Consider the following 140,395-nt stretch of genomic DNA (forward strand, 5'->3'; position numbering starts at 1 on the left):
CGAATCTGAACTGGAGCTATCAGAAAAAGAAATACCAGCAAACTGAGATGAACCAAGGAAATATCCTTGTCATGAAGTCAAGCAAAGAATCAACATGACAGTGAACTGTAGAGCCGCAAGATTGATCTGCGACCAAATACCCGACACAGCCAACTCACCAAAGTGAACCAACCCAACCCAATTGAGGTAATCTCAAACTTAGGCACCTTGTTGAACAACAAATTGTACTTACTGTACGTGGTCGGTCATCAGTCTCAGTGGCTGGGGTGCGTTTAGCTCGCTATAGATCGCGCCTCTCCCATTTTCCACATTTTGGATTGGTCAGTGCTCGGCGCAAGCGGCGTCCAGTAAACTGTTGCGGGCTGGCAAGTGCTCTAAGAATATCCCTCCCTCCACTCCCCCCGTCAGAATCCCCCCGCTTGACGACATTCCGAAACCCCCAATTTCGAACCCGACTTCGCCCATTCAATCACCCACATCCACAACTGCATTTCGATCACCTGCCGCGTATTCATCCGCTTTTGCGCTTTTTGTCTGTCGAATACGCGTAAGGCTATTCGATACAAAAATCAATACAGACAGCTCGCGTCAACGCACCAAGCAAACAATCAGCCCGACTTCGAACCGCGAACTATCGATCTGTGTGTGGCACGCCCGCCATGTCATCGGGTGCCGCTGGGCTCGGGCATGAGACGGCCCGGGGTCTTGACGCTCACGGCGGCGCCTCTGTCCGCTCTACTCGCGGTCATCACCATGCCCCGTCGCTAGACGCCATCGCTACTCAGAATACCGAGATTGAGGACTCACGATCGTCGTCATCGACCAACTCGCCCGTGCCCAACGAGAATGAAGAATCCGACTTTTTCCTTGGCGCCAACGATTCCCAGTCGTCCCTCGGCGTCCCCAACCTGCAAGATATGCAAGTAACGGACGATTACGATTGTCTGGCGGCGGTTAACAAGCTTCCCAACGAGATTCTTATCAGCATCTTCTCGCGCCTCTCGTCGACGGCCGACCTGCGCAACTGCATGTTAACATGTAAGCGCTGGGCCCGCAATACGGTTGATCAGCTATGGCATCGGCCATCTTGCACCAGCTGGGACAAGCACGCTATGATCTGCCGAACCCTCACCATCGAATACCCATACTTTTCCTACAAGCACTTTGTCAAGCGACTGAATCTTGCCCAGCTCGCCGAGAAAGTCAACGATGGAAGCGTTATGCCTCTGGCCGTGTGCAATAGGGTCGAACGCCTGACGCTGCCCAACTGCAAGGGTCTGACCGATTCCGGCTTGACCGCCCTTGTCACGAATAACGATCACTTGCTCGCGCTTGATATGTCTGGGGTTGAACAGGCCACGGATGCCTCCATACTCGCCATCGCAGAGCACTGCAAGAGGCTTCAGGGCCTCAACGTCTCAGGATGTACCCGCATCTCCAGCGAGGCGATGGCAGTTCTTGCCCAGAGTTGCCGATATATCAAAAGGGTATGTTGCCTCTCATATCCAACCTGAGAACAAATATCGATATAAACATAGAGACTGACATGCGCCCCACAGTTAAAACTCAACGAGTGTAGGCAACTTGGTGACGAAGCTGTCTTGGCATTTGCCGAGAATTGCCCCAACCTACTCGAGATTGACCTTCTGCAATGCCGAATGGTGGGAAATGCTTCCATTACTGCTCTGCTTTCCAAGGGACAGTCGTTGCGGGAACTTCGACTCGTCTTTTGCGAACTCATTGACGATGGCGCTTTCCTTTCTCTGCCACGAAACCGGACTTATGAGCACTTGAGGATCCTTGATCTCACCTCGTGCATACAGTTGACAGATCGCGCCGTAGAGAGGATTATCGAGGTGGCTCCGCGCCTCCGCAACTTGGTGCTCTCGAAATGTAGAGCTATCACGGACACGGCCGTCTACGCCATCTCCCGACTGGGCAAGAACCTGCACTATGTACATTTGGGCCACTGCCAGAACATCACAGACGAGGCCGTCAAGCGGTTGGTGCATTGCTGCACTCGTATCCGCTATATTGATCTGGGCTGTTGCATTCACCTGACAGACGAGTCCGTCACAAAGCTAGCCACCCTTCCTAAGCTCAAGCGTATTGGTCTGGTCAAGTGTTCTGGGATCACGGATGAGAGTATTCTGGCGCTTGCTAAGGCCAACCAGAAACATCGTCAGCGCCGAGACCACCAAGGAAACCCCATTCACGGTTCTTTCCACAGCCAGAGCAGCCTCGAACGTGTGCATCTAAGTTACTGTACCAACTTGACATTGAGGGTGAGTCGCAGAGAGAGAACATCTTTTTCGTCCGAGTGGTTGCGCCGTTGCAGATACTAATTTTTCTTTTGCACAGGGAATTATTAAACTGCTTCAAGCATGCCCTAAATTGACACATCTCAGCTTGACAGGCGTTCAGGCATTCCTGAGAGACGACTTGGCTCAATTTTGCCGTGATGCACCTCAAGGTTCGGGCGCCTTCTTTTGATGTGTTTTGCATGTATCACCTCGGATAGTGGGCTAACTGGCTGTTTTGCAGAATTTACCGAAAACCAACGCAACGTCTTCTGCGTCTTTTCGGGCCAGGGCGTCGTCAGCCTTCGCCGATACTTGAATACCAACTTGTTTGATGACTTCCACGACAGGCCTGCACGGCGTCATTCGGTTCCAGGCGGCGGCGTACACACTCACCCCCCGGGTGCCGTCGCAGACCTTCACGCAACATTGGACGCATCTTTCGACGATCAGGAACCTGACACTGTAGAGGACGATGCGGCATACGACGCAGACATGACGATGGACGGCGCGATCCCACCGCCACCTCCTCCGCCACCCGCACCCGGCGCGCCCAATATACATTACCAAAGTGTGTTCCCCGGATACCCAGCACCTGATGCAACCGTAACTCTCGAAGGCGGACTTGCCGGTCCATCGCATGGAACTGAACAACAGGAAGACTCAAACGCTGGCACAGGTGGACTCAACGCTTCGAGGGCTGAGATGTTTCCTGGCGTTCCGAACCAATCTCTGAATCACGATAGGGCAAGAGGTGTGCCATCTCTGGCGCAGGCTACCATGAGGCAAGACCAAGGCTTTGCGAGTGGTAGCGGGTTGGAGGCCGGCTTGGCGGGTCCTACGCCGTCCGCAAGTATGGGATCAAGACATAATGTTGTTGAGGATATCAGTCCTGTGTCTTCCAACGGAAACACACCTGAGCCGCCTGCATAAACATAATGTGTCTGGGAGAGACTTGAATACAGGGCAAAGAAAAGCCTATGGAGTGATTGTATGAGGCGAAAGGAAGCTGGCAAAAGGTCAAGACAAGATGGGCAACAAGACCGGCCATCTGGGTTTATGAGTTGTCAAAGCTCTCACTGGCTTTTGTTTCCCCATCTTTCAGTCTGCGTTATTCATTTGATTGCTGTCGAAGTTTTTTTTTGTTTGTGTTTTATTCTTCCAAGTTTCTAGACTGTTCACGACCGGATCGTTCCAGGGAAACCCGAAAGACATACTTAAACCAGACCGAAATGAAAAGGGCTGTGGCATTGCGAGTCATGTGTGCGATGACGTTGGAAGGAGCGTTATTGTTTCTTATTCTTTTTCTTTGTTCTCCTATGTAATGTCAGTGGGTTGGTGGTGCAAACCAAACACGCCCTTGGTCTTTTGCCAGCAAGCGGAGATGAAAGTCGTCAGATTATATGGATTCATTTGTTTGGTATAGCCTAGGAAGCTTGACGGGCGGGGCTGCAAGGAGATGAGGGTGTATATTACTGCATGCAGACAAGGAATACGGGATATACTTCTTTCAATTTTTTTTCTTTGGGAGTTGTGTGAGCATGCATGCTGACTTTGTTGGGACGTGGAGTCAAAACAAAATTATTGTTCATTTATCTGTTGGTCGTCTTGAGTTTGTGTTTTTCATCCCTCGGGAATGATTATTGGGGATGGGCGCTTCGTTGATTATTCTCCTTTTTTGTACCTCTCTTTTACTCTTGTCAGAGTTATAAGGGCTCTTCGTCATAGCTTGGCTTTTGACGGTGTGTGACATGGCATAGAAAGGGAAGATGGGATGGAGGAATGGAGATCCAAGGATCTTGGTGTAGGCAAAGAGACAAGAGTCAAGAGCTGGCTGTGAACAGTAGTACTGTGTTCCCCGTCGAGAAAGGAAGGTCCTGTGAGAGACAGAATAAGAAAGAAATAAGGAATTATATGTCTTGCTTTCCCTTTGCATCTTATGAAAATGCATATTTTTTTTTCCCTCTCTCTTTTTCTCCGTGTCCTGAGTGGGTTTGACAGGAAGAAAAGATAGGATGTGGGAGACTTTTTAGGGGGGAAAAAATTTGTTGGAGAAACAAAAGATGAGGATATTACCGATAGTAGTTTGTATGTATCCAGTATCAATGCTGCGTTCAAGTCTTTTTGGTTTCGGAGGGGCTGGGGTGGTGCTAGGAAATCGAACCGTTGACGGAACTGGGACAGTTATGAAGACGGAGATGCGGGTTTTTCTTTCTTTATTGGGAATGCACGGCATTAGTTAGAGCCGTTCTGCCTTTGCTTTGTTGCTTGAAGCTAATGCCTCCTCTCTAGGTTGATCGGCGACAAGGACGCGGACTACCACTAAATTCGTCAACCGGCGGCGCGAGTGTGAGTGGGGGGTCGTTGATCGGAAGTTGCCAAGGTTGTACGTCTTGTGGGGAATCTCCCAGCGCGTGCTGTTTGTGTTTAGTTTTAGTTCTATCTAGTGCAAAGATGTTGTGGTGATTCTGTCGCAGCAAAGAGGGTGGAGGTGGTTTCTATTAGCGGCTGCTGCTAATGTTGTAGCAAATACTACCCAACGCTTAGGCACCATAACATAAAAAAAAATGGGGAACAAAACTACTGCAACCGCTAAATCTGGGGACGGACCGATTGGATGAATGGAGCCAAGATTCGAGGCTGTGCATTGTGCACATGCTTCTTTTTCTCTGCAGCAAGTTGTACTGTTGTAGGTAATGGGGGGGCGCCCCCTTCCGTCGCCTCGACTCGAAAAAAATGCTTGTTTCAATCTCCACCCCCGCTAAATTTACCTACCTGCTACAGGTACCCCCTTCCCTTAAACTCGGATATCGTTTGGCTTGTCAACACTACCGCCAACGTGTATGCGGGATATACTTTGGCATAGTTACTGCGCTACCACCCAATCTGGCACCCAGTACTTTGGGGGGGAGGTTTTAGCTTATGCGGCATTTTTTGCTCTTTCTTACCTTTCCCCAGGGGTGTGGGTTTTGCGCTGGAAAGAAAAGAAAAGCTAAAATATTGCTGGCCCTGTCCTTGAATGTGAAAGGCAGAATAGGTAGAATAACTTGTAAACAGAACAAAAAAAGAGAGGAAACAAAATTGGACGGTCTCATCTCGAGACGAAGGAAGCAAGTCTTTTTTTTTTTTTTTTTTTTTTTTTTTTTTGCAATTTGGCCCACTTCATTGATTGCGACGCCTGGCCCTAGTATGGAAACTATTTGTAATTTGTGCAGGTGCTTTCTTTTCTCTTTTTTTTCTAGTTTGCTTCTTCACGCTCTATGAGCTTTAACCTTTTTTTCTGTTTAAGAACTGACTCTAGCCAAAACGGGTTCCAAGCAACAGAGCGTTGGATTACGACGCAACCTCGCCTCACTTTGCTCGTCATTTCCCCTCCGGGGATGCACGACACAGCCCAAGGTTTGGTTTGAGTGTTACTGTTCCAGTGTAGTTCGTTCCTCTTTTTTTTTGGACTTTTGACTCTTGTCATTCTTGCTTTTGGCTGCTTTGCATATTATGCGTATTATGCTCCAAGTAAAAGGTGGCCTTCATTTCAACCAGATTTTTCCACTTTGGAGATGGTGATGGCAACTGACTGACTATTGCGACTTTGCATGTTGCAGCTCAACCTGTATTTAATTGCTTGCTTGTTTTTTTTTTTTTCTTTTTTCTTGGCTATGATGGTGAAGAGCAGTAACAGCAAACAGATGTCTTTTTTGTTATTCTTTTTCTTTTTTTGTTATTTTCTCGTCTTCAAATCTCAATTATTCCATTTTATTTACTATGCTGCATTTTGTTTCTTTTGTTAGAGGGTAGTAGTAGTAGTAGTAAGAATCAGAGAACATAGCTTTGTAAAAGTCATTATCCCCAAAAATACTACCTAAACTCCAAACCTAAGTAGTGATTGCGAGAGTGGATGCCAGAGTGTATGCATGTAAGAAAACAGATTGTGGGATTGGGGAGGCCGCCTGGCGTTGCTAACACTGCAACCTGCAAACCCCTGACTGGGCGAGAGATCCAGATTGCATAACCTAGGTCGAAATCCCGAGTCGATCCATTTTGACACAGTTAAGGTGCTGCTGATCAAGGTGCAGGAAATAAAACTTCCTTGTGCGGGCGGGTGGACTCTCTCTATCTATCTCTCTCTAACCTATGCTTGACTTGACTCCGTTGCCTGACCGTTGCTCCGACGCGCCCTGATTTTTCCCGCTACTGTTTTCCAAACGGCCTAGGCCTAACAAAAAAAAAATCTGACTGACACCTACTAAATCCGGGCGGGAAAACCTGGATGGTTCAGGTACCTGGCAGCACCAGCGTTGTATAAGCTTCCTTAGAGGTCACCGCCTTTGCAACGCCTCAATCACTCCAACGCGCCACCGGCGGCCGGAAGGGCAGTTTTAGTCCTCCTCCGTTTCGCTTTATCCATACTGCACCTGTTTTTTTCCCCCCTCCTTCCCTTGTGCCCGACTACACTGCCACCTGCCTCATATCTTTTGTTCTCTAATACACTCTGTTCCTGTTTTTATTCTTTGCCCACTTGTTCTTGATCCTATCTTTTCCGTCTCAACATGACACAGATGTATAAGAGGCTTTTGGGCGCACACCCTCTCACTTGCTGAGATGGCTGGCCCTCCAGTTCACCTTTTTCCTCCTCCTTCCCTCTTCCATCTCTCCTTTCCTCCCTTCTCTCCTCCTTTCTCTGTCCTCCTTTGCTCGTCTGTCAGCTTTCATCCCAACTCTTCCTCTTCCCCTTTTTTCTTGTTGCATCAACTTCTGAATGGACAAAGTAGAGCTGGCTGTTGCTGAACCTACCCGCCAAGGTATAACATGGCAAGCCGGTCCTACTACAGTCCAGGACGAGGAGTCAGGGCAGGCGAGGGACCGCCCGGGCACTGGTGTGTCGAGGCGTCGGTCGCTCTCTGCCCATAGCGTCCGTTCCAGAAGATCTATCGATGCCTCTGCCACCATCCCAATCCAGTACCGTACGCTCTCGATAGACGTACAAGAGGCACAGACTCGGAACAATGCCGAGAGGAAGAAGGATGCCGTGACACAAGGTATGTAAAAACTCCCGTTCTGCTTGATGCCTGTTTTATCGGATGCTGATTGTGCTTTTTGTCGCCTTCAACAGATCTCGCGGATATTGACTGGCACACGCTGGACATTGACATCCTTGCTCGGTCTCTTTCAACCTCATTGAAGGATGGATTGTCTGCTGAGCAGGCCGAGCGCCGCATCAAACAGCACGGCAAAAACGTGCCATCCCCTCCAGAGACCCATCATTTCAGGGATATCATGGGCTACCTCTTCAAGGGGTTTGGTCCAGTTCTGCTCGTCGGTTCCATTCTGTGAGTACTGCCAACAGGGCCGTGATGAGTCTTGCATGCACTCACTTGATGTTTATCTCTATTTGCCTACTGTGTCTTATTCAAAGGAAACAATTACAAACTAACATGATATTACAGTGTTTTCATTGCATGGAGACCACTTGGCGACCCTCCGGCGACTGCCAACCTTGCTCTAGCCATCGTTTTGCTTGCCGTCTTCTTCATCCAGGCCGGCTTCAACATGTGGCAAGACTGGTCTTCGTCTCGCGTCATGGCCTCCATCAAGACCATGTTGCCCGACGAATGCATGGTCCTCAGGGACGGCGTGCTCGTCAATATGTTCGCCGCTGACATCGTGCCTGGCGACGTCTTGGTCATCAAGGCCGGCAACAAGCTTCCCGCGGACGTGCGCTTCTGTGAAGTGTCTTCTGACGCCAAGTTTGATCGGTCTATTCTAACAGGTAAGTCGAGTTTTCATGCAGTGCAAAAGTGCAGCCTGCAACAGCCACGGCCTCACGCACACTCTCCCCTTCTGTATCTTGTATACCTCATGGATCACTACTAACATCTCACCACTAGGCGAGTCGCTTCCTCTGCCGGCAACGGTGGAGACGACAGACGCCAACTACCTTGAGACGCGATGCATTGGGCTCCAGGGCACGCACTGCGCCAGCGGGACATGTCACGGCATCGTCGTCGCCACGGGGAACAAGACCGTCTTTGGCCGGATCGCCAAGTTGACCAATGAGCCCAAGAAGGGAATGACAACGCTCGAGCGCGAGGTGCTCAACTTTGTATGGATCATCTGCTCCATCATGGTGCTCATGGTTGTCCTCGTCATCATCCTCTGGGCCGCTTGGCTACGGAGGGAACACCCGGGTTGGATCAGCGTCTCTGGTCTGATCGTCAGCTGCGTGTCTGTCGCTGTTGCATTTATTCCGGAAGGCCTGCCTGTAGCCTTGACTGCCAGCTTGACCATCAGTGCCAACATGATGCGCAAGAACAAGGTTTTGTGCAAGTCGCTCAAGACGGTTGAGACGTTGGGTGCTGTCTCGGTCATTTGTTCCGACAAGACAGGCACGCTTACAGGGGTGAGTCCATATTAAGCTAGTCATCACTTGGCCTTTGACCGCAATCATATCACTAACTTTCTTTTCACAGAACAAAATGGTTGTCACCGACTGTGCCCTTGGCGGCCAAACTCATACGGTCGAAGAAGCCCATGAGCTCCTCATGGCAAACCGAAGCAACGACTCAGCAGAGTGTCTAGTAGGTAGTGCTCTGGACCAGCTCCGGACAATTGCCGCTCTCTGTAACGCCGGAGAGTTCGATGCCGCCACGCGCAACCTGCCTCTAGAGAACCGACGAATCAACGGCGACGCCACGGATCAGGCCATCCTGCGCTTCGCTGAAACCATGGGCTCGGCCATGGCGACACGTCGTTGCTGGCAGACCCGTTTTGACCTGGCATTCAACAGCAAGAACAAGTTCATGATTCGCGTGCTGAGCAGCTCGGACCCCAACGGCCTGGCAGACGCCCTTTCACCTGATACGGTCTCCGTCTTTGAGCCTGGCGATCTCCTCTTGACAATCAAGGGTGCCCCGGACGTCCTGCTCGGCCGCTGCTCCAAGTACGTAGGTAGCAGTGGTGCCACCCTGAATCTCTCTGACGCTGCCAGGGATGAAATTGAACGGGTCAAAAACGAGTGGTCCGCACGGGGGCGCCGCGTGCTACTGCTGGCCCGCAAAGTCCTATCCAGGGGCTGGGTCAAGAACAGCCCGTCGTCGCCCGCTTTCGAGCGCGAGGCCATGGAGGTCTCGTCGTCCGGCTTGACACTGGTTGGGCTCGTCGCCATTGCCGACCCACCGCGTCCCGAGATCCCCGGCGTCGTAAAAACCCTCAGGGGTGCGGGCATCCGGATATTCATGGTTACGGGTGACTTTGCCCTCACGGCCCAGGCTATCGCGCGTGAGTGTGGTATCATCACGAATCCGGACAGTGCCGTCCATGACGTCTCGGCGCTGTCGCGTGATGTCAGCGAGATGAGCAAGGGCGTGATTAGCGACGACACGCCGCCCGCTAACAAGTCCATCGTAATCTCTGGCGCCGACATGGCGGGCATGCTGTCGAACCAGTGGGACCAGTTGGCTGCCGAGTTCAGCGAGGTTGTCTTTGCGCGCACGACGCCTGAGCAGAAGCTCCGTATCGTACGTGAGCTTCAAGCCCGTTCCAACATCGTGGGCATGACGGGAGATGGTGTCAATGACGCCCCGGCTCTGCGTGCTGCTGATGTCGGCATCGCCATTGGCGGCGGGTCTGACATTGCCGCCGAGGCCGCCGACATGGTGCTGCTCGAATCGTTTGGCAGTGTCGTCGAAGCGGTGCGATACGGGCGGACGACGTTTGACAACCTGAAAAAGACCATTGCGTACTTGTTGCCTGCGGGTAGCTTTAGCGAGTTCTGGCCTGTCATGACCAATGTTATGTTTGGACTGCCGCAGATCCTGAGCAGTTTCTTGATGATTATCATCTGGTAAGTTGCGAAGCTGACATCCTTTGATAAAAAGAACCCACTGACTAACCCATCATTAGTTGCTTCACCGATTGCCTTGCGGGCATCGCCATGGCCTACGAAGCTCCCGAAGCCGACGTGCTCATGCGGCCCCCACGCAAAGTCGGCGTCGACCACCTCGTCGACTGGAAGCTCGTTGTGCACAGCTACGGCGTGGTTGGGCTGATGGAGACCGTTGTCTCTTTTGCCATGTCTTACTGGTACTTGGAGCGCCGGGGGATTGCTTTTTCGAGCCTGTGGTTCGGTTTCGGAAAAGTCCCCGACGGAATCGACCAGGATTTTTACAACGACCAGCTGAACGTGGCGAGCTCGATATATTTTGTCACCCTCGTCGTCATGTAAGTCAGAACCCACAACCATCCTATGGTAACTGGGTTTGTCCCTTTGCTAATGCTGGCACATGAACGATAGGCAATGGTTCAACCTTCTCGCCATGCGGACGCGACGGCTATCCATCTTTCAGCACATGCCCTTCTTTAACAAGGAGACGCAGAACCTCTGGATCGTGCCCGCTGTCCTCTTCTCGCTCGTAATGGCGTTCTTCTGGCTGTACATCCCGCCCCTGCAGGACACGCTCGGTACTACCGCCGTCCCCGTCGAGTACTGGTTTCTGCCAATGGCCTTTGGCCTTGCGCTGCTGCTTTTGGACGAGGGCCGCAAATATGCCGTCAGGGCATGGCCCAAGGGCTTGGCTGCGAGGATGGCTTGGTAGGATTGATCGGAGATGGATCTGATGCTGTTGTGGAGGACATGTAGAGAAGACCACCTAGATGCGTGAGACACTAGACCGGGAGGATTTTCTTTTATTCATGAGTAGCGAGCGGTCAAGCGTTGATATTTTTAATCGAATTCTGCGAATATGGACAACAGAAAAGAAAAAAAAAAACACTCGCAGCGCGACAGGCGGGATTGAGTGATCAAGTGCACATGTGGAGCGAGCCAATTACTGCGTTCATTCCTCACTTGAGAAGTGGTGCACGGCTTGACGGGTTTGTTTGTACGAGAATTCGCTCCTTCCCCGTCCGCCAGACAATCAACACTGGCCGGTGCTTTCGCACTGTAATGGCACACTGTACCAAAAATGATACCCAGCCCAGCTTGCCCAGCGATCCCAGCCAGATTCTGCCCGAATTCTAACTCTGAAAGTCTGAATCACTTTCGCAGCGGTCTTGACAATCCCCTCGCTGTCAGCAACATCCCACAGGTAACAGGAAATGACACTCCGGGCAAGTTGTTGGACAAACACACTTTCATGGAGGAGCATTGGAAACTGGCAAATTAAAGGTCTACAAGGAACAGAAACAAATGCACATGGCGAACGAGCTCAACTCATGATCAGCACCTGGAAACAAAGAATTACCACGGCCCAAAAGCTCGCGACGCAAACCATAGTTTGAGATATTACGCCTCCGAATTTTTGGTTTCTTCTTCCTTTTTTGCTGGTGGTGGGCTTTGTGAATGGTCACAGGTGGCCTATTGTGAGCTGGATTTGGCTAAAGAGTACGTACTGAAGTGCGCTGTAGCTGACCTTTGAACTGCTGTACATACTCCGGTAATGCAAAGCTTGACATTAGCTCAGGGTTCTTAATCCTGCATTCATTTCTATGTCCCCTACATAACAATGCTCGAAGGAGACATTTGTGGACTATGTACTGATGGGAGTTGTATATGATTGTGGCTTTTTAGACAATAATGTCTCTGTTCCTGAAAGATTGTGCTGGAACATTTTGGTGTCCGCGTCAAGTTGTCTCCCCACTGGCCACGGGCACAGTGTAAGGGCGGGTCCGGCAGCATGGTGGGAGTTGCCGACAATTGCTTGAGGGATTAGCCTATTGTAAAGATGCCAACTATTATTGCAATATTTATATAAAGAAGTGGCTTTATTTCTTTGCCCCTCCATCTGTAGCTTAAAGCTAGGAACTTGAATTATATCGGATTCGTAGAGAAAATAGCAAGCAGCGAATATGTAGAAGGAGCGCAACCTTCAAAGATCTTGGTACTCCAGGCACGTGTACTATCATGATAGTCAATTGATTTGCCTCATTTTGCGCCTCATAACATCGACAATGGGTTTGTTGCTTTAACAGCAACAACAGGAATAATAACAAGATCGGTCTCTATAGCTCAGTGGCTTTCAAGATGCGGTATAGCTTGAATTAATGGATGCCGAAGGCTTCTTAATCCAGTTGGATCTAAAAAAAGAAAAAAAGAAAAAGAAAACCGAACACTAACAATTACCAACTTGCGAAAGGGAAAGTAACGTTGTGATAAGCATATTAACAAGCAGCTAAAGATAAACTTAACGCAGCTACGGGGTTAAGGACAAATTTGGTAAATTTGGTAAATATGTGTGCTGAACTTTTCATGTCCATATCCCAATACATGAGACGAGCAAACTGTAAAAGGTGTGTATGAAAAATAACAAACTAATCAAGGAACGGGTTTTCTATGCTAATTGCGGGTAATCTGCTAGGACTCTTCCAACCGTAATTGCCAAATCGGATGTTGCTTTTATACTAGACGTTATGGGTGGGTATATTGTTAAAAAGGAATAAGCCCGGAATAATATGAAAGGGAAAACCGGTGACGAAATGAAAACAAGAGGTTTATTATACATATGTATATTTTATGTACATACCTACATAGATAGATAGATAGATAGATAGACAGATAGGTACACACACATTTGACCATCGACTACCGAGCAAAAATTGAAGAGGCATCCAGAATTTTGCAAAAATATGGGGACGGTGAGGCTCGAACTCACGACCTTAGGATTGTTCAATTGTTGGATTGATCACAGTACTATATGAGACCTACGCGCTAGCCAACTGCGCCACGTCCCCTTGATGTCACTCATGTACTGCTTACATTATATACAGCAAACGTAACGCGGTTGGTTGAGCGCGTAGGTCTGAACGTTCTATCTTTGGCCACTACCGACCCAGCACACCCTCCTGCACACCCGACACAGCCAGAATACCCTGCACCTCCAAAACTTTTGTCTCGTTATTACATACTAACTCTACTGCTTCCATGTAATCCAATTCAAAACAGCTGGCTTATACTGCTGGGGAACACATACGAGAGCCACAATTGTAGCGTGCAGCCAATTTACTGGGAGCCATCGCGAATGCTCTTGGGCGAGTCTCCAGGACTAGCTGGCCGTGCATAATTACCACCAACCTCCTCCTCCTCCTTGCGGAAGTTGGCAAAATCACGCTCCCTCTCGGCCTTGGCCTTGGCCAGATTATCCATGAAATCTTTAATTTCGGCCTTTCGCACGTCCGCCATGGTGACGCCCTCGTCGGCCATATCTTCCTGCAGCTATTTCACGATCTCAGACTCGTTAGAGAGCGCTTTCTCGAGATGCGCCTCTGCCTTCTTTAACATCCTAAAAAGATTGTCAGTATATAAGGCGACTTTTAGCATTTTCAAAAGACCAGAGACTTACTTGCGGAGAATCCGCATGGAGTTCCTTCCGCTTTCCACAGTGATCATGAGCTGATATAGGCGAACGACCTCCTTCGCATGATAGACGTAATTGCCAGGCAAATGGGCAAATAGTCGGTGCATGCCAGCCGCGTGCGCGATTCTTATAAACGTTAATATAAATGGAATAGGCGGGGAGAGCAGGCAGGCAGGGAAAGCAGGTAGACAAGGAAAGCAGGTAGGTAGATAATATGAACGTTACAAAAGGTGGATGGATAACTTACCCTGAGTAGGCTCGACGAGAAGCTCTCGGGCGAGATCTTCAGCTGCAATCGACGTGGCCCAACCATTGACAACGGTGTGACCATTTACATCTACTGCATCTGGATCGGATGCCACGGCACAGTCATCATCAAGAGCAAGACACTCGAGAAACTTGTTGACGCTCCTTGAGATGTGGCTCAAGTCCAATGAGCTTCTGGACCTGCCATTGGGCATCACCGACCACACCGCATCGCGCGCAGCCATCTGCCACGACGACCATGATCGTGATATGCGCAACGGCTGGAAGTCTGCCTTCCCGAACTCATTGTCAGACCGTGATGACAGACTTTGCCATATCCCCATCGACACGTCATCTTCATGGCTAACGGCAGGCATATGAGGTAGAGGTTGAGGCAGTCAAGAACTTGGGCGAGGATGACAACTTCTTCCTGGCTGGCGATGAGGAAGATGATATGGAGTGAGAGTAGCGTCGGCTGACGTCTACCATCTTGCTGTATACTTTAGACTGACAACATTATTGTCCGCCATGATTTGCCCGATTAGGTGCTCTGTTGAGGGCGGAGTGTAAGATTTGCATTTGGGTGGATGGGATTTCTTTTTGCTTTTCGTACGATGCAACAACCCATTTTGTACATATGTGGTGATTTTGCCGATAGCTGTCTGCAGATTTGGCGGATTTCTGCACAGGATCTATTGGATCTGTAGACCGACCACTTTAGACTCATTCATGGGACGCCTGATGCCTCTGGTCTCTTCCATACGCCAACCCGAGGAATCAGCCAAGCCAAGTACGACGGGAGCCACCAATAACAGATAGACTGCACGAACTCTAGAATGGCATTCTCTTTTTTTTTTCTTTACCCAAATGTATCCTCGCTCAATCGGTCTTCGTTCCAAATCCTCGCCGCAGCCGCGCGGAAGAATGACATGGCCTGTATGGAGGGAGCCCCGTGACTTATTATAGCACTCCATTCACGCAAACAAGGTTATAAAACAAAACAGCCATTTTGGTGTGTTTGGAATCTTCTGAGTCGGAGTGTGTCGATCAACCGCGATTTGTTCTAGCGTTCAGTCACAAGGTATGCAAGTGCATCAATTAAAAACAGCTAAAACGCCGGACCAAACTATGGCTCAAGTGTGAGTGAGATTTTATACGGCGGGCCTGATTTGTGCGAGGATCCAGGGAAGTCGACGTTTCGATTTAATTCGTACCCGAAGTAATATTGGATCTGTGACCTGCTTGCATAACCGCTCACCTCAGGGCAGGCACAAATGCAGAGATGGAATTTCATTATCCTTTACCAAAGCTAGTCCAAGAAGCAACACAAACAAGCACACAGTTCCGCAAGCTAAAAGAATTAACAACCCATATAGAAGATGACATCCCCAAAGGGCATTATATATTAATATTTGACACCTCGCCCGTCAGAGCCCTTGGCGAGGTGGCCAAACTCCTTTCAGAGGTTGCCGAACTAAACGAGATCAAAAAAAGCCTTTCCCACCAATCCAAGGAGAAGAACCCCCCTTTTTGAGGGTTTTGTCAAGCAGCGTAGGGGATAAAAAGCCCAACGTACTTTTTATGCAAAGAAAGGGTTCCTGTCAAAACAAATGACTTGGGCCCCCTCGACGGCGCCGGATATGAAAAGACAAAAAGAGACCTTGGGTTTTGGTTTTATAAAGAAGAGAAATAAAAAGCAAAAGTACCGAGTGAGTGAACGTTTCCGCCCGCTTGTGTGCCGTTGAACAAGAAGCAAGGGCAGAAACAACAAAACAGGAAAGAAATGCAACCAACACAAGGCAACCAAAAAGAAATGTCAATACCTGTGGAGAAAAGGTCAATGTTAGCTTGAGCAAAAGGCAAACAAGTGCGAGAAGATGAGAGTAGAATAACTTACCAATTCGCATACCAACTCGCAAGCGAAACGGACAAAAGGACCAAAACTCAAAAAAACTCCAAATGAACTTCTCAAAAACTCTTTGCTAATTTAAAAGAAACCTCGTCGGCGGTGTCAAAAGAAACAGAAAAACCAGAAGAACACGATTGAAAGTAGGACCAATAACAGGACTTGAAAGCGGGAAAGCAGGACCAAAGCAGACGGTAAGCAGAACGGAAAACAGAAGCAAAGGCAGAACAGGGCAGAATTGAAGGAATGAAAGCATGGGTGGGGATTGAAGGCAGAACTTGAGTGCTGGACGGGTTTATGGCCAGTTTCCTCCATACTGGGCTCCATAAGCGTTTGTGATGCCGTTTCCAGCGGGATTGCTACCAACACTAGCAGGGTTCGGGTTGGCTGGGCCTGCAGGGACAGAGCGAGTCTTGCTTCGGTTGATTTGCGTCTGGATTGCGCTTCTGCGGGAGGCTGCGGCAGCGTGGTCGTCGGGCTGGTTCTGCGGTGCTCTAGGAGCCGGGGAACCGGGGGAACCAGCCTGGGGCGGGGGCGACCCACCAGTAGACGGGCCACCGGTCAGGGATGGACCGGCGGAATCGCCCTCCAGGCCTCGTTTGTACAAACCGCTGTCCATATTGCCGCTACCCATTCGACCACCTTGCATTCCACTACCTGGCATTCCACCACCTGACATTCCACCACCTGGCATTCCACCACCACTGCCGCCAAAGTTGTTGCCCATTCCCATTGTATTGCCGCCGTTCATGTTGTTCATGCCCACGCCGTTGTGAAGCATGTGGCTCCCCTGACCCCCGGTCTGTGCCAGCTGATTGTGCCTTTGCGTGCCGGCAATGCAATATAAGAAGTTTGATTTGGTCTTCGGGCTTTGCGGGTTCGTCTTAAGCTTCCCCATCCGGAAAAGACGACGCACCGCATCCCACTTGCTGATGCCCTGCGTACCCTGGACAGCACCAGCACCGAAGCCGCCACCCTGCTGGCCCATACCGAAGCCGCCACCCTGCTGGCCCATACCACTGAAGCCACCACCATTCTGCTGGCCCATACCACCGAAGCCACCACCACCCTGCTGGCCCATACCACCGAAGCCACCACCACCCTGCTGGCCCATACCACCACCACCACCACTACCACCACTGTAGCCACCGCCGTAGTTGTCCTCGTCATAAGCATCGCGCTTGTAAATCGCGCCAACTCCAACAGGACTGTTGGTCCTGGAAATACAGCCGTTTCCAATCTGATAACTAGCCCGCTTACCGAGCTGGTGCTCGTTGGCTTCAATGTGATCGTAGAGGGCGCGGGCCGCCAGGTGAAAGGCTTCTTCACGCTTCGCGAGTGTGGACTCAAAGTTCCCCTCGGGAGCCGCGTTTGTGGCCGTGGCCAAGAGGCCGATGACGTAAGCGATGCTTGAGACACGCATGTTTTTTTTTTCTTTTTATAAAGATATAAAAACCCGACGAGGCTTTGAAAGAGTGAAAAGCCTGAATACAAAGAGAGTTTAATAAGAAATGACTTTTGTTGCGAGCAGGAAAGCAGTTACAAAGGAAATGTAACAAAAAAGCAAAAAAAAAGGAAAAGGAAAAGACAAAAAAAGAAAGTTGCCTTGAAACCGATTGCAGACCGATGAGGGTGAGGAAAAAAGAAGAAGAGATTAATGCGTTCATGGAGTGCGGGGGATTGCCATTATATAGACGGCATGGCTTGCTTGATCGTGTATTTTCACCGTAATGCGAGTCGAGTCCGGTTTCATCGCCGCCATTGGTGAATCACTGACGACACGTCGACGAAATTCCTGTACTGAACAAAGGTTTGCCAACCGGTGAGACCCTGAAAATAGAAGCCAAGTCCATCACAAGGACAAGGCAGGGACTCCCGTGGTCTTGACAGACGACGGCGAAGAAAATCTTAGGATGAGCATTGATATTGGAATAGAAACGGGTGTAGATCGCCCTGCGCCTCTTTTTGTCGGATTCTTCTACTATAATATGTAGTGGTAGGGGTAAAAGTCCATATCCCTGAACAGTTAGTACAACGCTGTGGGCCATGTGGGTGTCTCGATTTTGGTAATGCACGATACCAGGCGAAAAAAAAAAAAATCTACTATGCGGCAGGTATTTGAAGCTCCCCGCGGATAGTTGGGCTGGTAAAGACCCACGCATACACATACGGTGCCAAGTGGTTTCTTTTTTTATTCTTTTTAGTTTTTATTCTTTGCCTGGTATCGTGATAGTTCACTGCCAGGTTGATCTACAAATTTGAAACGGCTGGGATTTTGGGGTTTGTAGTCACCTCACCCGGGTCGAGTCAGCCAACCGTCCATGTCGTTGTCATGATTTAAATCAGCTTGATCTGGAGCATGGTAACCCCCAGTGCATAGACTAGCAAGAATCTTGAATTAACCATCTACTTTGGTAACAAAACTCTACCTGTCCATTCGGTCCGAGGTGGGAATAAATGCATCCCATGTTGACACGCGATACCCATGCGTTCTTGACTCGCCAGGATGGAGTATATCTGTATTCCCGAGATAAATTTAGATGGGATGACTGTCATCTGACCCTAGTCTCAGCACAATGGCTTTTCTTCTCTTTGGATTGTCAACCGGATATCAGGTTCGGAGATTTCCACATGGCTGCCATTATGCAAGACCCGCCACTAAGCCACTAGACCACCACTGGACTACACTGCATCGCACCGATTTAAATACTCCATGAGATCAGCAAACGAGATTTCCAGATCTTTACCTCGTATAATGTAGTTACGTAGTAGACTCGGCAAATTAAACATTTAAACAAAGCAGCACGACCGGGATTAGTGGTATTGGACCTTATGCGATGCCGAGTTAAGGACTACTCACGTTACTCGACATCTGTCAAGTGCCAAGTCTATTTCGTATATTGATTTATACATAGCAAGTCTTGGCGAGTGTGTTACACCGCATTGAATCATAAAAATTTACTTTTATTAGTAAGTTAATCACGCAACGCAATCCAAAATGTGGACATGTATATCACTTGGGCGTCTTGAAAGTCTTGCCATCACAGTATTGAACCCACCCGTTCAATTGGAGATCTAAAAACAGCAGGAAAAAAACAGTCAGCATATACTAAATAGTCAGACTAATTCGGTAAACTTGCTTTTAATAACAGTACTCATCTTGGAGATGTCCACATCGGGCCCGCTCCAGTCCGGAGTCTTTTGACACCACTTGGTCAGATCCTTCAGTGGCGTCTCGTCGGCATCATTTTCCATGCCGGCCGGGTACTCGATGTGAAAGACGGGCTTCCCTGCCTTGATGAATTTGAGAAACAAGTTGCACTCCTTCCAAGCGGCGCACTCCTCGTTGACGGAAAAGTGAACGTCCGAGCTGACGTCGTCAATCACCTCGGCTGCGTTTTTTAACCCCGTCGACATTTTGTACTTGGCCGCCTCGGCGGACAAGAATTTGACAAAGCTGGTGGTGGAGGCCTTGTCGAGGCGGAATGTGGACGGGCCTTGGTCGTTGACTGGGGCCTCGAGCTGTGATGGATTAGATGGGGAAGTATATATGGGATATATGGGCAAGCAGAACTAACATAGCCGTCGATGTTATCCGGATCAATCGCATCGCATCCCATATCTGCAGCAATCTTGATCCTTTTGGCCATCACATCCCGTATATCGGGGCTGTTGATGTTGACCCAAGTTTCGTTCCAGTTGTGCATTCTATTTCCCTTGTCGGCGGCCTTGAAATCCCCCGCGTCAGGGCGCCAACCCTCGTACGTGCCCGCGCTAAAGTAGCAAATAACATTTTTGCCGAGGGAGTGCAGCGCCGCGATGGTTGACCCGTCGGTGCCGTTTTTGGTGTTGTCAAACAGGTCAATGTCATACACTTCGACGTGGCTGGGCTCAACCGAGGGAGACTGCGGGTTGATGGTAAGTGGGTGCCGGAGAACGATCTGCCACGTCGTCCCCACGGCTGGCTTCCATACGGAAGATCGCGACTGAGGTTGTGAGTCGCGTGTTGTTAGTGGTAGAGAAATTGCCTGCGCGGACACGGCGGCGGCAAGAATCATTCCTAACGAGAGAAGCATTTTTGGGTATGTGAATTCCTCGACAAGACTAGAATAGTGTTCATGATTCAAGCTCAAGAGACCCCAAGACACGACGAGCCGTGTCCTCAATTATATGACGAAGCCGATGCCATTTTTTTGTATCTTGCAACGGCAAGAACGGCGTGGTCTCAAAGGATTGCAATACATGCATCTTGGCAACAAGCCGTAAGCCATGATTGCTAGGGTCGTTGACTGTTGCCTAGCGAGGCAACAGTTGCTGCTGTATTTAGCAACTCATCCATGTTGAGCCTCGTTTTCCGGAAATGAATACACCTATGGGCATTTCAATTTTCTCAAGAATCAAGAGACAGTGCGATCGCGACAGGCCTCTATGTAGTTGAACTACACGCCAAACCAATTCGCATGTCGCGCATGGTGTTCTATGTCGTCTGTGGTTTGTATTGGATAGGTTTTGAATTTGGAGAAATGTGGGCACCAAAATCTTGGCGTTTGGCACAGCCCAGTTGCCAGGAACCGTCATAGTCAACACCCAATTACAGTGCTCACTCACCTTTCCCAGCTGACAATCTACCGAAATGGTTCTGTGCAGCAATACAACGCAAAACAAATACCTGCAGCCGTCCCGTGGGTATGGTACATGCATAAATTCAACGTTGGGATGATCAGTAATTTTCGCCCTTTTTGGAAACCAAGCCTTCGAACACTGAAGTGCTTTATTGTTTGTGCACACAAATGCCCAGATTTTAGGCGCATTTCGACCGCAGAGCGCACGAGCGAATCACGTCCTCTCGTTTTGGCTGTTTAGGATATGCATGTGCATGCAAGGTTGTGCAAAAGTAAAACACCAAGTAAAATACCACACAACCTTTACTTACTGGCTACTGTAGGCAGGTCAATAAGATACCTACTGCAGGCATTTCTGGGTTCAACAGGAGCGGCCCGAGAGAGTAAAGATTTGTTGATCTCCACTACAGATTCTTGTGTGACATTCTCCCCTTGCAGCTGCTTACCGAACCATGCACGTTCCTTTTTGCTTTTATAAAAATTTTGGCAACCACTTTTGTCCCCAGTGTTACCATCTACAGTGAGCCTACCCTAGCCTCAAGGAATAAAAAAAGGACTTCCACGCAGTTGATTCGCACATGTATCCCCAACCTTTGGCCACCACCATAAGCCAATCTGCAAAAATGTAAACAAGCAATGAAGCCTGCGCCATAGAACATGTCAATGACAAGAGTGGGACTTGAACCCACGCGGATTGCTCCATAGGAAGACATGATATCTCATGAGAGAACACCTTGATCCTACGCCATAACCAACTCGGCCATCTTGCCTTGAGAACTGATAAAAGAAATATGCACTCAGCTTTTCTTAAGTTGGGTGCTTGCCCAGGGAAAAGATAGTTGCAAAGTTTCCGAGCGGAGACCTTAATTTGGTCCTGCGTTGGCAGTGTTAGTTCACGGTAGCACTGGTGCCAGCACTGGTATGGAACCATTACTACTATATTTGCCGTGGAGACATATTCTTGGGTATGTGTTTGGCCAGAACATCCGAAATTGGTCTCTGAAGCGGGATTGAAGGCTATGGTCACTTGGGAGAGAGTATTTGCCCTCACAGGTGAGGGAGAAAAATAAATATATGACGAATAACTTTATATCTGACGTGGGATTCTGTTTACGAAATCATGCGCTAAAAATACTTAACTATGCAAAAGATACTCAATTTTAACAAGCAGAGCAATATTGCATAACATCAAATTAAATCCTTGTAGCATTACATAGTAAATTCATCAATTTTCACCTTACTATGCGCTGACCTAGAGGCCTCCGCAGTCGGCCGATAATGAAGTAATCAATTCGGCTTAGATGTTACGCAAATAGCGTTGTATGCGATCCAAACTATGAATTGATTGTATAAACAAAGCAATAAACTCTCAAACCTGTAGAATCCCAACGTTTTCCTAGAGGAATTGGCCCGAATGCCCCTCACCTGAGTTGGTCAAAATTGGTATTGGCTTCAACGTGCATATAATACTCGGCTAAAAAATTCTCACCAGAAATATCCTTGTCTTTCACCGACTTCACGTGATCCTACCCGCTATACTTTGAATACTACTATGGTACGTACCTAGGTGTACCTTACTGAAGATAATCACAGTGTTACGTTGATACAACGTCGTACTGTAAATTTGTATGCGGGCCTTCTCCGCAGCCCACCTTCGCGGGGTCGTCTTGGTTGGAGCGCATACAAGCTGAACAAGAGCACCGAGCCTCTGCCTGGTTACATCAGATCAATTCCAATTCATGGGCCGCCAACCGAGCAATGGCGGGGCATGGTGCCTCATCTTGTGCTAGTCACTTTCTACGCTACGACGAGCACGATTTGTTCAGTCCAGTTGTTTCTGTCGAATTTGTAAAAGTACACAAATCCTGTGACAGTTGAAAAATTCCCAAAGAGCCAGAAAATTGCCTATCACTGTAAACAAAACCAAACCATGTCCGGCCCCGTGCCCCAGGCTCGGTCCCTGGCCGACATCTACCATGAAGCGGCGCTTGATGTTCAGAAAACCCGCTGGCAGCAGCTGGTGTCGCGCTTCGAGTCGCTGTATGGCCACCCACCCGCCTTCATCGCCCGCTCGCCGGGTCGCGTCAACATCATAGGCGAGCACATCGACTACAGCTTGTACTCGGTCCTGCCAATGGCCATCACTGCCGACTGCCTCATCGCGGTGGCACCTACGGCGGCGGCTGGCAACGACACGTACAAGGTGCGCCTGGCAAACGTCTTGCCGGACAAGTTTCCCGCAAAGGACCTCGACCTCCCCGTCAAGGGCGATGTCGAAATAGACAGCACTATTCACGAGTGGACCAACTACTTCAAGTGCGGCCTCAAGGGTGCCACGGAGCTGCTGCGCAAGAAGCACGGCGAAGACTTCGTGCCAACAGGGATGGAGGTCCTCCTGGATGGCTCCGTTCCGGCTGGTGGTGGTCTCAGCTCTAGTGCTGCCTTTACCAGCACCACTGCTCTGGCTGTGATGGTTGCCAATGGCGAGAAGGAAATTGACAAGAAGGAGCTTACTGAACTGGCTATTGTCAGTGAGCGTGGTGTTGGTGTTAACTCTGGCGGGTACGTGACATCCAATGATCTTCTCATTTTATCCGATGCTGACCCTCTCCAGCATGGACCAATCTGCCTCCGTCTTCTCACAGCGCGGCTCTGCCCTCTTCGTCTCCTTCACCCCTGCCCTCACCGCCAAGCCCGTCTCGTTCCCAACAACCAACCCGGAGCTCTGCTTCGTTATCGCACAGTCCTTTGTCACGGCCGACAAGTTCGTCACCGGCCCGATCCACTACAACCTCCGCGTGGTCGAGTGCAGCCTGGCGGCAGCCTATCTCAACGCCGTCCTAAACACCCCAGGCCACACCTTGCCCACCGACTCATCCCCTCTCGGCGTCTCCCTGCACGGCTTCCATGAGACCTACTTCGCCCTCCGCGAGGCCGACGGCCAAAAGGTCCCCACCTCCGTGCCAGAGCAGCTCGCACTACTGCTGGCCCTGACCCGCGCCACCCTGACCAAGGACGAGGGCTACACGCGCGAGGAGGTCGCGGCGGCGCTGGGCATCACGATTGACGAGCTCAACGCCCGCTTCACCTCGCGCTTCCCCGTGCGCGCCGAGAGGTTCAAGCTCCGCCAGCGCGCTGAGCACGTCTTCTCCGAGGCGCTGCGCGTCCTCGAGTTCATGAGCCTGCTGCAGCAGGAACCCACGGCCAGCACTGGCGGCGATACGGCCGTGTACAATGCGCTGCTCGGCGCCAAGCTCAACGAGACGCAGGACTCGTGCCGCGACTTGTACGAATGCAGCTGCCCCGAGATCGACGCCATCTGCGCCGTGGCCCGCAGCGCCGGTTCGTATGGCAGTCGGCTTACGGGTGCGGGCTGGGGCGGGTGCAGTGTGCACCTCGTGCCGGCGGATAAGGTCGACGCCGTCAAGGAGGCGTGGGAGAAGGAGTACTATTCCAAGATGGACCTCACGCCTGAGCAACGCGAGGGTGCGGTCGTTGTTAGTCGGCCTGGGAGTGGAAGTGCGGTCTTTGTGGTCGGCGAGGGTAGTTTGAGCTGAGGTAACGGTTGCATGCCGTGTATATAGGGTCGTAATTTGAGAATGAAATGTTAACTTCCCCAGTACCGAATAGTGCGATACAATGTGAGTATGTATTATTATTGTATGTGCCAAACTTTACCCGTGATTAGGTACCATAGAAGCCAAATCCCCTCAGGGAAACATCTTGAAAAAATTACTGAGACGCTAGGTTTTATATCATTATACACAGAACAACAGACTGGATCTGGCAAAAATCACCCTCGAGGAAAAAAAAAATCCATTCCTCAAATCAAGCTGTAGATCCAGCCTTAACAGCAGCGGTAGGGTCAAAATTCCTCACGGTGCGGTTCTTGATCGCCTGCACCCGCCTGTACTTGACAAAGAGCGACACCGCATCCCGCAGCACAACAAAGAGGCAAGTGCCGACTAGACTTCGGCCCCAGGTATGCTGCAGAAGCCCCTTGGGTGCACCCCACCGCTTGCTTACCCAGCGTGCAGGTAGCGTCAGACGGAGGACCTCGCCCATGGCGAAGGATATCTGCGGCATGAGGAGGGCAGACACGGTGCCGTTGATTATCCTGGACCACGTGCTGATCCCGGCTCCTTCTACCCGGCGTTGGCGCGGCTGCTCGGCTGGCTGGTCGGGTTGGGCTTGCGGTTGTGGTGCCGGCTGGATCGCAGGTGGGGGGTCGGCCGCCTCTTCGGCAGCGGCTTGATTTGCGCCTGGTGTTTCTGGTTGCAGGTCGGCATTTTCCACCTGGACCTCAGGCTCTTGTCCAGGCTCAACCTCAGCAGGAAGTGGTATTGTTCCAACGTCGGGGACCGGCTCCAGTTCATCTGGAGCGGGAGCCTGTGCTATTGCCATTTGATCTTGCGGAGCTTCCTGCGCCTCGTCATCCGGGACTTGCAAATTAATTTCGAGTTCAAACTCGACCCGTTGGTCATCGCCATCACGACCCTCCCCATCCTGCTCGCCCTCCTCATCATCTAAACCAAAAACCAGCGCTATCGCAAGTGCCATGATTCTTCCCAGCCCCGCCTCCCAGACATTGACACCACGGTCTCGGTTATTACGCCGACGTTGCCCGGGTTGTTGTGGCCCTTGTTGATCCTGACCATTGTGCTGCTGCTCCAGTTGAGCCTCCTCCTGAGGCGCGTCTGGGTCCCTGCCACGAATCGCGGCGTTGAGCCTCTTTTCGAAGCGACCAAAGAGTGTGTAGTACACGTGAGAGTAGCAAAGGCTAACTGCCGGCATCGCGGTCAAGGCCCACTCGGGAGACGGCGGCCAATGCGGGACGTTGTCCTTGGCGGTCATTAATACACTCGACTGCAATTTTTAGTCAGTAAAAAAAGTCGTCACTGAGAAGAACGTCAGATACAAGAATAGCACCTACCGCCAAAGAAACCGGGAGCAACAAATTGCCAATTCCCGAGAAAGCCTTTGATATGATCAAAGCAGGCCCTATTGAAGCAAGCGCCCAGAGCTTGAACATATGGATCGTGGCAAACTTAAGCCCGGCAGATGTAGCAAACCACCTCGGATCCAGCGGCCTCTGGATGCCATCCAACCGCCACTTGCGCACCGCGGAGAAGCTGCCTGCAAACGTGGCGACTGAAAAGTCGCCAAACTTGACCATGGCGCCAAACGTCGAGCCGCCGACGAAGCACATGAGCAGGACGGGCGAAACGGCGCTGTAGGTCTGCAGCATGCGGTCCCTCAGCCAGAGGGCCGGGTCGAACGGCTCAAACACCTGTATGTTGCCCTTGCAGGCCGGGCACTGAAGGGTGCTGGCGCGGCGGCCTCGGTTTCGGCTCCCACCGCCCGCGGCTTCCATCTCTGCCACCCAGCGGAGCATGCAGCTCTGGTGTGCCTCGAGGGTGCAAGGGCAAGGGTTCACCCAGTCTTCATTTTCGGGAGTCTCGGTCGAGTCGAGAAGGCAAATGAAGCATTGTCGCAACGGGGAGGATTGGTCGGTTGTCGTCATGGTGCCGTTGGATTGTTGGGTTGAATCAGAGGAGATGGACGGGACGATTGGGACAGATTATGCCTCCCAGCGGGGAGGCGTTGGTGGTTGCTAGATGGTGTGGGTGGCAGGTGAAAAGTAACGGCACGCCGTTGACACGGACGGAGGAAGAGAGCAGACGTCACTTGTCCATTTTGCTGGCGAGAAAGCTGCAGATTAACAGCGAGACCCACAGGGCGGATCTAGAGCTCCAAGTGGGGCATGCGGTAAGGCAAGTTCCGGCCAATGCTATCGACTGGGTACCAAGGTACGTTGTATTTGGGAACAAGTTCCCTATACTTTGAACCTGTTTATTTGCGATCACTGTTGTTCGTTCTCGGAAATATTGTTTGATTAAGTAGATTGGTAGAAACCTTAACGTTAGGATGGGTATAATTTGGGAGACACATGGGAGAAACTAAGCTATCAGGCCTGGTAATCACAAACGGATGTCGCGGCGACACACAGAGCAACCTACAGACTACGAACTCCCTTGGGTTTATCTGTTTGCATTCCTCAAATACACGAGTGAAGGCGATTAAAGAGGAGTTTTAAGCAGCACCAAATGCTTTTTGTTTCCCCATCTTTTCACATATGAATGAAGCCATTCCAGAATTACTGGCTATTCGGCACCCCAAGACACTAACGCCCATGATCCTTGTCACTTAAAGTGTCTGTTTACTCTCCCCACCAGCCGAATCCCCCATTGTGCAGGGGTTGTAATCAGCGATTCTGGACCCCTCCATCGGCTTCTGTGGAGGGCAACTCAGCTTCCTCCTACGCGCCCCTCCGCGTCAGCTTATTACCACCCACCTTAACCCATCCTGCCCTGAAATAGTTCTTGACCACCAAAACAAACGGCCACTGTTTCTCACGGCAGAAAATCAAAAATGGTATGTGTTGATCGTCTTTATGAAACCAATCGCACCTCTCGACGCCGGTTCACCGCATCAGTTATGCTAACATGCGCCCGCCCATCGCCAGTCAACCACATCACAACAGCGCCTGGCGCTGGCCATCTGCGACTTTCTAAACACCTCGGCCAAGGATGGGACCCTCGCCGCAGACGATAGCGAGTCAATCGAAGTCGCCGTGAACTGCATCGCCGAGTGCTTCAAGGTCGACCCCACAGACAAGGCCGCCGTGACCGCTGCCGTCGGCGACCAGAACCTGTTGAAGATCTACGGCGTGTACGAGAAGCTCAAGGGCGCCGGATCGAGCAGCAGTGCTGGCAACAGCAGCACCCCCGCTCCTGCCGCTTCGGCCGCACCCACGGAGGAGCAGAAGAAGCAGGCCGACGCCCTCAAGTCCAAGGGCAACGCCGCTATGGCGCAAAAGGACTACCCTCAGGCCATCGACCTGTACACGCAGGCCTTGGCCCTGCACCCCGGCAACGCCATCTACCTGTCTAACCGTGCCGCCGCCCACTCTGCTGCCAAGGACCACGAGTCTGCCCGCGCTGATGCCGAAGCCGCTGTCGCCGTCGACCCCAACTACACCAAGGCGTGGAGCCGCCTCGGCCTTGCAAGGTTCGCGCTCGGCGACGCAAAGGGTTCCATGGAGGCCTACCAGAAGGGCATTGAGTACGAGGGCAACGGTGGCAGCGATGCCATGAAGAAGGGTTACGAGACGGCAAAGAGGCGCGTCGAGGAGATGGACCTGGACACCACGCGCGGTCCTGGAGGTCCGGGAGCCGGTGGCATGCCCGATCTGAGCAGCTTGGCCAGCATGTTGGGTGGCGGTGCTGGTCGTGGTGAGGGTGGCGGCATGCCCGACTTTGGCAGCATCATGCAGAACCCCATGTTTGCGTCCATGGCGCAGAACCTCATGAGCAACCCGGACCTGATGAACAACCTGATGAGCAACCCCAGGCTTAGGGAGATGGCCAACTCATTCGGAGGAGGTGGTGGTATGCCGGATATGTCGCAGCTCATGTCTGACCCTTCGATTGCTGAGATGGCAAGGTCGATGATGGGTGGCGGCGGTCCTGGTGCTGGTCCTAATGCCGGTCCTGGTGCCGGTCGGGGTGGTGGCCAGTAGAGGATACAGTTGGTCTAGGCGTTAAAGTGGCAAGTACGAGATATCATGAACTTAGTAATGGCAGTGTATTTTGCTATATGGCGACGTCAAGGTTATAATACTCAGACTATTCCTCTAGAGAACCATGTGCATTGTGCTTGTGAGTTTACGTGTCGCTAATATCTGAATACTCGTGATTGGTGGACATGTATCTTTTCTTCAAGATAGTCCGTAGACCATTATGCATGTCAGATTGACTATCATCTCAATCATATGCACTGTACTCGGAGCAATTTCTTTTTTCGTCTTTGACAATCTGAAGAGAGGCCTAGAAGCAACAAAGCCTGTTCGCTCGAGTTATCCGTACCTACCTACTTTGTCCAAAGTCCGGGGTTGCCCACCACCACGTGCCCACTGACGCGCGTGTCTTACAACATCAGGTACGACGTCATCATATTCAAGGCAGGCTTATAAAGCCAAAGCATACCTGCCTACCACACAACCAACAGGACTGGACTATTTCTAATTAGACACAACCTTCATCAATACCACATCATAGCCACAACTTGTACCGAACATAATTGGACTAAAACAAATCGATCACAATGCCTCTCGTCGTACCAGGAGTTCAAACCTCGTCGGCCGATAAGACCGAGGAGTTCACCATGAAGCTTGCGGGCAAGAAAATTGACGAAATTGACAAGGACAAGGTGTGTACTCTTTGACTTTGCGTCAAAAGATACAGGCAATAAAAAAATTAGTAGACGGCGACGCTGACAACAATCGCTTTTCTTCTTTCTTTACAGGATCTCCCCAAGGAACACCGCATCATTCGTCCCGGCCAAATGGTCACCAAGGACTTCAACTCGGAGCGCCTCAACGTTCATGTTGACGACAACGGTGTCATCTCGCATGTCGCACACGGTTGAACTTGGATTTAGCAAGACTGATGAGGATGGTCGGAGGGGTCGAGGCGGGGTAGCATAAGTTAATGGAGGAGGTGTTATCACTCATCCTCGTCTATACCGATACCATGTAAATGCAGAAATGGGATTCTTGGCTCTACTGCATTGCTATGGACTCATAATAACCACTCATACTACGTTTTTCTGTGCCTGTATGCCCGTGATGATGCATGGATGGGAAAGGTTGAGATGTTGCTATGTTATGCTATGCGTACACTGCCATTGCTCTCGTAGTTTTTCTTTCTGCAATTCAAATTACTAGGCTCAAAGAATTGATTCTTAAATCCTTTTGAGAAAAGATTATTCTCAGGCCTTTCCTACACGACCATACCAACTCATATACAAGCCTAGAACTAGGTCTTCTCAGTCCAGGCCATGATAGCCCCACTATGCAAACCAGTGACGACATGCCGACAGGGGATACGATAAGCCACGATAACAAACCGCCGCTCCAAAAAGTCACAACCCCGCGTCGTAGAGGGGCTTCCAATGCACCTGGCGCGTGTTGAATCGATCCCATACCAATCTGAGCAAGAACTAAGTAAGCCTTTGACAATCTGTCGATCCACGCGACATTTTGCTCAATTTCCCCAAGTCACTTCTAATTCATTCATAGCATTGTCCATTCCCACCTTGTCGTATTCATTGCACTATTTCCAACGCTAAAAGGCCTTTGGGGCCTCTAATAACTTCAAGATGTTTAAAAACTCGTGAGTATTCCCAGCTCCTCTCGCGTGGGACCACCCCCATAAACACCCCATAACCGGACTACTGAAAGCCCTTAAATTCGTCCCCCAGACTAACCAGCGACTAACCCAACACCTTGACAGTCTAACCGCTTCTCCGAAGCAAAAAGTAAAATCCTCGGCCCAGCGCGCCGTCCGTCAGCAGCTGCTGGACAGGTACCCTCTCCTGACGCCCTATGTCGACGAGATCCTGCCCAAGAAGTCATCCCTCGAGCAGATGAAGCTCCCTCATCCGGACCGCGTCATGCTCTACGTCATCGACGGCCAACCCGTCTGCTTCCAGTACGATCTGCCCTCGGGCGGCACCGCCATCCTGCCGCACCTCAAGCTCGTCCACCGCTTCCCCCAGGCCTTCCCGACCGTCCGCATAGACAGGGGAGCCATTCGATTCGTCCTCAGTGGTGCCACTCTCATGGCGCCTGGTTTGACCAGCAAGGGAGGCAGGTTGCCGCTGGTTGAAGGCGAGCCTGGGGATAAGGTGGATGATGATGGACACTGGGGCAGGGAGTTGGAGAAGGGCGAGGGTGTGGTCGTTACTGCCGAGGGTAAGGAGGAGGCTTGCGCGGTGGGGTTGCTGGTTGCTGGGACCAAGGAAGTCAAGGAGAAGGGTAAAGGGCCCGTTGTGGAGGATGCGCATTACCTTGGTGACGGGCTGTGGACGTTACAAGTTGATTAAAGGATGGAAACTGCCTTTTTCGGAGTGAGTGGGCCATGTCAGTGGTGAGCTACGGCGGACCACATGTTAAGGGGAGCTGAATAGCTATAGCTATAAGCTCAGGCAACAGCCCCGGACATTATTCTGTGTATGTGGTGGCAGGATACTGTTTTCACCCTCAGTGCGCCATGGATCCGAAGCCTCACTTGCGCCAAGGTTTTGAGGGGCAAGGGATTACTGTAAGCCATGTTCTAATGGGCTTAAACAGCCCAGACATTAGCGTGCCTAAACGATATTTGACGCCAGAAAAGGCGTTGAAAGAAAATGAGAAACGATTCAAACGACCCTATAGACATTGTCCAAAATAACGCCTTGCTGAGTGAATATTTCTATATGCAACTTTTGTTTTTTTTTTCTTTTAGCACATTTTAACCTGAATGCAATAACGGGACCCAGCCGCTACTAGGTCGACCTGTCGTCCTTCTTTGGCCCGCTGCCCGTCTCACCTTGCCCTCCAGCACCGCCAACCTGCGAGTTCAGCCTCGCCGCCTCGGCCTGCAGCTCCATCTTTTCGTCAAACGTCAAGTCGCTCTTCATGCGCCCGATGCGAGTGAACAAAGTCGCAATCACCAACGCCGTAGCCGAGCAACCGACACCCAACCAAAACGCAACCCTGAACCCCTCGGCCTCGTCCTTTTCCGAGTCGCCCACCTTGGTCGTCTGCACGATGAGGTCCGCCAGGCCGAGGTAGAAGCCTATCCCCAAGAAGACGAGGGTGTTGATGAGCGCGCCTGCTAATCCCTGGCGGTGGTTGGGCAGCGCGGTCGTCATGAAGACGCTCGAGATGTTGTACGAGATGTCGATGCCCACCGTGCCGCCGATCATGGCCGTGAAGACCCACGCCCAGTAGTTGAGAGCGGCGGGGTCGGAGGGGATCAGGGCGAAGAGTAGGACCGAGGCGAGGCTGCCGGATGCGGAAAAGACGAGCAGGAGGTGAGATGGGATCCGGTGCAGTACTATACCTCCCATCACCGCGAGGATGGTCCCGCCGACTGCCATGGGGCTGAACCATGCTGCTGCGAGGAGGGGTGGGTGACCAATTACCTCTTGGATGCTGAGTTGGGAGAATACCGGGTTAGTGGACATGGCTATGGGAAAGGTAGTCGGGAGGCGTGGCTTACTAAAAGCTGGCGTAGAATTGGAAGATTCCGAAAGAGCCGTAGATGTTGAACAGGCCCAGAACCATGGGAGTCATGTATTTGGGAGCGAAGAGATCAAAGGGTCTGTCAAAAAAACAAGTCAGCATGATTTGAAAAGATAGGCTCTCCCCCTGAAGGTGCACATGGCCAAAAAATATGTCGGGGCTTTGTGTAGATCGTCGCAACAGGTCGTTCATCACTTACACAAGAGGCTGCTCTGCAACCCAACCCTCCACGTACACCGCACAACCCAGGATCAAAACGCCCAGGATGAGCGTCACATACACATACGGCGTAGCGAACCCCTGAGGAGCATGAGCACCCTGCGTAATAGCAAAGACGAAAAGAAGCAGGCCGGGAAGGATGGTAGCCACGCCAAGCCAATCCATCTTCAACTCTGCCTTGCCCTCCTTGGCCCGCGGCTGATCCTTGGGCTGGCTTGGGATCGCAAAGAAGGAGGCAACCGAGATCAAAAAGAGGATAATAGCACCGACCCAGAAATACCACCGCCAGTCCAGGAACTCGGCCAGTGCACCGCCGGCCAACGTTCCGATGAAGAAGCCGATCGGGGCAAAGGAGCCGTAGATGCTAAAGACCATGTTCTTGCGCGGGCCAGGACGGTACGTTGAGCCGAGCAGCATGACACCCGAGGGGAGGAAGGCGGCTGGGCCGATCCCTTGCATGGCGCGGGCGACGATGAGTGTGATGTGGTTGGGGCAGAAGCCGGCGATGAGGATCCAGAGGGTGTACCAGAGCATGCCGAACAAGAAGACGGTGCGTCCGCCGTACATGTCGGCGATGCGGCCAAAGGCGAAGAGCAGGGCGCCGGTGACGAGGGTGAAGACGCTGGCCGGCCAGGTCTGGGTCCCCGGGGGCATGTTCAAGCTCTGGGAGACATTGGGGAGCACGATGATGAAGCCGCTGATGAAGAACTCGGCCATCAGCATGGAGCCCAGGATGGAGCCGCAAAAACACCACTCGTGCCACGACGAGGAGAAGGCGGCGGGACGTTGGCGGCCGAGACGCTCGATCTCCTCCTCGGTGATGCCGGTCGGAGCCGGGGCTGGTATGTTGTCATCGGTGGTGACAGGACTGGTGGGGATATCTGTGGAAGATGCTGCCCCGGGCTGGGGATTAGAGTTTGACATGGTGGGAAAAAAAGGGAGTAATGATGTGAGCGGCAGAGGAATTAGTTCTAGTCTATATCTAGTTTTAGAGAAGGCTTTTGGGACTGCGAGTTAGATGTGATAAATCATGAAAAAGACATGTTTCTTGAGGGAAAAGATGATATGTAGCTTATTAAATAGTATAGGTTTTGTAGATTTGGAAGAGTCATAATTTGTATTTAAAAAGGTGCTTTTGGCTTTTGCAGCGCTTGAATCTATTCAGAAGCGTATTTGTAAAACCTGACCGCAAGGATTCCCTTTGGCACAAACACATTCTCTCCACATGAGTCTTGGCAGCTATATGTAGTAAGTTAGGCGTGGAGCGAAAGGAGCTCGATGCAACCCTCGCCCCAAATCTCCGGCTCGGTTCATTCATATGATGGGTTGCCCGCTGGAGGCGTGGAGATCCCTGGAATATGCTTGCAAACCATGAGGAACCAGCACGTGGGGAATTCCATTTTACAAAGCATTATTAGTTTGACCGAATAAAGTCAGTCGGCTCAAAGTACCTACGGTAAAAGAAAAGCAATGGGGGGAAAATAAGATTGTGTGGCTGTACCGTATGTAAACTTACCAAACTGTCCGAGCTCTCTGTCCACCGGCTCGCAAGACAAAAAAGAAAAGTCCATGACATATGACATGGATGATGGAAGGACATGTCGTTGCGCATTCAGATGTCATGAGAACCTGGAAGGAAAGGTTGGACCCACCAAACATGAGTCTTGGCTGCCGCATTCGGACTAGCGGGGGATCTGAGTAATGAGATTTCCGTCGCCCACCCACTACCAAATGAATACCTGACGTCGCCACGGTCAAAGTATGCAAGTATGGTTTGCTCTCAACGAGTGCTCAAGTTAGCCTGCAGCGTTTCGACATCCATCATGCACCGCGAGCATACCTCGACTGATTGGTTTGATTTGATCCGTTGGTTTTTCAATTACCTAAAACCCATGGATTGCATTGGCATACCGCTACTCAAATTGGCAGCCAAGAGGCACCGGGAAGAATTCATCTCGTCCTCATAATTTCAAGCTTTCCTCCACACAACCCCTCTCGCACCATCACATAGTCTACCTGATTATCCGGGTCATCATTATCGCCGTCGCTGTTGCCGTCCATCATAAAAAGGTTGGTCAGCTTGATGAATCGTCAGCCTCAGCAAGCCCCGCAGAAATGCCATAACTGCCGCCGGCGACGCCTCCGGTGTGACAGAGCGATCCCGGCGTGCCGCAAATGTGCAGACCTGGGCCAAGAATGTCTTGGCTACGGCAGCCTGTTCCGCTGGGTCGGAGCCGTGGCCTCGCGTGGTAAGAGGGCCGGTCACAAAACTTGGGAAGACATTCCCGCAGTGGTCAACCAGTCGTTGTCTCCTTCACCTCAAGATTTCTCATCATCGGTCTGGTTGTCGCAGCACGGAGCGCCGCAGTGCGGACCGCTACAGCATGGAGCAAACCTACCCGCCCTGGAATCCGACTGTTGGCCGGCACATTTGTATGCTTGGCCTGCTCAACCGCATGACACATACTCACCCTCAATACCATGGGAACCACCAGCTTTGACACCGCTTATGGCCTCGACCATCCCTACTATTCTCGGTAGTCTAGACAACTCCATGACATCGACCTCATCGACAAATCTAGCTGTAACCCCCAGCAGTGATGACCATTTTGATTTCACATTCTTCAACAGCCTCACGTTGCATCGCCTTCTCGACCCAACCGTGCAGGACTATAGTTCTTCGACAAGGTACTATTTAAACTACTGTGAGTGCAACCTTCAGCATACACACTAGGTCACACTTGATCCAAACAACAGACAGCATAGCTGACTAAGCAACTGATCAAGTCTCTGAACGGGTTGCTCGAGACCTTGTAGTATATGATATTCCTACACAGAACCCTTTCCGCAATGCAGTACAGATATGCCGCCCACATGGATCCCTCCTGCATGTCATTGTCGCCTTGGCTGCAGTTCACCGCGCTTCCTTCTTTCGCTTCCGTGGGCTTCCTACCCAACAGTGCTTGTATGATGCGCTCTTAGCCAAACAGGCGGCCCTTACACAGGTCAAGAAGGGTGTCGCCAACCTGGAATACAACAAGGACTCCAGTGACGTTCTTACGGCTGTAGTCTTTCTTATCAACTTTGGCCTCATCGACTCTGGCCGCGACTCGTGGAAGGTGCACATCGTGGCCGCCGGTAGGCTCATGAAAATGCTGGAGCAAAGATCGATGGTAGATGAGGACTCATCTATACTGGCACTTAGGGACTATGTTATGTCGGACTGCTTGACATACTTCATACTTGGTTCGACGGTCAACTCCTGGGATGGAACGGGTGCCGAAGAGGTCTACGGCTCCCTCGACATCCAATCGATACTGGAGCGCGCAGAGACCAACGCTTACCACTCAATCCCCAGCAAGATCATGGCTATTATCCTGCGTTCAACACAACTGGCTGCCCAAATACAGCAGAATGGGGGAACCGCCTCAGAGCAGCAACTTGACGAAGCAAAAAGCCTGATGGGGCTTCTCCATACTTTCGATACCCGCGGCTGGGCCAACCGTATATCTACAGCCAGTGGTGGCGCTCCCGACAACCCCGAATCTCGCGAACACATGGCGTCTGCGCACCGAGCGGCGGCATGTGCCTACCTGTCAATGGCAATCCCTGGTTCTTTTAGTGGAGAGGAAGATTTTGCGGCCGACATCTACTCGCATCTGCAGCTCGTGAGTGAGGCCGACATGCTCTTCAAAGGTAGTGTATGGCCGACCTTTATCCTGGGCGCGCAGACGGCGGACCAGGAGATCAGGGCTTGGGTTGAACGCCGACTACAGTCCTTCTGGTTGTCGACGTGCCCCTGGGGATACGTTAAAACCGCACTCGAGATACTCCAGGCGCTGTGGCTATTCCAAGAAGGTCTGTACTCAGTAACCTCAACGGACTGGCCCTCGCCCCCCGAAAAGGGCAGATCCAGTAGGTGGAATTGGCTCTCTCAGTTGAAAATGCTGGACATGGAATATTTGGTTGTCTAAGCACCAGAAAGGGACCTACGACAAACACCCAGGATTGGATCTTGGATCTTTTACGTAAATCTACGTAAATCGCGGGGTAACTTTCTCCTATACAGCAAAGATCTCAGAAAGCCAAGATTCTTTGTGCAATCCCATGGGGAGACTGAACAAAGTGCGTATATGTGTGGGTTCTGAGCAGTCGGTCCTGTGAGAGCACGCGAGCAAATCGTCTCACCTTACACGCGACAGGATTTCTGGGCAGCACTGCGACGCGTTGGCACCTGGTAAGCGAAGACCAACACAAGAGCTTGGCCTTGGCGGAGGCTATCGTAAGCCCAATGGTGGTGTGGGAAACATCTCGCTCCACGGCCAAGCGAGTCAGCAAATCATGTTATCTTAATCGCAAGGTGGAAACAATATATCAGCTCCCAAGCCTGACTTATCCTGACGATTTGAGGATGATACTTAGCAGCCAAGGCAGCCTTGTAGCTTTCGCTCAATACAAGACCGCCCAGCCTACGCCATGGCTTCGCCAAGCAAGACTGCGGAGTTTGACTGGTCCACAACGGAAAATCGGCTCCTCCATAATCCCGAGTACATTCGATGCCACCTTGGCATTGTCTTGGACTGCAAACAGCCCAATACGGATGGGGTTCTGAGGAAAGAAGCCCAGCTTTTGCCTCTATCTCTTTGCATGCTCAATGTGGCAGGTGGGTAAGACAATCTTCTTAGGGGCTCAGGTGGGCCGGTTGTTGGTGGAACGGGGTTGCGAGTTTGATGGGCGGAAAAGTTAATAAGTGTAGTACATTTTCCTCGTTTGTCTTGTGGTTCCAGTATCCATTCCCGTCATCCCAACTTGCCCTTGTGACCATCTTTTATCACATTCAAGATGGCGACACACGTGCAGCAAGACAAGACGACCCAGACGAGCTTCGGGCGCAAGCTCTGGCTGTTGGTGGCACCGGATGCCAAGAAGGACGAGGATGGTCGCGATAACTTCAACTCGCGGTCCCAGTTTGTGCTTTGCGCCATGGGCGGCGCCGTCGGTCTCGGAAACCTCCTCCGCTTCCCCTCCGTCGTGTACAACAACTACGGCCTGCAGTTTTTCATCCCTTACTTTTTTGCCCTCTTCTTCATCGGTATTCCCATCCTCTGCCTTGAGATCTGTCTGGGGCAGGCCTACCGTGGAGGCTGCGTAACGGCTTGGAATAACAACAACCACCGTGCCAAGGGTGTCGGTTTTTCCATGGTATTTAACGGATATGCCGTCAGCGGTTACTACGTTGCCATTCTCGGCTACGCACTGAGTTACTTTCGTCGTTCATTCGAGAACCCTCTCCCCTGGCAGGGCAAGGATACGATAGAGTACTTTTTCGACGAGATCGTCCAACGTGTGGAGCCCATTGGAGAGCCTGGGTCGATGATGTACTACCCCAGCATGCGTGTCATTGGCGAGACTGCCGGATGGGTAAGCCTTTTTGTCTCCTATTGCCTGAAATTTTGATATCAAAATTAAGTCTCCCAAACCCCGAGCAGGTTACTAACAAGTTGGGAGATTTATAGAGTTTCCTTATCTGGTTCGCTACTTGGATCTGCACCTTCAAGGGTGTTGGTATGACAGGGCGAGTTATCTACGTCACCATGGCCCTTCCGTTGATCATGATTGCCATCCTGGCGATCCGGTCCATGTCTCTACCCAACGCATCAGACGGCTTCCGCCTGTATCTCGGCCTCTGGCGCAACGAATCACTCGCCGGTCCGACTGTCTGGCAGGACGCCTTTGGTCAAATGTTCTTTTCTATAGGTGTCGGCTTTGGTTACTTCACATCTTACGCGTCGTACAACTCCAAGTACGCCAATGCAGTCCAGGATGCCTTCATTGTCGCCATTAGCAACTCGGCCATCGAGATTGTTTCTGCCCTGGCAGTCATGGGTATTGTCGGCTTCCTCGGCCTGTCCCTCGAAGAAACTGGCCGACTTGGCACTTTCAGTTCGGGATTCTTCTACTACCCTCGGGCCCTTGTCGAGATGCCAGGCGCCAATTTCTTCTCGGCCCTCTTCTTCCTCACCCTCGCACTCCTCGGCTTGACTTGCGTCTTTGCTCTTTACGAGGTCTTGGTGACCATGATCTGCGACACGGACTGGGGCAAGCGCATCCCGCGCTGGGTCATCTCCACCGTAGTCGTCATTTGCTCATACCTCATCACCCTCCTCTACTGCACCGAGGTTGGCTTCGCACTGCTCGACGCGATTGACGGCTTCGTCAACGACTTGGCCCTCTTCTTCACCGTCTGGTGCGAATGCCTCTTCGCCACCACCCTCTACCGGTGGCGCGACGCCGTCGATCAGGTTGGCCTTGTCAGCTACTCGCTTTACAATGGCGGCTTCATCCTTGCGCACTTTATCGGCTTGCTCATTGCCCATCTGGTAAGCGCAGAGGCTGGTGCCGGCGCCGGCTTTGGAATCTTCATCGCCGGTGCTTTGGCGTCTGCCTTTGTGGGCAAGACGCCCACCGTCGTTGCGCCGACCTTCTGGGGTAACAACACCATGCTCAGCCGGTTCTGGTACAATGCCTTTTACTCTGTAAGTTTTTTTTTTTTTTTTCTTTTTTTCATTCATTCATTTGGTGGTCTAGTATTACCGCTATAGACTGTTGCTAATATACCATCTTTCCCAAAAAAATTAGGGCAACCAGCTCAGGCGCGATCTCAATCGCGTCGTCGCCACAGGCAGCAACTGGCGCCTACATTGGTTCTGGCCAATCTGCCTCAAGTACGTCACGGCCCCGGCCGTGGGGCTCGTGTTTACGTTTGCGTACCCCAAGTTCCTCAACCTCGCCCCTGGAAGTGACAGGATGTCCCAGAACCCGCCATACATCTACTCCTTTGCTCTCATGCACCTCGTCATGGTCTTCATTGTCGGCCTGTTCATCTTCCCGCGTTTCTTCAACTTCCTCATCCCCGAGACGCGCAGGGAGGACGGCAAGTGGCGCGAGGTCATGCCGCAGGTTACGGTAGGAGGCGGTCCCGAGCTGGTGGACGAGCGAGTCGAGAACGCCACGGGCGGATTGGGAGGAGTAGAAGGACAGGGCGTCGGCGGTGGCGTTGTCGGCAGCGGCAGCAGTAGGGACGGCGAGATCCAGGAGTCCAAGGGCCTGAACAGCCAGAGGGTCCAGGAGCCGAGCGACGAGTTCGTCTCGGAGCCCAAGGGCGCCTACGTCGATAGGTCCTGAGAAGAGGGTGGGGGATGAATAATGTGATACCCAACTCCTCGTCAATATGGTTCGTGCTTTCTTCCCTGAGGGGCGGGACGCGTCAGATTGGTTATGGGGAGTACATTGCTGTCTTGATTGTGGGGAGGGGGGTTTTGTCCAAGTGTAGTATCATGTTGAAGAAGACTGTTGACTGCAAGGTTCTACTATTACCTTCGTTTAATATACACCTATATACCTAGTGTGCAATATCGTATAATTGCTGCTTAATATCCTGGCCCTTGGGCCATGTACCAATGGCTTTAATCATTCCTGGGAGTTCCAACTTACGGTGTGTCTACCATTAGACTGTGCACTGGTGAGCAGTTGTCAGTTGTGTTGAATTTCTGTGCCTGGGTGCGGCCTAAATTACCTGCATTATTGTGTTGGAGAAACATCACATGCGTGAATTCCCGACGGCCCCCTCCCTCCTCTCCCGGTAGTTTAATTTCTGTACATAGATTCTCACTTTCGGCGTATGTATGAATAGCCATAGCAAAGAATTTGTGTCTTTTTCTTACCTTGTAGCCCAGCTATCACTCCTTGGAGCCTTTTCGGCGACTTCCAAACGGCTCGAATCCGATGCGATGGGGCCCCAGCAAGCGGCGTTACGTTGTCCCAATCGCTCGATTATGGAGCTCCCATAACCAGCGGGGAATTGTCCCGTTGCTGGCAGAGGTAGACTCGCGAGGAGTCTTGATTGCAGGTGCCAACCAGCCCCCCCCCCCGAGCTGGAGTAAAACGCAAGGATTGATCACCTGGAGCCTATGGCTTGGCAATCCACTCAAGTGGCATCTCCCAGGTATTCGTAATGTTTCCAATCCCAGGCCTCACCTTTGAGCCAGTGTAGAAAGCGCCCAGCGGCAATGTATACTGATTCCGGATTGGAGTGAAGCAATCCGCAAAATACATTTAGGGTGTACACCTGCCCATGAACCGTGGGTAAAGGCAAGCCTCACGCACAGTCCACAGCTTCATCAACCAGGCTAGGTACCTCTCCAATCCTAGACCGTATCCACCATGAGGAGAAGATCCATACTTTCGCTGGTCTAGGTACCAGAAGTAGCCAGTTGGGTCAATACCTTCGCGCTTGTATGCTGCCAAAAGCTCCTCATAGTCCCAAGTTCTCATGCTACCTCCAACCACCTCGCCTACACCGGGCATGAGCACGTCGACAGACTCTGTTACACGAGGGTCATCCTTCTCTCGAGCCATATAAAATGACTTGATCTCGACGGGGAAGTGTGTCAGGAAAATGGGGCGATTAATCTCGTCAGTCATTTGCCGTTCTGCAGCCTCGGCACTGGAGAAATGAAGATGAATCAATTAGCGAATCTGTTTGTCCCTTTTATCGCATAGACCTGATGCTGTGATCGGACAAGGTAAGCTAATTTTGGTGGTGAAGTCAAGATGTAGATGCGAGGGGAGCTATGGGTAGGTAGCCCGAGGATTGAATCATACATATCATCGCCAAACACATGATCGTTTCCTTCTGTATTTTTGATGCCTCTCTCACGAAGCCATTCAATGGCATCTGAATATCGCATTCTGAGAAACGGCTGTGTTGGTTTCTTGAAGTCGGGATTGAACTCTTTGATCTTGGAAGCTGCAACCGGATTCTCCAGTACAAGATCGATTACTCGACAAAGTAGATGCTCGAGATGCGTTAGGAGGTCTTCGAATGAGATGAAGTCCAGCTCAGCTTCGACATGGGTGTACTCAGAGAGCTGTCATCAAGGTAAGTAACTGATCAAGGTTTCTTTTTCATATTCAAGATTACAAAAAAATTGAAAAGAAAAGAAAAAAAAAAGAAAGAAAAGAAATCGCGGCGGAAGGACCGACCATGACTTGATTTGAACTTGACTTACATGACGACGTGTCAGTGACTTTTCGGCACGGAATGACTTTTCTATGCAATAAACATCGCCGAGAGATGGAAGAACTGTCTCGAGATACAGCTGGCTAGATTGCGTCAAGAAGGAAGTCTCTCCATAGTAGCCAAGGGAGAAAAGGGTGGCACCACCCTCAACCTGTGTCTGCACCAAAGCCGGAGGGCTGACTTTTGTGATACTTAGCTCCTTGTAGACCGTGTTGAAAGCAGATTCGAGTACATCTCGGACAAACATGACGGCACTAGGCTTGTCTTGTCTGAGCGCAAGATGCCGCACGTTGAGCAGCGTGGAAAAGTCACCGTCATCGGGGACCCGGGTGGCGAACGCTTCATCACCTCCGGGAGCCTTTGCGATGATACGAAAGTAATCGGCGTGCAATTCGCGATCCAGTGGTGCACGAAGCCCAGTTGGAACCTCGCAGAGCTCACCAAAGACTTCCATAGAAGTCTCTCGTGCGAGAGTCAAGGCATCGTAGGTCTTGGCGAGATTGCCGGCAAAGAGACACTGCATTAGATCCAATCCGCGGCGCAGTGTGACAAACATCAAGCCACCCTGCTTAGCGACACGGTAAACACGTCCCTGCACACGCACGCGTTGGACTCCATCCTGTGATTGTCCGTCAGTCTTGCGTAGCTGTCCAATGATTGCCGGATCTGTCTCCCCAACACCGATGAGTTTGGCTTGGGGCAGCTCGGGGTTCTCCTTGATCTTGATGTTTTTGGCCTGCAACAGGACTGCTTCGAGGGCCGCGGTGTCCTGAGATTCCTTTTCGGCGCGCTTTGCAGCAGCCTCTTGTTTCTTGCGCTGCGAGTCGGCGTAGTTCACGGCCTTTTTCATGGCCGCTTTGGCGGCAGGCTTGAACTCTTCATCGCCCTTCTTCTTGACTTTGTATTCGGCGTTTGCACCGTGCCGAACATAGGCTTGAAGGAGGGATTGGAAGGGCGATGCCTCGGATCCCAGGTTCTCGGTAGTTGCATCGGTACCCTTCTCCTCATCGACGAATATAACCGTCATTTCGAAGTCTAGAGCGGATCGAAACTAGTTGAGAGAAAGTCGCTACAGGGAAGTATCGCTTCTTGAGCTCCGTGTGAAATCGTGGTTCGCCAAAGTTCAAGTTGTTTGTTTGTTACTGTTAGGCCGGGGCTGTATGGAGAGTGAAGTGAGTCAAGTGCCACAATCACGGAGACCCCTGTTTCGCATGCCCACCTTGCAAAATGACCAAGGTCTAACTACTGTAGGACAAGTCTACATAGTGCACACCACTGGAAACCAATAAATTCATTTGCTGCATCGCCCTTAATAAATCACTGACGCCCATAAAGATATTTTGAAACGGTAAAATGTGCAGCTTCTCATCTCGCCTTCTTGCTACGTGAAATTTTGTGCTAAACCGCTGATTGCATCTACAGCTTTGTGCCACGGCGCACCGCCTTCCCAGATACGTGGTGTAGAAAACAATTTCCAATTCCTGTCTGGATGACATTATCAGCAATTAGACATCATAATATAACAATATAAACAACAGAGTTGGCGGTATTTATTGACCCCGTGACATCTATATGCTCGCTCTCCATCGTTACAACGAATGAAAACCAGAAACAAACGCCGACAATGATTGATGAGGAGACGCCAGAAAAGAAAAAAAAAAAAAATAGAAAAAAAAGTGACCTAACTCCACCACGCCATGCTGCATTTTGATCGCACCAGGGACACATCCCATTTCATCTCGAAAATCCCGAGCGGAAATAAGGTTCCAGACGACTAGAGGAAACAAGTCATCCTCACAAAAAAAAGAAAAAAGAAGAAGAGCTAAGTGCAGTTCAAAACAAAGAACATGCAAAGTAACCAGCTTTGGCATTGCAACGTTTCAAGCCAGCCAGCCCAGCATCTCCAGCGTGTTCCTCGACTCGAGGCTGCTCATGCCCGAGACGCCCAGGCCCCTGGCCTGTGAGCCCTTTCGCAGCTTCTGCAGGCCGACGGCGACCTTCCACCCCTCCTCCTCCCCGACCACAAACAGGTACCGCTTGCCCTCCTGATCCCTGATGGTAGCGCGGAGCAGATGCAGACCCTTGGTCGCCTGGGACATGCTGCCGCCGCCCAGGTTGGGCGCCAAGCCTCGGCCGCACTTGTCCCTGCACTCGCGCAGCATGTCGGCCAGGTGGGAGTCGGCCTCCTCGCCCAGCAGCATCTTTGGCGCGCCGCGGGTCTCGCCCCGACGTGCTCCGGCGCCGCCCATGACTCCGCGCAGGAACGAGCTGCCCGCTGCCTGCTGGTTCTTCTTGACGTTGGGACCACTGTCGTCGTCGCGGGCGGCCAGGGCGGCGACGTGGGCTGGGCACCAGACCTCGACCTGCTTCAGGGTCCAGGCCTTGACGTCCCACTCGCGCTGGGGCACGCCGCGGACGTCGTCGTCGATGAAGAGGCCCTCGGTCGTGACGCGGAGGATCAGCCCGTCCGTCACGGGCGCCTGGCCCGAGATGAGCTGGCTGCTGGGCGTCTTGGCGAACTGGTTCAGGAAGCCGTACACGGCCCGGATCACAATCTTGTCCGGGTCCTTGGTGCTGTACGGCATGCGCATCGAGGGCGGCGGCGTCGTACGTGCCGTGCTCTGCGACGGCGCCCACGAAGACTCCGAGTACTCCGAGTTGGACTTGCGGTGGTGAGACCGCTTGGGCTTGTCGTACGGTCGGTACGAGTAAGTCGTCTCCTCGTCGTCCTGGTAGGTTCTGGCGCTGGGTGGCGGGGGTTTCGAGTTCGGCGTGGTGGGGGGTGGTGTCGAGACTGAAGCGGTCGATCGTGGTGGGGCAGGTTTCGGTGATGGAACTGAGGCTGTTGATCGCGGCGCAGCGGGCGGTTTCGGGGATGCGGGCTGGGCGGCAGTCGGTTTGCCGTTGGGCCAGGGGTTGATCTTCTCGCCGCTGCCCGAGAATGCGTACGAGCCCCCCTTGCGAGGCTCTTGTGCCTCCTTTTCCTTCTCTAACCTCTCCTTCTCCAACCGTTCCTTTTCTAACCTCTCCTTCTCGAGCCTCTCCTTCTCTAACCTCTCTTTTTCTAGCCTGTCCCTCTCGGCTTTTTCCTTTTCGAGCTTTTCCTTCTCAAGCCTCTCCTTGGCCAGCCTCTCGGCCAACTCTTTGGCCCTCAGCTCTCGGAGCTCCCGTTCCCTCTGCTCCTTTTCCCGCAGTTCGCGCAGCTCCTGTTCCTTCTTTTCCAGAGCTTCCCTGAGCTCACGTTCCTTCTTTTCCCGTTCCGCCTTTTCCCTGGCCTCCTTCTCGGCCTTTTCCCTCTCCCGCTCGGCTCGCTCGCGGGCCTCCTTTTCACGGAGCTGCTTCAACCTCGCCGCGATGGCTTCTCGCTTCTTTTGTTCCTCCTCTTTCTTCTTGCGTTCCTCTTCCCTCTTGCGCGTCTCCTCCCTTGCACGCTCCCAGGCGCTCTTGTAGTCCGGCTTGGGCTCCGGTTTGGGCTCCGGCTTGGGTTCTTGCTTGGGCTCCGGCTTCGGTTCTGGTTTAGGTTCTGGTTTGGCCTCTGGCTTGGGCTCTGGTTTAGGTTCAGGTTTAGGTTCAGGTTTAGGTTCAGGTTTAGGTTCAGGTTTAGGCTCCTCTTTTGGAGGTGGTGGGGGCGGCGGCGGAGGCGGTGGCGGCTCCTGCTGCTGCTGGTGTTGTTGGTAATGGTGCTGCTCTGGCTCTGGCGAACGTTGCTGCCACGACTGCTTCGGCTTCTCCGACCCAGGCGGCGGAGGGTGTGGCCCACCGTTCTGATTCGGCGGGGTCTCATGTCTAGGCGGAGGCGGAGGGGGTCCAGAGTCCCCAAATCCACCGTTGGCGCTTCCATTCCCAAACCCGCCAGCTCCGGACCCGCTGTTATGGGAGTTGTGCCTCGAGTGGCCCTGACCGCCACCGCCTCGGAAACCTCCGTCACCCTGCTGCGTCCTACCCAAGGACCAGGCGCCGAGACCGACGGCGACGGTCAGCATCGTCATCCCCATCGTCCCCATGCCCTGGAAGTTTGACCACCACAGCTTGAAGGCCGGGGCCATGCTCTGCACCACCACGACGAGTACGATGGCCGTGGCAAAGCCTGCCACGAAGCTGTTGGTGTTGGGCCTCAGCGATGGGAGGTATAGGAAACCCGCCCCGGCCGAGTGCTCAGGTATTATGAAGACATCGTACTTGCCCGGCGGCAGACCGGCGCTTCGGGTCGTCTTGGGGTTCTCACCGTGCGGCGGCGGTGGCGGGGGCGGAGGGCCGCCGCTCATGGTTTAAATTTTTTTTGATTTTTTTTTTTTGTGCTAAGGCAAGCGAAGCGAACTTTTGGCTTGAAAAAAAAAACTTGAATTGAGTTTTGGGATTCAAGCTTGAGACAAAAAATTGTAATTCCTGGTTGAATGTTTCGAGTCAAAAAGAGTACCAAGATAATGTAGGTGTAGGCAGAAAGCCACCTGCAGTGACTCGTGGGTAAAGCTGTGCTTCGAGGTAACGGGAAAGTGAACGAGATGGGTGTGGAGAAAAAAAACAAAGGGAGAAAAAAAAAAGGGCTGGCAGGGGTAAGTTTTCTTCGCTCGGGTTGGTGCTGCTTGCCATACGTAGCCCCCCCTTGTAGTTCCAGCCCCTACCCAGCAGTGGGGGCCCGCAACGGTTGGTCAACAAGCACGGCCCGTAGCAACGGCACGAACGAACTGCATGTGCCAATCAACCTCTTTTTTTCCCGCTGCAGAGGTTCCTCTTCATTGGCAATTGTAAACCAACCCCCGCTGATGCCCGATTTAAGGCAGACTCTGGGTGGGACGATTGGGTTTTGGCTTCTTGGAAAGAGGGGATTTGTTTGTTTTGATTTGTTTATGGAGCGAATGCAAATCCTTATTTTGTTTGTCCTACCTGGAGCGCAAATAAAAAGCAAAGAAAACAAATCATCACATTGGCAAATGAGGTTACGTAGGTACTCGGTACCTACAATCCGGTAATAATGTATGGTTGCAAGAGCTTGCAAGGTTATAGAATAGCTGAGTTGGCAGCAATCAAAATGGATGTCATCTCAACTTTGGTTTGATCTTTAGTGGGAAAGAATTACCGCCCCCACCAGTCCGTCCCCCAGAGTGTCACCCGATTTACCGCCTTTCAGTTTTTGGTTGCCGAAAATAAAATAAAAAAGATTGTTAAGTAGTTAAGACCCTGGAAAGCCAAGGAAAACAATGGCATTCTTCATCCCGCTTGGACAACTTGGAACTACTGAGACCGTTTTGACAACACTACCGATCAGAGACATAAACGCACATGGCTTGGGCAGACTAGCAATTGAGGTGAGCTGGCTTCCGAACCGGTCCAATTTGGGCAGTGGGGTTTATTTCCACTGGAATGGTTCCTGTTATTTTTGCCCCGGGCGCTAGATAGGAGAAAAGCAAAAGAACAAAGTCAATGAAATGTCCCACACTCGTATCAGGATGGAAATCGGAATCGACAATCCCCCGGGCAAATTGTATTCTATATCGCAAAACGAAATCGTAACCTTATATGCTTGTTTTACACCTGAAAATTAAGGCTGGGCTGACCCTGCCTGTTGGTTGAAAAATATATAAGCATTCTTTTTATGAGAGTCAGGCTTAGTAGCATATTTCGGCGATGGATGAAATCAAGTTTAGGTTCTACGATGAGGGAAGCCAACCAAGGTGCATGTTGCGCAGTGCAGACAGACTTAGAACTAGTCCAGGTATAATACCAGGCAGCTGCATGGGCGCCGTCATCTTGGGACGAACAACTGATATATTCCCCAGGTTCTCCCGGTAAAATACAAGTCACATAGCAGACTTGACTTATTCACGCTGCAGCCACATTGAAAAGTTGGATATTCCAGGCTGTAACAAGTTGGTGCGTTACTCGTTTTTGTTTTGTTTTTTTAAAGTGTGAGATGCGCATTTGAAGGTTAATTTGGAACAACTGACTCTTATTACAGCACTGCCGACAAAATAGGAATATTAATAGTATCTATCTATTTGATATAAAATCGGCTCGTCCTCCAACTTTTTTTCTTGTAAACTAAATTTTCTTCGGCTACCCATCTTGCTTTCAAACAAACAACTAGTTACTCAATATTTACTCTTCTTTACACCATACCTTCAAGGTCTTTTGCAATTCAAAATGAAGTTCTTTCAACTCCTCTTCGTTACCCTACTGACTAACGTTTTCACGGCTGCCGCCCAGGCTAACAACGGGGACGATGATTGCGCCACTCAACAGGAACATTGCGTCGCAAAATGCAAAGCCGAGGGTAAAGGGTTACCTGTAAGTCACCCCCTTCTCCATTGATGCACGGAATAATTTATTCACTCAAATTTAAACTTGATCAGACAGAAAATAGCTGTCATAATACGTACGGGCCAGGACCGCAAACCTTTACCTGCTCCTGTTAAACGCAAACAGGATCGGGATGTCTAGGGCCGGCGTGGCCCGCTTGTGGGGCGGGGTAGTGTAAATGGACAGGACGGGTGGTTTACTGATGGAGGGATAGATTTTATTGTAGCATACTCTCCATTGGTCTTGTTTCCAAGGAGTATCTTGTAAGCGAGCATGTAAAGTTTTAAACTCATCTCTGCGCCCTGTAATACATAAGCCCTTACCCATTTTCTTTCTTTCTTTTTTTTTTTTTCTTTTTTCTTTAACCCCAATTCCGGCAGGTTTGAGAAAATTTATGCCCCCGGATTAAGCCGCCCCGTACAATGCTGTGAATTGGTTCGACACCACTGTGATATGCAAACCAATCACAAGCCATCCTTTGTATGTGACCAGTGTAACACACGAAAAAGCAAGTCGGGCGGTCTGGGTACGCTGTCGAATGATGGCCAGCTCATCGCGCTTTTGGCTGTCCGGAACGATGCTCCGCGTTTGTTGCCACGGCAACCGAGCTTGGTAGCGTCGTGGCGTGACGTAAAGGTGCAGCGGGGGTCCAGACCTGGCCACGGCGGTTGGTCAAACAAAGGCATTTTGATCATTAATCAACACTAGCTGTGATCTGATTACATTTGTGATTTCAACGTCACAGTCCAATTTTGATCCGCATGCTCTCAGTCTCCGGTATCAGACGATTTTGTGACGTCGAAGCAGTCAACGAAAGAAATGTATTTCGGAATGTTGGTTGAAGCGAGTAGCAATACAGAATCCACCCCAATTTCAATCTCCTGCAAACACAGAATCATCGGTCGTATCTCATTGGATGTTGGAATATTTTTGTCGAATTGCTTTTCGTGTTATTTCTCATCATGTGGGATCTATTACGGGCCCCTCCCTCTCTACCTACACCGGAGTAGAAGAAACTCAGGGATGGTATATTGGTCTGTGCTAAGAGGGATAGGTCGATGCATCGACAAGGGCTATGCGAGCAGTCAATACTCAATGTTATCTGTTCTAAACACTCTTCTCTAAACTTGACACAAAGACTTATGTTCTCATCAAAAAGAAATACTTGGTGCTTGATCCAACCATGTAAATAATGTCGCAGCCGTGAAATGACCGGCAACCCCACTACGCTCTCATCCTACCCGTCAGCATCAGCAGCAAAGCCTCTGCGAACCACACCATCCCCAGCAGGGTCATCCTGACCAACCTCACCACCACGACAACCATCTCCAACACCCCCAACCAGCCCCTAAACGCAAGCCCCAGCACCAGCCCCAGTCATGACCCCAGCTTCCTCGTCCGGTCCTTGGCGACCTTTATCTTGCCGCCGACCCGGTCGACGTCCTCGTTCATCCGGTCAAGCATCTCGGTCTGCTGCTTGACCTCCTCCTCGATCGCGAGGCCCATCTCCTTCTGCCGGCGAATCACCCGCGTCAGCACCTCGAGGTCCTCGTCCTGCTCCTCCCTCGTCTGCCGTTGCAGCTGCAGCAACCCAGCGTTGTCCAGCTCGCGAGTCCGCTCCGTCTCCTGCAGCGGCGCCCCGAGCACCCTCCCGCCCTGCCTGGGCTTGCCCTTGCCCACCAGCGCCGCGCGGTCCGCCGCGCTCGCCACTCCCCCCGTGCCTCCCGACGTCGGCGCCCCGCCCGACAGCGTCGCCGACAGCTGCGTCAGCCACCTGTGATCCTCCCGCGCCTCCTTGACCATATCCTCCCGCCTCCGCACCTCACCCTTCCCCAGCCCGCCTTCCTTCTTCAGCCTGGCCAGGTCGTCCTCCAGAGCGCTCAGCATCCTCCCGGCCTGCGTGAGCGCCATCTTAGCCGCCGCCCCCGCCTCGACCGCCCGACTGCTGCTCAGGCCCGCGACGCCGCCGGACCCAGCCTCCGCGGCGGCCGCGTCGCGCCGCGCCAGGCAGGAGCGCGCATCCCTCAGCGTGTCGTTCATGCGCCTGTGGCGCTCGATCCACTCGGCCGCATCGACGACGCCGCCGCCCGCCGCCGCCGCCGTCGTGGTGATGGCGCCGTGTACGCTGTTTGCCGAGGGAGCGGTGCTGCCGGCGGGGAGGTTGAGAAAGGCGCGCCAGGCGGGCGTGTCGCGCCACCGCCTGTCCGGGCTGCCGGCGATGGTCTGCAGGTACTCCTCCAGCTGGACCCTCCTCTTCTCGGTCAGCTCGGCGCTGTTGACGGTGGACCGGAACCAGCTCTTGGTGGGCAGCGGCGCGGGCGGCGGCGCGCCGACCTGCGACACAAGGGCGGTGTGGAGCTGCTCAAACTCCGAGTAGCGCTTCTGCACGACAAACGACCGCAGCGGGAGCCGGAGTGTGATGTTGTATGACGTGTAGGGTTTGCCGCCGCCGCTGGGGTGGGAGATTGTGGTGCTGGGGATTGAGATCTCGACTGGTGGTGGCATTGTGGTTTCGTGCTTTATGTGGTTTTCGGGGCTGTTGATCTTTTGTTTGTTTTGATGAAAATCAATGGTCGTCGTGATGGTTGAGGGTTTTACAGTGTACGAATCTGCCTTTTTTCCTCCTCCTGGGAGTGTGAATTATGCTTGGAATACGGCGGCTGGTTCGGTCTTTTTCGTCTGGTGACGTCTCAAAGAAGCGAGTCGGACTTGGGCGTCACGCGAGCTTGTTGGGCGCACTGGGTTGTGAGGTTCGGTTGTAGGGGTATTGAGTTTACAAATAAATGCAAACAAGAAGAAATAAGAGACATAAAAAAAAGATACGCTTGCCGGTACACAATGTAAACTACTTAGTTGATCGAAAAAAGTTTATGATGCGTAGAATGAAGTGGACGAATGTAGAGTGGAATGATTCTGGAAGCCTAACTAAGGTACGGCGAGGTTTAACTAAGCGAGCCTGAGCGGAGTTATGCAGGGCGAATGCAAAGCTGCGTCATGCACCGACACACTCAGCCGCGGGTAGCGGAATGGCGGGTCGGCGATTAAGCGCTACCGTAACGCGTGTTGCCGCCAACAACTGGGCTGGGTTGGGTTTAGGCTGTCAGTCATCAGTCACATAACAACCGCTCGGCCAGGTTGCCTGGCACACAAGTGTCAAAGCACGACGAACTGATTAAACAGCCGTGCCTTCAACATCGCCAAGAAATATATATTTCGTAAACAATCCAGATACTTTTGTCATTGGGGGAAAAAGACTCTATCATAATTTCATGTGTAATAGTTCATCAAAAAATGGAACATTCTCTGAATACACCCGCCCAGTCAAAATGGTTATTAGAAGCGCGAATTCGACGCCAAAATCCCGTTGCTATCCATGCCTGTGTATCCGATTGCACTTCAAGCTCGGGTGTCACGGTAAATCGTTGATGATGTAGACCGTCATCATGGTCCATGTCGCCATCAAATTAGCAAGCCGTCGTGATGGACAGAAGCAGATAAGCCTCATTCGTGAGCAGCCAGCAATGTCGATCCAATGCATTTTACAGCCTCAGAAGGTCTCCTGGTCGTCAACCTCTCCCTCGGCCGGGATCTCAAAACCCTCCTCCGTGCTGTACAGGATGGCCTGGATCTGCTTGACAAGGCCGTCCTCCTGCTTCTCGATTTCAGGGTCCTCCTCGACCGCGTTCTGGACCAGTAGCTCAATATCCCTCAGCTTGCTAAAGTAAAAGTCGCGCTCGCGCTCCAGCCCGACGACCGTCTCCTTGAGCGTCGCGTTCTCCTGGGCCAGCGCGGGGTTGGCCTTGGAGACGCCCAGCCCCGCGCGGGCACCGCCCGTCGTCGGCGTCGTGCCGCCCGTTCTCCTGGCTGCGCCGCCTGCTGCCGCAGCACGGGGAGCAGCACCGCCACCACCACCCGCCGCGCCCAGGGGAGCGCCCTTTCGCCTCGCGACGGCGTCGTACTCGCCGCCCGGGTAGTATTGGTCCCAGAAGCGCTTGACCCACTGCAGGAACTCGAGGTTATCCTGCATCTTGCACTTGACCAGGCCTGCGACGGGGATGGGTTTGTCGACTTGGTGCTTGGCAAAAGTGTCTGAGTTGAGAGTGATCAAGTCAGTGTACGTCCGCATGTAGCAAGAACGGAGGTCCCGGTAACGGGAGACCAAGTCTTATTAATCCTCAACGGGTATAGCGGTCGAATGATTGGTCGAATGCCTTACTTTGCAAGACTTTAAAATTCTGTATGTATGCATATTCGCTATTGACGTTGAACTTGACGCGCGACATTGGAACATCGAGGAAAATGCTGTCAAAGACCTGGCAAAGAGCGGCACTATAGGGACAAATGCAATGGTTAGCCGAAGTCTGCCAAAAATCCTCCATCCATCACGCCTAATTGCCGGAATTACTCGTTTTGTCGATGGCATCGTCGAAAGTATCGACGATAGCGGGGGAGGGGCATCGACAGTTCCGATGGCGTTAACGTTGACTTACCCAGTTCCGCACTGCTCAACCTTGGTAATGTTGAGCTGCAATAGGCTGTTCAGCCATTGCACAAGTTCCTGTCTGTGTCGTGAGGCGGGTACATTGTCAGTCTATGTTCGTTGCGTCGGCGTGCATCGTGGTGTTTTTTGTGTGTATGTTTTTTTTTCTTGGGGGTGGCGTTGGTGTTGCCTACCGCGATTCGCCCATTTTAATGGCAGCTCGTAAGCCGAATGTAAAGCGAGTGAGTCGTCGTTGCACGATGCGGATGGGATCCTAGGATGGAAGGGCTGGTATGCGAAGTCAACGTTGGAAGACACGAATGCAAGCAAACAAATCAGTTCTGCAGAAGTAGGGTGGAAGAATCGTGGGGTGGAAGAAATTAGAGTCGAACCGTTGGTTAGTTCGTCATGTCCCAAGGCCATCAAATTGAATCGGGGGAGACCCATGCAAATCGCAAGCGACCATCCAAATATTTCCACTGGCAGCTTTGACGGCCCCGCCGTCACCCAATCAACACGTGTGGGGCATCAACTTGTGGTTTGATTACGTGATTAATGAGGCCGCTGAACCCCACTGTCATTGCCCTGATGGGCCTAGCCGCCTCCAGCTAAACATGCTCAAGACCAGCTGTAACAGACCAGACAAGACGAACTGACAGATAATCTCGTCCTTAATCAAACGTCAGTCCTGTCAAATTGCTTGATGGCTCTTTGACGTTGAGCTAACCAAGCCAGCAGCGGCCGGCTTTATTGTTCGAGGTCCTCTAGCTTACGGACGACATCCGGCGATGTTTAACAGAAAAAAAAAAAAAGAAAAACAACATGAAAAAAAGGAGGTAAAGTTTACATGTTCAAGGTAGAAAATTGATTCAAGTAGGACCCAGGCGACAAACCGTGAGGTGACCAGATAAAACCAAATCCAAGTCTGATGCCTAAACATGTCAGCAAATGATAACTCCCATGCAACAACCATAAAATATATCTTCCCGTCAATCTACATGCCCATCGAATAGTGGTGTCCAGCGTTCGGAGAAAACGAATTTTTCCGAAAACAGCTGCCAGGAACGTGTGATCTACCCTAGACTCGGCTTTTGGTGCCCGGCAAATACAGCCTATACTATGCGGCAGAACCCAATATCATTCTCAGCGACTCCATTTCTTTAATGGCAATCCCTCACTAATAGCCACTCTGTGCTTGCAATATCCTCTATAACATACAACAAGACTAGCATATCCAGGAAGACACGGGCCAGCACCGAGCTGATCTTCTTCCTCCGGGGACCGGGCAAGCGATTCTTGTATGGGGACGACGAAAGCACCGAATAGTTTGCCCTTTGACTATGCGTATAATGATGCGTTCAAAACGAGAAAGCATGTCAGTAGTTCGGCCTTGCCAGATAGCTCCAAATTGGCAAATTAGGCTTTTGCGTCACTTGCGGGAAACATTGGGGCCCACGAACCGCTCTATAAAGATGACTTCCTTCTTCTACTCTCCTATCTGGTCTGATTTATACATCAATGACGAGCTGTCTTCTGCCTGAAACTCAGAGTCCCTGAAGCAAGACCAATGTCTCGCCTTTTGCCAATCCACACTCCTCACATCAACGTCAAGCTACAAACCTGTTCACCCCAGCAGCATCCACGATGAGAAACTTCTACTTCACCTAGCTCGCCGCCCTTGACATCCTATTCCTGGCTGCCATGGTCGATTTTTACATCTAAAAGGTTCACACAAGGGGCTTGTACTCGATAACGATGAGTTCTGGCAGATCTTTGACGAATCGCCCTGGGCCGACCACCATCACGCCATAGCTGCGTGGAACAACCTAAAAGAAGTCCGGCAGCGACAAACGTGGCTACGTTACGAGAGCGACGGCCGCAGCACTAGCTTCGACCCGTCGGACAATGATGTGCTTGAGATGAATTTTGATGGCGATGTGATCTACCCCTGGAGTGAGTCCTTTTTCTTCTCTTCTTTTAATCTTTAATACCTAGGTGGATAAAGATGGAAAGAGATAGAAACAGTGACTCGGGTTGATGACACAGAGGAGGACCACTGCATATAACCACTTACATGGAAGGTGGCTACGTCATGACCGGTCTTGACGACAGTATTTTCCGGGGCTCTTGTACGCCATAGATGACAGTGACAATAACCACGCCAATGTAATCGCCGGCACTGATATATGCAACCGCAATTTTCACTACCAGACGACCTCCCGCTCACTGACTTCAACGGCTAGACTGTCCGGGAGTTTCCATAACATGCAGCACGATATATGGATATTATCCAAGAGGAGCGCCTGACTGGCAGGTCATCTCGGCTGAATAATTGAACAGCTCTCATCCACATGCTCATGTCGCTTTGACGGCCTGCGATGAATAGGTTCTATCTTTTAGTGCGCTAGACGATAATAGGCTGTCATGCTAATAATCCCGTCTATTAATAACTGCAATTTATAAAAAGCAGATTAATATTACTTTAAAAAGGTTAAAGTGTTCATTTATATATTTTTTATTCCAAAATAATATCAATTGCAAACGCAAATTTAGATTCAAATTGACAAAAGTTGAAAAGAATTACGCTTCAGTAAATTATAGCGGATTTATGGTGGACATGGTTTTTTTTTAAATTTTGAACTTTTTATTTTAAACCTTTTTAACAAACGGCGGCAAGTTTTGTATATGCAGAAATTGGAATATATATCATATTGTATAAATTTTTACACATTGCCAAATTGCAAAGGTTGTGGGTTTTGTATTAATAAAGTTACAATTTTGTAAAAAATAGTGATTTTTCGTAGGAATATAAATTCGTGACGTTATTTTTAAACATGTGCTTTATTATATTGGTTGGGAGGATTCGCTCTATCCTTTTATATACCCTCCAACATCGAAGTCGGGGTTAGCACGCTAGAAGGCGTTCCGGCGCCGTAGGTGACTTATATTTCCAGCCAGTAAAAATTGTTGAAATTTTAAAATATTATATCAGCGTAATAAGTTTTTATTTATTCGGTTTATTCTAATTTATAGGAAAAGCACCGTTTTCTTAACCCGTAAATCACTAGTATAATAATTAAAATGTACATTAAATTACAAAAGATATTATTATTTCTGCAATTCTTTCGATATTTTTACCAAGTTGTAAATGTAATCTTTAAATAAATATTTATATATTTTTCGTTTTCTCAGTTTAATCGACGTGCACCTCCGCTGTTTTAGTCTTATAAGTGATATAATTGGTGATTTGCTTTACCGGAGGTTTATCTCCAGATTTAGAATTTAAACTTGTGATATTTTAATACAAATTCTCCTTTTTAATACCTATACCGCCTTTAAAGATTAGAAAAATATAGCCTGTATATTAAAGCTTTAATATAACTATTTATTACATAATTAAAAGCCCGTATAACGATGTAATATATTACTTAGCAATACTTACTTTTTGCGGTAAATGGTTTATTAACATAAAAGCCCTCTATATTACTAATTAGCATACACTTGTTACGGCCAGAGGGTTGGCCGGTACCAGGGAGGCCAGGTGGGGTCGCACCCCTCCTGACGACACTCGCCAGAAGAGATTACCGACCGGCAGGATCAGGATTATATAAGGAAGGAAATCACGTAGCACCACGTAATCGCCAAGGAAGTGATTTCAGTGATCCCTTTAAAATCACAACAAATAAAAAAAAGTAATCTCACTAATCTGCTGAGATCAAAAGGGATCACATTGGGGACACAGTATATATATATATATATATAAGACATGCTCATTACCATGTAAATAAGTCCAATTTTGGGATTGCTTAGCAGCAATTAAGCTCTAGTTAACCTCAATATATATTTAAAACCGATCATAACTTCACCCCAATCATTGAAAACCCCAGTTACGCAGTCAAGAAGCTCAGTTGCTTCAACCTTGTACTTTACCATAAGAACATGTTACCTCGACACCTTAATCGTAATAAAACTAAAAATATAACGTTAGTTTAAACCAATAATATTCTTATTAATTATTTTTCAACTTTTTATTTCGACTTTGTTTATAGTTTATTTCCTGTTTGTCCTATTATATATTATTCCTATACTTAGTATTTTTATAAGGTAGGTTTTTATTCCTTTTTCCCTTGTTTCACCGGTTAGAATATAGAAATATAAATAAATTTGGTCATTTTATAAATATCCATTTTAAAAACTATGGAAGCAACGGAAAATGATTAGCTTTAATGAAAACACTAGCCTTTTACTATTTTTTTGCTTTAATTAACTCCTTCTGTTTCGTCACCACCATCGGTGCGGGCGGCACCGGGCACCAGTCGGCTCCGCGACGCAATGATGCGGGACGTTTGGGCCAACGTGTTGGAACTCAGCAGCTCGAAAACGGAAATGTCGCTTTCTAGCTCACGCACAACGCGGTTGCGTACCTCGACAGCCTTGAAAGAGTCCACTGTTTTTTTTTTGTTTTGAAAAAAAAGGGCTAGTTAGCATTTCTTTTCCGTTTTCATACAGGCTGGCCTTTGTGGGAAAAGGACGAAAACAAAGGACAATTATAGAAGGAAAAGCCGTACAACAACAAGGCAGCGACATACCTCCAATATTATACAAGGGACTTTCGTCGCTGACATCGCTGGGCTGCATATTCAGGCCGGGCGCGAGCAGCATTTTTAGGGAATCCGAGACCACAACAGTGGCCTCGTCGAGGGAACTCGCAGCGGCCAGCGTCTCCGCTACCCCGGGACCGGCTACGCTGTCGGTCCCGGCCGCGTTACCTGAGATGGCGAGACGGTGGACGAACTTGCGGTCGATGGCCCATGTGTCGTTCACTGTCGGGTCGAGAGAGTCGCTCATAGTGAAGACGAACTGGGGCGGCGTAAGGCTCCCGTCTGCCGTGGTGCCACGCATCGCGGCGATAACAGCCAGGCTGAGCTCGTCGAGGTCGGTGCTCACGCTAATAATGTGGCGGAACCGGTCGAGGTACTCGGTCATGTTGGAACCGTCGACGCTGTGGCCCGAATCGCGCACGAGTCCGGCATTGATCGACACGGCAGGGAGGCCTTGGGCGCGCCTGAAGCGGGCCAGAGCGTCCATATAGGCGTTGCCGGCCGCGTAGTTGGCCTGCGCCATGTTGCCGATGATCGAAACAACCGACGACAGCATTACGAAAAAGTCCATATCGGCAGGCAGCTCCTTGTGCAGGTTCCATGTGCCCGCAACCTTGGGCGCAAAGGCAGCGGTCCATTGCGCGTGCGTCATTTTGGCGAAGATGCTGTCCTGGAGCACCATCGCACACTGGACAAGACCCTTGACGGGGCGTCCCAGCTTGCCAAGTTCGGCTATTGTGTCCTTGACGGCGTGGACCGAGACGACATCGCACGCAAAGATGGCGACGCCACAGCCGCGGGCCTCGAGAGCTGCGAGCTGCTGGGCACATCGCGTACGGTCGCCGGAGCGCGAGAGGAACGATACATGTTTGGCGCCATGGTCGGCCAGCAGGTCGGCAATGCGCATGCCGAGCGAGCCCAGGCCGCCAACCAGGACGTAGGTTGCCTCGCTGTTGAGTTGAAGGCGTGGCGGCGGCGCGGGCACGACGGGCACTTGGGCGTCGTTGTCAAAATGCACCGACGCGATGCCGGCGCTGTCAGGCTTTTGCAGCCAGGCCAGCGCCTGAGGCAGATTGGCCACGCTGAATCGCGTCTGCGGCAAGATGGCAGGCACCTCCCCCTCGGCGAACACGCCAGAAACCTCGGCCAACAGTCGGGCGACAAGCGTGGGCCGCTTGTGCAGGAGCTGGGTCGGGTCCACAGCCGTGATCTGGATGTTGGCCCGGATTGCCAGCCGGGTGCCCGAGGTGTCTTGTGGGCCAATGATTGCGACCCGCGCAAAATCCGATAGAGTTGAGCTAAGCAGACGCACGAGTGGCGTACCGGCGGCCGACGCCACCACCACGTGCAAACCCTTGCGGCCGACCTTGCTCTGGAGATATGCATCCAGTGAGGTGATGTGAGCTCCCATCACGACAACCGAGCTGCTGGGGAGGCCAAAACGCTGCATCAGGTCCGCCTGCTGAGCAAAAGTGTCGACCGTGACGAAAATCTCGGCCCCCGCACGCTGGGCCGTGTGGATTAGAGCTTGTCCGAGGCCAGTGGCTCCGTCCTGGATCAGCAGCGCTTCATGGCGAGCCACGCGGGAAATATGGTTTATGATATACCGTGCCGTAATGTGCAGCCAGACTTGGATGGCAGCAAACTCGACATCAAGTTTGTGGGGCAGCGGTAGAACCGTGGCCCAAGGTCGGCGAATCAGGGTGCGGCGGTCACGGCCGCCTACGGCAATGACCATGTCCCCGCACGACAGACCGGATACGGAGGGACCAGTCCGAGTGACACAGCCTGTGATAAAGCTACCAAGAAGTTTTGTCCCGTGGCCCAAGCGGCCGCAGTCCACCGACAAGTGCGATACCCTGATCTCGACGTCTTCGGAACCCAGCGGGCCGCCGACCTCAGTATCACGCGTCCAGACCAGCCTTTTGCCTCCAGCGCCCTCATGCGGCTCCAAGGACGCGTGATGGGCCAAGGCCGTTGGGATGGCGGGGGCTGTGCCAATGCTCAGCGCAACTTCTTGGTCCACCCCAGGCGCGGCCACGACACGCGGGAGCAAAAGATGGCCGTCCCGCTCGGCCAACTCCAGCTCTGCATCACTATTGACGGAGCGCAGCCACGTATCGATGACGAGTTTGGTCGGCGCCGAGGCTGCAAAGTCGAAGGCGGGCGAGAGGTCGAGATGGGCGAGCTTCACGTTGGGATATTCGTTCCGCATTACTCGCAGGAAGCCAGCGATGCCGGCACTTTTAAGGCCGTCCTCGGATGGTTCGCAACCAAGACCACTCTGCGTGACCCAGAAGATGTGCGAGGCCATGGCCATAAGCTGGCGAATGTACTCGAACTGTTCCGCTGTCCAGCTGTTGATGACGTCCTTGCCCATGTCCAACAGGGAGATGATAGGCTGGCTGGCGAAGTTGATGGCATCCTTCAGATGAACCATTCGAGTCTCTATGCCGCGGCCCTGCAACTTGGCTCGCAACAAAGCCTCGGTGCCTTGGGTGGTGTCCGCGTTGACGTTATCGGATACGAGGAGCGAGACAGCAACGGGCGTCGTCGTGTCCACCGCACGGCGCAGAGTTGCAATAGTAATATGCTGCTCGTCAAGTAACAGCTCGGTGCCTTCAAAGCCCTCAGGGATCGTGATCGACTTTTCTGGGACCTGTTGGTCCCAAGCCACCAGACGACCACCCTCGTTCAACATGGGCTTGAGGGTTTCCAGATCAACCTTGTCGTTTCCGGTAATGATCAAATCGAACTTGACGGGGATCGCCTCCGGTCCCTCCGTGGGGAAAGCGGTGCGGAAGTCAAACAAGGTCTGCGCCTTCGACGTGAGTTCCTTCCACGGCTTGAGCTCCTCATCGGATTCCCCCACCACGGTGCACCGCTTAATGCCTCGATATATCTCGTGGCCGTTGGTGAAGGGCGCCAACTGATCCAGCACGCTTATTGTTAGCGAAGAGGCCACCAAAAGGACGTGAAGCTTGGCCGAGTAATGGCATTCCAGGTCGATCCAATCACTCAACCGCAAAATGCCAAAGGATTGCGGCTTTAGAGGAACAGAGCCGGAGTGGCCAGGCGTGGTCTCAGGTGCCAGCTTCCATAGAAGTTGGGTCGCTCTCTTCTCGATGGAATTCTCGGAAGTGCTGCCGTCAGCTTCGCCCGAAGTCACCTGGCGCATGGACCAGACCCTTTAGAACAATCTTTGGCCCGGCCCAGGTCATATCGGTAGCGATCATGTCGGCCGCCATCGAACCGTCATCCAGAACAGTCTTCTGGGCATAGCCAGAGAAAAGAGCACCTGCACCGTTGGGAAGATCAAAATTGATGTACAGCTTCTCCATCCGGTAGGGCACTGCAGCCTCGGTCATGGTTGGACCTCCACCTACGGCGACGATCATCAAGTGGAAGATGGCGTCAAGTGTGGCTGGATGAATGAGGTGAGGATACTCATACTCAAACGGCATAACGCTCTTTGTATCCGGCACTTTCTGCATTTTGTTAATTCGTAATTTAGCGATCAAGCGCGAGCTGATAACAGCCAGTAAGTTGGTGAATGGGTAAGTGGGTGAGTAGCTTACAATTGTGCCGTAACAAGAATCACACGAGCCGTTTTGTGTGCATGCGGCCAGACTTGATAGGTTCTGGAATGTGGGACCGTAGCCCATGCCGAGTTTATCGAGGTTCTTATAAAGCTTTGCGACGTCGACTTCTTGAGAAGGAAGCGACTGCAGCTTTTGGTACGTTTCGACGTATGTGTTCCACTCCAACCCTGCGAGGCCCTCGCCAAAAGTCATCGAAGGGTTTTTGTATATGATGTAGAAGGAGCCGGAGCAGTGTCGGACCCAGGGGCCATCGCCAACCCTCGAAAAGACGACAAAGGAATGGGGGAGGTCCGCCGCGGTCGATTTCGATATGCTCAGTCTCGTTTCCACAGCACCCTCGCTCGGGATGACAAGGCCGCGGTCGAAGCTTACGTCGTGGAACTCGACGCCCTCGACGGCTGCGACATCCTTGGATACTATCTGGCGCACGGCTTCAACGACCATGATGAGCAAGCCGGCGCCGGGATAAAGAGTGGTGCCCGTGATCTTGTGGTCCTCGACCCACGGATTCTCGCGCACACTCAGGAAGTTCCTCCACTGCGGCTCGAACGGGTTGTCGTTCTCAATGGGCACGCCCAGCAAGTCGGTGCGGGGCTGCTCCAAAAGCCGCTGCTCCTTTGCTGCGGCGGCCTCAAACCAATAGCTGTTGTCGTGGTTCCAAGGGTATGACGGAAGGTCGGCGACAGGCTGCGGCTTCTTGGCCGTCGTGGCCACCTCGCGGTTGACGGCATCAAGGGCCACGGCGTATCCCAAGCCCCACAGATGGCCGGCAGCTTTGAGGGCCGTGGTGGTGGCGCTCTCTTTCCGAACCAAAACTGATGTGTAGGGAAGCTGCGACGGCAGTTTGATGTCGATCTCCTCCATAATTTGGACCAGAGGCGCCTTAAGCGCAGCGTGAGGGCCGACCTCAAGGAGAGATGTCCACTGGATGGCCGTAGTGCGGAGGCGGCGTTTGTTGGGCGAATAGGTTAAGAGGGCCTTGACGGCCGCCGAGAACCGGACAGGGCTGCACATGTTCCGGACCCAATATTCGGGGTCGATTTCGCTGTGATCGATTAGTTGCCCAGTGACCGACGAAAACATGAGCGTTGATGTCATTTTGGGCGCGCCGACATGGGCTTCGATCATGGCCGCCAAACAGGCTGCCTCTACCAGCTTCATATGGGGAGAGTGGTACGCGGTTCGCACGCGAAGCTTGCGTGCGAACTTTTGGTCCCTGGAAATGCTGGCTTCGAGTGCTGTAACGACGTCGGCGTCGCCAGACAGCGTTACACTTTTGGGGCTGTTAATGCAAGCCACAACGGCCGAATTGGCCTGATATGTCTTTAGATATCCGTTTGCGTCCTCTTCCGAAATACCGGCAGCCAGCATGGCTCCATTCTTGGGGCCTTTAGCGACCTCTTCAGAGTAGACACCTCGAAGATAGGCAACCGTTATGGCGTCTTCGTGCGTAATTATACCCGCAGCATATGCGGAAGCTGGAGAGAACGGTGTTAGCAATCCACCTTATGCCCAACCGCATTACCAGGAACCATGAAGTACAGCCTACCGATCTCGCCACTTGAGTGTCCAACCACGGCTTTGGGTTTTATGCCCCAAGAAGCGAGCAGGTCGGTTAATGCGATTTGCAAAGCGCTGCAAATAGGCTGACTATACATGGCCTTTTCGATCCTTGTGCTAGTCACGTCGATCAACTCCTCCTCAAGGTTAAATGGAGAGCCCAGTTTATCGATGCAGGCCTTACTGCGGGCGATGCTGTCGGAAAAGACAGGAAATTCCATCAGCTCGCGCCCCATGCCGGCCCACTGAGCACCCTGGCCGGTGAAGACAAAAGCGACGCCATCTTGCTTGGCCACCCGCTTCAGCTTTGGGGGCAGCTTGTCCAGCTCCTCCGTCAGCTGTTTCATTGATGATCCTACGATAAAGGATCGGTAATCAAATTGTGAGCGGCGTGCCGCCAGGGTGTAGGCCACATCTGACAAGTATTCGCTTTCATCTTGGTGACTAAGGCCCATTCCACCCGATTTCCAGTAGCCGGCCAGCGACTTGAAAACTCTTTGGAGGCCTTTCTCATCTCGAGTGCTTACCACCAGCAGTTTCTGAGTCGACTTGGTCTCCCCATGGCCATTGATCTCCGCGTGGCCATTGGTCTCCGCGTGGCCATTGGTCTCCCCGTGCCCATTGGTCTCCCCGTAATCATGAGATTCACCATGCCCGTCAGTTACGCCGTTGCCGCTTGTCGTCGAGGCAAATTTCGAAACCCACTCGAGTCGCGGCTGGACAGATGTCGCATGGTTTCCCTTCAGGCCGTTCGTCTTCAAGTAATGATAAGCATCATCCAGGATTACGTGAGCGTTGGCGCCACCGAAACCGAACGAGTTGACGCTGATGCGGCGGGGGCCCGGCGTCGGCCACGGCATGGTGGCTTCCGGGAGCTTGAGGTTCCACTCAGCAAAGCGCAGCCTGGGGTTGATGGTCTCAACGAACGGGGTGGGCACTATGATGCCGTGCTCGAGCGACATGATGGCCTTGAAGACGCCGGCCAGTCCGGCGCAGCCCTCAGTGTGGCCGACGTTGGGCTTGATACTGCCCACCAGGACGGGCTTTTCTGGAGACGCGGCAGCGCCAAAGGTCGCCGCGATGGCTGCCAGCTCGACGGGGTCCTGGTTTTTTTTTTCTCATTAATTTGTCATGGGACTCTCCTCGGGGACTGAAAGCGATTGGCGGAAGAAAAGCCGGTTTCAGGCCAAATCACAAAAGGGCTACTTACCCCCACCGGCGTGCCAGTGCCGTGCATCTCGACGTATTGTGTTTCGTTGATGGGCAAATTGGCGGCCTTGTACGCGCGTCGAATGAGGTCGGTCTGAGCGTCGGAGCTTGGCATACTAATACTCGGCGTTTTGCCATCGAAGTTAATGCTCGACCCACGGATAACGGCTCGTATAGTGTCCCCGTCTCGAATGGCGTCGCTAAGCCGTTTTACAACGAGGGCGCCGACACCCTCGCCACGACCGTAACCGTTTGCGCGGTCGTCGTAGGTGTGTGAAATGCCATCGGGGCTAAGCATGTGCATGGCCGTCAACCTCCGCATGAAATTTGGGTGGAGTATCATGTTTACACCGGCAACCAATGCCTGGGATGCGGTTAGTTGTGGACGATGGGTCGCAGCAGTTGGATTCAGTAGAGCGCATGCATGCATGCCTTGCTTACCATGTTCGTCTCACCCAGCAACAGTGACTGGCATGCAAGGTGAAGGCAATATAAACTCGAAGAACAGGCCGTGTCGAGCGTCAGACTTGGTCCCAAAAGGTCAAAGAACCAGGACACGCGGTTGGCAGTCATGGCCTCGCTGGTGCCGGCAGCAGCCATGTACGCCTGATCGTACATGTATCGTGTGGCCAGGAACTGATAGTCGTTCGTCATATTGCCGACATAGACGCCCGTCATGGACCCCGCCACGCTTAAGGCCTGCCAAAGCCCGAAAAGCTTGGGGGCCCGGCCCGACCCATTGACCCATGGGACTGGGATGGGGGCCCGTGAAAGCCCATGGGTTTTCTTGGCGGGTTAATAGGGGCCCGCGGGCTCGCGGGCTTGGCCCGAATTAGGTAACCCGCGGGCTTTATACAAATTCAAATTTACGAAAAAATTATTGGAAAAAATAAAATATTTGTATATTTAATTAAATAAAATAACGCAAATTTTAAAAGGTTATAACCATTTTTTATAACTATTTTATATTATATTAAATTATTAAATTAAAATAAAACGTATTATTATTTTTTTTAAATATAATAATAAATTAATTTTTTTTTTTATTTTGGTCGGATTTGGCGTTATTACCAAAAAATTTTTCGTTATCGTTAAAAAAATTTTTAACGATATAAAAAATAGGGTTAAATAATTTAAACGGTAAAATATTTAATTCGTTTTTTTTTAAATTGGAAATAAATTTTTAACCGAAAATTTAAAATTAAATTTGGGAATTTTTTCCGGGGTAATACGTTATTTAATAATAAAAATTTTACCATTTATTTTTCCGTTTATTTGCGGACGTCGCGTAATAAAAAACCATAATAATTTTTAACCAAAAAATTTATTTATATTAAAACGGGCGGTTTATTTTTTTTTTTTTGGGTTTAGGGCTATTTATAACGAATATAACGTTATAAAATATAAATTTAAATTATATATTAACGTACGGGTACGTTTAACCATTTATAATATTAAAAATAAATTTAACGAAATTTATATTTTTAATTTGGATAATAATACGGCGAACGTATATAACGTAAAAATTAAAAATTATTTTATATTAAAATAATTATAATAAATGGTTATAATGTAAAAAAATAAAAAAATTTACCAATAAAAAAATTGGTAAAAAACGTTTTAATAATTTTTTGCAAAACCGCGATAATAAACGTAAAAAACCTGCAATTAGGTAAATATTTGTAGGCAATTTTTCGGACCAAATGTTAAAAAGGTATTTTAGGGATAATTAAATTAAAAATTCGCTACATTTTTCGAATTTCCCGCAAAATAATAATTAAAATAAAATTAAATAAATAAATTAAATATATAATAGGAAAATAAAAATATATTACCGGGTTTAAAACGTATATTTTTACGTTTTTTAGCGATATTTTTTTTATCCGCGGTTTTAAAAGGTATTTTGGGCGTTTTACCCGTATAAAATTTACGTATTATTTTTATTTTAACAATTTTACAAAACGTTTTAACGGAAATAAAATATAAAGGGGAAAATATTATAATTAATTAAAATTAAATAATAAAATAATTATAAAAAATAATTACCAAATAAACGATTTAAATCGGTAATAATTAAAATTGGATAAATAATCGGGTAAAAAACCGAAAATTATTACGCAATTACCAAAAAAAAAAAAAATTGTAAAAAAACGAAATTAAACCCGATTAAAATTAACGTAAAAATTTTTTTAAACAATAACGTTTTCCTAATTGGATAAAATACGGGATAAATATAGGGCCAACCCAATTAAAAAAATACCGCTTGTAAAAAAATTTCCGAATTTTAAAATTTAATTACAATAATAAAAATTTCAAATTTTTACAAATTTTATAACTTTATAATTCGATCGCGGTTTTATTTTATATTGGAAAAACTACCATTTATAAAAATAAATATCGCTAATAAATATAAATAAAAACCTGCATTTTTTATAATAGTTTTAATTATAATTAAAAATTAACCAAAAATAATACCCAAACGTAAAATAAATAATAATATCGGTCGCAAAGCCCAAAATTTACAAAACCGTAATAAAAAATTTAAAAAATAAACAAATAATGGCGATAAAGTTAAATTATTCGTAAACCGCGCGCGTAAGCGATTTAATATAATATTATCGCGGTAAAAATCGAAATTACGCGTTGGTTATAAATATATAACGTCGACTAAATTTAAACAAAAATAAATGGAAAATAAACTTAAAATAAAATTTATTATTAAAAAATAAATAACCATCCTATATAACCATTTAAAATAATAAAATTATAATAATTATTTTTTATAACCATTTAAAAAACGTTAAAATTAATATTAAAAAGATTTACAATCCAAATTTAGTTTAAAAATACGTACCCCCGCCCCAATTAATAACGAATATTGGAAAAACGTGGACAATTTTAACGATTTAAAAAACGTTTTCGAAACCTTTTTTTAAATCCCCATTAAAAAAGCTAAAAAAACAATGTTTAAATAGGAAAAAATAATCGTTGTTTTATTATTATAATAGGCCAATTACCAAAATAAAATAAATAAATTCGTCCGCCAAATTTTTTACAGTTTTTTTAAAGGCGTTTCGTTTACTAATATTATAAAAATTGGTAAAATAATACGCCAAATTCGCTACAAAATTACCTATTTTGGTAATATATTAACGTTTTTCTAAAAGAAAATAATTAAATTGGTAAATAATTAATAATTATATAAAATAATTATTATTTTTTTTAATTAATAACATTAAATAATACGTAATTCCGTTTATTATATTATATATCGGTATTAATATTTCCTAATTACGTATTTGGTTACCAAAATATATTATTGGGCAAAAAATATTACGGTTTATAACTATAATATAAACCAAATATACCAAATATTCGAAAATAAAACAAAATAAATATTCCCCAAATTAAAAATTATAATATTAAATTTAACAATTATAATATAGGACGGTTTATTTTACGTTTATTTAATTTTTTACCCTTATTAAAAAAACCCTATTACGCGTTTTTATTTGCCATAACGTACCCAAACCTTTAATTATAAACTATATTTATACTATAAATACCGTTAAATTCCGCGCGTAAAAATTATATAAGGTATTTAATCGCAAAGCCCCTATACGCCGCATTTGGGCCAAATAAACGTTTTATAAAATATATATAAATATATTTAATAAATTGATTGGAATAATTTACCGAATAATTGTTTAAAAAAATGCCTAAAAATGGGTTATATTTCCATTTATTACCGCCGATTGGGTTAAAATACCCAATTTTGGCGAGGCAACAAATAAAAAAATAAAAAAATTATAAATATTGGTTATAAAACTTATTTACAATAAAATACCTAAGGAATTTAAAAAAAAAATTTTGTTTACAATATAAAATTATACCCAAATACGGTTACAATGGATAATTACGGGACTTTTTTATACTTTAAAATTAAAATATGGAAAATTAAATTATAATAACTATTAAAATTAATATAATATAATTTTAACGGTAAAAAAGGTTTTTATTTTCCAACCTTTTTTAAAATTAATAAAAAAAATTAAAATTAAAATTTTTTTTTATTTATAATTTTACGTTAAATAAATTAATATATTTTAACCAATTTAAACAAATAAAATAAATAAAACGAATATAATTTAAATAAATAAGGAAATAAACAGGTAAATAAATATAAAAATAGGTAAATATTATTTATTAAAATTCTATTTTATACCCTATTATTTGTAAAATAAATCGGACAAAGGATATATTTTTAATAAATACCGTAACCCGCTTGGCGTAAATAATAACCAAATTCGAAACCGTAAATAATTATATTAAAAACATTTCCCCGGCTTTTTATAAAATTATTAAAACTTTAATTTGGATATATAAACGAACGTAAAACGCAACCGTATTTATTAAGTCCCTTATTATACGTTAAAAAACGATTTTGGGTATTAATAAATCCGTATTGGATTATAAACGGCGAATATTTTTTAATATAATAATTAAAATAATATATTAATATATAATTATCCAATATAACCATTATAATTTATATTTACTTCCAAATTTAAATCGTTTTGTATAAGTTTTCGTCCGTTATCCCTTTTTTACTATTCGGTTATTAATACGGTCATTTTTTCGAATTGGTAATTTGCTTTCCGTCGTTTTTTTCGTAATTTTTTTCGTTCGATTTCGTTTTACAGTTGGATTTTGGGATAAAATTATATTTGGGGGTAATATTTCTGGTATTTTTCGTAATCGAACGGGTAATCGAAAATTGAATTATTCGATCGGGTTTAACGGTGTAAATTGGATATAATTAATAAAAATAAAAAATTTAATTTCGATTAACCAATATAAAATAAAAATTAAATACGTAAAAATTTATTTAATATTTGGAAATTTTTATTTAAAAACCGGTAATTACCCGCGATATTTTTATTTTATTCGTAGTATAATTTATTATATAAATAATGGCGATAATTTGGAAAAAAAAAAAATTCGTTAATTTTCCAAATTTTTTTTTTTTTTTATTTTAAAAAAAAAAGGGTTAGCCGAAATAAATCCAATATCGATTATTTAAAATTCCATATTAAATTTTAAACGAACGAATTAAATCGATAAAATTTTTTTTAACGTTTTATATTATAAACCGATCGTTATTTTTTTTTTTTTTTTCTTTTTAATTTTTAACCATATAATTATAATAGATAAATTAACAAATTTTTTGGGGGAATTAATCGAAAAATTATTTTCCCCAAATATTAAATTTATTAACGAATTTTATAATAAAGTTTCGAATGTAAAAACGCCCGTATAATATTGATTTAACGTAAATTCGAACGAAAATAATTTCCCTTTAAATTTTAACCAAAATACCGAAACGAAATTTATCGTTACGTTATTTACAAATTATAAATTTACGGATTGTAATAAACCTATGGTAAACGGCGGAAAAAATAACGTTTATTATTTATATATTTTTAAATTATAAAATAATTTTTTTAATTTATTCGTTATTAATTTTTAATTTCGCCGTTAAATTTTAAAAAAAAATAAAATTGATTTAATTTTAAAAACGTTCCAAAAACCCAAATTGGCAAAAATTTGGAAATTTTACCAATAAAAATTTTCCCGAAATAACGGTAAATTATACGTTATTTGCAAATAATATATATAAATATTAAAATACCCTTAATTTAGTAAAAAGGGCTAATAATAATATAGCGGAACAAATATTTTTATACGGTATTGCAATATTATCGCCTATACCCGAAAAGGATCGAAAATTTAAATAACGTCCGGTAATATTATATTAATTAACGTCGACTTTCGGTTGGTAAATTACTTTTTTTTTAAAAAAATATAACCATTTATATAACCATTTATATAATTATTTATATAACCATCCATTATAATTTAAATTTATTTATTTTATATATTATTTTTTTATTTACGTAACGTTAATAAAATATTATATATTCGTATAGGCCAAAAACGTATAATAATATTCGAAAAATAAAATCGAAAAATCCTACGTCCGATTTTATATTTCGTTACGGAAAAAATTTAATATTATATACGATTTGGAATTTAAATTATTCGTATAAACCCGAAACGACCGATAAAAAGTCCTTTCGTTATAAACATTTACCAAAAAATATAAAATAATAATTAAAAATATTATTATCCAAACGTTGGCTAATATTCCCCGAAAAAGGAAAATATTTTTAATTATTAACGGGTAAATTAATCCAAATTTAAAATACGTTTTTTGGGATATTATAACCGCTTACGTAAATAATAATTAAATACGCCGTTATATTATTTTAAATTTTATTATAATTAACGTTAATAAAACGAAAAAACGATTAGTAAAATTTACGGCCCAAACCATTGTAAAATACAAATTGGAAGGTAAAATATTGGTTATTACGGCCGATAATATATCCAATTTTCGCGCCAATAACGTAACGGCGAAATTTCGGGTTTATAATCCCCAATTACAAATATAATTAAAGATTTCCCAATTATTTTATATAATTTACGTTTTATAATTTGTAAAAGGGGCTATATATTAAAATTTCCATATTACCAAAGCAAATTTCCGCGTTTTTTTGGTTAATTTTTATAACGACGAAAATTTAATTATTAATAATACGGACGAAAATAAAACGTGGAATATTTTTCCAAAACATATTATCGTTTAAATAAATAATATTAATATATTAAATAATTCGAATATTATTTAACCTAATATTTTATATTAATTAAAATATTTGGCGGTTTTATTTTATTAAAGCCCCAAACGGATAAAAATTTTATGTAATTTGTAATAATTTACCGGTAAATATAAATTTAAAGGTTTTCGATTATTAATTAAAAATATCCAAATTAAATAAAATTCGACCATTTTAATTATTGCGCGTATTTTTTAATTTCGTTAAATTATAAAAATATTTATTTAACAATATTTTATTTCGCCAAATAATTAAAACGATCCGGTTAATATTATTTTAATTAAATTTCGAATTTTTAACGAAAGTTAAATTATTTTGGAATATTTATTAGCGACAATTAAAATTATAACGGTTTTTACCAACGTTTTTAAAACAAATAAAATGGAAATAATTATATACGTATTATTTGGATTAAAAATTATCGGTATAATTTTTACTAATTTCGAACGTAAATTTTAATTAAAAATTCGAAAATATTTACAAACGGGATAATATACCAATTTAAAAACCGCAATTTTAACGGCGCGAATAAAATTGGATAAATATATCGATTTAATTTAACGTTATTACGTTAAAAAATTATATTTTTTGGCCGTTATTTTAATTTCCCCGATACGTACGGATTTCCGAAAAAACCGTTTGCGGTATTATATAAAATATACCAATTAACGCGTAAAAAATTTAATCGCCAAAAAAATTAAACGTTTAACCGAATTATATTCGAAAAAACAAAATCCAAATTTCAACCCGAAAAAAAAGTTAATTTAACCGGGTATTAACCCGGTTTTATTTATTTTATAACGTAGACCGAATCCGAAAAAATTTAAATATATAAACAATTAAAATTTAAATCCGACAAAATCTTTATACCCTATTAATCGATCCGTCGAAAAAAATATCCGGTTAAAAATTAAAATGTTTTTAACACAAAATGCGTAATATATTAATTTTATTATAATCCAAAATATAAATAATTATACGGATAATTATACGGATAATTATATATATTAATTTTTATTTATATTTAATTATAAAAAACGATAATAATATTTTTAATTGGTAAATTATATATAAAATAAAATTCCCAAAATTCGCCCAAATTACCCGCGATATTTTAGCTATATTTACTATTTTAATTTTTATCGAACGTTTATAATTATAATTAGGTAATTTTATCGGTTTTAATTAATATTTTTTAAATTTATTTACCATTTGCGATCGTATTATTATTTATATTTCGATTAAAAAAAAATTTATTTTTTTGGTCGGTATTAAAATTGCCATTGTGGAAAACAAATATTTAAACCCGGAAAACGAAAAAATTAAATATAATAAATTTACGGAATTCGTCGGTTTTATCCACAATTTGGGTAAATTAAATAATAATTTTAATTCCGATAAAAATAATATTATCGAAATGGCCGTTAATAATACCCCAATCCGGGCTAATATTAACCGTATATTTATATTACCTATTTTTATTTAAATTAAATTAAAATATAATAAAATTTTTATGGAAATTTTAACCAGGGCGTTAAAACGGGTACGGAATAATATATCGTATAGGCGTAATTTAAAAAATTTTCAAATATAAAATATTATTAAATAAATTATTTTTTTTCGTATTTTATATTCGGTTAATAAAAAAAAACATTACAATTAATATTTATTATTTTTATTTTTACTATAATTTAATTTATTATATACGAAAAAAAACAAAAATTAATAATAATAATAATAATAATTATAATAATAATAATAATAATAATAATAATAATAATAATAATAATAATAATAATAATAATAATAATAATAATAATTATATTGGAAAATATATTATTTTATATTACGTTTATTTTGGTATAATTTCCTTCGGAATTTTACAAATGTTAATTTTGAAATATTTACGTATTTACGGGTTTTACCCACGGGGGCCCGCGGGCTGCCAAAAAAACCCGCGTTCAAATTTGGGCCGGGTTGGGCCCCCCCATAAATATTACAGTCTACCCGCGGGCCCCCCGACCCACCTACTTGGGCCGGCGCGGGCCCCCATGGGCGGGTTTTGGCAGGCCTTAGCCACGCTATCGATAGTCATACCGGCTGTTTGGAGTGTGTATGGAACCGTTAGCATCTGCCCTTGTCCGACGGTCCAGTAGTCATATCCAGATACTAGGGTAAAAAATTACCATTTTCAAACGCCTCATATGCCACCTCCAGCAGGATCCTCTTGGCAGGGTCCATTCCGTCGGCCTCCTTGGCCGTGACTGAGAAGAAGGGCGCATCAAATGTGGTGATGTCCTGCTCTAGGAAGAAGCCGTGCGTAGTGGTGACCTGGACAAGGCCGAAGAGGAAAGCACGGGTCAGCGGGGCCGACTATACTGTGGAAGCGGACCAACTACACTTACTGTTCCCTTACGATCCGGATCCGGGTGGAGGCGTGCGTCGGCGTTCCACCTTGACGGTGGTACGCGGCCGTGGGCCGATCGGACCTTACACATCATCTCCCAGAGTCCGGCCAGAGACGAGGCCTCGCCAGCAAGGCGGCCAGATGCACCAACAATGGCGATCGGTTCGTAAGACTGAGCCATTGTGGGCGACTCTGATCTGGGAAAGAGGCTCTGTGTATAAGAAAAGTTTGTCTGATAGTTGCCAGATTGACGTTTATACAAGAGAGCTGATGCGTTGGGTGTTGGGGAATCGTACGGATTGGAGGTGCGAAGCGATGCATGTCTCTTGTTTCAGGGCTTTTTTGGTGCCTTGCGCCTTCGTTGATGTCTTTTATAAAGCCATGGAGACTTGGGTTGGGCCCTTGGGGGTACGGAACGCCGCGCCACCCATGCCACCCAGCTAAATTCTCATTGTGTTGTCGTGATTTGGATACCACGTCGGTATTCTTTGGGATTTCCCTCGAGATTCCGTACTTGTTGTGTTGCACCCGTTTGCATCCAAGCCGCTTGCTCTAGCCGGTCGTGCTGCCCCGAAATGGCGACAGCGCCCTGCATGCATTGTCATTCTTCCCTTTTAGGTATGCTCCCAGGTAGGAAGGAAGGCGCACTCGATGCTCCACCCAGTACTACAGGGATTAGATAACGAGCAATGATACCAACCCAACTACCTAGGTAGTTAGGTACCTACCTAAGGTACCTTACCTTGAGGTACTACTCAAACCGGCAGTCCCAGCTATCCTACGTGCTGAGGCACCTCTCTCAAAGGTTAAACCTGCAAATGGCAATTAACACATTTGGTTAGCCGCGATAGGCGTACTCGTCGGCAAACCGCTCAAAAAAGACTACCGAGTGAACATTGCCGCCCATTGACTTATACATGAAAGTGGGGACATGTAACAAAAGTGTGTAATAGAAAAAAAAATGTTTTGGTCGGCAAAAGGGTCCAAAAGATGGGCACTGAGCCAGAACTTCAAGAGATAAGGAGTGGGGATTTGGGTAGGGAAGAAACCTCCCCCCTGGGAAACTTGGACGTAATATTGTTCAAGTGTCAATTTTGTATGGGCGGGGGAAAAGGGGTCCATGCCCGGCCTCGGTGATGTTAATACTAGGCTACACCCTTGATATCGTTCGTAAACACATCTTCTCAAATTAGCTGAAATATCTCAGATAGACAGAGTCTCTGCAGACTAGGCCCTTCTTTTTTACAGTCCCAAGTTTCTCGGCCTGGTTCCTTTTCACTTGTCTCCTTTCTGGTATCTCTGACTGGGCCCGGTCTTTGTGCTCCCGTGTCCCTAGTCAACTCTCTCACTGCTCTTAAGGCTTTTTCTATTTTAACAATGAATAGAATACTGGTCCTTCATGGTGTGGGAACCTCCGCATCCATGATGCAGGACCAACTCGGCCCTATTGCGAGGGAATTAGGACCGTGCTTCGAGTTCGTCTATCTCAACGGTGCCATCGAGCGCACCCGGGGACCTGGCGTCAGCCCTTTCCAACCTGGTCCTTTCTACTCATACACAAACGCATACTCGCCGGCGGACATCCGAGACGCCCTGGACGACCTGCAACACTTTATCGAAACGAGCGGGCCCTTTGACGGCGTCCTCGGCTTCAGCCAGGGGGCCTCCATCGCCGTGGCCTACCTGATGGACCACCAACTGAGGCACCCGGAAGCGGCGCCCCCTTTCGATTTCGCCGTGCTTTTTTCGTCGGTGGCGAGTTTTTCCCCCGACCCGGCCTCCCACGAGTCCATCGTTGCGTCGCTGGTGGGCACCGAGGAGGGCCGGGCGGCGGTCGAGAACTTTCCGCGCGGCGACTTCTCGACCCTGCCGCCCAAGGCACGTATCTACACCGAGCATCTGGCGCTGGCGTACGCGGTGGGCCGCGAGATCGGCGCGCTCACCCATGACGACGACCTCGCCATCTTCCGCAGCGGCGACCCCAACCAGGTCCCGCGTCTGCTGCACCCGCTCCTGACGCCACACCGCATCCGCGTCCCCACCGTCCACGTTACCGGCAGGGCCGATCTACCGGCCATGCTCGAGCAGTCCCGCCTCGTGTGTGAGTTGTGCGACCAGTCCTCCGCCCGCGTCTATAGACACGACGGCGGCCACAGCCTCCCCGTGAAGCCCAAGGACGTCAAGGCCGTCGTCGCGGCCATCGACTGGGCCATCTCCGAGGGCATGCATCGTCGGACGGTCTATCGGGCTTTGAACAGGCTCTGAGTTCTTGCTTTAGGTCTCTTTTTTTACTGCGAGAATTTGGATTTTTTAGGTGCTTTTGTTTTGTTCTTTTTCTTCTTTTTCTTTCCTTCACATCAAAGTAGAATGAACCAAACTATTCCAGCAGGCAGTAAAGACATAACAAATATATCAAATTTCCAAAAACTCATCTCACGACTGCAGCCCGCACGTGCAAATCTTGGGGAAATTAATACGCTTACTTTCTGAAAAAAACAAATGAAACCCCACCGTTTGGTTCCCCAAGCCGTAGTCTGTTGTTTGTACAGAAAAAAAAGGATATAAAATTCTCCAAACTGCAGACATTTATACCTAAAGAACTAAGAATTCGTATTCTTCATTACTTATATCAATAAAGCTATCTACATCAACTACGTAAGAGACGCTCGGATGCCTTTCCAAACGGCGTAATGCAGCTATGAATTCCCAGCCTCAACAACCCCCATTTTTCAAACAGTCACCGCGGTGGACCAAGCCAACACTGCGCCGGGCGAGAGTAAAAGCGTCAGAAAAGTCAACGGCACCCACTTGCCACCGAGGCTCGCCACCACGTTCTCAGCCCACTCGTACCAGGAGCCCATGCCTCTGCTGTCCCCAGGGTCGGTGCACGGCGCCCCGGAAGAAGCAATCACCGCCGATGCATAGGGCGCGGTTGCTGCTGCTATGACCCACCAGTCGTTTTGTAGGAAGAGGTGGCAGCCCCGGGTGAGGACATGGGCGGCCCCGGCCTGCAGGTTTGTCGTCGCGCCGGGCCAAAAGACGGCGGCGAGCGTGACCCGCGACGATAGCAGGCCCGTGGCAACGCCGTACAGGTGGCCGATGGCCGCCGCGGCGCCCGAGAGCACCAGGGACAGCTTGACGAGGCGCCTGGTCCTCGCAGCGCAGGAGGTGGAGCAAGACGCGGCGCCGTGGCGCCACCCCCGCACCGCCCGGAGAAAGCGAGAGAGCAGCGGCGCCGCGGCGGACAGGATAGCCGGCGTAAGGCGGTAAGAGGCGATCAGCACCTGCCGGGTCTCAGCGGAGCAGGGAATGTAGGCAGTGACGATCAACCAGGCCGGCAGCACGGCAGCGAGGACGCTGGTGTATACGAGGGCCTCGGCGTCGACCTCGTCAAGTTGGTCCAGCTGGTCATGTTTTCCCTGTGGTGTCTCTGCCGTCGTCACCTGTCCCAGATGCGTGAAGAAGTACAAGGGATAGACGAACGCGGCCCCGTGGCTTTGGTTAAACATGGCCCAAAAGAGATTCTCGCTTTTTTTTTATTCAAGATACTCGGTCAGCTTGCGCCTTTGCACTGTCGGAATTTTGGTTTTTATGCTCCTCAATCTGAAAAAAAAGGACACGTACAGGAAAGGCCATACTGGATGCCGACTACTGCGGAGCCCCAAGACGAGCTGACTGAAAGAAATTGTCTGCATGGAGCTGAACAGGGCGACGAGCAGGGCACGGTAGGCCGGGTCGCGGCCGTGCGTCAATGAGTCGTAAAATATGACGGGGGCGTGCAAGAGCCTGTCGACTGCGGGAAGACCCGTGTAGACGGAGCGGAGGACGGCGCCGCTGGCCAGCACGCCTGTCGATTTGGCCTGTCCGATAGCCTGCGCAGTGCCGTTCCGCACCATTTGGCCCCAGAGCGAATCAAATCCGATGGCCGTTAGGCCGAGGAAGTAAAGGTGTAGCGGTCCGCCCATGGTTCCTGTTGCTGCTAGCGCTGACAGCGTGTGTGTTGATGTGCGAATTGCTTGAGGTTTATTGCCTCGGATTGAAGTCCTTGAATTATACAGTGCTTGAGACGTCACAGTTTGCCCGCCAACTGTGGTAGTTTGAGAGAGAAAAAGGGGAAAAAAGAAGAAAAGGAAAAAAAAAAGAGAAGAAAGCCTGGTTGTCTTTCTGCGGCGCATACCACCTGGAGACAAACAAGTCATTTCATTGCCTGGCTCCCGCACTCGTTGTGGGCCGTTTTTAATACGGGAACAGCCCCGGTGGATTACTCCGCAACCCGACTGAAGCAGGTGGGGGATATTTGTGTTCCCAAACAAAGGCGAGGAAAAGAAAAAATTGGGACTTATAATGATACCAGGGGTTGATAGTGTGTGCATTGTCTGCTTAAAAGTAAGACGGGTAACGAAATACATCTTCGCCGGGAATCAATGCCTTTCTAACCGACACAGCACAGTACCATCCCACCGACAGAACCACCGCTAGTGTCGACAAAACCCCAGCCGGGAATCCAGACAATATGTGGGTCGACGTGCCAAGGAGCCAGGAGGCCAGCGTCAGGGCGGCAGCGGCGAATGACACACCGATATAGGCCTTCATCTTCCCAGGATCAGCCGACGGTGCGGCTCGACCTGCCTGTCTGTTCTTCATAGGTGAGGGGAGCGTGAGGGCCGATTTGTTCTTCTGTAACCCGATTTTAAGCCCATCTGGTCAGCATGCTCTGGCTGCCGACATGACAGAAAAAGAAAACCAAAAATGGAACATCAACTGACCTCCGTGTATCCCACCAGCGAACCGACCAGGAAGCCGTCGAGAGCCTTAATCGCATCCTCTGAGTGGCCAGCAAAGTCGAAGTCTGACGTAGCGTCTGTGCCTGCAGACTCTTCTAATAGTTCTTTACCACCGGGGTGGTCGTCTAGGTATGAAGACACATTGTAAACTAGATGGACAACCAAAGTCAATCAGTGGTGGTTCTTTCCATGTATTGGCGGTGGCATTATCTAAAACGAGAGACCTTTGCCGTGTAGAATGAGCCAGTAGTTGCCAGGCTCATCGTGTTTGGCGACCTCTTGTCGAGTATACTCGACCATGTTGGCGTGTTTTTTTTTTTTTTCTTCTTCTTCTTTTTTGTTGGATGGGGATATACAGGCGTTGCTGGGCGGGCGGACAGCCGTAGCAGACCAAGCGTACTGAAAATCTATGGATAAAGTGCAGCGCCAACCCAAGATGCCAGATTCTCTGTATTGCCTAATCGGGCATGATCTCGATTGGGATTGTTCCCCTTTGGGATTGTTGGAGTTCTTGAAGAGGCGAACCCCTGTTAGTCCCCCTTTTGGTCCCCGGCAGTTCTGTTAGCCCCCGTCGATCCCTGGAGCCACATGCCCAAGATTAATGGATATCCAAAACGGGACAGTCTCCCACCAAGTATATTTCTTGCATACGTGGGCTTGTTCAATGCCCACCGTTACCCGGCCAAACATGATGCGACTGGGCACTCGTTGTCACCAAGAAAACTGGGTCATAAGCCTTTGAAAAGTGAGGCATAACCATCTGACGGACGGCGCCGTCGTCCACGCCTGCAACTTGCGGTTACTCATGTAAATATATGCCAGGTCTGTCCACTGAGACATTGACTAGCTGTTTAGGCCCAGTGGACCAAAGACCATTTTCATTGTCCTTTGTTTTGTGTTCCGCGGGCGAATATGCCACGCCAAAACTTCTTCCTCGTCGGGTCCGAGTCGGATCATGTCACGCTAGACATTTCCGGCACAGAGGACCTTGAGGATCTCAAGCGGGATCTGGCCAGCGCCTTTTCCATATGCAATCCAAAAAGTGAGCAAAACTGGGGCCCCTGTCCTCTGCTCGGAAAACACCATGCTAATCTTCCCCCTTGTAGCGGTTTCGTTCCACGATGCCCAAGGCACAGCCGAGCTGGCCTCGGCCAAAAGCATTCTGGATCACAGCGGCTTGGTCGGCATCAAAGTTAGCGGCAATGCGGTGCGGTCACCGTACGGGCCTCGGGAGCTCCCCTTTGTCGGCCACCATTTCCAGTTGTACCCGGATTACCTGGGCAACATCGATCGGTTGTTTGAACGATACGGCAGCGTTATCAAGACGGTCAACATGGGCACGACCACCTACTTAACCAACGACCCGCTGGTTTCCGAGGCGGTGCTGAGCGAAAGCCCGTATTTTACAAAGACTACATCAGACCCGGGTCACCCGCTCTTCTTTATGCAAAACCAGACGGCGTTGTTTACCTGCGACACGACGTCGCCGGCGTTTAAAGTATCACACAAGTTCGTGCCGCCGTCCCTGGCGCCGCGGGCGGTACGCTGTTACATAGGTATCATGCAGCGGGCCATCGAGCAGTCCTACGGTGTCTTCGATGAGCTGGACGCCAACGGCAAGGCATTCAACGTGTACCAGTACATGTTTAAAATGGCGGGTCAAATCATTTACCGTGTTGTGCTGGGACTCGATGTGGGTCATTTCACGACGATGGATACGCGCCCGCACCGGATTATAGTTCTGCTGGGCGAGTACATGCAGCTCATGAAAAAGACGTCACTGCAACCAAGATGGTATCGCTATCTGCCTTTTGGGGAGCACCGGCGCGTCGGGGAAATGCGCCAACGCATCTTCGCGCTTATCCAGCGCGCCATGGACGAAGCGCCGATTGCCGAGGACGGCGGAGCCGACCTGCCGATGCATGAGGCGGCGGTGCGGGCGTCGTGCGTGGCCGACTACCTGCGGCGGGCCGTCGACGAAGAAGGAAATAAACTGCCCAAAGAATACCGGCTGTCTAACACGGTGTCTTTGGTCGGCGCGGGCTTTGTCACCAGCGCCTCGCTGCTCTCGTGGCTGCTTTATTCCCTTACGCATTACCCCGGCCACCAGGAGCGACTGTTGCAAGAGCTGGTGGACCACGCGCCACCGCCGGATGAGGCGTGGGACTACGATGTCGTGACATCTCTGCCCTTCCTCGATAGTTTCGTCAAAGAAACGCACCGCATGCATAACCCATCTTTCCAAACGGCACGCAACGTCAAAGCAGATGTCGTCCTGCCGGGCGGCTGGCTGGTGCCGGCCGGGTCCATCGTGATTCCGCCTTTCCCTTCGTTGCACAAAAGTCCGGACCAATGGGAAAACCCGGGCCGCTTCGACCCGGATCGCTGGCTCGACGGCCGCGACCAGCCGCGCCGCCACCGTATGGCCTACACGCCCTTCGCCGCCGGGCCCCGCGGTTGCATCGGATACACCCTCGCCACCCTCGAGGCCAAGCTGTGCATAGCGAACCTGGTTCACCGTTACGAGTTCGTCGACGCCAGCCGCGAGCCCGTGGAGTACGACCCCGAGTTCCTCGTAATCCGTCCGCTTAACTTTTACGTCCGCGCCCGGCGACGCAGCAACTGGCCGCCCAAATCTGCATCGACGGCGTCCTAGTAGTGCCCAAGGGGTGGATAAATAGGGAATATGGGAAATGAAGAGATAATATATATATTTATATATATTGCCTACGATTTTTATTTGTCTTGTTTTAGTTGTGGTAGGGAATTGGCCAAGATGTCTGTTTATTATCACGTTGCGTTTGGACATGAATTACTTATCGATAGTCGACAGGAGGATAGGCTCCTATAAAAGTGTTTATTCCCGTTGTATAGATCTGAATACTTGGGGGCTGTGGGCACCCTTGTTCCTATCAACACTTGGACCTAAATCAAAAAGATTTTGTGTGCACCTGGTTCGATATTCGCTTTTGGTGAAGTCGGATCCACTCGACAAAGCATTAAATGGTGAATTTCTTCACGTTTCCATTTCGGCAAGCGAAGAACCCCTGGACATCCCCCAGTAGGCACTGTTAATAAGATGCACTTGGCCGAAGCTGACCTGGTTGGCCTCTGCTTAGAGATGGTGTGATTATGTGATGAGAGATGCAATCTGCCTCGAGGTTACATGCTGCAAAGACTTGTGTAGCATCCTGAAGAGAAACCTGCTCTATGAACTCGAATTTTGATTGTGTGCAATTTGGGGCAGATGAGGTAAGCGGCGCAGTCTGCCAATCAAACAGTAACCCTGTGGCTGTGTGCACAATACGCCCTGGAGGTAGCCTCAACCACTGAACAACCACGCTGTTGATGACACGAGCTGTGATTCGGGCTTTTCCTTCTCGTTTCTATCGTAAAATAAGCTGAAGAATAAGACAGCCAATGGCATATGCTACAGTGACTCAGGTATTGCAGTGCGCATGTATGCTTGTAGCTGCATCAGGCCTGTGAAAGGAAGAAAGTCCAGGCCCCATCCACCATTCAAAGTCTTGCAAATCGGCTATTCATATCCCTGAGTGATCTGCCGAGTAACCAAAGCCCGAGAAACCGTCATCTGCAGACATCCCCTTCCCCGCAGAAGGATGGCCCATCTCCCCGGGGCAGGAATGCTGATTCCCCAAACACGCGAGGCCAGCTGTCGCGGGAGGGGTATCAGAGCCCCCAACCCCGGAGCCGTGGGCGTGACTAATCTGAGCGGCAGCACCAAGCCTCACAGCGGGTTGGGGCTGGTGATGGTGGTGGACGTAGTCATGGCCGGTTTGGCGCTCATTCTGAGTGCAGGGATCCAGCGGCGTCCGCACGACTTCGCTCAACAGCCAGTCGAATGGGAATCCCAGCACATTCAAATCGCCGGCGAAGCCGTCGATGCCGTCGAGCTCAGTTAGCCCCGGGAGGTTGGCGCATGGAGACTGTATGTCGCAGCTCGGCGGGGCAGATTGCTCTGGAATCGTTGGGACCCGGGCTGCAGCGGTTTCGCATAAGGAGTTATAATCGAACGGCGGGCCGGCCTCGGAGCTGAGCACCTCGGCGTCGGGTGGGAAAAAGCCAGGAGCGACGTTTGGCGCCAAATCTTGCGGATGGGGGGAAAACATTAAGTCGTGGGGACAACGGGAGCCGCAGTGGGCTCTGGTGGGTGGTGTGGCGGATAAGCTCATCGGACTCCAGTTGGCCTTCTTTCTCTGCCTTGCTGCATGCTGTTCGCATGGGCATCACGTACAACGTATCATCTGGACGTGGACGGGGAAGGTTTTCTAAGGAGCGGCACCCCAACGAAATGGCGACTTACACGCTCGTTTGTTTAACCTGTTCTGCAGCCTTTTGCGCTCTTTCTGGTTCGTAATGCCCGACCAGTCTTCATGGCAGTCCCATGCTGGTCCGGAGAGGCATGTGTGTTGCAAATCGTAGCTGTTAGAGGATTGGGACGGCATATCAAAACATATGGTAGCGAAACCATCCGCCGGGGAGTGCATAAGGAGACTCACATACAAAGACATACAAGCCACGCCAAATCTTATGTTCCATTTCACGGAGAAACGAGGAACCAGGGAAAGTACAGACATGGAGAGGAAATGTGCACCAAAGATCATAAGCCGGACCTATGACCAATAAAATATGGTATGATTGTTCCTCAACATAGGTATTTCGTCCCTTGAGTGATAAATATTTAACCATCTCTGCCATTTCATCATTTCAATGAAGTTTCGACGTTGTATTCAAACGCACTAATAATCGCGATATTATTTTAGCTAATAAGGCGAAAACCGTCAACGTTGCGTTTATATAAGTGGCTGACCTACGTAGCATACGGGTTTCGTTCTCTATTATCGCAGAATAAAGTTTACTAATATGCATGTGGCTGACCCAGGCGGGTGTCGTTTTCCAATGGCGGAAAATAAAATGTACTAATATGCATGTGCGGCCTTGGCTGCCATCCCCCTCACCTCACCCGATAACTTTAAATGGAAATTTACCCGAGGGCAGGTAGGTTTAGAGGGTGTTATATTAATACAGCGATGAAGGGACGGTGATAACAACGGAATCGAAATAATTGTGCCAAGTTTGATGGCAAAATCCATATATCATGTTTGGTATATTCAATTTAAACGAGGGTTTGGACGAGGTAAATACGGTGCGTTTGTCAGACCAACCATTTGCTAGCGACTGCGAGGCCACATTTTACCAAAGAAACTCGTGCGATTTATGCCGGACACATCAGGTAAATAACCTCAAAAGCTCTTAACTTCACACAACTCTTTTTCCAAACAGAAAAAAAAAAAGTTTATTAATATGTTACCATTTAGTACGTCTGCAGCGGCCCAGATGATGTCTGCGAACGCTGTGCCGCTTCGTCGACGCCATGCACATATACGCTAAGCTCGGGCAAAGGCCCGGGCAAAAAGCGGTTACGCAAAACCTCAATGGCCCATCCGGGCCTTCGCGCCGCGCGCGCCTACTATTCCCCAAAAAGGGACAGTTCCAACTCCAGCATCAATCTCCAGCAGCGCCCATGCACGCCCCAAAGGGATCCCAGGGGCGAGCCGACGGCGGCTGGACAAAATTCCGAATCTCCAACCGCTGACAGCGGCGCCTGGTCTTTCTTGAACGAGATGCAATACTCCCCCGGAGGGCTGACCCCGGCGGTCGATCTGTCACTAGGGCTGCAGCTGCCGCGGCCGACCAGCGACGCAGGCGTGGCGGGCACGTCGAGCTCGGGCTTACAGCAGCTGCTGGTTGAACCCGGGGCCGGGCCGCTGCCGCTGTATGACCACCCGTCGTCCCCGATCGGCGGTGGAGAATATGCGCGGTCGAGTTTCCTACCAGAAGCGGCCGAGGCGACGCCGTGCACGTGTATGGGTACGATGTTGGAACTGCTCGAAATAATTTGGGCTTGTATAGGCGGGCGGGAGGAGGAAGCGACCGAAAACCTTTTCAAATGCTTGGATAGGAGCGGGGAGCGCTGTCGCGAACTACTGCGGTGTTCAAACTGCTGTATATTGGCGCGGAACCCGAGCGTGGTGGCCATGCTGAGCCGCCAGTTGCTCGCCGTGGCCAATGAGTTGTCGCACCGCCTGGTTGGGTACGACCAACTGGGGCTGCACCCAGCCGCCCCCACGTTCCAGTGGGGCGATTATACCGTCCAGGACCCTGAGATAAACGAACGTTTGTTACAGACCTTGGTTTGCTGCTATATAGACGGGGCTCGCAAATTGTTAAACCAGTTGAACTCGTAGCCTCAGTGTTTATTCTTTTCAGCCCCCCAGGTCTTAGGGAGGGAAATCTTCTGTTTGATAAACGATCGGTGCAGTTGCCCATGTAACTTTATGCAAAAGTGATATACGTATAATGATAATGGAAGAAGGTAATGCAAGAAGGATTTGTATTAGATGCAACAAAAAGCAAACAGGACAAAAAGAAAAGTTTCACTTGTCCATTCAATAGTGAAAAGTTCGTGTGAGAGCAAACAAGACATATAAAAAGGCGAAGACCAAAGTACATAATCCAAGTGGTAAATGGTTATGCGGCTCAATACATCTCGCTCTTGTATTCGGAGGGCAAATAATCTTCTGCGGGCGCTGTCCCATATTCTCAATCCGAATTGGCATGCATAATTAAATCTACTTAAAACAAACAGTATAAGTCATTAATGGACTTATCATACAACTATTCCGGCAAAATAAGAGACACCAAAGCAAGTTAGGTACGAAGATATTGGAAGCGTGGCAGAAGGACTACGAAAGCTAGAGAGGCCACACGGCTCGGCTTGATTGAAAGCTGACCGTCAGTGGTCACTTCCATGCGGTATGATTGTTTTTATATATCACGAAAACTCCCTCCCGTGAATGTCAGAGAGGTAGACCAAGGGCTTCAAGTGCTAGTCGATCCCGCAGAGAGATGTCTTTTATATACTCGACACGTGCATAAGATCAGACATGCTAGGGGGCTGTACGTTGTGGGCCCCCTCAAAGTCGGGATTGCAAAATCATGATTTTCGACAAAATCGTGAGCCAGATAGTGCAATCGCGGAATAACGCGCCAACCCGTTAACAAAAGTGGAACATATTTTACTTTTTTAACAATAATTACCTCAATAATTAAATTAAAAATAATCGGTAAATACCGTACTATATAACAATTAAAACCATAAACACAAATCTGGTGAAGTTTTGCGTTTAAGATAACATATAATGTATTTTACAGTTTATTTTTAATTAAATTGGTAGGGCCGTTATTATTAAAAAAATTTAAAATGCACTCCGCTTCTTTTAGTGGGTTGGCTCGCCATCACATGTTGTGCGCTATTTGGCTCACGATTTTGTCGAAAATCATGATTTTGCAACCCCCTCTTTGAGGGAGCCCACAACGCACAGCCCTCCAAGTAGAATAGCAAGTCAATTCACCTATATAAGGATGTAATTAGCAGCCCTGACTTTTCTGATTAAGCTTTCTCGATGCTAGTCCTATAATAAGCATTGTATAGAAGAGAGCTTATATTCTGTTCGAAGTTACATTTGCTTACATGCCGTTTAGTAATGGCTCAAGAGCATCAGATGTGGTGGAACGCCGAATAAAATCCCAGTCATGCTATATAATTAAAAATGGCATTATCTTTCTATATTGTCTCTAGGCGGATACTTTAGCACTCAGCCTTGCAGGGAGTCAGTTCCCGCATTGAAGTGTGTTTTCTGTCGTGGCAAGCAAGCATGATGCATGCCTGATTCATCGCTGCATTGTCAATTGGTCTAATTCTGCTTTATCATCATAGCACAAAATCGATTACCTGGGCAATTTTTCATCCGGCATGAAAACCTCTTGGTTTACTTCAAAGGAACTCCTTCAAAGCTCTCACCCGCACGTCAAAATCCCCGTAGCAAACCAAAGACTTGGCACGTTCGCAAGATTGGCCAATAATACGCCGGTTGTTTAGCTTAAAGTGGGATCAATCATGCTTCCATAGTGGTTTGCCCCGTCGCTTACGAGTCGTTTCTGTGATTGAGGTATTACGACAGGGAGAAGCCTTGGAGGTAAAAGGCTAGATCGGTAACTCCGATAGCCTGCTGCTTCACATATCAGGTGCTATACTCTGTGATAATAGTATACTGGTTCCTTTAAAGTGTGCTTCTTTTAATAAGATGCCATCCTGAGTCAAGTGCCTCCTGGAGATCGACATAACATATCGTATTCCAATGGAGGCAGCCACACCATACCCTTGCTCACAGTCACTAAGATATGCATGAGTCTCGAGTCGGTATACGGAATCGCCGGTAAGCCAGTCGACATCGTCTAACCTATTGTGTTGGTTCTAGAATCAATGCGGCAGGCGTCGTTCATTTCAAGCTTAACAGAAGAAACTTGTGAGCCGAAGAACTTTCCATTGTACGCCTTGTTGACAAATTTGAGCTCTAGAGATCAGTGTACAAACAGAGTGGCAGATAACAGGACAATATCTGCGCCGAATCTCGACACGCAAAATTTCCTTTTTTGGATGCGCCCCTGAATCTGCACTGAGCCGCCCTAAACTGGCCTAAGTCTACCCTAAACTGCACTAAATTGCACTGAGCCGCCCTGAGCTTACGCTAAGCCGCACTAAATAGGCCTAAATCTACCCTAAATTGCATTAAATTGCATTAAGCCGCCTTAAGTTTACCCTAAGCCGCATTAAATTGCATTGAGCCGCCCTAAATTTACCCTAAGCCGCATTAAATCTGCATTAAGCCGCCCTAAACTGCACCGAACTGTACTAAACTGTTATTATCCTATTTTGGGTTATTAACCCTGTACCACATTTTATGGTGGTCCATTTTCGGAATTCCTAAACATTTTTTTCAACGTACAATAATGCAAAATAATAAAACTAAAACGAAAAGGCAAATTATTGGGTTAAAACTATTACATTTTAATATTATTCCTCATTTACGCTTACAATATACTTTAAATTATAATTACGGAATTTTAACCATAAACTTTTTGGTTTTAATTATATACCGATTTAAATAATAATAGGATACGCTATTAATTAAAAATTTTAATTTATCGCCCAAATTATTTTTTAGTAACGTATTATAAATTTCCCTTTTAAATTTTTTTTATTATATAATTTTAAACTACTATTATTAAATAATTAAAAGGTAAATATTACCTAAATTTTTAACGCAATCGCCAAATCCCATTTTTAGGTTTTCGGTTAAAATTACCCAACCAAAAACGGGTATATCCAAAAACTGGGTAAAATTTGGCCCAATTTCGGCTTTTCCGTATTCCAAATTTATTTTTTTAAAATCCTAATTTTAAACCTTTTAATATTCCAAATATTCCAATATTTAACGATTTTATCGACAAAAATTTAAATTAATAATAGGTTATTTTTAGGCTTATAAAATCCAATAATAGGTTCCAATTTTAATTATTTGGCCATTTTTTCGCCCCAATTTTAAAATTTATATATTTTATAATTTACCTAATATCGCTTATTTTAATTTTTTTTTAATATCGCCATAAACCAATTTAAAAGCCAAAATAAGTTCTAATAATTAATTTTTTATTTACCCGGATTTCCGTTAAATAATAACGGGTAAAAAAACCCGAAAATACCCTTAATATTATAATCGGGACGGTATTAGGGAAAAAAAATAAAATTCTACCGATAAAATCCAGGATTCTATAAGATAAAATCGGGTAATTATACGTAATTACCAAATTATAATATCGAATAATTTTTTAAAATTAGGATTAACGCCAAAAACAAATTACGTTAAATGATTTGTAAAAATTAAAAAAAATTATATTTAGGCCATAGGTTAAATAAACAAATTTATTACCGTATAAATAAATTTACTTTTAGGATTATTTAATAATATTTAAAATTTATTTAATTTCGATATTTACTATATTTAAAACCGGTTATAATTTTACCCCAATTATCGAAAACTTCCAATTATAATATTAACGTTTATTTATTTTTAGCAATCGTACCCTTATTTTTAGGAATAAATTACCCCGATACTTTTATCGTAATACCGAAATTTACGTAAGATTACGTAAAACTATTATAAACAAATTTAAATATATTGGTTACATTTCGGGATAATTTAATATTTTCGACTTACAAAATTCCAAATTATTTTATATTGAAAAAAGGAACGATATATTTAAATTTAAATTTCGTTTTTTTACTATATAAAAAATACGAACAAATGTAAAAATATTATTTTACAAACGTCTATATAATATTTTAAGGGTTTGGTAGGTTTATTTCCGTTTAATTTTTATATTAATACTAAACCTTTCCTTAAATGGTAATAATTTCGTAATAAATAAAATTAATTGCCTATTTAAAATATATAAGTCGAACCCCCTAATTTCCGATTACCTTAAATACCATATAAAATATCGCGACTTCCATAATAAAAAAGCTGTCCTCCCATTAAATTTTTATTAATAAATCCCAAATTTTATTTAATTATTTTTTTAGTAAAAATAAAATAATATTACGAATATAATATTAAATAGGATTATATATAAATCGTTAACGGCGTCGGAACCCGAAAAACCGCGATTTAATACGGAATTCCATATGCCACCCTCTACGGCCGAATACGCGGCGCCCAACCGATATCGAAAGCTAAAAAACCTTCGCAACGATTATCGGTTACCCAAAAAATTTACCTTTCGACTTAAATACGTGCCCAAACCGAATTAGGGCTCCCACCTATTTATAAAAATTTCCGTCAATTAGCAAACCGGGTACTATTAACTTTAAAAATTATTTAACCGTTCGGAAAACGTTAAATTAACGGTTTCTTAATACGGTATCCTTCCGTTAAAATATAAAAACCTTTACGGATTAATTTCCAACGTATTAATAAAATTACTACTAAAATAATTAAAAATTGGTGGCAAAAATTAAACTACCCCGAAATTAAACCTATTAAACCGGAAAACCGTTGGAATATAAATAAAGCAGGTATACTAGAAGGCCAAAAATTAAATGGCCTTATTATCGGATCCCAAAACATTAAAACTTTAATTAAAAAACAGCCTGGAAATCGCATTTGGACGACCTTTTTGGAATATATTTCAATTACCGGCCGGGCTTTTCTTCCCTTCGTTATATTTAAAAATAAATCGGTATAACAATAATAATTCCCTTCGAATACCAATTAATTTAAAAATTGGAAGTTTACCGCTATTTCCAACGGCTGGACCGATAACGATACCGCTTTAAAATGGTTTAAAATTATATTTTTACCAAATATTCGTTTTAACGACCCCAAAAATATTAGGTTATTAGTTATCGACGGCCACAAATTATATATTATACCGGGATTTATATTTAAATATTACGTTAATAACGTATATATAATATATTTACCGGTATATACGTTTTACGTATTCCAACTTTTGGATTTAACGGTGTTTTCGGTATTTAAGGAAGTATATCGACGACGGTTCTTTTTTACGGCCTATTTTAACAATTTAACGGTTATTGGAAAACGGCTTTTTCTCCAAAATTACCGGTATACACGTTAAAAAGCATTTACAATTCGAATTATTACAAGCGGGTGGTATATAACGGGTTTATAGCCGGTTAATATCGCCAAACCGTTATTAAATCCCCTATTTTTCGAAAATAGGAATATTTCCAGCCAACAACAAACAATTACACCTCCAAATAATAATTCCAAACGTTTAAAATTCCCAAAAAACCCCGGAAAAATATCGGATTTGGTTAAAACCGGTTTTATTATCGTATAAAAAACCCCAAAAGGATTTAAAAAAGTAACGGATTAGCTGGTATAATATACCCAATTAATTGGCGGCGACTTTATTTAACGGCTATTATTTTCCAAATTCCGAAAAAATTATAAATTTAAAAATATCGAATTTGTAATGGTAAAAAAAAAAATTAAAAAATTAAAAACCCAATTGGAGATAATTGTACCACGGAAAAAAAAAGGGTTAATCCAAATCCTAATTTTACGTTCGTTAGATTACGGGAAGTATAGCAGGTTTAAACCGATACAAATATAATTAAAAAAATAGTAAAAAAATTTCCAAAACCTAAAAATTCCAATAATATAATTAATTATATTTTTACAGCTAATTAAATAGTCGATATAATAAATTATTATTTAAAATATCGTTTGAAATCGCGATTTTTAAAATAATCGGAAATGGGGGGTAATCGGAAATTAAAGGGTCCAATTTAATACGAATACTATAGATAACGACGGATTTTAATCCTTGGTTTTTATTCCGGTTTTTTTAAAAAATTACCACGTCTTTTTTATTTATTTACTCGTTTATTTATTTCGCAATTCTTTTTATCCGGAAAACTTCCGACGATTATACCGCTGTTAAATCTTTTTTCCAAAAACGGTATTAATCCGTTACCAAAATATAATTATGGGGTAAATTAAATCTAATAATACAATTAAACTAACCAATTATTATTATTAATAGGCCTTTCGTAATATCGGTCGATTAATAAAACGTTATTATACGGATATAAAAATATTAATTCTACCTCCTTTATAAAATTATTTAAAAATAAACTTTTAAACGTCTTTCCGTTTTATACCCGCAATTGGGCGGGTAAATTACGTATAATTAACCTATACGGTATTATACGTAAATTATCGTTTTATTATTAAATTAACCGCAATTCCCTTTATTCCAACAATTATATTATTATATATAATTAAATTAAATATTAACAATACCGAAATAAATTAAAAAGGTAAACGAAACAAATTTAATACCCATTAAATATAAAATGTCGAGTTTTAGGAAAATCGAAAGTTAAATCTTACGAGTAAAAAAAAATTATAAATTTCAATCCGTTTCGTCAAACCAATTTTTAATTACGTTTTTTTATAAATTGTCGAAATTAACACCCCTATTCCGAAAATATAATATTAAAATAATAAATTAGCTAGCTTTAAATTCGTTTAATTTAATTTTACCCTAATATTATAAGCGGCTTCTTTTATATTACCGCAAATTGCAATATTATTTTTTTTTATCCGGATAGGTATTGTAATTCGGTAAAACGGCCAGCAGGAAAATATTATTTTTCGATAATAACCGAAATCTTCCCTTTTTTATACCCATTTTATTTTTTAATTTAATAAATGGAGGCTATATAATTTTTTAGGGATATTTCCATTTATTAAATAATATTTTATAAATTTAACGCGTATAAAAATAAGGTTATATTAAATTCGGGGTTTGTTAAACGATCGAATAAATTGTCCATTAATGCCAATTCTTTTTCTTGTTTTTTAGCCTGCCGTTACCTATAGTATTTAAATTCCTTTTATCGCAAATTTAAAATTAAAATATCGAAACGATCGATCGGTCGGGCGTTATAATTAATTGGGTAAACGAGAAAAACGATTCGTAACATTATATAATAACGTAACGATAACTTTCGATATTATTACCTATACCGTATTTTACAATACCAATTATGTCGGTTCGTTTTTACCGGGGGTCCGGTTACGACAAACGGGTTAAATATCGATTTCGAAATTAATTTCCAAAAAATAACTTTTAATAAAAATTACGAAATTCGGTTACGGGAAACGATAATTAACAAATTATTCCAATATCCGTAAAGGATATATCGTATTACGGCGAATATAAATCCCGTGCCAATAAAAATATACCGTTCGACCGGGTAATTAGCGAAGGTAAGTATATGGTTATTTACTATAGCGGCGATAACCGTATAATATAATCGCCAAATAACTCCGGAGGAAAAGGTTTTATAATTGGCCAAACGGGACGCACCTCGTCGTCGAACCCCGTTACCCCGCCTAACGGCTTTATTTTTATTATTACAAAAATAATTCGACTATTATTTATTCCAATACCAGGCGTTTTTCCATTCCTTTTTTTATTTTCGAAATTTTGTTCTTTACACCTTACTAATTTTATTATTAAAATTAATACCCTTTTAAAACCCATTTTAAACCCTATTAAATTGCAATAGCATTTTTAAAATAATTCCAAACCCCTAAAATATATATTATCGGGTAAATTATTATTTTTAATAAAAGATTTACCGTAATATAATCCGTATTTAATAAAAAATATCGAAAACCGGTAAATTTTGTAAAAATAACCCAAAAATACTAATAATTATACCTGGGGTCGGATCGGAAACCATAATATTATTATTATATTATTAATTGCTGGCAAAATCGGTACCGTATCCGCAACAACGACCGCAATAAATATAATAAATTTTTTTCCACACCTTCGTTTCGGCCTAATAATCGGCATCGGTACCGAAATCCCTAAATTGGCGGATAATATTAATATCCGTTTTGGCGACGTTATCGTTAACTAGCTTACTGGTATAAACCCGGAAATCGTACAATATAATTTGGGGAAATTGGGAAAAAATAACCAATTTAAACGAATTGGCGCTTTTACCCCTCCACCCGAAGTCCTTTTTAAAAAATTAACAACGTTAAAAACCATTAAAAAACGGAAAAAAATTCGGTTAACCGCCATTTTGGATAAAATAATATAATTTTATTTACGTTTGGTAAAACCAAATTTGGATAATATTGCTTTCGTCCATTAAAAAACGTAAAACGACCGTTTTTTCGAAATATTTTCGGAATATATTTAATATTTTAATTAATAAATCGGTTTTTAAAAGGCTATAATTCCGCAAAACCCCAACGATTAAATTATAAACCAAATTAAAACTTGCGCGTATTACGATTTTCGGAAAAAATTAAAAAAACCAAAAAGACGGTCCACCGAACCCAAAATCTATTATGGCGTTATTATTTCCGGCAATTGGGTCGTTAAAAACGGCATTTTTCGGGATTAAATAACGTTAAATTTCGGGAACGGGTATATTTGTTTCGAAATGGAAGCAGTTGGTTTTATAAATAATTTTCCATATTTTATAATCCGTAAAATTTATAATTATACGAATACCCATAAAAATAATCGGTGGTAAAATTATATAGCAATTATAATTTTTATATATACCAAAAAATTATTGGAGGTTTTTAAAAGCGAAAATGTGGAAAGAACGCGGAAAATGGACGAAATAATAGGAAACGGTTAATAATTTATATTTAATTAAAATATTACGTAAAATTAAATGCTAATTTTTATATATATATAATGTACGAATTGGTTTTGCAAATTTATTTTATTATAAAAAAAATGCAATAGGATTAACATTTTTAAAAAATTGTTAAATGGTTCGCCCCGCCAAACGTATCGACAAATAACAATAAAATTTTGGAATAACGTTATAAAAATATAGGCCAATAATTCCTTAAAAACGAAAAATATTCGCAGTAAAAAACAATTTTAAATTCTTTTTTATAGCTTTACGGTATCCCTGGTTACGGTAAAATAATTTTTAATTCGATTATTATCGATAACCTCCGCCACGCCAGCTTTTATTCCGACAATCTTATCTACTTTTATTTTAATTTTAGCGATATTAGTAAATAATTATTCGAAAATGCGATTAGGTCGTTTATATACCAATTATACCAAAAAAGCCCAAACGTTTACCAGGGGTATTTATATTCGCTCTACTCCTTTTGCGAAAACGGGTCGCAAATACCCATTATTAATTTATTAAACGAAACTTTGGAAAAAATGGCTTAGCACAATGGCGAATTCTAAATTATATTGGACGCATTCGACGAATACCAAATAAAAAAAGGTATAAAAAACGAAAGGTTACTATTTTAAATTAAAAAATTTTTAAAAGGTTTACGAACAAACATTTATTTTCTACTTACAAATCGTCCAAAACGAGATATCGAATCAGCTTTAAATAAATTCGTAAACCATCGAATACCCATATAAAGCGATTTGGTCGCAAAAAACATTTGCGCGTATATTTATAAAAAGGTAAAATATCGCGAAAAATTAAAACGATGGTAAAAACGAAAGGATATTTAGCAAAAAATCGAAGATTATTTAATAAAAAAAACCAATGGAATATAAAAATAAATCCTTACTTTATTTTCCCAAAGTTTTATTAAATTGGAATGTAGGTTTCGATAAATTTTATACCAATTCGACTTTTTGGAAAATTGTCCCGATCCTATTAATCTTCGAACGGCATTTAAAACGTTACCAAATACGTTAGACGAAATATACGTACGCATTTTAAACAAAATCCCGTTAAATTTCGAATATAACGCGATAAAATTTTTACAATTTCTTACGTTTTCCGAACGACCATTATTATTTGAAAAAACCGTCGATATAAACGCCGTCGATATAAAAAAAAAACCAAGGTTTAACGCAAATAATAAAATACCCGAACCAGATAAAATTTTTATATACTATTCGAATTTGGTAATTATTATAAATAAAACCGACGAAAACGGAAATATAAAAAAAAATTACAATTTATATATTTTTTAGTAAAAAAATACCTTATATTGGATCGATTGGAAAGCAATATATCGCTATATTTTAAAAAAAGGTTTTTTAAATAATATATAGCGGAAATTTGCCTGGTATATTTGTTAAACCTAAACCACGACCTTATAACGGTAAAATTACAAAATTGGCCCCTAATATAATACGTTATACGATATTAAATAGGCCATATTATCCAATTTGGACCAAATATAGGCGGAATTAGGAATTTTATTTGGAAATTTGTTTAAAATAAAAAATATTATTAAATTTATTTTAACTTTCACAATCCCGACAAACTATAGGATAAAAAAAATTTTAACAGTTTTAAAAAGGTTATAAAACTTTTACTTTATTATATGGTTCGGGGAAACGTATTTTGCGTTGTAAAAAAAGTATTAAATAACGGTGCGGACGTTAATATTCGGGGCGGCCGGTACGGCAACGCTTTCCAAACCGCTTTATTAAAAGGCTATAAAAAAATTGTGCAAATTTTGGTTAATAGGGGTACGGATATCGATATTTAGGGCGGCGAATATAATACCGCTATTTATACCGTTTTATATTAAAACCATAAAAAAATTGTATAAATTCTAGTCGATAAGGGTACGAACGTTAATATTCGGGGCGGCCGGTACGGTAACGTTCTCCAAACCGCTTTATTAAAAGGCCACAAAAAAATTATACAAATTTTGGTCGATAAGGGTACGAACGTTAATATTCAGGGCGGCTTATACGGTAACGCTCTCCAAACCGCTTTATTAAAAAACCACGAAAAAACTGTACAAATTTTAGTCGATAGGGGTACGGACGTTAATATTTAGGGCGGCCGGTACGGTAACGCTTTCCAAACCGCTTTATTGGGAGGCTACAAAAAGATTATATAGATTTTGGTCGATAAAGGTACGGACGTCGATATTCAGGGCGGCGGGTACGGCAACGCTCTCCAAACCGCTTTATTAAAAAGCCACAAAAAAATTGTGCAAATTCTGGTCGATAGGGGTGCGGACGTCGATACTCAGGGCGGCGAATACGGCCACGTTCTCCAAACCGCTTTATTGGGAGGTTATAAAAAAATTGTACAAATTTTGGTCGATAAAGGTACGAACGTCGATATTTAGGGCGGCCGGTACGGTAACGCTTTCCAAGCCGCTTTATTAAAAGGCCACAAAGAAATTATACAAATTCTGGTCGATAATAGCGCCTTATTGGCAGGTAAAATAAATAAAAAAAGGAAAACTAAAGTTATATAACGTAAAAATGCCCACTAGATATATATTATTAAATTACCATATACGCTATATGGGAATAATATTATAAAAATTTTCAATTTTAATCCACCTAACTAAATATTTCCTATATATCTTACAATTTTACTGGATTTACCTTTAAAATCTTCGCGAACGTCAAAATATATAGGAATAAAATTACGATCCAAATATCGGGGAAACCTATTCCTAAAAATTAGGGTATTATAAATTAAAACAACCGAACGTTTAACTGGTAACTAGAATTTTTAATATTTGGGGCTTAATTATAATCGGCCTAAAATAAATGTTAAAATTAACTGGAAATAAATTACTGTTTAACAATCCCAAAAATTAATCCATTTACATAATAATAAATATATCCTTTATAAACTATCTTTAAATTTTAATATTTTTTAATCATTTTAATTTATTATTCGTAATTTAAATTCCACTGGTTACTATATTAATATTTTTGTCGGTTAGGTATAATCACGTATAACTAATTTAACGTCATTTCGATCCTACCGGCGGTATTTCCTTTGGACGTTGTTAGGAAATGTAAAACCCTATTTAATCGCCCTAATAATTTCCGGCTCAACCCTTTAATCGTAACAAATCCTTATTCGTAATTATAAATTCACAACGACGGAACTTTTAATACGTTTTATTTCAGGGTTAAATACTTTCGTCCATTTTTTTATTTAACATTTCGCTAATAAATATTTACAAACTAATTCGTATTAATTAATTCCTTACCTTTATCCGTAATATTTACGCTTTAACATATAATAACGCCTACCGATACAACGTATTTTACAAATAATTAATCCGGAATTTGGTTTTACAAAATATATTTTTAAATGGTTCGTAAAAAATAAAAAGTTTGCGAAATTATAAACTGGTTTTTAAATCCTTTGGAAAATAGGCTTTAAATTAGTAAACGCTATACGGCGTCCAATTACGGGGTTATAATTATAACTAATTTAGGACCGTCGTATTTATTATAATAGAAAATGGACAAAATAAAACGATAAAATAAAAGCAAAAATGGGCGTTACGCGGCGAATTTAGGTTTTAAAAAAATTACAATAAAGCCTATTTTAACGTTTCCCAATTTTTGGCTTTACGTTTGGATATTTGCCAGATATAATCGGAATTTGCCAAATTATATAAATTACAAATTTACACCACCGTTATTAAAAATATTAATTACGAAATTTAACGAAATCCATTTTGCCTTTTAACGTATATTAACGTATACGTACAGCCAAATTTAATAGGTAAAAAAGCCATATATTAATATAAATGGTATTATTTGTGTTAAAATACGTGGCGGAACTTTTATCGTATTCCTAACGTTAATTTAAAACTTATTATCATATAACAATAAAATCTATTTAATTATTTAATATAATATAACCCCCAATTAATTACCAATACCTTATTAGGATTTAACTGTTACATAACCCCAAATACAGCATTTTAACGCCGTATTTTAAATACGTATATTTATTTAAAAAATAAAAAAAAAATAATGCTAAATAACTATAACGGTATAAAACGTACCACATTTGAATTTTACCACTATATTAAAATGCGGGCGGTAAAACCTATATAATAGCTACGAATCCGTAATATTATACCCCCTATTGTATAAATAAAAATAATAAATTGCCGCAAAATCGTAATAGGCGTACGTCGTTTATATATCCCGCTAGCTTTTTTAATTTATAAATTTTAACTTTAAATTTAACTTTATATTATATTAACCAAATTATAAATATTGCTTTATTTTTATTGGCCTACGTACGTACTAATAATATAACTTATATAACTTTACAATAATAGCAATAATAAAAAAAATAGGTTTATAAATTTTTGCCTATACGGCGCGCCGCGCGGTACGTTATACGTTGGATAAAAATTTGTTAATTCCGCCCATATATAATATTATTTTTTATATTTATTAACGGGAGCCGGGCGGAACGGGTTTCGGCCCGTTTTATTTTGTAAATATTTAATCCCCTATTTTTTATAATATTTTAACGAATTTGGCTAATTTATTATAAACGTGCCAATACCGCCAAACGTTTGGTTTTAGCGCGGGCGTTAACCGTTTCCCAAACCGAATTTCGTTTGGTAATATTTTTTAACCTGGGATTTTTATATAGTATTATTAATATTATAAAATAAGTTAAAACCGCCGCCGCCGCCGCTACCGTTAACGTTATAATTAGCGTTACCGTAAATATTTAATACCCTTTTTACGTATCCAATCCGCTAATTGGTTATACAAACCCAATCGAAAAAAAGGAAAAAGGAAAAAAAAGGTAAAGGTTACTTTAAACGTTTTATAAATTTTTTTACGTTCCTTTTTTATTTTTAAACGTTTTTAATATTAGTATGTTATATTTAATCGCGTCCATTTCGTCCCCGTCGTATATGGCTTAACGGCTTTATTTCCCGTTAGGTTATATATTTCGGGTATACGAAAACGTTTTTGGCCGGAATTACGACCGGTTATTACGCGGATTAGCCGGACGCGCGTTGTTAAAATTACCGGGGCGGGTATACCTGCTTTTTTTTTCCAATTAAAAAACCTTTTAAACGCGCCGCGGGTAAATTGGGCTATACGCTTTTTTATTTACCGCGTACCTCTGCCAAAAAAATCCAATTTCTTGGGAACGTAATTACGTACCATTTCCGGGATTAGACCGAATCCCAAACGAAAAAATTGGCAATTTTTTAACCGAAAAAAACGCCTGCGTTAAAGCCCGTTATTGGGGCGTTTGGCGTATTTATCGTCCCATTACGGGTATTTATTTTATATCGTTTCCTAACGGCGTTAACGCCGGCCAATAATTAATATAATATACGGGCGGGTTTTTGCCCAAATTAAAAATTTTTATTTTATTTTATTTTTTTTTGTATAAAATAAAACGTTACGTTATTTTATCGTTATATTTTTTACCGTATTTGTAAATTTTTCTGCACTTTGTATTATACGTCGTATAGATTTAAAAGCGCCCTAAAATGTTCGAATTTATTTAGGGAAAGTGGTTTTGTAAATCCGTTTGCAAATATAAGCTTAAATTCCAAATAGGTAATTGTAAAACTTTTTTGCGCGTGCTTTTATTTTAGCCATATATTTTATATATTTATATGGCGTAAATTAATATTAATTTATAAATTCTTATCGACCATTAGGCGAATGGTTTATTTATTATAATAGTAAAATTCCTATAGCTAATTTAAATTTAAACGTATATTACGGAAAATCTGTTTAAATATTATAGTTTCCTTAACTACCTTAAATAAAGCGTATAACTCTATTTCTATAATCGAAATAATTTTCGTAATTTATTTGGCTGCTTTCTAATTAATGGTACTTTAAATAAAATTATTACGTATCCTTTAAAAATTTTTTTAACCTTTGGATCATTTCCGAACGAGGCGTCGTTAGCCATCATTAAATGCGGAATCGTCTAAATAATACCATATTTAATACCTAGGAACTTCGTTCCGTACAAATATTATAATACCCGCTTGGCTAGCCGCCTGTGGAGAAGGCTCGGGTTAGTAAGGAACCGGCAAAGTAGGGATACTGCGTACGTAACATCAGGTCGGAGCATAATAACGGTGTAAAATATTAACCCAATCATTTCCTGGTACAACTTTATCTCTTCTAAAGACGCCTCGCCTTTAAACTTTGGTATAAATCCTTCCGGAAGCGGCGTTGTCGGATAACCTTTACTTTCCAAACATCCTCCACCATTTATAGGTTAGACCCATTTTTATTAGCGATTTACACTTAAACACACCAATAAGTTTAACAACTAAAGAATTTTCGCCCTCCGGGCGCCGGTCGTTATAACCTTACCAAAGGTTTTAAACCGCCGCGCGCGCCCGCAAAATACGCCGTAGGCTTTACCGCCGGGCCAAGCCGAATTAAAATACGTATCTTTCGATACGCGTACCGCTAATACGCCTAAGCCGGCCGGCCGCGGAAAATATTCCAGCTTCCCGGCCCTAACCATTAAAATATTATAATAAAAACTAAAAAACGTAAAAATAATCGGTAATTGGTTCGAAAAGGTTTTTGCAACCAACTTCGAAAGTTTACAAGCCCCGGAAAACGCCGCGCTTAGGAAAATTATTTTCGAATTTAACGATATAATTAACGGCTGGTTTTTTAATCGCACCCTCCCTAAAAAAAAACGTTCGCGCTCCCCGTCGCGTTCGCCGACCAATTTTAACGAAAAGCGCAACATTTTAATTATAAGGACGGGCACGGTATTATCGGCTTTTAAAAGCAAAAATACGCCCACTAATAAATCGGTTATATAGGCCGAACGAACCGCCACGCCACCAACGGCGGCCCCAACGCGAATATTAACCCCGGTTACGCGTTCGTACCCAATACGTACGACGCCCGGCAATATACCTAACAATTCCGTAACTCCCTTCCAATTGGGCCGGAACCGCTCCCAAACCCTAAAACGTTTGATAAAATAACCGTTTAACCGTATTTTAATCCGCGTAAATAATAAATTGCGGATAATAACGAAAAAATTATACGCGGTAACCACCAAATTGGCCGAATTGGTCTCGGTACTATATAATAAAATCCCAAACGCCAAACGTACCCCCACGGGCTAAAATATTACGATAACCTTTAAAGAAATACGGCAAAAATTTTTTAACCCTAACGCGGTTAAAGCCATTATAAACGCATTGGACGCGCGAAAAATTACTATCCCGATAATTTGGTATACATACGCCGTTTTTAGAATGCCCCGAACGTTTAATTACCTGGACGGAAAAAAAAACGTATATAATATAATCCAAAAGGAAATTACCGTAGTAATAGGCCAGTAGCCAATTAACTGGCATATTTCCAAACATGGATACAACCCGTATACGGCTAAGGGTACGTGGATAATATCTTTCCTTTAACCCGTAAAACCTTTTCAGTTTTTTGAAATATCGAAACGTACGCGGAAAATTAAAAAATTACGCAAAATTACATATTATTACGATAGCTACCAAGGATATTACGAAATACGTCGCTGCGTACGGTAAACGCGTTGCGGTATATATAGTAAAGCAAAATATGCGATAAAAAAAAAGCCGTGTAAAACAGCCCCCAAATGCGTTAATTACTACGGCCATTTCCCATCCGAATATAAAAACTGCCCTACCCGACCTTTGGTAGTAAATGGGAAATTTAAACAACCTTTACAACGTAAATTAAAAAAAATCCGTAAAATCGGACGTGCTAACCGTACCGCGATTATTAACGACCGGGCTAAGGCGGCCCGCCGAAAACCAGCACCTATAATCCCGGTCCTAAACACCTTATCGCAATATTTACAAACCTCGAATTCCCGATCGAACATTTTAAACAAAAAAACGCGGCCATACGAGGCGGTAGGGGCGGATATTCGCAATTTCCTATAGGCTAAACAGGAACGCGTACACGACGAAATCGTTTGGGCAACCGAAATGGAAAAAGACGTAACGGCTACCAAACCTTACCCCGCTAATATAATAAACTTGGAAATAACCCATCGATTAATATAACGAAATATTCGTTCGGTAATATATAACGGGAACGTTTTAACGTAATTTGGGCTAACGTAAATAAAAAAATAAATATACATTTAAACCTATTGGAATTATATTACCAAAAAAAAATAAACCTGGTTAACGTCCAAAAGCCATAATGCGGGCTCAAAACGATTATATAAACGCACCCGGGCTATAATATTTTTACGCCAATGGACGAATGGTACGCAAATATTTACGAAATTATAACTGGGTTCCGGCCCCGGGTATTCACTTACGTTAAAAAGGGGGCAGCCCTAGGGGCCGTATAACGACGGTTACCGCAGGGCCAAAATACGCGGGACGTATTTTGGCTCGAAATTAACGGAATATTATTTATTAACGTATATAAGGTTCCGGGTATTAAAACCGCGTTGGAAATGGTATATAATACCGTACCAAATGGACCTACGGTAATAAACGGCGATTTTAACGTAACGGTTATTATATACCAACTAAACCGTATAAACGTACGCGGAAAAAATTAATTAACGGTATAGGCGTAAACTTAAGGCATATATTTTACAAAAAATATCGGCGTACCCACCTACCGTAACGGGGGTTTATTAGATATAGTTTTTTCCAACCTCCCCAATACGGTAATTGTAATTAATAGTAATTTTTATATAAATTCCGACTACGAATTTTTTTATATTATATTACGGGCGCGCGGCGTTTCCCGCCCGGAAACGGTTAACGTTTTAATTAAAGACGACCGGTTATTAAAATTCGCGGAATTATTTGCTTTTAATATATAAAATATACCGGACCCGGGATTCGCGGTTAATAATTACGTATTAAACGCGTAAATAATTAAATTTACAATTTTATAAAAATAAATAACGTGGATCGTAAATACGCCGGCGGGAAAAAAAAGCAATTCGGCTTCCTAATAAACCGAAAATTACCAACGGTTTTGGGCCGAATTTTAACGGGTTAAACGGAACGTTATAAATAAAATAAACGTTTTTACCGAAAAAAAAATTTATACGAAAAAGGTACGGGCCGCAAAACGGAAATATTAAAAATACCGGATTAACCAATTACGCGACGATAAAAATTTGTAAAATATAATAAATTGGCTAAAAACCGGATTACGTTTCCGGTTTTTACCGTTAATTATTAACGGCGAATAAATAAACGAACTTTTAATAAAAACGAAAATATTATAACGGAAAATATTTAGCCAATTTTCGGCGGAAAATAACCTGTAAAAAAACCTTTTGGAAATTTAATCGGCGGACGAGGTTAAAATCCTTTAAAATATCCAAATTAATACGAAAAAAACGGAACGTTTTTATATTAAGGTTACAAATACGTCCCCGGATATCGACAAAATAACCGTCCGGTTATTTAAAACCGAATAAATTTCGTTGGCCGAATCGGTACGTAAGTTCTACCAACGTTACCTAAAATTCGAATATTTCCCAACGTTTTGGAAAAAGGCCAAAATCGTAATATTACCGAAAACGGGGAAAAAAAACCGGAATAACGTTCGATTTTAACGGTTTATAACCCTCCTTTCTTATATTGGAAAAAACTTCGAAAAATTCGTTATACGCCGGATAATTTGGGCTATATATAATAACGGGTTTTTTAATTATACCTACGGCGGTATTTTACTTAAACGATCGGCGATAAATTTAATTTATATTTTCGTTTATAATATCGAATAAATTTTAATTTACGGGGAAAAAATTATTTTTATCGTATACGACGTTTAAAACGTTTTCGACGCCCTCCTTTATAGGCAATTAATACGGAAAATACGGAATTTTAAATTTAGTAAAATATTTTTTAAATTCGTAATTAATTTTTTAAACGGCCGCCAGGTCCGAATTCGGTTGGAAGGTACGACCACGGGTTTTAAACGGTTTGGGTACGGTACCCCGCAAAGGTTTCCCTTTTTCTTAATCCTATATATATTATATTTGGCGTATTTCGTTAAAAACGGTACGAAATAGCGGTTAATATACGTAAACGACGTATTTATATAAAAATCGTTACTTTTATTCGAAAAAAACGTACGTTGGCTGGAAAATAAATTCCGAAATATATACGAAATTACGGCGGAAAAAAAAATCCATTTTGCAGCGGAAAAAATAAAAGCGATTTATATTATTAAAAAAAAATACGGTCGCAATCCGGAAATCCGGATTAATAGTAAAACGGTTACCCCGGTTTAATTACCGGGCGGTTAACGCGGATAAAACGCTTCCGGGGCCGAACGTTACCCGGATATACGTTAATTTGGCTTTTGGTTTAACCGACGGTTAAACGGGCGCCGTTACGTAGCCGAAAAAATTGCCAAAATAATAGCGATCGCTATTTATTTTAAAAATTTTGGGGTAATAAAATACGGACCGTTTACGGCTATATTTCGTAAAATAGCGGTAATATATATAAATTTATCGGCCATTTACGTAACCGAAATATAATATAACCCAACATATAAATAAAAAAAACTTTTTAAAATATTAAATAAACCGTTAATTTTAACGGTACGGGCAATCCTTCCGGCGTATAAAACCACCCTTTCGTCCATTATTTTTAAAAACGTAAAATTACCTTCGGTCCGCGTCGCGCTGGCTTATACCCGTTTAAAATACGGCGCCCGATTAAAGTTCGCGGATAAGGGGCACCCTTTTATTAACCGCCTGCGTAAAATACCTCGTACCCGTAATTCGGGCCATTCGGCCACGATTTTGCAAACGGTTATATAATTTCTCCCGCGGATCCGGAAATTAAAATTACGCGCACCTCGCAATACCCCGGATTTTCGTATTAACCCCACCGGAAAAATCTTAAAAAAGAAAACGGCCCGCCGTTTTATCGAATGGCTGGATATAATATTATTTAATAATATTATAATATATACGAATAATTCGGAAAAATACGAAAATAATTACATTTAAATAAAATACGGATAAACCGTTTTTAAGGCGGGTTTGGAATTTACCGCAAATTTCGCATTTATTACGCCGGAAAACCACGTTTTCGACGCCGAAGCGATTAACGCTTTAAAAAGGTTATAAACGGCAATTAAAACCCAGCCAAACGCCCGGATTTAAATTTATATAAATAATATTTCGATTATTTGGGGTTTTAAAAACGACGCGCCGCGTTCGTCCCAATAGGCTTTTTTGGAATTTTATAATTTTATTAATTTATTCCGAAAATAAAATACCGAAATTCGGGTCCGTTAATATTTTAAACATTAAAAAATTCCGGGAAACGACCGGATTAACAAATTAATTAAAACCGGTTCCGCCGGACCGCCGGACCCAAACCCGAAAATTTAATAAACCACGTATAACGGTACCGGTACGGTTTTTAAAACTATTTTTTCGAATATAAAAAAAAATTGGTAACGTAAAAAATTTTGTAAACGGTCCCCCGCATATAAAAAATGGAAATTCCAATATATACCGAAAAAAAAGCCCGAAAAATTACGTTTGCCAAAATTTTTATTGGGTTATTATTTGGTTATAAGGACCGGCCACGGCAATTTTAGAATTTATTATAACCGTTTTAACCATTAAAATATAAACATTTCGTATATTTAATATTAAAAACGGATTTCCCCTAAATATCCGGTATATTACCGCTTTTTGCGGGCGGTATAAAAAAATTAACCGTAATTTAATAACGACCGGCCGGTCGGGCCGCCAAACCGCGGCTAACGCCGTAAATTTTTCTAAACAAATTTCGGGCAACCGAAAAATTTTAAAACGTTTTCGATAATTACCAATTATTTTAACGTCCGCCCCAAAACGGTCCGCTAACGCCCCGCGCGCTACGAACGTATTTTACGCCTAAAAATACCGATTATAAACGATTCGAATTTAGACGAAAAATAAATTTATTGCCTTTTTACCCATATTTTACGGTATAAACCGACAAATAAACCTTCCGCGTATTTTAAATACGGGATCGCGTTAATAAATTAACCCCCCTAAATAGGACCGGGCCCGAACCCGGTTAGGTACAATCCGCTTTTACCCTCCTTATTTTCCCTTTATATAAATAAAAAAAATAAAACGCGCGCCGAAATACCCCTCGGGAGGTTACTAACGGCCGGCTAATAAGCCGGGCCGAACCCGGCGTTAAATAATACTACTACTACTACTATTACTACTTTGGACCACCGCATCCCTAATATTTACCACGTGATTCGCCCCGCTTTTGTTTAAGCTGTTTAGGCAAAATTCACCCGCGCTCAAGCTATGTTTATCCTCATTTAATTGTGGCTCGCCTTATTTAGGGGCTGTTTAAACTATTTAAACGTTGTTTAATATGTTTAATCGTTGTTTAATTGCTGTTTAATCGCTGTTTAGGTTGTTTAAACGTTATTTACCTTTATTTAATTGTAATTTAATTAACATTCCTTTTTTGGTAATTTGGCAGCTTTTGCAATTAAATAATACGTTAATTTTTAATTTTAACCTTTTAAAATTAGGACGAATATTTGTTTCCATTATATCCCAAAACTAATTTTCTAAAAAATGTTCATTAATTACAATTTTTAAAAATGGCAAAATATTCCAAAATAAATCCAAAATTAAAATATTTTATTTTTGGTTTATTAATAATTTTTTTCTTTTAAATTTTTTTTTCGGAAATTCTTTTGGTTAAAAATAAATGTTTGGTTAAAAAATTTAATATTTTAATGGAAAATAATGCAAAAAATAACCAGCAAAATATTACGTATGGTTAAAATTTATTTTAAAACGTTTTATATATTACCAAATTATAATAAACTTCTTTACGCAAATTTACCTAAAAACCGAGGCGGATGTGCCATATTAAACCGAGGCAATTTTAACTAATATCCAAACCCGATCCGAGGCAGGATAAAATTAATTAAATAAGCCATTTCCGGCCACAACCCACAATATAAAAAAAACAGGTATAATTAATTGGTGTTGTATTATATTTTTAACTTTTTTAAGTTTTTTAACGGGCATATATTGGATTATTGGAAATGCCCGACATTTTCCTACGTACAAATAATAAAAATATTTAAAAACGGTACAATTTTTATTCGTATAACGTGAAATTCACAATTACACATATAGCCAAATTGTTGGAATAGAGGAAATTGCGGTCAAATTAACAATCGAATAATAATTCACGCGTAATGCCGCACAGGCCAATTGCACGTAACTCACCCGTTCGATTAAGGGTATAAAACGGAAGGACGTTTAAAAGTTTACCTTTAAATAATTTTATAAAAATTATTAATTTTTATTTTTATATTTTTACAATAACGTTTTATTAATCGATTCGCATTACGAAAGGTTTATTAACATTAATTAATATTATTTAAATAATATAAAAAAACAAAATAAAGGGATTAAACGTTAATACTGTTATTTTATAAATGTTTAGGACCAACAAAATATCCTACGTGAAGTTTGAAAAAGCCGTTTTAACCAATTAGTATTTTTTTATTAAACGGGTAACGTTTTTACAAAACGTTACGTGAAAAAAAATAATAACCGTTATTTTAGGAATGTTTAAAAGTTTTCGGATTTCACTATTTAAACAAATTACCTTATAAATTAACAAACGATAAAATAAATGCAAAAACCGGTTCGTAGGTTAACGACGAGCGTTATAATAAGGTACGAGCCTTTTTCGACAATACGTTATTACAATTATAATTATTTTTATTATTAAAGGAACGAATCGACGTAAAATTTTTGTACAACCCTTTTTATAAACTCTTAAAAAACCCAAAAAAGGTTTTAATAATTCGGAAAAAAATACAGATTTTTAAAATTTTTAATCGATTTAAAAAAACGAGCGCGGAAAAACGCTGTTAATTATATACTAAAAAGATTTCGAAAAATGGAACGAAAGGTATTTTTATTTATATAATACGCTAATTTAAAAAATTTTGAAAACATATTTGGAAAATTATGGCATCGATTTACCAGGTAAACCGAACGGAAGGAAAAATTTGCAATTTACCGATATAACCTAACCGGAATACGAAATAATTATAATTATAACAGGTGTAAATTTATTACCCGGTAATTAAAACGGGCAAACGTTAAATTAAAAAATTAAAAATTGGAAAAAAAGCGTTATTTTAAAAAAGGAATAAAAAAAAACCCGATTTGTTTACGAAAAAGAGGGTAGTTAAAATTACCCTTTTCGCGAATTAAAAAGTTAAAAGTTTTATAAAATTCCGACAAAAACAAAATTTATACGGGAATTACCTTTTAACAATTTATAAAATGGAATATTAAAATAATATTACGTTATAATAAATAATAAAGGATATTACGAAATAATAAGGTAAAATATTTAATATTTATAAATATATTCCGCCATTATAAATCCCAAACGAACTAATCGACCCGCACCAGGTAAAACTATTTTAAAACGCGTAAAATAAAATAAACGCCGATTTAGGAAACTTATACGATATTTTGGATAATAAAATTAAAAAATTTATAAATATTTGTAATATATTACAAATTTTATTATTTTAAATATACGAGTTATTTTTTTTAATATTTATAAGAAGCGCGGGAACGTATTTCCTAAAGAAATCGACAAATAAATAACGTTTAAAAAATATATATATAATTTAAAAAACGATTCGAAATATAATTTATACGATAAATATATTATAAAAATTAAATTTTTATTATTTTTAAAAAGTTAAAACGGACCCCATTTACAAAAGAAAACGCGATTTGAATATTATGCAAATTATATTAGAAAAATTACAAATATACCAAAAGGTATTAGGGCCGGTATATATATATAAAAAACAATTAATTGCAACGATTTTAAAAGCCATTAAAAACGTTAAAAAATTCCGAAACATTATTACCAATTTTGCAATAATATTTACGGTATTATTAAATTAAATAATAACCATTTTGGAAATGGAAAAACAATATGCGGTATAAAGCACGTTTTTCGTTAACCGAAAATATAAATAATATAAGAGCCGTAAAAAGCGAAATAATAACCGTTACTAACGCCGAAAATTTAATAAACAATTTTGGACGATTACAAAAAATTCGGGGTGTTATTTATATGGTAAACCGGGGTGCAAACCTTCGAATTATATAAAGGAAAAAAATAACGGTGGCGAAAACGGAAAATGCGAAATAAAAAATACTAAAAAAGAGGTTAACGCGGAAATAAATAGTTTTTTACCGACGGTAAAAATAAGGGAAATAATAAATAAAAAAAACAGTTTAAACGACGGATTAAATAACGAAAAAATAAACGAAAACGATTTAAACGAATATACGTTAATTTATTTTATAAATTATAAAACAGCGGTATTTTTAATAAACGAAATATTTAGCCACAAATTGGACCAAAATTAAATAACGTTTTTAAAAAGTAAAAAACCGCCAAAAGATTTTCCGCACCAAATTTTAAATTAATACGGTTTAAATAATATTTGGTATGGAATTATACCAAATATAAACGTTACAGTAATATTAACGGCCGGTATTAGCCAAATAGAAATATTGCAACGTAGGAAATTAAAAATCCAAATTGATAAATTAAACCCGAATAAAACCAAAATGCGTTTTGGAATAAACGAAAAAATTACAATTATAGGAAAGATTATTTTGGATATATAAGTTATCGTTATAACGTTCTACGTAATATTAATTCGGACATTATTTTTCTATATATTAGAAATATAAATAAATTTATTACATATTTAAATAATATGAATAACGAATTTATAAAAGTTAATGGTACGAAAATGCCAGTTTTACGTAAATGGGGGCATTTATAATTTTTCCTACCAAAATTAAAACCGGGCAATCCGGAAACGTATTTTACGAAAATAAAAAGCACGTTAATAGCCTTTTTAACCGAAAAGAAATTAAAAACGGTTTACCGAAAATTCGGCCATTTTTAATAAGACGTTTGTTTTAAACGTTGCACAAAACAAACCACGAAATTAAACGGGATATATTAAAAGTAATAAACCGTATTTATTATTATTACCAAATTAAAAAAAACGCGCCACAACGTTTTAAATTTATTTTAAAAAACGATGTAAATTTTGATTACGAAATTGTAATTAACGTAATATATTTGGAATATAAACTAATCCTCCACGTAGTTAACGCGAATATAATATTCCAAATTGCACGTTTTTCAAATAATATAATAGCGAAAAAATTATAGGAAATATTAAATAAATGTTGGATTAATATATATTTAGGACCACCGGATATTATTATATACGATTTAAGTATAAATTTTACCGCGGCCGGATTTAAAATAAAAACTCGATTTTTCGGTATAATATATAATTAAATACCAATTAAAACGTATTAATTATTAAAAAAGGTAAAACGTTATTATAAACGGTTACGAAAAACGCATAAAATAATAAAAATCGAATATAAAAATATGGCACCGTAAAACGCATTATAAGCGGCGGTAAAAACCGTAAACGATATTATAAATTTAAACGGCTTAAAATTTATTTTATTGGTATTTGGGGCGACACTACGCATTGTTAACGATTCGGAATTTTTAAAAAACCAAATATAACGCGTTAAAACCGTTAATAAAATCAAAAAGAATTTAAAAAAATAATGGCGCAAAAAAAAGTTAATAAAATAATAAAAACGAAAAACGGCCCGAGCATCGAATCGAAAATACCAATATTATTGGAATTTAAATTAGAAATTTTGGTATATAAAAAAAATATAAATGGACCGGACCTCTTAAAATATTTAATATATTAAATTTAATAATAACTATTAATAAAGTAAATAGTTTTTCCGTATTTCAAAACACGCACGTAAAATTATACCACCGTTTTACAAAGCAAAAAAGAATAATAACAAAACCATATTAATGGAGCTAAAATTCCAATACCCAAAACCGGAATAATTAAAACGTAAAAGAAAACCCAAAAAATCGGGAAATCGACGACCAACGGTTTTAAACGAGGTTAAAAAAACAAAAAATACAAAATCCGAAATTATAATATAAATACCACCCGTAGACGCAATATTAAAGGACGAAAAAATATAAAAATAACGTTCCGGATTAAAAAATTATACGAAAACGAAATTTAAACGATTATAAAAACGGATACGTAAAACGGCGAATACCCAATTTTTAACGGAAAAGGAATAACGAGCCCAGGAATTGGCCGTTAATTATAAACGAAAAAACCGGATTAAAATTCCCGGAAAACCGTTCGAAAAAATTATATAACAGGAAATAAATATTTTGTTTATTACAGGCGTTTTATAACCGGTAAATAAAAAACTTTTTAATAATTAAAATATTTTCGGATCGCGATTCGTAAACGAAATTAAAAAACTACCGGATTACCCCTATAAAAAATTACGTTTTATAATATAAAAATACCGCGATTTCGAAAAAAAATATATTTACGTAATTATTTACTATAATACGGGGTAACCAAAAATTTATATTAGTTTTTACACCGGTTATAAAATAATTTGGATATAATTTAATATTTACAAATATTAGCCAAACGTATATTTAAAATTTTACGAAATTACAAAGGGACGTTTTTGTATATATTCCAAAAAAGGTCGAACATTAATATTTTGCGAACACGGTATTTAAATTTATTAAACCCTTTTACGGATTCGCAAAGGCAAATTTACATTAATTTATTATATATTAACGTTATTATAAAAAACGTTTAAATTACGTTCCATTAAATTATAATCCGTATTTATTTTTTTTAAACAAAATTATTATTTTGGTATTATAGGCATATAAATAAATAATACGTTAAATTTGGGAAATAAGAAATTTATACGGAAAAAATAATAAAAATTTGAAAAAAAAGGTTTTTAAATTAAATTAAAAACAATTATATAGCCAAAAAACGAGTAAAACTTTAACGGCTATTTAATTAAAATTTACGAAAAAAATTTAAATATACGCTAAAAAGGACAATTCGATAAATTGTAATTTGTAACGATAAATTAATTAAAAATAAAATATAAATACATTATTTAATAAGCCAAAAAACGTACGTTATATCGATTTGTTAACCGGAAATTACATTCGATTATACCGCCGCCGCGCAAATAATAAAACCCGATAACGAAAGTAATAATTTAATAAATAAACAAATTAATTAATAATACTAAAATACATAAAAAACTTTTTTATATTTAAAACGATTTTAAAACGGTTAAATTATACGTATTTATCGACGGATTTTTTATTAATAATAAAAATTTTAATTCCCAAATCGGATACGTAATATTTTACGGGAACGAATACTCCGTGGAACAAATAACGGATTTTCAAATAACCGGTAATATTAAATATTAATTATCGACCAAATATTATAAAATTATAAAAAGCGTATTAGCCAGTAAAATTTATAATATAATTAGCGGATTTAATATAAAATTTGTATTAAAAACGATTATTGCGACCATTTTAAAAAAGTTGGATTTATTTTTTTTATTTATGGTAATTTGCACGGATAATTTATCGTTATACCAAAGTTTAATACGACTGGAGATAATAACGGAGAAACACTTTATAATTAATTTTTTAAATTTAAAATAATTATATAAAAATCGGGAAATTGAAAAAATTAAATAAATATTAAAGGAAACTAATTTAACAAATTCCATAACGAAAAAAGCGCCCAATTAAACTTTAATTAAATTTAAAAATATAAATTCGACATTAATACGCATTAAAAATTTGGTTAAAAACTTACGGAAATTACAAAAAAAGGAAAAGAAATTAAAAAACATATTAAATTAATTGGGAGCGGTAAAACGACGGAATATATCGTTGGCGATTAAAAAACCGCGCCGCGAAACGAAAACGCCTCGTTGGAAAACACCGGAAAATACTGCAACGTTTTTACCCAAAGTAAAAAAACGAAAACAGCGTTATAAAATTTTAATATTACGTATTAAATTAAACGTCCACGTTATTAATTTCCTTTTTAACCTCCTTTTCTTTTGGTTTTTTTGTTTTTTTTAATCGAAATATCATATTAGATTTGCACAGTTTTTTCGACCCAAAAAACGTTAAATTAGCGAATTACGGTAATATAATTAACAAAACGGCGTTCCTCCGACGATAAAAATTTAAAACCGATATTTGCGGCAAATTTACCTTTATAAAAAACGATCGTTAATATATTTTTGGTAATTATTCGCCACCGATCGAAATTTTAAATAACGTTTATTAACGTATTAAAATATATAAACGACGTTAAACAAATTTACGGTAATAATCGTAATGGGATTTCGGTAAAAGGCGCATCGGCCTTACGTTTTTTGGAAATGGTATTGGTAAATATAGTGCCGACCGTTTTAAACTCGTTTTTAAATAACGAACCGGCCTTTTGCAAATTATAAATACGCAAAAATAACATTACAGGTTTAAAAACAATAGTAAAATTAAACGAATTATATTAAAATATTAAAATAACCAAATAAAAAAAAAACTCCAAATTGCCAAATTTATATTAATTTGCAAAAATAGCCATATTTACATTTGGTTTAACGGCCAAACGGCGGAATAATATTATAGTAAACATTAAAAGGTTTTTGCAAAGTTTGTTTGCCAGCGAAGTAAAAATTAAAACAACCCAAATAAGGGATAAGGCGCAAAATTAAGAAATAACGATTATTTATTTTAACGATAATAATAAAATTAAAACAGAATTTCACCTTTTTGGATAACGTCGGAAATAGTAAATATAATGGCGAAAATTGAATTAAAACCAGGCCAAATGGTAAAAAAAGTAAACAAAATAACAAACGAGTAAAAAAACGGCCAAAAGGGTAATTATCGAAAAAATAATTTGAAAAGGCCTTTTTATAAGCGAAGAAAATTGCAAAAAATTTGCGATGAATTAAAAACAACGTCGCTTTAATCGAATAATAAATTAAATAAATAATATAAACGTTAAACGAAATTATTTGAAATCATCGTTTTTAAAAAAAGCTGTTTGGGTTAATAGCCACGATAATAGGAATTTATAACCGGTTCCGGAAAATAAAAGCGCAACGAATCAACACCAAAACCGCCTTTAAAAGATTTATCGTAAATTGTATAATTGTTTCCGTTATTTGCGTTTTATAAATTGTTATAACGATTAAATTGGAGGTTGTTAACCGCGTGAAAAAAAGAAAAAATTGCCGGTGTTGGAATAGAGGAAATTGCGGTTAATTTAACAATCGAATAATAATTTACGTGCAATGCCGCACAGGCCAATCGCACGTAATTTACCCGCTCGATTAAAGGTATAAAACGGAAGGACGTTTAAAAGCTCACTTTAAAACAATTTTGTAAAAATTAATTAATTTTTATTTTTATATTTTTATAATAACATTTTATCAATCGATTAGCATTACGAAAGCCTATAAACAGTAAACGAAAAAAAAGTTTAACGTACGCGGGAGCGCGTAGCAAAAATATATAAAAGCCTATAAAAAAAATCCCAACCGGCCTTTATAAAAATGTTACCCGCCCGGAACATTTTATTTAAAAAAAATAGGCGAATTGGCAAAACCCGCGGCAAGAGGGATTACGTGCAAACAAAGGCTATTATACTAAGTACCGCCATATTTAAAACCGCCGTGGTGCGAGCCAGCGTAAAATTTACCGCCATTTAAACCGGTAAAAGGGATATTATTCGCGTTAAAATAATTATAATATATGCCCTAATTTTGCTAAACGTATTTAACGCAAACACCTTTATAATACAAAAGGAGGCGTACGTAATGCCGGAATTTGGGAAAAATATTAATATTGCCATATTTAATAGGGCAACGAATAACGGCCCGACAACGCGATTAAATTAAAACAGTACGAAAATAATTTTCGCCGCGAATAATAGTCGCGAACAAATGGCGGATATGTTCGGGCGTAATAAAAGCAAATTTAATTTTAATATCGCGAAATGGCAAATAGGCGAACCTGCGTTCCGCGTTTTAAAAAATAATAAAATTAATTTAAACGCACGATAAAAAAAGACCAAAAGATATTTACGTTAATAGCCATATTAGGCAAAAAAGCACGATTATTTACCGACGTAATGGGCAAAGTAATCCAAATTTTATTTTGAGTTTTACGCACGACGATAAAACCGGCGATAAAATTAATAATCGAAATAATAGGACCAACAGGAATAAGAAATATAACAACGATTTTGAAAATGGTATTAATAAAAACCACGGAAAAAAACACGCGCGCCAAAAATAATAATAATAATAATAAAAACAAGAAAAATGCGGGTGAGCGAAAGAAAAGAATTAATAATAAGGAAAAATTAAAAATGCGATTAATTAATTGTTAAAAAATCGATAGAAAATAACAATAAAGAGGGAAAAATTCAAAAGCCGAATTAAAAGAAAAAACGGCCGTTAATATAAAAGGAAAAAGGTAAATTATTTCGAACAACTAACTAATCGCACGCGCCATATATTAAACATTTATTAGTAATAAAGAAATAAATTACCTTTTCGAACTAAAAGAAATGCGTAATAATAACAACTAATATAAATTAATTAACAGGTTGTTAGCGAAACGTATAACGGATAATTATAAAAGCTATCTAGCCGTAATTTACGGCTGGAAAATAAAACACGCGTAACTACGGGATTTTTATTAAATAATACCACCGTTGCACCGTCGACCTATAACAGTTTACTATACGCGCATCAAAAACAAAATTACCAATGTTGGAATAGCTTTATTTACGTGCGCGTGCAAACGGGTAGGAATATAAAAATGCACCGGAGCTATAGCTCCGGGATAATTGGATAGTTAATATACAGGGATAATTAAATAATTAAAAACGGTGCAGGGACCGCATTTAAACATTTTAACTAACGGTAAACCGCCTACGTATTCCCGTATAATTTTAATAGAAATAAACCGAATTTACCCAAATTGCAAAGGTATAATATTTTTACCCATTTAATTAAACTTACCACGTAATATATTATTAGTAGGCCTGCGAGCCTACGAACATTAACCCCTATTAATTTGCAGTTTTTAGAAAAAGAAAATACCAGTTATAATAATTTTTTACCTATCCCGTTACCCAAAATTAGGTAACCGGGTGGATTAAATGGTGCGGTAGCGTTATTAGCGTTAAGGTTTTATAAATTGGCTTTCAAATTACCGCTGGGGGTATTACTGCCCGGAATATTATTAAAATTGGTTAATTTATTACATTTTAACGCTAATAAAAACGCTAATTGCTAATTTATATATTAAAGTTAATCCATTTGCATCATGAACGTTTTTAATTACAGGCTTTAAACTTGTAATTTAGCGGTTAAAACTTTGTTCAGGTTGGTTTAAATACATTATTCGGTAAAATTGGGCCTAAGAGGCTGGATATAAGGCTGTTTTTATTATAAGGAGGTTTAAATTTTACTTGTAAAAATTGACTAATTTAATTGTTTGAAGGTTTAATACCCTAATTTAAAAGCTTTTATAGCCGTTTAATTTTAACAAATATAAGTTTATATTTTCTAAATATAAGGTTTACTGTTATTTTTAATGGTCGAGTTTATAAAAAATTCAAAGTTCGAATCCCTAAAGTCCATAATTAATGGGTGTTTTAATATTTGTACCAATTTAAATGTACGTAACGAACAAATATTAATTTGTTAAATAGGTGTAGGGTCTTTTACAAAATATTATAAAACGTAATAATTTAATGGGTTTATGGGCTATTAGCGAATAAAAATAAGGGTTTTGGCCCTAATTTGCTAGCGTAAACCCTACGAAACGTATTAAAAACTCAAATAACTACAACAAAATATATTATCCATAAAACCACTTTAAAAACTTTGGAATTTGCACTTTTAACAAATGTTGCAATGTTGAAAAATCCGGCCTAAATTAAACGTTAAATTAGCAACCTTTTGTTGTAAATATAGGGGTATAAATATTAGCGCGACACTTATAATTAACAATTCGCATAAAAGTAATAATATTTTCGCTAATATACGTGTTGTGGAAATGCGATAATAACCAAAGTAAAGTTTGAAAATTAAATTTTCCAACGATTTAAAATGCATTTTAATATATAAATTAAAACCTTTCCGGGTTTATAACCTGTTAGTAATATAGTTATTAAGAAGGGGGTTAAATATTAATTTTAAATGCTGCGTAATATTAACCATTGTTAAAAACGTTAAAGCAATAATAAAAATATATTTTAATTTTAATATTAAACGATAATTAAACTGGGCGGGGAAATTTCGCTTTGTTTTTTTATATATCCTCCGATACTAAAATGGGGGTCGGCACGCCAAAAAGATATTCCGGTGCCGCGATTAATTTTCCAATAAATTATTATATATAGGTTTTTAAAAAAACACGCTTATTTGCTAATAAACCTTTTTTGGGTTTGTACGTAAATTTTAATATGGTGAAATTTTTTAACCCGGAATAAGGTAATTAACTTATAAATGCAAGTTGTGTTTTAAACTTGGTACAGGGTAATTAACCACCTTCGTTAATTTTTAAATCGCAATTATTATAATTACAAAATTAACGGATAATCCAACAACCCCATTTCGGCATTATATATTATAAATTATATATAAGTAAAATGGACTTGTTATGTGTCAAATAATATATAAGATTAACAAAGTTGCTTTTTTTTACGGTTTGTAATTAGTATGGTTTTTTTTATACCGCCAAAATATTCGTCGCTTTATTACAACCTTTTGTAATATACAATTACTTTAAATTTTATTATTGAAAAATGCTGGTATAGGTTTGCCATCGAATCGTATATTAAGCAATATATATTCGTGTTTTATTACCGTATTTTACGTAATATTCAAAGTTTTTTGTTTTGTTTTTATCGTCGCCGTTTTATATTTTATACCGTCTAGCTATTTTAATTTTTTCCTAATAACTTTTAAAAATACCATTTTACATGTATTTTAAAACTATTACAAATTATATAATAATCGTCGTAATAAATGGTCCAATTAATTAAATTATATTAATTAGGTTATATTTATTAATAATTGTTGGCGTTGAATTTTCCTGGTTTTTCGGGTTTATTTTTAAAATTAATAATAAAATTAGGGGGTGTTATTTCGGTTTTTTGGGCAATTTTTAACGATTTGCTTTATTTTATCGCATTTAAAACATTTGCCACTTTTAACGTTTTTACAAAATTATCGGTATTATATCGCGTTAAAATTTATAAATTTATTATATATTCCGTATAAAATAATATATTGGCGAGGCGGTTTAAAATATTAATATTTACGTCCGGTATAAACTTATTGTAAAATTGGTCTTTATACGCTACGTTTTTCCCGTCGCTCCAGTTTTTTTTCGTATTATCGGTTATTAATTTTAATTATTAGTTTTAAATATTTAATTTAAATATCGGGTCGTTTTTTTTAATAAATTCGTTGTTAATTCTTTTTTAAATCCCGTATTAAAACGTGCCACTAAAACTTTAAAACCTTATAATAATTTGGCGATAATTTGTTAAAACTTACTGGTATATTTGGATGTTAACTCGGTTTGGGTAAAACGCACTAGCTTACGCTTACCTTTACATTTTTTATTTGCATTGCCGAATATTTTTTAAAACATTTTTCGAAATTATTGTAATCGTCGAAAATACGGCTGGTTTTAATTTTACGGTTTTATTTTCGTGGTTTAGGTAATTTCGCAAAATGGACTCGAATTAAACGAAAGCGTTGTTTTTTAAAAACAAAATTACGTAAACAATTTTATTTGCATCGTTGTTAAAATTAACAACGCCGGTAGCACCGAAATACGTTAAATACACGCTATTTAAAAGGACGTAAACAATCAATTAACTAGACGTTATTTAAATTATTACTGTATTAAATAATATTGAAACTATACTGTAAATTAATTTTTAAAAAGGAAAGTTACTCTTATTTGTTTTGGATTAAAGGGTCGGCATTTATATTCGAGGTTTTTCAAACGTTATTTTCGTTCATTTAAAATTACGTGGAGCGCGTATTTTATTTAATTTATTTAATTATTTAACAGGTTATTTGGCCTGCTCGTAATAATTACCCCCACTATAAGGGTGGCGTCTTTATTATTTAACCACGCATTTTAATACGTAAATAATTTTAGTATATTTAAATTTCCCATTACGCGGGGCATTTACCAAACGGTGGGGTCCGTAATTTAATTTTCATTAAATTGGAAATAAATTAATAAAAGTTTTAATTTTAATTTGTAGTTTATATTTAAATAGGGCGTTATTTATTTAACCAAAACCTCTTTTTGCTCGTGTATAATGCATTAAATTATTTTGCGTCGAAAACCCTTTTTTACCTTTAATTTCTTTTCTTTGATTTTTTAATTATTCCCTTTTTTAAAATTTGCGTTTTAATTATAATATATTAATGTATTATTATTACTTAATCTACGATTTATTCTAATTATGGTTGCTTGAAAATACGGCAATAATCATAATAATCCCCCTCCGGGTTTTTAACGTAACGATAATAACGCTTTTTAAATATTTGGTATACGTTTTAACACGGCTGTTTATATAAAATATTTTCGTAAAATAATATTAGACGTTTTAAAAACCGGCAACGGTATAGGTTTTTTTTATATTTAATTACGTTTAAAAATAATAACGGCTCGTGGTAATATTTTTAAATTGTATTTTTATTATCGTCGGAATAAACGAATTTAAAAAAAGTAAATTGTTTTACTTTATATTTCCCCAACGGTCGGTTAACGTTTTCCAAACTTATTAACATTATCAAAGGTAATTTTATAAAAGTTTTAAATTCGTATTAAACAGTGGTTAAAACACAAAAACTTAACGGTATTATTACATTATTTAAAATAATTGCAAATTTTATAACCGCATTAGGTTAGTTTCTAATACAGGTTCCAAATTTAAGAATAAAGGAACGCAATTCTTTTTTCAAATTGGATTTAAACGCAAAAAAGGCTTTTAACTTGCTATTAATAAGGAGTTTAATATAACTCGCAAATTATTTCCTACCGATACGAAAATAACAAATATCCGTATAGTAAATTTACCCGTTTTTTTATTTTTAAAATACGGTTAACTTGTAATATATTTTAATTTATACGAAAGCAAATCGTTATATAAGTTTTATATATAATTTGGTTAACGTTTCATTCGCCCCAATACATGTTTTTTAATTTGGTACAAATGGTTTTAAAATAATATAAGATATTTGGAAAAATATTTATGTCAATTAAATTACGCAACAGCCCCACGTTTTAAAAATGATAATTAATAATAATAAAAAACTTAAATCCGAGGATAATATTAACGAGAAACTTACTAACGAGGGTTTTCAAATAAAAGATAATAAGGAGGATAAGGTTTTAATAAACAATAATAATAAAAATAGCGGCGGTTATAATAACGGCGGTAACGTTGTTTAAAATTTGGATAATATAAACATTGCGCCTTTTACCTTTTCGTAGCACCCCGGTAGTTAAAGTTTTCCGTTTATTTTAATTAATCGCCGTAAATTTCCCCCTCGGTTTTCATCTAACCCATTTTCGGTTTTATTACGGTCCCGGGTTATTATATTTAATACAGCTTTTTTTATTATATAACCGGGCAATAAACTTTTATTATTTAATTTTCGTACTCGCCTCGCCTTTTCGTTTTTAATTGGTTCGTTTAACGGTTTATTTACGCGCTTTTTAAATTTGCTGCGCCCAATTTTTATTTTTAATGGTCGGTCGTTTAAATAACGTAACATAATTAGTTCGCAGGCTTTTTTTAAAAATATTTATAATTTTCCTCGGAAAAATCGTTTGGAGTTAGGGGTGTTACCCCGCAAACGGGCGGGTGGTAATAAAAAATTACCGGCCAAACGCCGGCGTTAAATATGTTTTATTTAATTTTTTTTCGCGTTACATTTATATAAACAAATTTATGTTTTAAAAGTTATTACTTTTTTGCGATTTTTACACGCAGTGCTTATATCTTTTGTACATTTCGTAATGGCTCTTTTGGGAGTTGTTTTTTTTAGTTTATTTCTACAAAAAATTGCTATATTTTGGCCGTTATATTTATTTGCCTTTTGGTATTTATAAATTATATTCGAATGGTGAATCCGGCCATTTTATTAAATAATAAATAATATTATCGTGTTTTTGCTCGTTTTTAATTTTTTCAGCGTTTTACTTTTTATTATATTTTAACTTGGGACATAATATCATTTTTATCGTTTAAATCGCTTGGTTTTTATAATTCCAATAATTATATTGGAAATAAATTATAAGGCCTTTTATAATTGTTTGGAAATTTTAAACGATAAGTTTGTTTATTTATTGCGTTAAAAACTTTAAAAAAATTTACAAATTTTGGTTTAAATTTACTATTCTTTATAAATTTAAAAATGCGGGTTAATAATTTTATTTAATTTCCTCGTTTAAACTCCATTCGTTTATATTTAAAATTATAATGCGTTTTATATTTTTCGACTAATTATACCTAATATTGGTTTATGTTAATAGGATTTTCGTAATGCTAATCGATTAACAAAACGTTGTTATAAAAGTATAAAAATAATAATTAATATGTTTTATAAAACTATTTAAAGGTGAGCTTTTAAACGTTCTTCCGTCTTATACCCTTAATCGAGCGGGTAAGTCACGTGCAATTGGCTTGTGCGGTATTACACGTAAATTATTATTCGATTGTTAAATTTAACCGCAATTTCCTCTATTCCGACAGTTTAAAAGTTTTTTTAATTTTTGCTTTCTTACAAATATTATATCCATCCTCTTTTTGGAAAACACATACTCCCGTCGTATGTGGAAATCGCCTTTTTCCCATATAAACTATTATAAATAATATACCAATTGTTTTTAATGGGTATTATTATACACGTATTATATAATGGGTAATATTTAAGTTTATATTAATTGTTTTTCGCTAACAAAATATTTAAAATACGATATTCGATATCTTTTGTAAAAATAACACCGAATTCGCCTATAATAAAGTCGGAACGAATAAATTTAAACTTTGTTATTTTCGTAAGACGGTTAACAACCGTTAAAATGTTATTAACACTTACGAAATTGTGCCGCACGTTTGAGAAATTAATAGTAAAATTAATTAAAATTTTATCCTATAATCGAGTAGGAATGGGTAATAATTGCAAAAAAACCGTATTTGTAGTATTTTAAAAATTTCGCCATGGTACAAAACTCGCATTTTTCCAAATATTATCGCATGTTGTTTTTTATTTTTTCCCAATAAAATTTCCTATTTATTAATTTAAAAGGTTTGGTAAATTATTAATATTCCGCGTAAAAGCTATTATAATATATTTTTATAAATTTACGGCAAATATAACCATTTATCGGTATAAAAAACCTAACTTTATAACAAAAAGTATTATTTTTCTTTATATTTTAACCTTTTAATTATATTCGGCGAAATTTTAATAGTTATTTATTATTAAATTAAAATATTTAAATTAAGTTTTTAATAAGTTTATTCCGGGCATTATATTACGGCTTAAATATAATAGCTTTTTTGGTTTAACGCCGGGTTATTATATATATTTTGGCATTAGGTGTCGACCTCGCAAAATCCGCTACTAATACGCTTATCAAAATATTTACACTTCAATTAAAATTAAAAATTAAAATCTGCCTATTTTTATTAGGAATAAAACTCTTTTATACAATTTTAAAAGGTTTATTATAAAAACGTTAAAAGTTCGTATAATTAAATGCAGCTTTTTTTAATAGTTAATTTAAACGTATTCCGCGCACGGATTGCTTTTCCAGAGATTTTAAAAGCTCCAAATACTTTACCACGGTATTTTTTAAAATTTTATAAAAGTATTTCCCTTTTAGCCAGTTTATGTTACAAAAAGGGCAGTATATTATTTATCGTAATAAATAACTGGCAATCCGGCTTTTTAAAAAGCCCGTCCGCGGGGTTAAATTCCTTCGACGATAAATTATAATAAAGGTAAAAATAATAAATAAATAATTTAACGCATTTACCGGCCGTTAAATTTGGGGGTTTTTATAAAATTTTGAAAATTTTAATAATCGGTTATTATAATTGTAAAATAAAAGTTACTTTTTTAATAATACCTTTAACATTTAAGCGATTTTATTATCGCTTTTATTTTTAATTAAAAATGCCCCAATTTAATTAAATTTTATTTTATTTTTCAATCGGAAAATAATAAAATGCCATTCGTTTTAATATATTTGTAAAAATATTATTCCACAACTTTTATTTAACGCGTCGGGTTCCAAATATATTGGTCGCGAAAAATCGTAATACCGTAAAAAAGGGGTATTTATAAAAGCGTTTTTTAATTATATAAGCGTTATTAAAACAGGATTTAATCCCCCGTTAAAAATATTATTTGGTTTACGTTTTTTTCTCATTTTTTTTAATTAATTGGTTGAAAATTGTGCGATTTTTAAATCACCACAAATAAAATGTTGGTAAAAATTACAAAAGTTCAAAAACATTCAAATATTATAATATAATTTGGATTCCGGCCATTTTTTAATAGCGGTTATTTTGTTTACGGCCATTATTATTTTTAAAATGTTAATAATATGCTTTAAAAATAAAATTTCCTGTACGAAAAAGTTAAATTTGGACAATTTGGTTTATGAACCCCCAAAATATAACTTTTCTAACTTATATTATAAATAAGTTTTATACGTTTCTTTGTCGGGAAAACAAATAATATAAAAATTATCCAAAAAATCGACTAATATTTCGGAAACGTAATTTTAAAACGGCGCGGGTGCACTATATAAACCAAAAAGTATAACCACATGTTTAAAATATTTATACCGCGTGCGAAACGCAATTTTCCATTTATTACCCTCGCGTAAATATATACGGTGGTACGTATTACGCAAATTTAATTTAGAAAAAAGCTTTGCTTTTTAAACTCGATTTATAATTTCCGAAATTAACGGTAATGGGTAGCAATTTGTTTTGATAACCGCGTTTAATTTTTATAATCCATATATAATCGCAAATTGCCATTTTTTGGAATAAATAAAATAAACGCACCTGCCACGTTGGTAAACGGTTGGGTCCTTTTCAATTTTAAATTTTTTTAAGTTTATTTATAAAACTTTTCCAATTTCCTGGGTGATAAAGGCCAAATGGGTAAATAAAATGGCGACGCCCTTTTAATTAAATCGATTACGAAAGTTATTTTGGAGTTAATGGGTAATATTTCCGCCCCTTTTTTAAAAAATACATTTTTATACCCACGTAATTCCGAGCGTAAAAAAGAACGGTTGGTTAAAGTTTTTAATATTATTCTCCTCTTTTTTTCGTTAGGTAAAAAAAGTATTAAATAATCCGCGAATAAAATTTAATATACGTAAAATCGTCTCTTTACTAAATATATTAACCTTATATTATTATTATATTATGTAATGTTTCTTTTTATTATTTTAAACTATTTTTTATCGAATTTTATACAATAATATTTTCGTCCATTAATACGGGCCGTTCCCAAATTATTAGTGGATCGTTGGGCGAACGTTTGGTCGTTACGTATAATTTTACCATTTTGCGCTATATACCCGGAAAATCGTTAATTTAAAAAAATACGTCGTAAACGTTTTCGGTTTTAATTGGGTTTTATCCAATCCTAATAATAAATAAAATATTATTTGGTTAAAAAACCAAATAATATTATTTTACAAACTTCTCATTTATTAAATTTATTTTAACCCTTATATTTATAATTACGTATAAAATAACGTTCGAATTACCTATTAATTGAGCTTTTGTTATAAATATAGGATAATAAATGTTAGTTATATGCATTATTTCGCATAAAATGGGTCTATTTTTATTATATATAAAGTTTACAATTTATAACGTTAAAATAAAGTTGTTAAATTATTTATTAATTTTGTAATTACTAAAGTCCCAATTTAAAAGTTAATAAATAAGGTTACTTACCCTGTACCGGGTTAAAAATTTCACCGAATTAGCGTTTACGTGGGAATTTAAAAATGGTTTATTAGCAAATAAAGGTGTTTATTAATAATTATAGTGCTAATAAGGGATATAAGGGGTAACCCTTAAGTGCGGCGTGGTTAATAACCAGTGTTAAAAGCGCTAAACGCATTAAAATATGGAACGTTATACGCAAATGGACAATAATATATTGGTGGGAGGATTTTATTTTATCCTTTTATTTATTTTCCGACATCGAAATGGGGGTCTGCACGTTAAAAAGGCTTCCGGTGCCGCATATAAATTTCCGAAAAATTAATTTGTATGGGTTTGTTAAAAAGCCCCTTTATTTGCTAATAAACCATTTTTGGGTTCGTACGCAAAAGGTGAATTTTTTAACCCAATATAGGGTAATTAACTCGTAGGTATAAAGTAGGTATTAAACCCGGTATAGGGTAAATAATCCCACCCGTTAACCTTTAAATTGCTATTCCTACATTTAGTAAATTAACGGAATTCCAACCATCCCATTTCGGAATTATATATAATGGGTTATATATAAATAAAAGTGGGTTTATTACATGCAAGATAATATATATAATTAACAGTGTTTTTTTAACAACTTATATAAAATAATTTATCGAAAAATATATAAAGAAAATAAAGCAATATTTCTGCCAATTAATAAAATTATTCTTTAATACGAAAATTATAATGCATTCCCAATTATTATTTTAACAATTTTAACATTGGTTAGCACCACGCCGCAGTAAATTTAATGTTTAAACCCCCTGTTAACAACCATATTATTAGTAATAAGGTATAAATAATTAAATTTTACGATTAATTATTTCCTTATCGGATCGTGTAATTATCGGGGTTAGGTCGTCCATTATAACTATTTATGTTTTGGACGAGTTTTTATTTTTTATTTTATTGAGTATTTTCGATATAATTGCGTCGTTATTAGCAAATTAAAAGCACTTATTACGGTAATAAAATTCGCTGTTATATTAATATTATTGTTAAAATTTACCAATGTCCGGATTAATAAGGTTTTTTCCGTCCGGTTTTTTTTTAATTTTTTAATTTCGCCCGAATTTGTTACGTCTTTTTGGAATAATTTTGCGATCGGCTGTTTTAACCTCGGCTTTTTCCACCTTTCGAACCGCCTTTTCCTCGGTTATTAAAATTTTATCGGGTATTTAACGATTTCTTTACGTTTATTATTTTAAACGTTTTTATTTTTTTGGGATTTTGTTAGGTGGTTGTTTTCCACCCAACCGTTCGTTTTTTAATCTTTTCCGAGTTTTTAACATTATCCCAATATTTTTAAACCTATATAACGGTTACGTTTTTTGTCGGAGAAATTTCACTATAAAAGTATTAAAATATAATTATAACGTAAAATTAAACTTATTTTAAAAGCGTAAAAGCGATTTTTCTTATCTCCCTATTTAAACGTAGTTTTAAATTTTGTAAATAAGCGTGGAAATTTAAAAAAGTTTAATCCATTTTATAACGTGTTTATTCTAATTTATAACTCGCATTTTTTTGGTTTAATTAATTTTAATAAACGTTTTTATTTATTTAACAAATGTTTCTTAATTAAATTTAGCCTCGTTTCGCTCATTTCTTTCGAAATTTAACGCGTAAATATTAAAACGGTTTTAAAACGCAATTAACAATATTGAAAGTTTATAAATAACCTGTCTACAACTCGTATTGTATTTTTTCGGTAAAATTTTAAATATACATTAAATTTATAATAGTTAATTATTCCGGTATTTCCAATTAAAAATCCATTTTGATTTTAACGGGGTTGGGTTTATTATGTTTCTTTTCCGTTTCTTTCATTATTATCGCGGTTTTTGTAATACAAATCTCTAAATTAATCCTATAACTGTTAAATATTTTTTTATAATACGACTTTTTATTATATTAGGTCGCGGTATTTTTGGAATTGTCGTATTTTCTTTTTTTCGGTTGCGATATCGGTTTCCACATTAATAAACCCCGAAAATTCGCTTTCGTGGCTTAAAACCATTGTGTAAATAATTTTGGAAAAAGGATTAAAATTATAACGCCCGTGGCACCGAATAAATTAAATACACGTTATTTAAAAGGACGTAAACGATAAATTAATTAAACGCGATTTAAATTACTACGGCATTAAATAATATTAAAAGTATATTGTAAATTAATTTTTAAAAGGGAAAATTACATTTATTCTCTTTTAAATAGCATGACCCGCTTTTATATTCGAAGTCCTGTAAATATTATTTACCTTTATTTAAAGTTACGTGGTCCCCGCGCTTTATTTAATTTATTTAACTATTTAGCAAGTTATTTAGCCTGCTCGTATTTATATTAAAATGTAAGTAAACCCGGGCTTTTGTAAAAAAAAAACCCTGTAAAATGCTTGTAATACTATTAAAAGGCGTAAGTAAAATAACATTTAATATTATTTTTCTTAATTTGAATAAAATGTTCGGTCACCCTTTTTAAAATTGTCGATTTTTTGTTTTAAACGTCGCGACCATTTAACGCAGGGCGTTAACGTTGGCCGGAGCGTTGGTAATAAAAGGGTTTAAATGGGTGGTTTTATTAAAAAATATTATATCGGTGGTATTATTTGGTCTGTTTTAAAGCAAAATATTAAACAGCAGCAATAAAAATATTACGATTAAAATATCGGGTAACCTGTTTTTATAGTAAAATACCATGGGTTAAAACAATTAAACTTCGAATTTAAATAATTAGAATTTTTAATAACTGGGGTGAAATTAATATCGTTTTCAAATTAATATTAAAATTAATTAAAATTTAATTATTGTTAAGCAATTTTAAAATTAATTTTATTTACATGGTAATAAACGCGCTTAATGTAAATTATATTCCTGGCATAATTTCCTTTAATTTTTACGGATTACTCCAAATTACTCCCTGTTAATTATATAATGTTACGTAACTTTTTATTTACGTAATCTCGTCTTTATTGGTCGGTAACTTTCTTGGTCGGGTGTAATTAAAAGGGGTGTAACCCCACCTGGTCTCGTTGGTACCGGCCCAACTATTTGGTCGTAATAATTAATCCTAAATTTTTAAAATTTAGTTTTTAATCCCAGCGCTGTCGTTATAATATTATCGTGGATTAGTATACGTTGGGTTATTACTTTATATTTTGTTAACTAGCGTGTGCCTAGCCTGTTACCAGTCCCCGGTCGTGACATTGTAATTAAATAATATAAAATTAAAAAAGTATTTTAACTTGTATTTTGCTCCATGTAATTTTATTCCCCTAGCAAAATTAAAATTGTATTTGCTTAATTAACTGCCGTCGCTTACCCGATACCTTTTATATACGTAGTTATGGAAGTTTTTAAATTATAGAAATTAATATAATTTTACAAAAGCTTTTATTGTAAAACTTTTTTGTTTTTTGCGTAGGTTTTTTAAACCAAATTTAATTGCTAATTTATTTTAAATATACTACTTACAAATATTAGTAATTTATTTATATTAGCAAATCTTTTTCCAAAGTTTTAAAAAAGGAACGACATATTTGATAAAAAATTAAAAAAAAGTCACATATATTATTAAATGTTTTTATTTTGGTGGTATACGTGTTTTATAATATGGTTTCCACGGATTTTAAAAATGGCGCGTAAAGCATTTTAAATTATCCGCTGTTGGTAGTTTATATATTTAGTTAAATTCACCCTTTTTCCACAGGGCTAATATTTTCACAATATATATTTTATAACTCGCATATTTCGGGGGTTTTAAAATCCTTTTAACTATATATAATTAAAGAAAAATATTGTTTAATTTTAGGCATTTTAATATATATTAAATGGCTTATTTACAAAACCATATTATAAACGCCTCGTTTTAACATTTTTGCGTTTTATTACAAAATCTTTTGCGTAATTAATTCGCACTATTTTGCGAAAGATTAATTGGAAGCCCGTGAATTAAAACACGCTATATTACGACCTTTTCGTATATTTTTTATTTTTTGGTGCCTATAGCAATAAATTATTACAATTTTAATTTTTAAAAAAAGGTGAATAATTCTGCTGCTTTTTGTGGAAATCGACGTCTAAAAATATAATGGTAATAATAAAAATGGTTGGTGAAACGAAAAAAGAAATTTGATAGAATTACCAAAAAATTGAAAAATTAAAGCACCAAAACTTGTAATGTATAAAAATCTCGTATTATAACTATTAATAATTTTCTTTTTACAAATATAAAAAGGTGAATAAACGGTTATATGTAATTTGCAAGCCAGGGGAAATTACACCTGGCTGCCTTATAGGTCGATGTTGTAAAGAAAATATCCCTTAAAAATTTTTTGGGTTAATATTTATTAAAAATAACAGGCATTTGTATTAATAGGCCTTTCGTAATGCTAATCGATTAACAAAACGTTATTATAAAAATATAAAAATAAAAATTGATAATTTCTATAAAACTATTTAAAAATGAGCTTTTAAACGTCCTTCCGTTTTATACCCTTAATCGAGCGGGTAAATCACGTGCAATTGGTTTATACGGCATTATACGTAAATTATTATTCGATTATTAATTTGACCGTAATTTCCTTTATTCCAACACCGGCAATTGCTTTTTTTCACGCGGTTAATAACCTCCAATTTAATCGTTATAATAATTTTTAAAACGCAAAACAACGGAAACAACCATGCAATTTACGATGGATTTTTTAAAGGCGGTTTTAATGTTAATTCGACGCGTTTTTATTTTCCGGAACCAATTATAAATTCCCATTATCGTGGCTTTTAACCTAAAAAACTTCCTTTAAAAATAACAATTTTAAATAGCTTCGTTTAACGTTTATATTATTTATTTAATTTATTATTTAATTATAACGACGTCGTTTTTAATTAATTGTAAACTTTTGGCGATCCTTTTCGTTAATAAAAGGGCCTTTTCCTGCCATAAAACTAATACGAAATGGTGATAATTTTTTAAATTATTTTTTTAACATTTTTCAAATCACTTTTTCGATAATCACCCTTTTGGCCGTTTTTTTATTCGTTTATTGTTTTATTTACCTTTTTTACTATTCAGCCTAATTTCGATTTAATTTTCGTTATTATATTTATTATTCCCGACGCTGTCCAAAAAGGTAAATTTTCATTTTAATTTTATTATTATCGTTAAAATTATTAATCGTTATTTTTTAATTTTGCGCCCTGTCGCTTATTTGGGTTATTTTAATTTTTACCTCGTTAGTAAACAAATTTAACAAAAACTTTTTAATATTTATTACAATATTATTCCGCCGTTTGGCCGTTATATTAAATGCAAATATGGTTATTTTTGTAAACCAATTTAAATTTGGTAATTTGGAGGTTTTTTTTTATTTGGCCATTTAAATATTTTAACACAGTTCGTTTAATCCCACCATTATTTTCAAACCGGCCATATTATTTTTACGTATTTACAATTTATAAAACGCCGGTTCGCTATTTAAAAATAAACCCAAAACGGTTGGCACCATATTTATTAATACCACTTTTAAAAAACGCAAAACCAATACGCCTCCTACCGAAATTCCCATTACAATTACTACCGTAAATTTGTCGGAACGTCGTTTATATATTTTAATTTATTAATAAACGTTATTTAAAACTTTAATCGGTGGTAAATAATTATTAAAAACATATTAACAATCGCCTTTTATAAAGGTAATTTTACCGCAAATAACGATTTTAAATTTTGATCGTCGGAAAAACGTCGTTTTGCTGGTTATATTACCGCAATTCGCCAACTTAACGTTTTGTGGGTCGAAAACATTATGCAAATTTAATATAACATTTCGTTAAAAAAAAATAAAAAAGAGCAAAAAAAAGGAGGTTAAAAAAAAATTAATAACGTGGACGTTTAACCTAATACGTAATATTAAAATTTTGTAACGTTGTTTTTGTTTTTTTTTACTTTTGGTAAAAACGTTGCGGTGTTTTCCGGTATTTTCCAACGAGGCGTTTTCGTTTCGCGGCGCGGCTTTTTAATCGCTAACGATATATTCCGTCGTTTCGCGGTTTCCAATTAATTTAATCGTTTTTTAACCTTTTTTCCTTTTTTCGTAATTTCCGTTATTTTTTAACCAAATTTTTAATACGTATTAATGTCGAATTTATATTTTTAAAATTAATTAAAATTTAATTGGGCGTTTTTTTCGTTACGGAATCCATTGGATTCGTTTTCCCTAATATCCATTTAATTTTTTTAATTTCCCGATTTTTATATAATTATTTTAAATTTAAAAAATTAATTATAAAATGTTTTTCCGTTATTATCTCCAATTGTATTAAACTTTGGTATAACGATAAATTATCCGTGCAAATTACCATAAATAAAAAAAACAAATCCAACTTTTTCAAAATGGTCGCAATAATCGTTTTTAATACAAATTTTATATTAAATCCGCTAATTATATTATAAATTTTACTGGCTAATACGCTTTTTATAACTTTATAATATTTGGTCGATAATTAATATTTAATATTACCGGTTATTTAAAAACCCGTTATTTGCTCCACGGAATATTCGTTCCCGTAAAATATCACGTATCCGATTTGGGAATTAAAATTTTTATTATTAATAAAAAATCCGTCGATAAACACGTATAATTTAACCGTTTTAAAATCGTTTTAAATATAAAAAAGTTTTTTTATGTATTTTAGTATTATTAATTAATTTTTTTATTTATTAAATTATTACTTTCGTTATCGGGTTTTATTATTTGCGCGGCGGCGGTATAATCGAATGTAATTTCCGGTTAACAAATCGATATAACGTACGTTTTTTGGCTTATTAAACAATGTATTTATATTTTATTTTTAATTAATTTATCGTTACAAATTACAATTTATCGAATTGTCCTTTTTAGCGCATATTTAAACTTTTTTCGTAAAATTTAATTAAACAGCCGTTAAAGTTTTACTCGCTTTTTGGCTATATAATTGTTTTTAATTTAATTTAAAAACCTCTTTTTTCAAATTTTTATTATTCTTTCCGTATAAATTTCTTATTTCCCAAATTTAACGTATTATTTATTTACATGCCTATAATACCAAAATAATAATTTTATTTAAAAAAAATAAATACGGATTATAATTTAATAGAACGTTATTTAAACGCTTTTTATAATAACGTTAATATATAATAAATTAATATAAATTTACCTTTGCGAATCCGTAAAAAGGTTTAATAAATTTAAACACCGTATTCGCAAAATATTAATATTCGACCTTTTTTGGAATATATACAAAAACGTCCCTTTATAATTTCGTAAAATTTTAAATATACGTTTGGCTAATATTTATAAATATTAAATTATATCCAAATTATTTTATAACCGGTATAAAAACTAATATAAATTTTTGGCTACCCCGCATTATAGTAAATAATTGCGTAAATATATTCTTTTTTAAAATCGCGGTACTTTTATATTACAAAACGTGATTTTTTATAGGGGTAATCCGGTAGCTTTTTAATTTCGTTTACAAATCGCGATCCGAAAATCCTTTAATTATTAAAAAAAAATTTATTTACCGGTTATAAAACGCCTATAATAAACAAAATATTTATTTCCTACTATATAATTTTTTCGAACGGTTTTCCGGGAATTTTAATCCGGTTTTTTCGTTTATAATTAACGGCCAATTCCTGGGCTCGCTGTTTTTTTCCGTTAAAAATTGGATATTCGCCGTTTTATATATCCGTTTTTATAATCGTTTAAATTTCGTTCTCGTATGTTTTTTTAATCCGGAACGTTATTTTTATATTTCGTCGTTTTTTAACATTACGTCCACGGGTGGTATTTATATAATAATTTCGGGTTTTATATTTTCCGTTTTTATAACCTCGTTTGGAGCCGTTAGTCGTTGATTTCCCGATTCTTTGGGGTTTTTTTTTACGTTTTGGCTGTTCGGGTTTTGGGTATTAAAATTTTAACTCCATTAATATAATTTTATTAATAATTGTAGTGTTAATAGGGGATATGAGGGGTAACTTTTAAATGCGGCGTGGTTAATAACCAGTGTTAAAAGCGTTAAATGCATTAAAATATGGAACGTTATACGCAAATAAACAATAATGTATTAGTGGGAGGATTTTATTTTATTTTTTTATATATTTTCCGATATTAAAATGGGGGTCGGCACGTTAAAAGAATTTCTGGTGCCGCATATAAATTTCCGAAAAATTAATTTGTATGGGTTTGTTAAAAACACCCTTATTTGCTAACAAACCATTTTTGGATTCGCCCGCAAAAAGTGAGTTTTTTAATTGAATATAGGGTAATTAATTCGTAAATATAAGGTAGGTATTAAACCCGGTATAAGGTAAATAATCCTATTCGTTAACTTTTAAATCGCAACTTTTATATTTAATAAATTAACGGAATTCCAACCACCCTATTGCGGAATTATATATAATAGGTTATATATTAATAAAGGTGGGTTTGTTACATGCAAAATAATGCATATAATTAACCGGTTTCGTTGTTGTTTTCTTTTTTTTGTTTTGTAAAACGGTGGTATGGTTTTACGCGCGTATTTCGAAATGCGGAAAAGCCATTCACCATATAAATAATTATTATCGAATTTAATATATTAAATATTTGAAAAGGTCCGATCCATTTATAATTTTTTTTATATATTAAAATATTTAATCCAAACTTTAATAATATTAGTATTTTCGATTCGATGTTCGGGCCGTTTTTTGTTTTTATTATTTTATTAATTTTCCTTTACACCATTAATTTTTTAAACTCTTTTATAACCTTGTTAACGGTTTTGGCGCGTTATATTTAGTTTTTTAAAAATGCCAAATTATTGGTAATGCGTGGTATTGCCCCGAATCCCAATAAGGTAAATATTAGGCTGTTTAAACTTATAATAATATTTACGGCTTTTACCGCCGTTTATAATACGTTTTGCGGTGTTGTATTTTTGCATTTAATTTTTATTATTTCGTACGTTTTTCGTAACGGTTTATAATAAAGTTCGACCTTATCTAATAATCAATACGTTTTAATTGGTTTTAAATTGTATATTATACCGAAAAATCGAATTTTTATTTTAAATCTAGCCGCGGTAAAATTTATACCTTAATTATAAATAATAATATCCGGTGGTTTTAAATATATATTAATCCAACATTTTTTAAATATTTCCCATAATTTTCTCGCTATTATATTGTTTAAAAAACGTGCAATTTGGAATATTATATTCGCGTTAATTATGTGGAAAATTGGTTTAAATTCCAAATATATTACGTTAACTACGATTTCGTAATTAAAATTTAAATCGTTCTTTAAAGTGAATTTAAAACGTTGTGGCGCGTTTTTTTTAATTTGGTAATGGTTATAAATACGGTTTATTAATCTTAATATATCCCGGTTAATTTCGGGGCCTGTTTTGTGCAATGTTTTCCACAAACGTCCGATTAAAAAGTGGCCGAATTTCTGGTAAACCGTTTTTAATTTTTTTTCGGTTAAAAAGGTTATTAGCGTGCTTTGTATTTTTTTAAAATACGTTTCCGAATTGCCCGGTTTTAATTTTGGTAAAAAAAATTATAAATGCCCCCATTTGCGTAAAATTGGTATTTTCGTATTATTAATTTTTACAAATTTGTTATTAATATTATTTAAATATATATTAAACTTATTTATATCCCTAATATATAGGAAAAATAATATCGGAATTAATATTACGTGAAACGTTATAACGCCAATTTATATATTTAACATAATTCTTTTTATAACGGTAGTTTTTTGGCCTGTTTTAAAACGCATTTTAATTTTATTCGGGTTTAATTTATCGATTTGGATTTTTGGTTTCCTACGTTATAATATTTCCATTTGGTTAATACCGGCCAACATCGTTGCAACGTTTATATTTCGTATAATTTTATACCAAATATTATTTAAACCGTGCTAATTCAAAATTTGGTGCGAAAAACTTTTTAGCGGTTTTTTATTTTTTGGAAACGTTATTCGGTTTTGGTCCAATTTATGGCGGAATACTTCGTTTACCAAAAATACCCTTATTTTATAATTTATAAAATAAATTAACGTATATTTAAAAAAATCGTTTTCGTTTATATTTTCGTTATTTAATCCGTCGTTCGAGTGTTTTTTTGTTTATTATTTCCTTTTTTTTATTATTAATAAGGAATTGTTTATTTCCGCGTTGGTTTTTTCTTTGGTATTTCTTATTTCGCATTTTCCATTTTCGCCACCGTTATTTTTTTCCTTTATATAATTTTAAAGTTTACACCCCGGTTTATTATACAAACAACACCCCGAATTTTTTATAATCGTCCAAAGTCGTTAATTAAATTTTCGGCGTTGGTAACGGTTATTATTTCGCTTTTTGCGGTTTTTATATTACTTATATTTTCGGTTAACAAAAAACGTGTTTTGTACCGTATATTGTTTTTCTATTTCCAAAATAATTATTATTTAATTTAATAATACCGTAAATATCGTTGCAAAATTAATAATAATATTTCGGAGTTTTTTAACGCTTTTAATGTCTTTTAAAATCGTTGTAATTAATTATTTATTATATATATTTACCGGCCCTAATATTTTTTGGTATATTTGTAATTTTTTCAATATAATTTACATAATATTGAAATTGCGTTTTTTTTTGTAAATGGGGTCCGGTTTAACGTTTTTAAAAATAATGAAAATCCAATCTTTATAATACATTTATCGTATAAATTATATTTCAAATCGTTTTTTAAATAATATATATATTTTTTTAAATGTTATTTACTTATCCATTTTTTTTAAAAAATACGTGCCTACGTTCCCTGTTAATATTAAAAGGAATAACGTATATATTTAAAATAATAAAATTTATAATATATTGCAAATATTTGTAAATTCTTTAATTTTATTATCCAAAATATCGTATGGTTTTTTTAAATAGGCGTTTATTTTATTTTATACGTTTTAAAACAGCTTTATTTGGTGCGGGTCGATTAACTCGTTCGGGATTTATAATGGCGGAATATATTATAAATATTAAATATTTTGCCTTATTATTTCGTAATATCCTTTATTATTTATTATAACGTAATATTATTTTAATATTCCATTTTATAAATTGTTAAAAGGTAATTTCCGTATAAATTTTGTTTTTGTCGGAATTTTATAAAACTTTTAACTTTTTTAATTCGCGGAAAAGGTAATTTTAATTACCCCCTTTTTTATAAATAAGTCGGGTTTTTTTTATTTTTTTTTAAAGTTATGTTTTTTTCCAATTTTTAATTTTTTAATTCGGCGTTTTAACGCTTTAATTACCGGGTAATAAATTTGCATTTATCGTAATTAGGGTTATTTTGTATTCCAGTTACGTTATATTGGTAAATTGCAAATTTTTTTTTCCGTTCGATTTATTTGGTAAAATAACGTTATAATTTTCCAAACATGTTTTTAAAACTTTTTAAATTAGCGTATTTTATAAATAAAAATGCTTTTCGCTCCATTTTTTAAAATTCTTTTGGTATATAACTAATAGCGTTTTTCCGCGTTCGTTTTTCCTAAATCGATTAAAAGTTTTAAAAATCCATATTTTTTTCCGAATTATTAAAACCTTTTTTGGGCCTTTTGTAAATTTATAAAAAGGGTCGTACAGGAACTTTACGTCGATTCGTTTTTTTAATAATAAAAGTAATTATAATTGCGACAACGTATTGTCGAGGAGGGCTCGTACTTTATTATAACGTTCGTCGTTAATTTGCAAACCAGTTTTTACATTTATTTTATCGTTTGTTAATTTATAAGGTAATTTGCTTAAATAATAAAATTTAAAAACTTTTAAATATTCGTAAAACAACGGTTGTTATTTCCTTTTTTTCACGTAACGTTTTGTAAAAACGTTACCCGTTTAATAAAAAATCCTAACTGGTTAGGACGGCTTTTTTAAACTTTACGTAAAATATCCTGTTGGTTTTAAACATTTATAAAATAACGGTATTAACGTTTAATCCTTTTATTTTGCTTTTTTGTATTTTTTTAATTACATTAATTAATGTTTATAGGATTTTCGTAATGCTAATCGATTAATAAAACGTTATTATAAAAATATAAAAATAAAAATTAATATGTTTTATAAAACTGTTTAAAAGTGAGCTTTTAAACGTTTTTCCGTTTTATACTTTTAATCGAGCGGGTGAATTACATGTAATAAGTTTGTGCGGCATTATACGTAAATTATCATCGATTGTTAAATTAACCGCAATTTCCTTTATTTTAATATTTACTTTTTTTTATATCATAATATAATTATATTATTACCTAATTGTGCGTTTTTCGACATAGTTTTTAATTTTAACCGTTAATTTGTAAGTTGAAATTAATTTGGTAAATACGTTATTTAAAGTTTTTTTATTATGGCGTTTGTTAAATTATTACATCCGTTTATCTAATAACTTTTTATTATTTCTTTATTTCGCACGATTTGCGTAATAATATTACATTTATTATTATTTTTTTTTATCGTGCTATTTAATTTTACTAAATAATCGTTGTTCGTAAACTCGTAGGTTTATTAATAATACATTGCGTGGTAAATTTAATTAATGGGTGAAAACGTTATACTTTTGCAATTTGGGTATATTCGGTTTGTTTTTTATTTAAATCGTGCGACTTCATTTAATTATTTACGGCCGGATAAAAAGTCTTTTATGCGGTCCGTACTTTTTATTTAATCACCCAATTACCGGGACCGCAACTCCGGCCCGGTTTTACCTTTTTTCCGGTGCGCGCGCGAGTGAGGTTATTTTAACATTGGTATTTCTTTTTTGGGTGCGCGCGTATCGCCTTTATTATATCCGGTAAAAGGATCAACCTCGCGGGTATTAAACCTGTTACATTTATTATAATTTTTAATATTTGGGTTAACAACTACTGCGCCACGAGGTTTTTGGTTTTATTGCAAAAAAAGTAATGGTTGGAATGTTAAATAGGGAAAATAATGCAAATGGAATATTGTTTTTAAATAATTCCGTAACCGCGCGTATGCGCGCGTGTTTTATTTTCCTGCCGTAAATTACGGTTAAATGCCTTTTATTATTATCCGTTATACGTTTAACCAACGACCTGTAAATTACTTTTTGTTGGTCGTAATTATTACGCATTTTTTTTAATTATTAGAGGTAATTCGTTTTTTATTATTAACGAATTTTTATTGTAAAACGCGTCCGATTAATTAACCGTTCGAGGTAATTTACCTTTTCCCGTCTATATTAACGGCCCTTCCTTCCTTCGATTCGGCTTTTAATTCTTTCCCTTTTTATTTTCACTTTTATTAATTTTCCATTAATAATTGGTCGCACGTTTAATTTTTCCTTATTATTAACAATTTTCATTTTTTTTACTTTTTTTTGCCCGTTTTTTTTTCTTTTTCGATTTTCGTTATTAATATTTTGCGCGCGCGTATTCGAAATCGTCGTTATATTTTTCGTTCCTGTTGGTTTTATTATTTCGACCGTCGGTTTTATCGCCGGTCCCGTTATTGTACGTAGGACCTAAAATAAAATTTGGATTATTTTGCCCATTACATCCGCAAATAATCGTGTTTTTTTCCGTAATTTGGCCATTAATGTAAATACTTTTTAACTTTTTTTTTTATCGCGCGTTAAAATTAACGTTACATTTTATAGGATTTTAAACGCGCGTTCGCCGTTTTACCGATACGCGATATTAAAATCAAAGTTTTTATTGGTTCGGTTAAAAAAATCCGGCATTTGTTTACGACCATCGTTCGTCGCGAAAATTATTTCCGCGTTATTTTAATCCAATCGCGCGGACGTACCGTTATCCGTTATTTTTCCAAATGTGGCAACCCCAATATTTTTCTCAAATTCCGGTATTACGTGCGCCTCCCTCCTTATTATAACGGTGTTTGCGTTAAATACGTTTAGTAAAACCGTGTTATTTAATATTCGTACCACCACGCCGGTAATGTTTTTCCGGTTAAATTTAATAGCGGTAATTCGTACGGCGGTTTGCATTATAGCGGTTTTTAACACGGCGGTTTTTAATATAGCGGTTTTTAATATGGTGGTTTTTAATATGGTGGTCGTGCGTTGGGTTCGGCTGGTATACCTATTTTTTTGGAGTAAATGTCACGCGCGTGCGACATTCCTATGTTGGGGGATCGGGGTTTGGGTTTTTTTTTAATGGGTTTTTGTTTGTTTTTGTTGCGCGCGCGCCCGCGTGCGCTGGATGTATTTCTTTTTTTTCGATAAATATAAAAGAATATATAATCTCTTTCGTTCACCTCCCTTTTATATTGTAATGTGATAATGTTGTTACTTAATCGTGCGCCTTTCGACGTAGTTTTCGATTTTAACCGTTGCTTTGTTGGTCGAAATTAGCTTGGTGAATACATCGTTGGGATTTTTTTTATTATAGCATTTGCTGGGTTATCGCGTCCGTTTATCCAGCAGATTTTTATTATTTCCCTTGCTTCGTACGATTCGCGCAACGACATTATATTTATTATTAGCTTTTTTTTTGTCGTATTACCTAATTTTATTAAATAGTTGTACAAAAATTTGGAATTTGTGCAAACGGTAATTTGGATATGTGGTTGTTTTAAAACATTTGCGATGCGTGCGATCGTTATTAAAAAAATAAAACCATGGTTAAATCCTATGGATACATTATATAATTTGTTTGTTAACACATTTTTTATCACTTTTTTGCATTTGGTAAAGGATTAATGCACGATATTGCCTTATAATTGGAATTGTTTTTTGCTACGCGCGATTTTTTCCCCCAGTATAATAACATAACCTAATTGTAAAGTTATATTTTTATTATTAGCGAACGATTTATCCGTAAAAATGTACAATTTTGCGCGTTTTAGGTTAATGGGTAGGTATATAAACCCCTTATTCGGGTTTTTTATTTGCCATATTAACCGTTTGTTTAAAACGGTTATCGCTTTTTTAATTGGTTGTTGGTTGTTTTATATTGTTATTAACAAATTATACGCAGTTTTTGGTTGGTAAATAATAGCGATGTATGTTTTTTTGGCTCGTTGCGCGATAAATTGTTATATTGCGTTTAATGTTTTGTGGTCGATTAATTTTAATTACGTTAATTGCCCTTTTTGGGTAATACGAACGTTTTTTTCCTACAATTGGATTTTATATCCGTTAAATTCCAAATGGTTATCGTACGTAAGGAATTGTTTTTCCTTTACCTGGAATTTTGTTACGTGCAATTTTTCCTCCTCCAGGTTTAAAAAGCTCGAAATTGCAATTGTAAACGTGTCGTTTATTTATATACCCGTAATACCAAAATAATTCGGTTTTTTTATTATATGCAATAAATATAGGTTATACATCAATGGTTTTATTTTTAAAACGTTACGGTAGTGCGCGTAGTATATTTTCCACTAATATATTCCCGATTTTGCTAATTTATGTAACGATTTTTTAATTTATAATACCGTGTTAAATGGGTAACGATGGCGAATTTCCTTTAATTACCGTACGATAATCGTGCGTTGCAGGAAATTTTCGAATTGCACGTATATTTATATAATATCCCACAATTTAAACTTTATATTTAATCGCGCGATGAACCCGGCTCCGATCGTTAATAACAATTTTTGGTTTATACGCTGGATAATTAATGTTTACGTTAATAATTTTTCCTTTTTTGGGTTATTATAATTTTGTAACACCATTTTGGATTTTTTATATGGTTACGCGGAGGTTTGTCCTTTAATTTTTCGCATTAATTTTATTTTCCACAACCGGCCGTTATGGAAAATCGGATTATATTGTATTATTTTAATCGCACCTTTTATTATTAGGGTATTAATTTTTTGGTCGTTTAACGTTTCGAACGGCGGTCCGGGTGTGTTAATTTTATTTTTAGCTCGTAATGCAATAATTAGGTCCCACGCTGTTTTTTCTTTTTGTAACGTACGCATTTTTTTGTAATAATTGGATTATAAGTTTTTTTTGTGTAAAATTCGATTTAGGTTTATTTATATTTATAACCTGTCGTGCGCGTCCAAATCCGGGTCGGGTTGGTTTTGCGTTTTGTCCCGGTCCGGGTAAATTTGGTTTTTGGTCGTCGTTTTGTTCGGGTCGTGCGTGTCCGGGTCCGGGTCGGGTTAATTTTGCGGTTTATTCCGGTCCGTATTGGTTTAATTTTTAATTGTTTTTTTATTTAAATCGTGCGGTTTTTATATTTCGGTTGGGTCGCGGTGGAACGGTTTGTAATATATCGTGCGGAAAATTTTTGGAATATTGTTAATGGTTACCGTGGTATTTGTTTAATCCACCGTTTAAATTTGGTGTGGTTTTTGTTTTTTTTACCCTTTTTCCATATTAATATTTCGCTTTTAATCGTATTTTTTAACCTTTTTTACGCGCGCAGTCCGTTTTTTATATTAAACGCGCGGTTAATAGTGTTTTCCGCATAATGTTTGGCCAATGTTTTTTTTATTTTTAATATCGCCATCGCGCGTTGCGCGATAATTATTAATAGTGCAAAATTTTCGTTAATTTTAGGGTACGTTCCGAATATTAATAAAATTGGAATTAATCCGTTTCGCCCAACCGTATCGTTTAATATTTTTATTATTATTTGCAAAATGGTTTTTTTATCCGCATTATTTTTTAATTTTTGGGATAAAATGTTAAACGTACGTTTTAATGGGACGTACGCGCGTTTTATTTTTCCTAATGCCCAATGTATTTTTATAGGCATTGTTTTACACGTAACCCTTATTATTTTGGCGTTATTATAAAAATTTTTTAAGGTAAAATTTCTTTTTAAATCGTGCGTAATAATATTTGGTGGACCGAGGTAAATATAAATTTAAATTTTACATAATACGTTTTACATCGTATATACCGATATATTTTTTAAAAATATTATAATTTGAAATCCCGTCGTATTATTTATAACGTGTAATATTGGTTTACCATTTAATTATACTACGTCTATAATTATTTTATAATTAAATTCGCATTTGTTTTTAATGGAGAATTTAAATCGTTGGGGAATTGGGTCGTGCGTTTGGTATTAATGGCAAATTTTGGTTATTTTTTCCAATACGTTTTTTGCGTTTTTCGGTGGCTTATTTCGTGTAAAAATCTATACAATTTTTCCGTGCGAGGGTGTCCAAACCTCCTATACAGCCTTCGAAATTTTTGTTTAATAAAAAATGTTACCGCCTCCGTGCGACTAATATTAAAAAATGGGTGTTTTTATTTTTTCACCGTTGGTATTATGGTGTTATTTTTACGCACGATAACGTTTTTAACATTATTAAAATACGTTTTTGTTTTATTTGCGTCGTGTAAATAAAAAAAAATGGTGTTTATACGTTTAAAACGTGGTAAATAATGGTTTCTAATACGTTTCTTATAATTATTGTGCCGATAACCTGTTTTGTTTTACCTTTTCTAAATTGTATTTCCGTTAATTCCGGTGTTTAATTTATACGTGCGCGCGGGCTTTTTTTTCAAATATATTAGTATTTGGTA

The 140,395-nt window shown here is 40.8% G+C and overlaps 31 protein-coding genes across 31 annotated transcripts; 14 read left to right on the top strand and 17 right to left on the bottom strand.

Moving 5' to 3' along the window:
* Positions 1-215: 215 nt before the first annotated feature.
* On the top strand, positions 216-4,730 carry PgNI_06612 (uncharacterized protein). The gene is made up of 4 exons (XM_031126633.1): positions 216-1,487; positions 1,560-2,285; positions 2,362-2,473; positions 2,545-4,730. The coding sequence occupies exons 1-4, from the start codon at positions 660-662 to the stop codon at positions 3,231-3,233; spliced, it is 2,355 nt and encodes a 784-aa protein (XP_030981939.1). The 5' UTR covers positions 216-659; the 3' UTR covers positions 3,234-4,730.
* Positions 4,731-6,394: 1,664 nt separating this feature from the next.
* Positions 6,395-11,246, top strand: PgNI_06613 (uncharacterized protein). Its single transcript, XM_031126634.1, has 7 exons — positions 6,395-7,336; positions 7,411-7,627; positions 7,745-8,067; positions 8,186-8,697; positions 8,768-10,140; positions 10,200-10,517; positions 10,591-11,246. The coding sequence occupies exons 1-7, from the start codon at positions 7,057-7,059 to the stop codon at positions 10,889-10,891; spliced, it is 3,324 nt and encodes a 1,107-aa protein (XP_030982625.1). The 5' UTR covers positions 6,395-7,056; the 3' UTR covers positions 10,892-11,246.
* A 2,047-nt stretch (positions 11,247-13,293) lies between these two features.
* PgNI_06614 (uncharacterized protein) lies at positions 13,294-14,271 on the bottom strand (the record flags this gene model as incomplete). The annotated part of the gene is made up of 3 exons (XM_031126635.1): positions 13,294-13,506; positions 13,634-13,683; positions 13,896-14,271. 3 exons carry the CDS (start codon positions 14,269-14,271, stop codon positions 13,294-13,296), a joined length of 639 nt encoding a protein of 212 aa, XP_030981940.1.
* A 1,395-nt stretch (positions 14,272-15,666) lies between these two features.
* Positions 15,667-17,223, bottom strand: PgNI_06615 (uncharacterized protein; the record flags this gene model as incomplete). The annotated part of the gene is made up of 2 exons (XM_031126636.1): positions 15,667-15,717; positions 16,118-17,223. The coding sequence occupies 2 exons, from the start codon at positions 17,221-17,223 to the stop codon at positions 15,711-15,713; spliced, it is 1,113 nt and encodes a 370-aa protein (XP_030981941.1). The 3' UTR covers positions 15,667-15,710.
* A 1,590-nt stretch (positions 17,224-18,813) lies between these two features.
* PgNI_06616 (uncharacterized protein) lies at positions 18,814-19,876 on the bottom strand (the record flags this gene model as incomplete). The annotated part of the gene is made up of 3 exons (XM_031126637.1): positions 18,814-18,875; positions 18,956-19,322; positions 19,379-19,876. The coding sequence occupies 3 exons, from the start codon at positions 19,874-19,876 to the stop codon at positions 18,814-18,816; spliced, it is 927 nt and encodes a 308-aa protein (XP_030981942.1).
* A 2,326-nt stretch (positions 19,877-22,202) lies between these two features.
* PgNI_06617 (uncharacterized protein) lies at positions 22,203-24,040 on the top strand. Its single transcript, XM_031126638.1, has 2 exons — positions 22,203-22,984; positions 23,037-24,040. The coding sequence occupies exons 1-2, from the start codon at positions 22,353-22,355 to the stop codon at positions 23,977-23,979; spliced, it is 1,575 nt and encodes a 524-aa protein (XP_030981943.1). The 5' UTR covers positions 22,203-22,352; the 3' UTR covers positions 23,980-24,040.
* A 210-nt stretch (positions 24,041-24,250) lies between these two features.
* Positions 24,251-26,080, bottom strand: PgNI_06618 (uncharacterized protein; the record flags this gene model as incomplete). The annotated part of the gene is made up of 2 exons (XM_031126639.1): positions 25,356-26,080; positions 24,251-25,288 (listed from the first exon to the last, which is right to left on the bottom strand). Exons 1-2 carry the CDS (start codon positions 25,944-25,946, stop codon positions 24,251-24,253), a joined length of 1,629 nt encoding a protein of 542 aa, XP_030981933.1. The 5' UTR covers positions 25,947-26,080.
* A 664-nt stretch (positions 26,081-26,744) lies between these two features.
* Positions 26,745-28,126, top strand: PgNI_06619 (uncharacterized protein). Its single transcript, XM_031126640.1, has 2 exons — positions 26,745-26,857; positions 26,949-28,126. The coding sequence occupies exons 1-2, from the start codon at positions 26,855-26,857 to the stop codon at positions 28,002-28,004; spliced, it is 1,059 nt and encodes a 352-aa protein (XP_030981934.1). The 5' UTR covers positions 26,745-26,854; the 3' UTR covers positions 28,005-28,126.
* Positions 28,127-28,435: 309 nt separating this feature from the next.
* On the top strand, positions 28,436-29,080 carry PgNI_06620 (uncharacterized protein). The gene is made up of 2 exons (XM_031126641.1): positions 28,436-28,693; positions 28,790-29,080. Exons 1-2 carry the CDS (start codon positions 28,589-28,591, stop codon positions 28,910-28,912), a joined length of 228 nt encoding a protein of 75 aa, XP_030982713.1. The 5' UTR covers positions 28,436-28,588; the 3' UTR covers positions 28,913-29,080.
* Positions 29,081-29,469: 389 nt separating this feature from the next.
* On the top strand, positions 29,470-30,696 carry PgNI_06621 (uncharacterized protein). Its single transcript, XM_031126642.1, has 2 exons — positions 29,470-29,658; positions 29,779-30,696. Exons 1-2 carry the CDS (start codon positions 29,645-29,647, stop codon positions 30,368-30,370), a joined length of 606 nt encoding a protein of 201 aa, XP_030982712.1. The 5' UTR covers positions 29,470-29,644; the 3' UTR covers positions 30,371-30,696.
* Positions 30,697-30,811: 115 nt separating this feature from the next.
* Positions 30,812-32,696, bottom strand: PgNI_06622 (uncharacterized protein; the record flags this gene model as incomplete). Its single annotated transcript, XM_031126643.1, has 3 exons — positions 30,812-31,463; positions 31,531-31,632; positions 31,753-32,696. The coding sequence occupies 3 exons, from the start codon at positions 32,694-32,696 to the stop codon at positions 30,812-30,814; spliced, it is 1,698 nt and encodes a 565-aa protein (XP_030982715.1).
* An 883-nt stretch (positions 32,697-33,579) lies between these two features.
* Positions 33,580-39,160, top strand: PgNI_06623 (uncharacterized protein). Its single transcript, XM_031126644.1, has 4 exons — positions 33,580-34,477; positions 34,560-37,193; positions 37,289-38,308; positions 38,412-39,160. Exons 2-4 carry the CDS (start codon positions 36,615-36,617, stop codon positions 38,955-38,957), a joined length of 2,145 nt encoding a protein of 714 aa, XP_030982714.1. The 5' UTR covers positions 33,580-34,477; positions 34,560-36,614; the 3' UTR covers positions 38,958-39,160.
* A 579-nt stretch (positions 39,161-39,739) lies between these two features.
* On the bottom strand, positions 39,740-42,052 carry PgNI_06624 (uncharacterized protein). Its single transcript, XM_031126645.1, has 3 exons — positions 40,844-42,052; positions 40,437-40,702; positions 39,740-40,278 (listed from the first exon to the last, which is right to left on the bottom strand). The coding sequence occupies exons 1-3, from the start codon at positions 41,879-41,881 to the stop codon at positions 39,888-39,890; spliced, it is 1,695 nt and encodes a 564-aa protein (XP_030982709.1). The 5' UTR covers positions 41,882-42,052; the 3' UTR covers positions 39,740-39,887.
* Positions 42,053-42,734: 682 nt separating this feature from the next.
* PgNI_06625 (uncharacterized protein) lies at positions 42,735-45,119 on the bottom strand (the record flags this gene model as incomplete). The annotated part of the gene is made up of 1 exon (XM_031126646.1): positions 42,735-45,119. One exon carries the CDS (start codon positions 45,117-45,119, stop codon positions 42,735-42,737), a length of 2,385 nt encoding a protein of 794 aa, XP_030982528.1.
* Positions 45,120-46,995: 1,876 nt separating this feature from the next.
* On the top strand, positions 46,996-47,292 carry PgNI_06626 (uncharacterized protein; the record flags this gene model as incomplete). Its single annotated transcript, XM_031126647.1, has 2 exons — positions 46,996-47,139; positions 47,209-47,292. The coding sequence occupies 2 exons, from the start codon at positions 46,996-46,998 to the stop codon at positions 47,290-47,292; spliced, it is 228 nt and encodes a 75-aa protein (XP_030982711.1).
* A 312-nt stretch (positions 47,293-47,604) lies between these two features.
* Positions 47,605-47,859, top strand: PgNI_06627 (uncharacterized protein; the record flags this gene model as incomplete). The annotated part of the gene is given in 2 exon segments (XM_031126648.1): positions 47,605-47,631; positions 47,644-47,859. The coding sequence occupies 2 exon segments, from the start codon at positions 47,605-47,607 to the stop codon at positions 47,857-47,859; spliced, it is 243 nt and encodes an 80-aa protein (XP_030982710.1).
* A 669-nt stretch (positions 47,860-48,528) lies between these two features.
* Positions 48,529-49,656, bottom strand: PgNI_06628 (uncharacterized protein; the record flags this gene model as incomplete). Its single annotated transcript, XM_031126649.1, has 1 exon — positions 48,529-49,656. One exon carries the CDS (start codon positions 49,654-49,656, stop codon positions 48,529-48,531), a length of 1,128 nt encoding a protein of 375 aa, XP_030982718.1.
* A 689-nt stretch (positions 49,657-50,345) lies between these two features.
* Positions 50,346-52,040, bottom strand: PgNI_06629 (uncharacterized protein). The gene is made up of 4 exons (XM_031126650.1): positions 51,826-52,040; positions 51,642-51,713; positions 51,368-51,480; positions 50,346-51,240 (listed from the first exon to the last, which is right to left on the bottom strand). The coding sequence occupies exons 1-4, from the start codon at positions 51,837-51,839 to the stop codon at positions 50,699-50,701; spliced, it is 741 nt and encodes a 246-aa protein (XP_030982717.1). The 5' UTR covers positions 51,840-52,040; the 3' UTR covers positions 50,346-50,698.
* A 3,758-nt stretch (positions 52,041-55,798) lies between these two features.
* PgNI_06630 (uncharacterized protein) lies at positions 55,799-59,173 on the bottom strand (the record flags this gene model as incomplete). Its single annotated transcript, XM_031126651.1, has 2 exons — positions 55,799-56,078; positions 56,221-59,173. Coding segments are annotated over 2 exons (3,141 nt in total), but the record flags the coding sequence as incomplete, so codon positions are not given.
* Positions 59,174-59,381: 208 nt separating this feature from the next.
* On the bottom strand, positions 59,382-60,848 carry PgNI_06631 (uncharacterized protein; the record flags this gene model as incomplete). The annotated part of the gene is made up of 2 exons (XM_031126652.1): positions 59,382-59,720; positions 59,811-60,848. 2 exons carry the CDS (start codon positions 60,846-60,848, stop codon positions 59,382-59,384), a joined length of 1,377 nt encoding a protein of 458 aa, XP_030981874.1.
* A 1,211-nt stretch (positions 60,849-62,059) lies between these two features.
* On the bottom strand, positions 62,060-71,931 carry PgNI_06632 (uncharacterized protein; the record flags this gene model as incomplete). Its single annotated transcript, XM_031126653.1, has 5 exons — positions 62,060-62,497; positions 62,605-62,967; positions 63,045-63,209; positions 71,555-71,674; positions 71,749-71,931. Coding segments are annotated over 5 exons (1,269 nt in total), but the record flags the coding sequence as incomplete, so codon positions are not given.
* Positions 71,932-73,127: 1,196 nt separating this feature from the next.
* On the top strand, positions 73,128-74,015 carry PgNI_06633 (uncharacterized protein; the record flags this gene model as incomplete). The annotated part of the gene is made up of 1 exon (XM_031126654.1): positions 73,128-74,015. The coding sequence occupies one exon, from the start codon at positions 73,128-73,130 to the stop codon at positions 74,013-74,015; it is 888 nt and encodes a 295-aa protein (XP_030982375.1).
* Positions 74,016-74,479: 464 nt separating this feature from the next.
* PgNI_06634 (uncharacterized protein) lies at positions 74,480-75,715 on the bottom strand (the record flags this gene model as incomplete). The annotated part of the gene is made up of 2 exons (XM_031126655.1): positions 74,480-75,278; positions 75,375-75,715. The coding sequence occupies 2 exons, from the start codon at positions 75,713-75,715 to the stop codon at positions 74,480-74,482; spliced, it is 1,140 nt and encodes a 379-aa protein (XP_030982372.1).
* Positions 75,716-76,130: 415 nt separating this feature from the next.
* PgNI_06635 (uncharacterized protein) lies at positions 76,131-76,834 on the bottom strand (the record flags this gene model as incomplete). Its single annotated transcript, XM_031126656.1, has 3 exons — positions 76,131-76,427; positions 76,517-76,683; positions 76,759-76,834. The coding sequence occupies 3 exons, from the start codon at positions 76,832-76,834 to the stop codon at positions 76,131-76,133; spliced, it is 540 nt and encodes a 179-aa protein (XP_030982373.1).
* Positions 76,835-77,446: 612 nt separating this feature from the next.
* On the top strand, positions 77,447-79,190 carry PgNI_06636 (uncharacterized protein; the record flags this gene model as incomplete). Its single annotated transcript, XM_031126657.1, has 2 exons — positions 77,447-77,576; positions 77,641-79,190. The coding sequence occupies 2 exons, from the start codon at positions 77,447-77,449 to the stop codon at positions 79,188-79,190; spliced, it is 1,680 nt and encodes a 559-aa protein (XP_030982694.1).
* Positions 78,312-79,562, bottom strand: PgNI_06637 (uncharacterized protein; the record flags this gene model as incomplete). Its single annotated transcript, XM_031126658.1, has 2 exons — positions 78,312-79,170; positions 79,555-79,562. 2 exons carry the CDS (start codon positions 79,560-79,562, stop codon positions 78,312-78,314), a joined length of 867 nt encoding a protein of 288 aa, XP_030981868.1.
* Positions 79,563-80,076: 514 nt separating this feature from the next.
* Positions 80,077-81,094, bottom strand: PgNI_06638 (uncharacterized protein; the record flags this gene model as incomplete). The annotated part of the gene is made up of 3 exons (XM_031126659.1): positions 80,077-80,642; positions 80,859-80,977; positions 81,069-81,094. The coding sequence occupies 3 exons, from the start codon at positions 81,092-81,094 to the stop codon at positions 80,077-80,079; spliced, it is 711 nt and encodes a 236-aa protein (XP_030981877.1).
* Positions 81,095-81,990: 896 nt separating this feature from the next.
* On the top strand, positions 81,991-82,889 carry PgNI_06639 (uncharacterized protein; the record flags this gene model as incomplete). Its single annotated transcript, XM_031126660.1, has 2 exons — positions 81,991-82,732; positions 82,834-82,889. The coding sequence occupies 2 exons, from the start codon at positions 81,991-81,993 to the stop codon at positions 82,887-82,889; spliced, it is 798 nt and encodes a 265-aa protein (XP_030981878.1).
* A 7,821-nt stretch (positions 82,890-90,710) lies between these two features.
* Positions 90,711-90,926, top strand: PgNI_06640 (uncharacterized protein; the record flags this gene model as incomplete). The annotated part of the gene is made up of 1 exon (XM_031126661.1): positions 90,711-90,926. A coding segment is annotated over one exon (216 nt), but the record flags the coding sequence as incomplete, so codon positions are not given.
* Positions 90,927-93,348: 2,422 nt separating this feature from the next.
* On the top strand, positions 93,349-94,110 carry PgNI_06641 (uncharacterized protein; the record flags this gene model as incomplete). Its single annotated transcript, XM_031126662.1, has 2 exons — positions 93,349-93,486; positions 93,982-94,110. 2 exons carry the CDS (start codon positions 93,349-93,351, stop codon positions 94,108-94,110), a joined length of 267 nt encoding a protein of 88 aa, XP_030982639.1.
* A 37,862-nt stretch (positions 94,111-131,972) lies between these two features.
* On the bottom strand, positions 131,973-132,209 carry PgNI_06642 (uncharacterized protein; the record flags this gene model as incomplete). Its single annotated transcript, XM_031126663.1, has 1 exon — positions 131,973-132,209. A coding segment is annotated over one exon (237 nt), but the record flags the coding sequence as incomplete, so codon positions are not given.
* Positions 132,210-140,395: the final 8,186 nt, after the last annotated feature.

Source organism: Pyricularia grisea, chromosome I (assembly GCF_004355905.1).
Source record: "Pyricularia grisea strain NI907 chromosome I, whole genome shotgun sequence".
NCBI lineage: Eukaryota > Fungi > Ascomycota > Sordariomycetes > Magnaporthales > Pyriculariaceae > Pyricularia > Pyricularia grisea.

Coding starts and splice junctions, on each gene's coding strand:
- PgNI_06613 (XM_031126634.1), top strand. CDS start 7,057: ATGGACAAAGTAGAGCTGGCTGTTGCTGAACCTACCCGCCAAGGTATA. Junction 8,068..8,185: donor TGATCGGTCTATTCTAACAG/GTAAGTCGAGTT, acceptor TCTCACCACTAG/GCGAGTCGCTTCCTCTGCCG. Junction 10,518..10,590: donor TTTGTCACCCTCGTCGTCAT/GTAAGTCAGAAC, acceptor CATGAACGATAG/GCAATGGTTCAACCTTCTCG.
- PgNI_06620 (XM_031126641.1), top strand. CDS start 28,589: ATGCCTCTCGTCGTACCAGGAGTTCAAACCTCGTCGGCCGATAAGACC. Junction 28,694..28,789: donor ACGAAATTGACAAGGACAAG/GTGTGTACTCTT, acceptor CTTTCTTTACAG/GATCTCCCCAAGGAACACCG.
- PgNI_06623 (XM_031126644.1), top strand. CDS start 36,615: ATGGCGACACACGTGCAGCAAGACAAGACGACCCAGACGAGCTTCGGG. Junction 37,194..37,288: donor TTGGCGAGACTGCCGGATGG/GTAAGCCTTTTT, acceptor GGAGATTTATAG/AGTTTCCTTATCTGGTTCGC. Junction 38,309..38,411: donor GGTACAATGCCTTTTACTCT/GTAAGTTTTTTT, acceptor CAAAAAAATTAG/GGCAACCAGCTCAGGCGCGA.
- PgNI_06624 (XM_031126645.1), bottom strand. CDS start 41,881: ATGACGGTTATATTCGTCGATGAGGAGAAGGGTACCGATGCAACTACC. Junction 40,703..40,843: donor AGTCACTGACACGTCGTCAT/GTAAGTCAAGTT, acceptor CCTTGATGACAG/CTCTCTGAGTACACCCATGT. Junction 40,279..40,436: donor CATGTGTTTGGCGATGATAT/GTATGATTCAAT, acceptor TCATTTCTCCAG/TGCCGAGGCTGCAGAACGGC.
- PgNI_06629 (XM_031126650.1), bottom strand. Junction 51,481..51,641: donor GTTGAGCAGTGCGGAACTGG/GTAAGTCAACGT, acceptor TTGTCCCTATAG/TGCCGCTCTTTGCCAGGTCT. Junction 51,241..51,367: donor GAATTTTAAAGTCTTGCAAA/GTAAGGCATTCG, acceptor CTCTCAACTCAG/ACACTTTTGCCAAGCACCAA.
- PgNI_06612 (XM_031126633.1), top strand. CDS start 660: ATGTCATCGGGTGCCGCTGGGCTCGGGCATGAGACGGCCCGGGGTCTT. Junction 2,286..2,361: donor GTACCAACTTGACATTGAGG/GTGAGTCGCAGA, acceptor TCTTTTGCACAG/GGAATTATTAAACTGCTTCA. Junction 2,474..2,544: donor TTGCCGTGATGCACCTCAAG/GTTCGGGCGCCT, acceptor GCTGTTTTGCAG/AATTTACCGAAAACCAACGC.
- PgNI_06617 (XM_031126638.1), top strand. CDS start 22,353: ATGTCCGGCCCCGTGCCCCAGGCTCGGTCCCTGGCCGACATCTACCAT. Junction 22,985..23,036: donor GTTGGTGTTAACTCTGGCGG/GTACGTGACATC, acceptor GACCCTCTCCAG/CATGGACCAATCTGCCTCCG.